Source organism: Schistocerca piceifrons, chromosome 8, assembly GCF_021461385.2.
Source record: "Schistocerca piceifrons isolate TAMUIC-IGC-003096 chromosome 8, iqSchPice1.1, whole genome shotgun sequence".
Classification (NCBI taxonomy): domain Eukaryota; kingdom Metazoa; phylum Arthropoda; class Insecta; order Orthoptera; family Acrididae; genus Schistocerca; species Schistocerca piceifrons.
The window spans coordinates 254,996,183-255,140,361 of record NC_060145.1 but is presented as its reverse complement, the minus strand read 5'-3'; the positions used below and the strand labels follow the sequence as shown (position 1 = coordinate 255,140,361).

At 43.9% G+C, this 144,179-nt stretch overlaps 1 protein-coding gene and 1 pseudogene across 1 annotated transcript; both read right to left on the bottom strand.

Annotated features, from left to right (window-relative positions):
- Positions 1–11,826: 11,826 nt before the first annotated feature.
- LOC124712608 lies at positions 11,827–11,944 on the bottom strand (annotated as a pseudogene).
- A 58,973-nt stretch (positions 11,945–70,917) lies between these two features.
- Positions 70,918–143,813, bottom strand: LOC124712250. The gene is made up of 3 exons (XM_047242545.1): positions 143,652–143,813; positions 86,634–86,873; positions 70,918–74,712 (listed from the first exon to the last, which is right to left on the bottom strand). Exons 1-3 carry the CDS (start codon positions 143,811–143,813, stop codon positions 74,020–74,022), a joined length of 1,095 nt encoding a protein of 364 aa, XP_047098501.1. The 3' UTR covers positions 70,918–74,019.
- Positions 143,814–144,179: the final 366 nt, after the last annotated feature.

Below are 144,179 nucleotides of genomic sequence, written 5' to 3'. Positions count from 1 at the left end.
TGGTCAGTTATAGGAATTCTTATGGTTTGGGTTTAGGGACAAATCTCGAACGCTCCAGGGTAAAAGATAAAATTTGGAAATTTGTGGTAAGTGCCTATGGGACCAAACTGCTGAGGTCATCGGTCCCTAGCCTTATACACTACTTAATCTAAGTTAAACTAACTTATGCTAAGGAGAACACACACACCCGTGCCCGAGGAAGGACTCGAACCTTCGACGCGGGGAGCCGCCCGAACCATGGCAAGGCGCCTGAGACCGCACGGCTGTAAAAGATGAAAACTTATGGTACACTGAGGTGATAAAACTCATGGGATACATCCCAAAATTGTGTAGAGCCTCCTGTTGCCCGACGTAGTGCGTGCGGTAACTCACGTGGCATGGTCTCAGCAAGTCATTCTAAGTCCCCTACAGAAATACTGAGCCATGCTGCCACTTTAGCCGTCAATAATTGCGAAAGGGTTGCCGGTGCAGGATTTTGTGCTCGAACTGATGTCAGGATTATGTGCCATAATGTTCGATGGGATTCATGTCGACCGATCAGGATGGCCCAAACACACATTCGAATCATCCAGAATGTTCTTCAAATCAATCCCAGACAATGTGACCCGGTGACATGGCTCATTGTCATCCACAAAAATTCCATCATTGTTTAGCTGGAAATGCTCTCCAGGTAGCCAAACATTACCATTTCCAGTCAATGATCAGTTCAGTTAGACCAGATGACCCAGTCCATTCCATGCAAACACTGCCCACACCACTATGGAGTCACCACCACACTGCACAGAACCTTGTTGACAACCTAGGGTGCATGGCTTTGTGGGGTCTGCGCCACACTCGAACCCTCCTATCAGCTGTTTCCAACTTCTTTCGTTATTCGTGTCAGAGGTACACTAGAATGAACACATGTACAATAAATACAAAGAAAACTATACAGTATTCACTCAGAATTGGGCAACTTTGATGGCATTGGATGCTGCAGACGTTAGATCCTTCATGCTATAGCTGGTTGGGCATAAGTTACATTTAAAGAGATGCCGGGTTGTCTGCAATTCACTACATTCGCATAGTGTTGTGTTGTCATTTGGCAGTTGGAAGTTCCATTTAAGGAGATTGTACCTCGATCTTGCGACTTCGGTCCGTAATCTGTTGAAGGACTTCCAGATGACCCACTTCTCCATGTGTCCAGGCGGCAGGGATTCTTGTGGTGTCATCCAGTTTGACAGGTGTTGGCATCTTTCCTTCCACTTGGTGGGTCGGGTAGTTGCAGCTGATCCTTCTAAGGGCTGTGAAGTTGTTTCCAACTGAAATCGGGACTCATCTGATTAGACCACGGTTTTCCAGTCCTATAGGGTCCAGCTAATACGGTCACGAGCCCTGGAGAGGGTCTCCAGGTGATCTCGTGCTGACAGCAAAGACACTCGCTTCGGTCGTCTGCTGCCGTAGCCCATTAACGTCACATTTCACCGCACTGACCCAACTGATACGTTTGTCGTAAATAATACATTGATTTCTGTGGTTGTTTTGCGCTGTGCGGCTTGTCTTTTAACACTGACAAATCTACTCAAACGCCGCTGCTCTTGTTCGTTAAGTGGTGGCCGTCCGTCCCTGCGTTTTGCGTCATGAGAGGTAATGCGGAAATTTGGTGTTCCCGGCATACTTTTGACCCTGTGGATCTCGTAATATTGACGACCTTAACGATTTCCGTAATGGAATGCCCCGTGCGTCTAGCTCCAACTGCCATTCCGCGTTTAAAGTCTGTTAATTTCCTGTTGTGCGACTATGATCACACCGGAAAACTTTTCGCCTGAGTACAAATGACAGCTCCGCCGATGCACCGCCCTTTTACACCCTGTGTACGCGATACTACAGCCATCTGTACCTATACATATCGCTATCCCATGACTTTTGTCACGTAAGTGTAGACGCCCCATTCCTTCGCTTCGTTGTCAGAGGCAGCGGTTACTAACAAGAAAATGAAGTGTCTTTCTCAGTTAGATACGAGAGAGAGAGAGAGAGAGAGAAACGGCCGTATACATCGTTCAAGATTTTGCACAACTCCATGGATAATACTATAAGTATGAGAAGTTGGTATAAGAAAGATTCTTGAATAAATCTTTAAACCAATACCATGTAAATGTGAATAATTTTGAAATACTCTATCACGAACATTTAAAACGAGAAAGAACACTAGTCGTGCAGAAGCGCAGAAGTTTAACTTGACGTAAACTTTCGTTTATGCCTCTATGTATCGTACTGTTAATTCAAATTTTTTCGTGGTAGCACCAAAAGCGAGCCACAATTTTGCAGCGGAACCTACGAGTAGGCCTATGTTCGCGGAATTTGCGACTATCCACCTCACTGAAAACGGAGAGACTCACTTCGCAAATATTTCACGGCTAAACATTCATATCATAGAAATTACAGTAACATCAGAAGGGAGTTTCAAATTCAGCGTCTGCTTCTCTATATAGAGAGACAGGATGCGCTGAATCACTCACCAGGTGCTGCAGCCATATCAACGAACCGTGAGGAGGAGGTATGATGATTCTGTCCTTTCCGTGGCAACAGCCAAGGGAGCTCAACATTGGAAACAAACGCTGGTGCCCGCACATCAGCAATAGCTTGGGCTGCTAACACGTCTTTAGAGTTGAAGACTTCCATCATCAGAAATATGGGTAGCATAAAGCAGAAACGTGATCTTTCAGGAATATAGTAGCTAAACTGTGACAAGTTTGTGGTTTCATAATATGGCGACAGCTCCCGTGGTCTAGAGGCTGACGAAAAACGACGAAGAAACAGATCAAAAGAAAGATGACAGAAGAAATTAGAAAAATGGATATAGCGTCTGTGAATACTTTAATCGAAACGTCCAAGGTCAGAAAATCCATCACACTAGCGACGAATTGCCACGATCCGCCGCAAGGACACGTGATCGCTTCGTAGATCGCACGTGTTTGTTAGGAATATCGCAGCGATAGGTCACAGATCGCTGATCGCAAGAAAATCCCAGGCAATATGATGAATCGAATGCGGTGTGCGGTAATATGAATATCTGTCTACGACTCGTTTGTCTAGCTATTAGGTGTGATTGTGTAGATTTATTTCGTTTCGCTTTGCCCACGTTCGAGTAACAATTGTACTTTAGAAATTATGGTTATTCAAGGACCACGAACCACTCTGAAAAGTAAAGGTGGGACGAGACGTGCCATTTATATTAAGAAGTAATACAAAATAACCCTCCGATTTGGTAATGATTAACATTTTGAAGCTTGTGAGGTAGAAGTGGAATAGACGAAAATTTCATGGAAAGAGTCACGACACAGCGGGCGCTGTCTGATTGTTTTGACTTATTTATGAAACACTTGCACACATTATTAATGCTTTTAATTCCTAAGCAGAGAAATGATCTGATGCCTACGGTGAGAAGCAGTCGGCAACTGTTTAGTGATGACTGTAATACACGGGAAAGTATCATAGTTGAGTGACTGTAAGAGATTACATGATGACCTAGACAGAATTTATATTTGGTGTGATTAATGACATCTTTCTCTAATTGTAGTAAAATGTAAGTTAATGCATGTGAGCAGAAGAAATGTTCGAGTACAGTATTAGTGACGTGCTGCTTGACAGAGTCACCTCGAATAAATATCTACACCTAACGTTGCAAAGTGTTATGAAATGGGACGAGCATGTACGAATGGCAGTAGGGGAGGTGAATGGTCGACTTCAGTTTATTAAGAGAACTTGAGGAAAATGTAGTTCATCGGTAAAGGAGGCCGCATATAGAACATATAGAACATCAGTACGGCCCTTTCTCGAGTACGGCTCGAATGTTCGGGGTTCCCAGGAGAAGTGCTGCAAGATTTATTACCGGTGGATTCCATCGACACGGAGATGCTTCGTGGAATGAAATGGGACATTGCGAAAGCACCATCCCCTGTGACAATGTACGGAACTCGAATAATCCTACCAGGAAACGGTGAACGATTCGACACGTGACTATCTACCTATTCTAGCTTCCTACACAAGGTACCTTTAGAGAATACACCTCTCTCTGACATCCGCCTGTTGCAAAAACGTCAGCCTAATTGAATTTATCGTTTGTATCTCCCACAGCCAAATGAACAATGATGTGCGTCCATTTATAATTATAAAAAGGCTCCCTCTATTTTGTGAAAATTGTATGACAACATTCCTTTCAACAAGCGCTCTCCAAGACGATGGGGGAAATTCCAAACGTCTTTCGAAACCTGTTGTCACTCTTAGACTGTCTTCTTTATTTTTTAAGAACTGTAACTAACCACAATGTTTCATGAGAAAAAGCCCTCAGAAAAATTGTATTATTTACCTACTTTCAATACAGAGTCACTACTTTATGTGCAATCTGTTTTCATGACGCTTGTTTATTCGGAGATTTCTTTGTATTTAAGCATATTTGATACAATAGTGAACAGGTACCTTTAGAAGTATAGTCACAATTAACAGTTATCAACGTTTGCCTTCCATTATACAAGGGGAGTTCAATAAATAATGCAAACCTTTTTCTCGGCCAGTTTAGGTTCAAATAATGCGGAATTTTATGCGGGACATCGTAAAATATTCCCACTTCAGCCGTTATAGTTCCAAGACGTTCCAATTAGTGGTGACGCTGTACGTAACCTTCAAAATGGCGTCCGTAACGGAGGTACGTTTCAGGCAGAGAGCTGTCATTGATTTTATTTTGGTGGAAAACCAGAGCATCGCAGATATTCATAGGCACTTGCAGAATGTCTATGGGGACCTGGCTGTGGACAAAAGCGTATCTGACGACGTCGTTGAGCGAGTGAGACAACGTTTTGTCAACAGCCCTACGAATTCGACCCGGCGTGCATCTCGTGAACTGCAAATCCCACGTACGAGTGTTTGGTGTGTGTTGAGAAACCGTTTGCATTTGAAACCGTACAGATTGACGATCGTACAAGCAATAAAACACAGTGATAAAATTGTTCGCAAGAACTTCTGTGTGGATATGTTAAATCGATTACATGAGGATGAACATTTCTTGGACAAAATCATCTTTTCTGACGAGTCGACTTTCACTTCAGTGGCAAGGTTAACACACATAACTGTGGGATCTGGGGCAGTGAAATCCACATCATACATTGCAACATGTTAGTGATAGCCCTAAACTGAACGTTTTTTGTGCATTGAGGAAGAGCAAAGTGAATGGCCCTTTTTTCCGTGAGAAAACCATCAACAGGGTAGTGTACCTGGATATGTTACAACAAATTTTGATACCACATATCGATGAAGATGACGAAGAACGAAATGTTTACTTCATACGAGATGGTGCATCACCCCCTACCTGGCTGACGTCCAGCATTTTCTCAGTGACCGCTTTCCAGGTAGTGGATTGGCTGTGATGGGATGTATGCAGGATAACCAATTGAAAACACATACAACATCTTTAGTTTAAGGTAAAAAAAACTTGTTGTGCTTTCCTACAAAATAACTCTATACCCAGTTCTATATCTTCTTTCAATACATTTGTATGAATTTTTAAAGTTGTAAAGTCCTTTTTGAAACACCCTGTATAACTGTTTAAACAATATTTAACGACAATCTGTTGTAATTTAACGTGAGAGCACTTGCATAAGAATAGTACATCATTAATGTATGAAAAAACGATTGTTTATGTTTACTGTAAATTAACTGTGTCAGCCGAATGTTTATAACATTTTTTGATTTAAATATTATTGTATTTGTGTGTGTGTGTGTGTGTGTGTGTGTGTGTGTGTGTGTGTGTGTGTGTTTCGTCTCTTCTTTCAGACATGTCCCACAGACACCATTTTTGATCCAGCAGCACTGTGTCTGGATGGCTTAGTGATCAGAGCATTCACCTAGCAAGCAGGAGACCCAGGTTCAAATCCCGGTCTGCTGCAAATTTGTAACTTTCCCCATTGTTTTCAAACAATGCTTGCTCGCAGCCAATGTCTGTGTTTTCCTTGTGTATGGTTGTTGTAATAGATCAGTTTAGTGCAGAAAGCGGTTAAGCTGAGTGAAAATCATGTCTGTAGATCATAAGAACGAAGTATTTTTGATCCCGATGGCCTTCAGCTAAGGAGAGGTAGATAGTGGGGGAAGATTGCTGGAGTCAAGTGTAGACAGACCCTTTTGAGTGGTACGCTCAAAGGAGCGATTCTGGACACTTTTACGTTTCATTAGGCAGATAGCAGACCTGCCTGTGGTAACGAGTGTTATTTAGTCGTGTTGGTGACAGATTCTGGGGGGTATAAGGTCGCTACAATACTTGCACTTTTGACCGGACTCTAGTTTTCACCTGATCGGAATATGTTCTACTGCAGAAGTTCAACTTTTTCCGCTTACATTAAGAAACAAAGAATAGACAGAGCATGAATTCCAGCTTGTGGTATCTCGTGTAGTGTTGTGTAGATTGGCTTACGGGAATCTGAAATATTTTGGAAATTTGTGGTAATGTCTTATGGGACCAAACTGCTGAGGTCATCGGTCCCTAAGCTTACACACTACCTAATCTAACCTAAACTAACTTACGTTAAGGACAACACACACACCAATGCCCTAGGCAGGACCTGAACCTCCGACGAGGGAGGGGGGGATGGAGGGGGGGGGGGGGCGGAGCAGCGCGGACCGTGACAAGCCGCAATAGACCGCGTGGCTACCGCGCGCGGCAATTATTTTGGCTGGCGAATGTTTCGTGTATCGTGACCTCGAAACGGACTCAGTTTTTTGTGAGTGTTGGACGACTATTTAGCTTTGATACTCTTCTAGCATTCTCGTAACGCTCTCAATGTAACTTTACTGCATCTTATAAAGTTTTCTTTCAGTCTGTGTTACAACTGGTATCGTAGGACCACTTTCGACCCTGCGACGTTGTCGAGCTATTTATTTTAAACAGACCCATGCATAGCTCAATCACCTAAGGTGCAAGCAACATCAGGTAATGCATCAGCTGATTTGTCGTATGGAATGCTGGTTAGGGAACTTTTTGCAAGAGTAAACCCGTTATTGTCGACAAGCACAATAAATGAGAGAAAAGTACCAGTTTTTCAATTACAGCCCCTCCAAACCGTTAACTATGGCGTGATCGACCGCGGGAAAAATTAGTCACTCCTAGAGAAACAATTGCATGCATCACTTAACACTGTGTAATTCCGCTCTTGAACTTGATGAGCTCCTGGATTCGGTTAGTAAGTGAGTCTACAAGGTTGTGCATGTACGTCGCATCCAGGTTAAGCCAGTCGCTGAGGATTTCCTCACGCAGTTCCACCACATTGGGAGGATAGTGATGTCGGTGGCGTTTCAGCCGCTGTCCCAAATGGCCCGCAGTTTTCCTATGGGGTGCAAGTCAGGTTATTTTGAAGGCCAATCGAGAGGTAATAGGGTAGCGGAGTGTACAGGAAAACCAGTCACATATTCCTCCACCACGATGAACTTTGTTGTTATCCTCTTGAAAAACAGGCGTATCAGTAGCATAGTCATCACGCAGATTTTGACTGAAGAGCCACAGCTGACCATTCAGAATGTATAAATGAATATTCCGGTTCATGTAAGTGGCCTCCTAAGTGAGCGGGCCCCAATTCATGACAAGAAAAGCACCCCCAGGGAATCACAGTCCCACGTCCGGCTTGCACCTTATCTTGAACACGCTGAGGTTGAAATGCTTCATTTGGCCTTCGGTGCGCTCGACGACGTGCGTCACTTGAAGACAGGCGGAAAACTAGATTCCTCAGACCAAACTACGGTCACGTTCGATGAATTATAGCCCAATGAAGATGCGCAGCTCTATCTGCCCGTGTGAGCAATAGCCTCTTGCGAGGTGACCGACTCATAATGCTGATTTCCTGTAGCTACCGTCGCAATGTTCTCTCGCTAACAGGTGGGGATGACCTCCATTCGCTACCTGCAGCAATTCCTGTCGGGTTTGGAAGCGATTTTGATTCACAAAACATTAAATACGTCTCTGGTCGCTCTCAATTAGGATCTTTTTCCGACCATAATTCTGCTGCCTTGTTCCGTGCCTACGTGTTTTACACCACTGCTTATACACTTATGCTCATAAATTAAGGATAATGCTGATACATGGTGAAACAACGCTCTTATGGGCGGTTTGCGGGTTTAAATCACCTCGGGGTATGACCATGCGGTGCATTTGACCTGCAGTCGTCACATGGTGGAGTTGGCAACAGTCCACATACACAGAGGTGTATTGGTGCATGTCAGAGTACGGTGCAGCGAGTAAGTGTGCAGACGTTTTCAGACGTGCTAATGGTGACTGTCTGTTGAAAATGGCTCAAAGAACACATATTGATGACGTTATGAGGGGTAGATTACTAGGGAGACTGGAGGCTGGTCAAACACGGCAGGTCGTAGTACGGGCCCTCCGTGTGCCACAAAGTGTGATCTCAAGATTATGGCTACGATTCCAGCAGACAGGAAACGTGTGCAGGCACTACCGTACGGGACGTACACAGTGTACAACACCACAAGAAGACCGATATCTCACCATCAGTGCCCGCAGACGGCCACAGAGTACTGCAGGTAGCCTTGCTTGGGACCTTAGCGCAACCACTGGAACAGTTGTCTCCAGACACACTGTCTACAGATAACTGAACAGACATAGTTTATTCGCTCAGAGGCCTGCAAGGTGCATACCACTGACCCCTGGTCACAGGAGAGCCCGTAAAATCTGGTGTCAAGAACACAGTACATGGTCACTGGAACAGTGGTCCCTGGTTATGTTGATGGACGAGTCCAGGTAGAGTCTGAACAGTGATTCTCGCCGGGTTTTCATCTGGGGTGAACCAGGAACCAGATACTAACCCCTTAATGTCCTTGAAAGTCTGTGTTTGATGGTGTGGGGTGGGATTATGATTGGTGCACGTACACCACTGCTTGTCTTTGACCGAGGAATTGTAACAGGCCAGGTGTATCGGGACGTCATTTTTGCACCAGTATGCTCGCCTTTTCAGGAGTGCAGTGGGTCCCACCTTCCTCCTGATGGATGATAACGCACGGCCCTGCCGAGCTGCGATCGTGGAGGAGTACCTTGAAACAGAAGATATCAGGCGAATGGAGTGGCCTGCCTGTTCCCCAGACCTAAACCTCATCGAGCACGTCTGGGATGCTCTCGGTCGACGTATCGCTGCACGTCTTCAAACCCTACGACATTTCAGGAGCTCCGACAGGCACTGGTGGAAGAATGGGAGGCTATACCCCAGCAGCTGCTCGACCACCTGATCCAGAGTATGCCAACCCGTTGTGCTGCCTGTGTACGTGTGCATGGTGATCATATTCCATATTGATGTCGGGGTACATGCGCAGGAAACAGGCGTTTTGTAGCACATGTGGTTCTGGACAGTTTTCTCAACTTATCACCAATACCTTGGAATTAGAGATCTGTGTCGTGTGTGTTCCCTATGTGCCTATGCTTTAAGCGCCAGTTTTGTGTAGTGCCACATTGTGTGGCACCACATTCGGCAATTATCCTTAATTTATGAGCATGAGTGTAGATACGTTGGACAGTTCGCTCCCGTTGGAGGTCCGAGTCCTCCGTCGGGTATGGGTGTGTGTGTTGTCCTTAACGAAGGTAGTTTAAGTTAGATTAAGTAGGGTATAAGCCTAGGGCAAGATGACCTCAGCAGTTTGGTCCCATAGGAACTTACCACCACCAACAACAACAGTCCACCGCGAAACACCAAGAAATCCAGCAACTTCACACATCGGGCACGACCAAACGCTACTGCTACTGCCTCTTTTTGCCACCCATTTGCTTCCAGTGGAGTGCATCCTTCATTGGGCCACACAAATGGAAGTCGGAAGGTGCGAGTTCCGGGCTGTACGGTGGGTGAGGAAGAACAGTCCGGTGAAGTTTTGTGAGCGCCTGTCGGGTGCGCAGGCTTGGTTGAGGACTTGCTTTGTCATGGAGGAGAGGATGGTTTGCATTTTTGTGACGACGAACACTATGAAGTTGTTTCTTCAGTTTCCTGAGGGTAGCACAACACACTTCCTCAGGGCGATGTTCTCGTTTTCCTCCGAAAGAAACTCAATGACAGTTCTCTGCTTGGAAGGCAACTCCGTTACAGACGCCTTTTTGAATGTTACGTATCGCGCTGCCACCTGTCGAAACTTCATGAAACTATAGAGGCTAAAGCGGGAATATTTGACAATGTCTCACAACGAATTCTGCATATTTTAACCGAAACTGAACAACTAAAAAAAAAAATGAAAGGAGCGTATGGCATCGTTGACCGGGAGGCCCCTATTCGGGGAAGTTCGGCTCCAAGTGCAAGTCTTATTTCATTGGGTGACTTGCTCGCCGATGATGAGGATGGAATGATGATGAGGACAACACAACACCCACTCGCTGAGCGGAGCAAATCTGCAATCCAGCCGGGAATCGAACCCGGGCCCGCTTACATGGGAGGCGAGCACGTTACCACCCAGGTAAGCAGCGGGACACTATAAGAAAATGTTTTGCATTACTTATTGAATGTCCGTCGTACAATGCCCGCTTGAAACATAAATCTCTCACCGATAGCTACTTATGCTCGCGCAGAGCACGATTGAGCTCGTGACGCGGTGCGCCATCCGTAAGGGTTCAACGATTCATATGTGCGTGCGCACTGGGGAGGGGGGGGGGGGACAAATTTTTTGTGCGTAGAGTTAATTTCACAAACATGTATGGATTGCTTTCCACGCATCGCTAGCAGATGGGGTTACAAACTTGTCGATGTGGTTAGAAATAAGGCAATATAATAACGCAGAAAACAAAAGATCGTTCGCGGCCACAGCAAGCGTTTATGCAACTGTCGAAGATACAATAGCGCGCCAATGGCGGATCGCTTATCGGCCAGTAGTGTCTACAGGGAATTAGCTGGAGCGCCGCTACGCGGATCTTGGGCAATCGAAACTTCTTCCAAAAGCGGCGCCGCTGTTTTGTGCTGCTCGGCGCCGCTCCGTTTGGCAGCTGTGCCGAAGCCCGTCCACCTTCCGCAACAACCGCGTCGCTGGCAGCGCCTTCCGTCTCGTTTGCGGCGCTTCTTTACCGCTGTTTCGCCGCGGAGCCACGTGACCTGCCGCTTAAGATGCGGTCACAGTGGCCCCAACATCTTTAAATTCCGCCAACAACGACATCGGCCGGAGACGGCCGATCTTCTCAATCAGTACGCCACTACGTGCGCGGTCACACTATAGCCGATCTTATCTCCCGAACTTCAAACTTCGGACGACAATCGGTGAAATTCAGATCGCTTTGTTTTCTTCGGTCAAATCGTCCGACGTTTTCGCACACAAAATATGACACGTGAGAAACATAAGTTTAGCCCAAGAAGAATGGGAATATAGTTCGGAATCTATGGACGGAAATCGCAGGTTTATTCGAAACTTCAAAATGCCACAATCCTTATAGGAAATTTTAGGCATAGATTATAAGCTCAAATTATAATTTGTTCACGCAAAATGTGTGGCGTATTTTACATGCTTATAGCTACTGCACTGCATCTTTTTTGTGGGAGATTGCCATTAGTTGTCTACAAATTATTATTACTGCTTACTGGCGTTTTATGCCAATAGGGTAGCGATTCTGTCAATATGAGCAGCAGCAGCACTCCGTCTTCAGGCCACAAGTGGTTCATCGGGACCGTCCGACCGCCGTGTGATCCTCAGCTGAGGATGCGGATAGAAGGGGCGTGTGGTCAGCACACCACACTCCCGGTCGTTATGATGGTTTTCTTTGACAGGAGCCGCTACTGTTCGGTCGAGTAGGTCCTCAGTTGATATCACAAGGCTGAGTGCACCCCGAAAAAATGGAAACAGCGCATGGCGGCCCGGATGGTTACCCATCCAAGTGTTGACCACGCCCGACAGCGCTTAACTTCGGTGATCTGACGGGAACCGGTGTATCCACTGCGGCAAGGCCGTTGCCTCTCTTAATATGAAGTGGTTTGCAAATGTGGTGAACAGTACGTATTTCCACCTTTAAGCGCTTTAGATATTCAGAGTATCTTATACTACACTTTGTGCTTGTCTTTCACTCGTGTGTCAAATTGCAGCCATTTGAGGTTAATTGATGTACGTCTGCACAACTTTAAATAAATACAGCGAAACAAAGTGTTTATAACTTGCTTTTCAAGGTCACAGCGAAGTATCTCGAGCATGTAAAAGAACGTTTCCGCCGTCGTCTCATATATTCGTAAAACTTGTCTGATTATTCCGATAACTGAGGACAGTGTGTATAGTATTTGCCACGTTCTTTACGAGACAGAAAAGCCATTCACATGCATTCGGCAGTCTGTTTAACAACTGAACCTGCTATGCAGCACTCTTATCCAAGCACAGAGGAGTCGCCGTATCATCCAACCCCCCCCCCCCCCCCCCCCGTAAGAGGTTAAAATCTAACCCACTTCATACACAGAATACATCCTAGCCTAACCTAACCTCTTTGACCGTGCCAGAAACTGACGAAACTGACGAAGGAGATCAGCCTCACTGTGACCACTGTCGGTCGATATCATCGGCCGACCTCTGGCGACCGTTGTTGGTGCCACTGTGAACACAGCCTTAACGGGGCACCTGTGGCTGTGTTGCAGCTGCCACAACCACTTGTGACACCCTGAGGGCCCGCGCCGAGTTGACCGCGCCGCTCATGCGGTGGGACAGCACTGGCCAACAAAGTTTTTATCGAAGATTTGTAAGTTACTTAAATTTAGGACTACTACATTTGTTTGGACGTAATGTGATGAAAAATAGCCACTGAAATAAATACTTAGCACTAGCTTCACACATACGAGGTGTTGATCGAAATGCAACGGGAATTTTTTAATGAATCAGATGTATGAACCACCTGATTTTCAATTTTTTATCTTGGTCGTACACATGGTCTTGATGTATGTTTGCATTTTCGGCTGTTTTGAATATTTAGTTTATTGTCGACAGTCGAAAGGGTTGTAAGTGAGTAGCCTTCACTTGAGTGTGTGTTATCTTAAATACAAATCTGGGAATGTGAACTGACAACCTAAATGCCCTACTGAGCTCTGTAGTGGACTGACAAGACAGCCAGTCCACAGTGACGGGTAACCGAAAGGCACGCGCTTAAACTCACGCAGGCTGGCGTGAGGTCTGAAACAGGGTACGTAATGAATGCTATAAAGAAAAGTACGTAGCTGCTGGAATACTTACCTTTAATCCACAATTGGTGAACATTGGTCTTGTTACTGTACATGCTTCATTAGATACATAGCAAAAAAATGGCGCCTTGCTAGGTCGTAGCAATTGACTTAGCGGAAGGCTATGCTAACTATCGTCTCGGCAAATGAGAGCGTAATTCTCAGTGAACCATGGCTAGCAACGTCGGCTGTACAACTGGGGCGAGTGCTCGTAAGTCTCTCTAGACTTGCCGTGTGGCGGCGCTCGGTCTGCAATTACTGACAGTGGCGACACGCGGGTCCGTTGTATACTAATGGACCGCGGCCGATTTAAAAGGCTACCACCTAGCAAGTGTGGTGTCTGGCGGTGACACCACAAGCTCAAAGCCACATCACTCTCAAGAAACTAAAAAGAACCTTGTGTATGTAAAAACTGATCTTATAAGCAAATTAAACCAGCAAATCAAAGTAGACTGGGTCAATGCGAACTGTTGGAAAAAAAGTAACTGTATAAAAAAAACTGTAATGTCGACATGTATAAGAATGTACCCTGAAACACACGAAAATTTCTGCACTGACTTATGGCCCTGGCAAAACAAAGAAACTGACAGAACCTACGTTGCGCACAGGAAACAAAACAATCCAGTATTATGAACCTCACCTATGAAATGAAAACGCAGAAACAGCAACATAGCAAGACTTTGCAACAGCTAAAGAAATACTACTAAAAGGATTAACTAATGTTGGTCTAGGGTATTGAATTCATAAGTTTGACACAGGATGTCAACGAAATATATGACTCGACCTTTAAATTCCAAAACTTCAGTTAGGAAGTAATTTGTGAAAGAAACAATTATAGATTTTAATATGAAAATTCTTTTAATCTAATAACTTCCATGGTACAGCAAATTAACTCAGAAGATCAATCGACAGAATAATTATCACAAACTCGACTACGATAAGGGTGAAACGGACCAACAACACAAGACTAAAAAAATAAAAATAAATTTTTTATCTCATCAAATAATACGTCGTTATCACTTCAAAACTTTTTTATGTCAGTATGCTATCCAACCATTGTTCTGAGACATAAATTATAATTTATCTGCAACCCACATAGTTCCAAAAATGCATCCATGCATTACACTGTACACTCAACGAAAAAACTTTGCCTGCTGCATACTGCAGCTATCCACTACTGCCTGTCAAAGATTCTACGGCTCCACGGTGCTGCCATCGCAGACACAGATACAGTTGCCTAACAACTGTTTCTCTGACCACAGTACTTCAAATATATCATTTTCCTTGACAAATATCAACACATCCAATAGCATCATCGAAAAATAGCCATCTCACAAGGTTATACCTGTTTTCGAGTGTTCGGCGAATTTTTAATTTCGAAAAAGAGGGATCAACGAATCTTCATTAAATTTTGCTTGAAAAATGAGATAAAGCGCCGCACCGCATTCGACATGTTGACTGTGGCTTTTGGTGTATCTGCTGTGAGTAAGACAAGAGTTTATGAGTGGTATAAATGTTTCAAAGAGGGTCGAGAAAACGATCAAAGCGACGACCGCCCTGGACGCCCTAACACATCAATTACTTACGATACTGTAGAAGAAGCAAAAAAAAAATAGTTGTGGAAAATCGCCAAACACTATAAGAGAGATTGCTGATGATGTCGGCATATCCTTCGGCCCACGCCAAGCAATTTTTTCGGGTGTTTTGGGCATAAAAAGCGTATGGCAGCAAATTCTCTTCCGAAATTGTTGACTTTCGACCAAAAATGACGTCGCATATAAATCACTCAGAAATTGCTGAATGAAGTTGAAAAGGATCCATAACTGCTTAACGAAGTTATAACAGGTGAAGAAACGTTGACATACGGGTATGACGTTAAAACCAAGGCCCAATCATTCCAATGGAAACTGCCTGAAGAGTCAAGACCAAAGAAATTCGACAAGTTCGACCACATGTGAAAGTTCTTCTCATTGATTTCTTCGATTACAATAGGAGAATGCTTCAGAGTCGTACGGTCATTAAGGAATACTACCTGGAAGTTATGCGCCGTTTGCGTGAAGCAGTCAGAAGAGAAACAATTAAAATCGCTCAAAAGAGTGAAGGCCGCTGGGCCTGATGGGATACCAGTTGCATTTTACCCAGAGTAAGCGAAGGAACTTGCCCCCTTCTTGCAGCGGTGTACCGTAGGTCTCTAGAATAGCGTAGCGTTCCGAAAGATTGGAAAAGGGTACAGGTCATCCCCATTTTCAAGAAGGGACGTCGAACAGATGTGCAGAATGTAGACCTATATCTCTAACGTCGATCAGTTGTAGGATTTTGGAACACGTATTACGTTCGATTATAATGACTTTTCTGGAGACTAGAAATCTACTCTGTAGGAATCAGCATGGGTTTCGAAAAAGACGATCGTGTGAAACCTATCTCGCGCTATTCGTCCACGGGACGCAGAGGGCCATAGACACTGGTTCCTAGGTAGATGCCGTATTTCTTGACTTCCGCAAGGCGTTTGATACAGTTCCCCACAGTCGTTTAATGAACAAAGTAAGAGCATATGGACTATCACACCAATTGTGTGATTGGATTGAAGAGTTCCTAGATAACAGAACGCAGCCTGTCATTCTCAATGGAGAGAAGTCTTCCGAAGTAAGAGTGATTTCAGGTGCGCCGCAGGGGAGTGTCGTAGGACCGTTGCTATTCACAATATATATAAATGACCTTGTTGATAACATCGGAAGTTCACTGAGGCTTTTTACGAATGATGGTGTAGTATATAGAGAGGCTGTAAATCGTTGCCGGCCGGTGTGGCCGTGCGGTTAAAGGCGCTTCAGTCTGGAACCGCGTGACCGTTACGGTCGCAGGTTCGAATCCTGCCTTGGGCATGGATGTGTGTGATGTCCTTAGGTTAGTTAGGTTTACTTAGTTCTAAGTTCTAGGCGACTGATGACCTCAGAAGTTAAGTTGCATAGTGCTCAGAGCCATTTGTAAATCGTTCACTGCGCCATCAAACATCTGTCTACGAATAATCCTGATTTCTACACGATTGGTGTCTTTTACTTCCGCAGTTGTGTGCAGACGTCTAGCATACACCCTGTGTTTTAGGAACCACCAAAGAAAGTAATCATAGACCGATACGCATGGTGATCTGGGAGGCCACGAGATGTCCCCATTCCATGAAATGATGTGGTTACCAAACACTCTGGCAGCTGCTGCCATTGAAATTTGTGCAGCATCTTGCTGAAAATAATACTCGTTTGTAGGAAATCGTTAAAGTTCAGGTTCTAGGAATGTGTCAACCACAGCAGCACAGAGCTGAGATGTGACTGAGGTTACTCTTCCATGTTAAGCCTCAAAAAAAGGGCCCATTATGCACATTGAAGAGACAGCGCACCACACTCAGAGTTTCTGGCTGTGCAAGGTGCGATGATGGAGTTCGTGAGTATTATCCTCGCACCAGTAACGGTAAATTTAAGAAATGTTCACTGTCACTAATTTTAATCAACAGTTCAATAGACCGAATCACTCGCTTTTCATGATCACTTTCGTGTAACAGTTACACAACCTGTGTGTTATACGGCTGCAACTATAAATCATTTCGTAAAATTCTGTGCTCACTACGACTGGACATTCTCACTACTGCCGCAATTTGTATCAGAGAACGCTTGGGACTGTTGGTTACAGCATTTTGCACCTCCTCTATTCGATCCAGTGAGCGACAATTTCTGAACCTTCCTGACAAATTCACCATAAGAGAATGTCTTGTTGCTTCAAACTTTTTCACCCATAATCTGATTGCATGTGCGGATGGTACATGATCATTCCGTCTAACAAGGGGGAGGCCCCGACGTTTGGAACGCGGATTTACTGTAAACGTCGTACACTCGTAGTACTCCATGAGGACAACAAAATCTGTAAGCAGTAGCGAGTACTTCTCAAGCGTTATCAAGAAAATCGCAAGATAATTTCGGTCAGAGCGTTAGCTTCCCTTTCTATTAAAAAGAACTGAGCGAACGGATTATTAAATTTACAATGTTATTTGACTATCTACTAATTTTTATTATCACAAATAATGTAATATTCATAATAATCGACTAATAAACGACCAAACGCATAAAGTCATACTGAAAATGTATGCTTGTCCGTGATTTGAGAAATCCCTTATACGTGGAAGGAGCCCGAAACGACTTGTTACCTCCAAGTTTTGACCGGCACAGACGGCTTTCGAAAGACGTACAATTAATCGTCACTTTCGACATTACAAGTACAAGTTGCAGCATGGTATTTTTCGTAAAAACATGGAAAACATAAAGTTAAACGGCACCAGCTGCGTTGAATAAATGCTATGTTTCCGCATACGCAAGGTCTTTTGACGTTTTCCGTGGAAAAAGACCTCGTTAACATTTTCAGAAACCTCTCTTTCAGACGTTAGTTTGGAAGCAAACCATGCATAACGCAGCATTTTCTTAAAAATCGGCGCTGATAATTGGTTATGCAGTATCGAGTGTATTTTAATAGCGTCTTCCGAGAAGCAATTTCTCGTTCTGTTTCGATTAAATACGAACAGTTTTGAAGACACGGACAAGCATACAGTTTCAGGATGACTTTATGCGTTTGGTCGTTTACTAGTCGATAGTTATGAATATTACATTATTGTGATAATAAAAATTAGTAGATTGCCAAATAACATTGTAAATTTAATAAAAGTTCATCCGATTACACGTATTTTTCCCATTATATCAACTGTAATATAAATAATAAAGAAAATGACTGTGTTGAAAATAAAAAGAAACTAACGAACGGATCTCGATCCAGCGACTTGAACGCCAAATACTTTTAAAAAAATCCATTTTGTTCCGTATTGTTCACTGAATTTTGTCAGGGCGGACGTCCGACGACACGCGTTCACCTTGTTCGTTTACCCGTTCGCTCAGTTTTTTTTATTAGAAAGGGAAGCTAACGCTCTGACCGAACAAGATTTTTTTTTAAATTTTGATATAGGTGTGTGAGAAAGCTAAATAGATTGAATCTGCCCTACCATTATATTCACGTCTTCAGCATTCAGACAGAAGAGGCTATAAAAATATTTTATGCCAGCTGCTCTCGATCCACTGACATTATGAACAGAAATAACGCACGCTACCGCTTTTTTTTTTCCCCCCAATGTCAGGCTTACTACCTTTGCTGACATACATTTTGTTGTACTACCCCATAAATAGTGTCTACAATGTCCATATGTTGACAAATAGTGGCTAATTAGAAAATTAATTAATTAAGGAAATGAATAAAACTGAAAATGCCCAAATGAAAGACATGAAGACATTGCGGATGGTACAAATACGAAAGAAAGATTCCTGTAGCAATGAAATGAAATTCGTGTCGGGGGCGACACCTGCTCACGACCCGACGTTCGATAGAGCAAGAGAGCCATCTATCGATTCGTTCTCCAGACGATGGTGTAAGACTGGGTCGTCGTCTCGAAATTAAGTAAGGGTCCGTAAGTGTGATCGATGTCTATCTCGGCTTCTTCGTCTATCTCATTTCCCACCCGTCACACCCCATCTGGCCGGCGGGTCGGTGAATGTAAGTCGCAAGTAATTAGCGAAGTCTTGTCCATATTTCTTATGCTGTTGCAGCTTCGTGTGTCCATCCAGGACAAAATGCCAAAAATCAATTTTGTCCTTTTCCGATTCGTTATACACGTAGCCCACCACCATTCCCTGTACCCATGTCACTGCATTGGTTTTTTGGACCGGAAAATAAGATTCTTGGGGGAAAAAAGTGTGTCTGATGAAATTGTGTGAGGGGCGGAGCGTAACAGGAACGCCAATATCTGTTGTGCCAAGTGCCACACTGGAACCGTCCCACTACATGCTAAACGATGTTCATCAGTGTCCACTGTTGCGCAGCCTAAACATAGTGGAGTGTCTGCCAAATGAATCTCGTGCCGCCGTTGATTCGTTGCGAACTTCCTATTTACCACCACATACCATGTTGAGCGTACCGACGTTGGGAGGTAAACGTTCCGTATAACGCGCCATATCTGTGCCCAGTTCTTGTCTGGGTACTTCTTTTCCAGGGTATTCCTGGGGCACCGGCGCAGTAAGAGTTGGTATACATCTCGCGTCGTCGATAGTCGTGTTGTTGGGAAGGAATCTCTGACATAGCTAAGCTCCAAACAAAATGACTTGAAATGTGACAGCTTCGGTGAAATATGGCCCACAATGACTGGGGGGCAGCATTGAAGTGGGCGCTAGTACATCGGCCAACGCACCCGAGATATTGCGAAATTGACCGCGCCACTGTCGGAAAATCGTACTGACGAATAACGCCCGTGCCTTTTCATATACGTTCACTAGACCAAGTCCACCCTCTCCAGGTGGTAGCGTAAACGTTGTGTGTTGGATCTTAAACAGGTGTCCCACACTCACGTAGGTTCCGAAAGTTGCTTTTATCCGTGATGCCATTGTGCGCGTTATAAACAGGACATGCGCTACGTGAGTGAGTCTCGGTGCTAGGTATACGTTAACATAGGTCACCCCCTGAATCGTATCCAACGCTCTTAATTTCTGTAACAGCACCATTGTCCGCATCAGCTTCAATATGCGTCGGTAGTTATCCGCTGCTGTCCGCTGCACATCCGCGTGGAACGTAATACCTAGGCATTTTATGGTCTTAACTAACATGAGCGGGCCTTCCTCCCTCGGTTGTAATCCTCGACCGACATTCATGCAGCGTGATTTCTGTAGATTAAGCACGCTTCCTGTCGCCATCCCGTATCGCTGTATCCATGCCAACGCCGTACGTACTTCTTCGCCTGTCCGTGCCACCAGCATCACATCGTCGGCATAAGCGCGGCAATGAAAGGTCAGTTGTGGCAACGGCACTCCCTCCAACCGTCTTCGGAGACCATATAGACAGGGTTCCAAAGCCATTGCATACAAAAATATCGAAAGGGGGCAACCTTGACGAACTGACCTTGAAATAACAAAGTAGTCAGTGCCCCGCCCATTCACCGAGACCTTTGATCGCACGCCGTGTAACAGTCGCATGGTCACTTGAATGAAGGCCTGTGGGATTCCCAATCTGCCCATCACCGAATGCAAAAACGTATGATCCACTCTGTCGAACGCATGATCGAAGTCAATAGCGACGAGTGCCCCACGCACTCGGCATGCCGCTGCTAATACGATGATATCTCGGTAGTCACCGAGCGCCGTATGTACGTTACTCTTACCGCCGAGGCAAGTTTGATCTATGAGGAGTCTATCAGAAATTGAAGACCGCAGGCGAGCCCCAAGGATGCGTGCGAAAATCTTATAGTCGCAGTTCAAGAGAGTGAGTGGTCTATAATCTCCTGGCCTTCTGCGATCGCGTGGTTTGGGTATTGGGATGATGATACCATCCGTGAATTCGGCAGGTATCTCAGTCTGCGGTAACAGGAGTTCGTTGTACATCTGAATCCAGGTCCGTCCCATGAGGTATGCAAAGGCGCGGTAAAATTCAATTGGGAAGCCGTCCTGGGGACTTGTTCGGAGCCCCCCTGGCAATTGCATCTTTCAGCTCGTCCTCTGTTATCGCTGTGATGAAAGTCTCTGCATCCAGTGGTGGTCCTCTATCTGGCATTTCCGAGATGACATCATGTAGTGTCTCGTGGTTCACTTGTACAGGTCCATATTACTGGTGGAAATAGTCAGTAAACACATGCGCAATATCGCGCTGGTGCACAACTTGCTGGCCAGTTTCAGAGATTAGTTCCCTGATCAATGTCCTGCGTCGTCGTTGGCGTTCACGTACTACGTGGTGCATGGGAGGGGGGGGGGGGGGGGGGTTTCGGCAGCAACTGTGTCCGCCACCCCCCCCCCCCCCCGACCATTATACCTTCCATTCGTAGTCTCGTCAGCTGTAATAACTTGGCTTTTATCCTGCGCATGACCGTGTGCCTTTCCGGCGATGGTTGTTGGGTCATCAGCTCCCTCAGGGCTGCAAAATAAAAATCAGCCGTCGTGCGGTTCCACTGCGATTTGTCCTGCCCGTATCGTATCAACGTTCACCGTAACGTTGGTTTTGCGCATTTGATCCACCACTGGAGAACTGAGGTGTATGCTCGTTGGCGGCGAACGCAGGTCTCCCAGGCCGCCTCTATCGACCGGCGACATTCAGTGTCACGTAAAAGTGCACAATTCATTTTCCAGTGACCATTACTCCGCCATATCTTCTGACGCGTTAGTGAAATCATACAGACGTACGCCATATGATCCGTAAAAGCCGCTGGCCAGATTTCAGCATTCAGTATCGCCGTCCGTAGAGCTCGTGTCACATACACTCTATCACGTCTACTCGCCGAGTGTCCCGTTACAAACGTATAACCCGGTCTGTCGCCATGCGGCAGTTCCCAGGTATCCAGAAGCGCCATTTCGGTAATCAACGCACACAGTTCCATGCATGGCACATAATGAGGTACTTGGTCCTTTTTGTCGGCGACACAATCAAAGTCGCCGCCCACTATATAGTGATCATAGCGTCCAGCGAACTACGGTGCTATCTCTTCGGTGTAAAAGGTCGCCCTTTCTCGTCGTTTTGTGGAGCCAGATGGCGCCTATAAATTGATGAAACGAACGCCGTCGACAGTGATCGCTATGCCACGTGCCGAAGGGAGAGACATGACGTCCTCCAGTCCTATTCCTTCCCTGGTGAGAATCGCCACACCGCATCCACTTTCATCGTGCACTGAATAATGTGCCTCGTAGCCGTAGAACTCTGACGGCGATGTGAAACGCACTTCTTGTAGGAGTACAATATCCACGTCCGCAGCACGTAACGTATCTTTCAGCATTTGAATTTTATGCGGTGTCCGAATGCCATTAATGTTTATCGTTGCAATGCGGTACGCCTGGCGTGTGTTCATCAGTTGTAGGGCGGTGTCATTAAGCGTCTATCTGCACCCCCGGCGCTCCCTACCACACTAAGTTGTTCAACATTTTCCGACCCCTCCCGGCCTCTGGCCAGGACTATCCGCAATCGTCGCGTTCGAATTTTCATTCTGTTCCTGTTGGTCCATTTCTGGCGCCCAGTCCCCCAGCATATTTCCGGAACTGGTCGAAGGATGGGAGGCAACGTTGTCACCGCTCTGATGTTCTACAGTTGTCATCTCCACTTCTGCCTTCCGGTCACCAGAAGGAGAGTTCAAGTTATCGTCGCTGTGTAATTCCTGCACCGTCATCTCGGTATCTGTTGAATCCACTGGTCTCAGGTCGATACTGTCGTTGTCGTCCACTGTCCCCTCGGGACTATGGCTATCGTCAGCAAAAGTCAGTCGACGGTTCTTTCTTCTCTTCGGCGAACGCTGTTTCCGTTGCCTTGCTTCCGCATCGGCTGTTTGGGTTGCGTATCCTCCGTCTTGGGCCTGGCCTATCACGCTCTCGGTGGAAGCACTGGCAGCCACCACGGATGAGCCTGGAGCGGCCGTCAGCTGTATCTCTTGTGTGGTGTCCTGTGTCTGCTGTGGTGGAACCGGTGGTCGGAGTTCCAGTCCGTTGGTGTCCATGTTCTCTATAGGGGGCAGCTGCTGGTGCCCATCGGAAATCTCCCTCACGTCGCCTCTCAGGGCTTCCACGAAGGTCAACGGTGAGACAGTCATCTGTTGTGGCGCCGGAACGTCATCCCGTGGAGTTTGCACTAAACGTCGTTGGAGGCATTCCGAGCGGACGTGACCTTCTTTCCCGCACCCCGAGCAAGCGCGAGGTTGCCCATCATAGATTATAATCGCTCGACAACCTCCTATGTACAAAAAAGAGGGGACGTGCTTTCGCAGCTCTATCCGTATTTGTCACACCCCATTTAAAACGGGGTACGTGGCAAAACTCGTCCATTTTTCGGCCACATGGGATAGAACTGTACCGTATGGTCGATAACAAGTTCAGATGGGGCCTCAAACGGAAGTTCGAAGACTCGTATAGTGCGGATCCCCATTCCCGTGTGATCGACTGTAACCATACCAACATTCCCGTCGGCGTGACAGAAACGATACCCGTTTGATGATAGTTGTAGAAGTCTTTCGCAAGCAGCCTCGTCAACAAGCTTGACATAGACGACGCTTGAAACGATTGATAAATTGATTCCCACGATTTCCTGTGGATCGATTTTTACCTCTTCTCTTAAAAAACGTTCAATCTCGTATGCCTTTGGTCGTGTATAGTCGTTCGCAAAACTGAACTTCAAAGTCATTTTTCTGTACGAGTGTGCCATCTCATTCTAGACTCACAACACCGCACACGCGAAGCTGCTCCGGCATAAACAAACAGGCGCGTGCACCACAACGCGGCCGGCAGGCAACACGGTCCGCACTGTCACTGCCGAAGGCAGACTGGACGTACAATTAATCGTCACTTTCGACATTACAAGTTGCAGGATGGTATTTTTCGTAAAAACATGGAAAACATAAAGTTGAACGGCACCAGCTGCGTTGAATAAATGCTATGTTTCCGCATACGCAAGGTCTTTTGACGTTTTCCGTGGAAAAACAGACCTCGTTAACATTTTCAGAAACCTCTCTTTCAGACGTTAGTTTGGAAGCAAACCATGCATAACGCAGCATTTTCTTAAAAATCGGCGCTGATAATTGGTTATGCAGTATGGCTCGGTTCTGAGCACTATGGGACTTAACATCTATGGTCATCAGTCCCCTAGAACTTAGAACTACTTAAGCCTAACTAACCTAAGGACAGCACACAACACCCAGTCATCACGAGGCAGAGAAAATCCCTAACCCCGCCGGGAATCGAACCCAGGAACCCGGGCGCGGGAAGCGAGAACGCTACCACACGACCACGAGCTGCGGACGGTTATGCAGTATCGAGTGTATTTTAATAGCGTCTCCCGAGAAGCAATTTCTCGTTCTCTTCCGATTAAATACGAACAGTTTTGAAGACACGGACAAGCATACAGTTTCAGGATGACTTTATGCGTTTGGTCGTTTACTAGTCGATAGTTATGAATATTACAGTATTTGTGATAATAAAAATTAGTAGACCGCCAAATAACATTGTAAATTTAATAAAAGTTCATCCGATTACACGTATTTTTCCCATTATATCAACTGTAATATAAATCGTAAAGAAAATGACTGTGTTGAAAATAAAAAGAAACTAACGAACGGATCTCGATCCAGCGACTTGAACGCCAAATACTTTTAAAAAAATGCATTTTGTTCCGTATTGTTCACTGAATTTTGTCAGGGCGGACGTCCGATGACACGCGTTCACCTTTTCGTTTACCCGTTCGCTCAGTTTTTTTTTTTTTTTTTTTAATTAGAAAGGGAAGCTAACGCTCTGACCGAACACGCTGAGCTACCGTGCCGGCACCACTCGGCTGCACCCGCTTCATGGTTAAAATGGCCACGCACAGATATTCGACAACCGAAATTATCTTGCGATTTTCACCGTAACGCCTGAGAAGTACTCGCTACTGCTTACACATTTTGTTGTCCTCATGGAGTACTACGAGTGTACGAAGTTTGCAGTAAATCCGCGTCCCAAACGCCGTAGCCTCCCCTTGTAAGTTTGAAATGGCGCCGATATTCCCGCCTAGCAGCAACAACACGGTCAACGTTTCTGTAGAAGTCCTTCACAGCCACAGCACGTTCAGCCCCACTCTAGTGCTCCATTTCAGCAAATGGCGTACCTACTTGAAACAAATTACAGGTATTGAGTGTTGCCAATAATATCATTCCGCTTTTAGAGACTAATTAGCACGATCGGTTCTTCTGCCACACCCTGTAATCGCTAACTGTCAGTGTAATGGCTTACCAGTGAATTACAACAGTGATGGGAACTCTCGAAAGATTAATACAGCTGCTCAAAAACAGTTTTTCTCCAACCTCATGATTTGTAGAGAAATATTTTCATTTATTTGTTTACTTTTTTAGCGTGAACTTGGTTTTCAATACACTTTTGACAACAGGAAATTGCTGCGTATGTTCGCCTGTGTAATGGAGATAGCAGTAAACTTTTATTCTCACGAGGGCACCGAGCCTACGCGTCATCACCGATTTCGCCCATATTTATGGTATACTCAGGGCTTGCCCAGAAACAAAAATGACAGAAGTGCAAGCTCCATATAACAAAGTGTTTGAAAAAAATAGCGTTTTGGGCTCGGTTCGGTCGAGACACGAGCCACTTACGTAAAGCTTCTACACGGAACCACATTTTTGTTTTCAGTTCTATGTTATTAAAAATGCAAATAAACCGAAACAATACTCGATTTATTGTATCTATTAATATTTTCGTAAAAGGCACGAAATGGAATGGCAAAGGAAAATTTGAGATTGAAAATAAAGCCCTAGGTACAGGGAGAACAAATTTATTCCGTCAGTTGACTCTTGGGGGGGGGGGGGGGGGGGGCTGAACAAATCCACAATCAAGCAATGAGGTTCTCCAAGATGAGAATGAGTGCGATATGCAGTATTAAAATGTCTCCCCTCAAATGCACTCCGTTAGTGCAACCCTGCGATGTCTGTTTCTGTCGTCAGGTAAAGAATTTAATGAAAAAGGCCTCAAAAATGCTCTTATCTCATCGAGAGAGAAAAAGAAATAGCAACCCAAAAGGACTGCTTCGAAACACACTCCACTGTACAGCATCAACTATCTATCCCGTTATTTGGCAAAATTATGAGTTGCATGTGGTTTTCTGCCAAACTGCGGGATGAGTGAGAACGTTTCATCATTATAAACCAAGATGTTTTTTTCTATAGAAACTTTAAAACTGCTATTTAATTGTAAAAATGCGAATTTTATAACGTGTGCGAGGTGCCGAAATAACTACAGCTACCCCTGTTTTTACAGTGAATGCCATTCCGGGACCGTAAACTCTAAAATAACAAAAGCGTCTAATTTTATGTATAGAGTTCTCGTGTACGCCCTAACCTCTCTTCTTGAAAATTTATTTGCAATTGCAAATTTTCCATTGCGTTTCCTGTTCAATACCGTTCTGAAAATATTAATAAATGCAACATACTGAACATTTTTTCGGTTTACTTGTAGTGTAAGCAACGTAAGAACTGCAGATAAAAAAAGGAATGGAAATAAGATTTTACACAGCGACTCGACCCCACGACCCTTGGATTATCACTCTCTTCTCTTTCCGCTGCTGCAGCCACTGTCTCGAAATTATTTTAATATAGTCTTCGAGAACACAGCTCAAGCCGCGCCCGACCCTCACCGAAAACGCAATTTTTCTTTTTTTTAATGCTTGACTGTCTGGAGCTTCCACAAGTGTGACATTCATTTCTGGACAAGCCCACCACATGCCGTACGTTTGGACGAAATCGGTGATAACGGGTAGACGCAGTTTCCTTGTAGTGCAGTTCAGCAGACCGTGCCGTACCTCCTCCAGTCGCGAGTAGGACAACGCAGCGTCTGCACTCTTTCAAGTCTGCGTTAAGTGTCTAGAAGGGTCATTTCCAGCTTACATAGTGCGTACACTGTCGCTTTAAAAGGCGACCGCTTCTTCGCGCGCGAGAGCTTTCTTCATAAATCGCGCACCCACGCGCCACAAGTACGCAACTTGTCAACTCACAGACGATCAGTCACTAGCCGACTCTGTTCGGAGGGGCGGTACATCTCTGCAGACAGGAAAGGACAGGCATTCCTTGTGGAAACGCAAGAGCTTTGACCGTTGCCGGCCAATCAGAGCTCTCGGCGCACCTCTTCCGGCTGGACGTACAAAGCACTTTCCTCCTGGCCAGCGCATCGAGCAGAAGTGATTTCTACATGTACATACATACACTATGCGCCAAAGAAACTGGTACATGCGTGCATTTTCAAATACAGAGATATGTAAAGAGGCAGAATTCGGCGCTGCGGTCGACAACGCCTATATAAGACAAGCGTCTGGAGCAGTTGTTAGATCGGTTACTGGTGCTGCAATGGTGGGTTATCAAGATTTAAGTGAGTTTGACCGTGGTCTTACTGTCGGCGCACGAGCCATGGGACACAGCAGCTCCGAGGTAGCGATGAAGTACGAGTTTCCCGTACGACCATTTCGCGAGTGTACTGTGAATATCAGGAATCCGTTGAAACATCAAATCTCCGACATCGCTGAGGCCGGAAAAAGTTCCTGCAAGAACGAGACAAACGACGACTGAAGAGAATCGTTCATCATGACACAAGTGCATCCCATCCGCAAACAGCTGCAGGTATCAGTGCTGGACCATCAACAACTGTCAGCGTGCGAACCATTCAAAGAAACATCATCGATATGGGCTCTCGGAGCCGAAGCCCCTCTCGCGTACCCTTGATGACTGCACGACACAAAACTTTCCACCTCACCTGGACTAATCAGCACAGACATTGGACTGTTGATGACTGAGAAGATGTTGCCTTGTCGGACGAGTCTCGTTTCAAATTGCATCGAGGTGATTGACGTGTACGGGTATGAGACAACCTCATGAAACCCTGGACACTGCATGTCAGCAGGGGACTGTTCAAGATGGTGGAGGCTCTCTAGTGGTGGGGGACGTGTGCAGTTGGAGTGATAATGGACCCCTGACACGTCTAGGTACGATTCTGACGGGTGACACGTACCTAAGCATCCTGTTTGATCACCTGCATCCATTCATGTCCATTGTGAATTCCGACGGACTTGGACAACTCCAGTAGGACAATGCAATACCCCACACGTCCAGAATTGCTGCAGGGTGGCTCCAGGAACACTCTTATGTATTTAAACATTTCCGCTGGCCACCAGACTCCTCAGGCATGAACATTATTGAGCGTGTCTGGGATGCTTTGCAACGTGCTGTTCAGAAGAGATGCACACCCTCTCGTACTCTTACGGATTTATGAACAGCCCTGCAGGATTCATGGTGTTAGTTCCCTTCAGCTCTACGTCAGACATTGGTCGAGTCCATGCCACGTCGTGTGCGTGCTCGCCGGGGCCCTACACGACTTTAGGCAGGTGTATCAGTTTCTTTGGCTCTTCGGTGTACTTCGAAAGCTACTGTGCTGTGCGTGTGCGGAGGGTACCACTTACCACCATTAGTCATTTCCTCTCCTGTTCCACTGGCAAATATAGGAAAAGAAGGAAACTGTCTAAAAGTCTCTGTATGAGCCCTAATTTCTCGCAGCTTATCTTCGTGATTCTTGCGCAAAATGTACGTTGGCGGCAGTAGACTCATTCTGCAGTCGGTCTCAAATGGCGCCTCTCTGAATTACCGCAATAGTGCCTCGCGAAAACAGCCACGTCTTCCCTACAGGGATTTCCATTCGTTTCCACTAAGCATCTCCGTAACACTTACGTGTTGTTCGAACCTGTCGGCAACAAATCTTGCAGCTCGCCTCTGAATTGTTTCGACGTGTTCCTTTAAACCGATTTGGCGGGGGTCCAAAACAATCGAACAGTACTCAAGAAACGGTCGCACTAGCGTTCTGTTTGCCTTCTTCTTTATAATAGATGAGTTACACTTTTCCAAACTGGTCAGAATAAAACGAATTGGAGCATTAACCTTACCTACTACCAGCCTGATGTGCTCATTCCATTTCATTTCGTTCCGCCTAGGTATTTAATCGATGTGACTGTTTCAAGCAGCACCCTATTAATACTGTATTCGAATGTTACAGGAGTGTTTTTCCTTGTCATCTGGATTAATCTACATTTTTCTACATTTACAGCAAGCTACCACTCATAACACCTATTAGAAATTGTGTCTACGTCATCTTGTATCGTCCTAGTCACTCAACGGCGCCAACTTCCCGTACACTGTAACGTCATCAGTAAACAGCCATAAATTGCCGTTTTCCCTATCCATCGGATCATTTATGTATGCACAGGGAATAAGAACGCTCCTATCACACTTCATTTAGACTTTTCCCTTCTGTATTCTGCATTCAACTAGCATAATGGTGTGATTGCAACAAGCTGCGAGTATCCGGGTTGTATTTACGTGACTGCAAATCACGAAGCTATTGGGGTTGTGTGAAATCGTCTCCTTTTCGCGTTGCAATTTGCATTCGGACTTTAGTAGAAAATATAATATTTGTTATGCCTTTGTTCTCGGTTCTGGACTCATCAAAACATTTGGTGACCGGTATTCGTTCCTGAGTTAACCTTCCATAAACTCGAGTGACTTACAAGCAGATTCTCTCATTGGCAAGTTATTTTGTGGAAGTGTGTAAATTATTTTTATTTATACTTCCACTATGATCTTCGGAGGGGATGTTAAATGCTCTAATCTGATTCTTGTGTTTGTTAATGACGGTATATTTTGTATGTGTTACTATTCGTAGATTGCACTGGATCTATCAAACCTTTGGTCTTTGTGAATTCGTTACCTAACATATTTCCTTTATTCGCAAAATCTCCAAGAGTGCCTTACTCCAAAAAAATGTGTGTGAAATCTTATTGGACTTAACTGCTAAGGTCATCAGTTCCTAAGCTTACACACTACTTAACCTAAATTATCCTAAGGACAAACACACACACCCATGCCCGAGGGAGGACTCGAACCTCTGCCTTACTCCATTTTTGGGTATTTAAGGAGTGCTTCATACAAAACCTGCGTATTGCAATTTGTTCAGTGGCTACGCTACGTACGTTAACATTACCTGCATTTTCCTTCTGTAAGAAGTTTCCATCGGTTCAGTTAGGGCGTCACAAATGTGGTTCTTCGAGATATACGGTGGCAATGATGGTATCATCGTAAATCGTAGATTACAAAACACAAGCTCTCCCTTTTCGGGTTATTACGTTGCTTAGGGAACATGTGACAAACACATTTGTCGTGGACAAATGGAGCCCGTGAAGCACAGTTTTAACACACTTTATCGAGGTATAGTATGATGCTTGCAGTCAATATTCTAGTTCAAATGTCAGCTATGTTACTTCCGAGTAAGCCCCCTCCCCTTCCCCCCAACTACCCACGCACTCTCTTCCCCTCCCCCCCCCCCCCTTCCACGCCTGCCTGTCGCTGCGCTTTTGGCATCTCCGAAACTTAACATTTGAAATCAGACTGCGTTATTATGATCATATTTAGTGTGTAGAAATATATTTCAGGGCAGTAACCAGGTTTATAGTCTTATGGCTATGAACCCTCGCTTATAATTTCAGAAGGAGTGGCAGCATTATAAGCTTAAGGCAACGACGGTTGAGAGCACCGGAAGGATGCTCGAAAAACAGGATTCATTCGGGCATTCAACCCGGTATAGTGAGATACAAAGTACAGTGGTCGCTGTCAGTCGACAATATTTGCTGTTGATCACTGCTTACCGATTACGGCTAGCTCATAGCCCTGGGAGAATGTGGGAGGACTGTGTCGAAGAAGCCAGCAAGCATCCGTCTCCACACGTTCAATTTTTCCGCTAGTCATTGTCAAGTTCCTGTGTTGTTTGACCCAGTAAAGACGTGCGGCGTTATGTGTCCTGTGAGCAATGACCCTTTACGAAATACCGACTCCAAATGTTCATTGCATGAAGTTCCCTCGCAATATTCGTCGGGAACAGCAGCAGTTACTTGCATAGGTAGGGTCTTCTTACAACTTCTGTTACTATGCGTGTTACATGGCTGTGAGTTGTACACCGTTCCGTGTATGTAGACACGTTGGACAGTCCACATTGATAGACCAATAGACCAGGAAATCGGGGAGTTTCATTCACGGTATGGTAATGGGCACGTCCAACCACGATAGCTCCTTTCTGCCGTTCTTTAATGTCTTCCCGTCGACTCATCTTACTACTCTGATTCCGAACAAGGGACTTGTCGATACAAACCATACACACCACGACAGTGATGGAGGGTTACTTGACTGCCTGGTACCGGTTCCACACAATCTGCAGTGCTCCAGTTTGACCAGTGTGCTCTGTTAACGAGTGACTAATGTTTGGTTTGGTGTGTTTATGACGAGTAATTATTCCTACATATTTGGGTGAATTGATCCCATCCATACCGTATCGAAAGTTTTGTTGTGCTTGGATACCTCAGCTCGTCTCTACGACCGAGGATACACTCTCAGTTTCCTTCTGGGGCGGCCACGTTTTTTGTCAAATATGTGGTACCTGGAAAATAAAAAAAAAGAAGCTTTTTGATTTATCTTGCCATTTTCTGAAAAACAGTTTTCATTATCTGGTATAGATATGCCGTACTCGCATGATATTTTTAATGGTATCGATCGTATTTGCTTTAGGTTTGCCTCTGGCCCGTTGTTGGGAGACCAAAGGACGCTGGACCCATATAGTGCGTGCTGAACAGCCGTAGACGAGATACGTGCCCATATTCGGCTTGCAATGATGAGGCGACACACTGGCAGCAGATGAGCAGGTGAGTTGGAGGTCGCTGGCTGGAGTGGCCGTGCGGTTCTAGGCGCTACAGTCTGGAACCGAGTGACCGCTACGGTCGCAGGTTCGAATCCTGCCTCGGGCATGGATGTGTGTGATGTCCTTAGGTTAGTTAGGTTTAAGTAGTTCTTAGTTTTAGGCGACTGATGACCTCAGAAGTTAAGTCGCATAGTGCTCAGAGCCATTTGAACCATTTGAGTTGGAGGTCGTTGTTTAGCAGGGACGTGAGAGGTCCTCAATTTGGCTGAACGTTCTGGGAAGCTGCAGCCTCGTCTGTGGAGTGCTTTCGGTGTTATCATACCGGTTGGGAATTTAACCGACAGCTCCTCGACAGTTGAAGGAAACAAGTCTGACCGGAGGAACCGTTGCCTGCCCGTATTGTGAATGATAGTGAGGTTCTTTGATAACAAGCATTAACACTGTGCGTCCTGGATCCTTCCGCGCCCTGTTGATATTTGTGTCTTTGCTGCGGTCAGGTATTGTGGGCCAAGGGCGTCCGTTGGTGTTATTCACGTAGTGCACGCTTTCGTAAATTGTAGCAAATGTGTACCAAATTTGTTGTGTACTCGCCACGCAACAGAACCGCGCGAGCAGATTGCAGTGTCTTTACGGCGTTTTACTTACTTTCAAACTGTAAATTTCTTTCTGTAATTTTATTTAATCTCACGCTATCCAGTTCTCTCTAAGGCGTTTGTACAATGAAGCGCCAAAGAAACTAGTATAGGCAAGCATATTCAAATACACAGATACGCAAACAGGTAGAACACGGCGCTGCGGCCGGCAACACCTATATAAGACAACAGGTGTCTGGCGCAGTTGTTGGGAGAACCTATCCCTAGCGGTCACCCTAGACCGCAGGCTCACCTGGAAGCATTACATCCGTGATGTGAAAGGGAGAGCAATAGAACGCCTTCGCGCCCTGTATCCGCTGCTAAACCCGCAGTCGTCATTGCCACCGCAATACGGCATCACGCTATACCTAACATTGGTCCGCCCGCTGTTAGAGTATGCGGCCGTAGTCTGGGGGAAAGCAGCAGATGCTCACATTGTGACCCTGCAGCGGATACAGAAGCGCGCCCTGAAGACTGCCAAGCATCTTCCGAGGCGCTTCTCGACGCTCCAACTCCACGAGGACACCGGGATCCTGCCTCTCCGAGACAGGTTCCGCGTCATCGCCAGGAAGTTCTACGAGAAAGCGGGCCACTCCCGCAACCGGCTCATCCGTGGACTGGGCCAACAACCTCATCACAGGCCAACCACGCGTTGGCCTGACCTGCTGAGGGATTAAGTTTTACTAATCCCCCATCAAAGTGTGTCTATCTCTTTTCCAGGCTCCACCAGCAAGGACAAATCAACAAGAATGGTAAGATCTATTCTCTCCCCCCTTGGAACCGCAAGAATGACAAATTTTTGTCCAAGCTGCACCATCTCGAGCCAAGGACAGGCTCGTCTTTTCAGCGTCAGCGGCGCAGTTGTTAGATCGGTTACTGGCGCTACAATGGCAGGTTATCAACATTTAAGTGAGTTTGAATGTCGTGTTGTAGTCGGCGCGTGACGATGGGACACAGCACCTCCGAGATAGCGATGAAGTAGGGAGTTTTCGTACGACCATTCACCGAGTGTACCGTGAATATCAGGAATCCGGTGAAACATCAAATCTCCGACATCGCTGCGGCCGGAAAAACACCCTGCAAGAACGGGACCAACGACGACTGAAAAGAATAGTTCAGAGTGACGGAAGTGCAATCCTTCCGCAAATTGCTGCAGGTTTCAATGCTGGGCCATCCACAAGTGTCAGCGTGCGGATCATTCAACGAACCATCATCGATACGGGCTTTCGGAGCAGAAGACCCACTCGTGTACGCTTGATGACTGCACGACACAAAGCTTTCCGCCTCGCCTGGGCTCGTCAGCACCGACATTGGACTGTTGATGACTGGAAACATGTTGCCTTTCGGACGAGTCTCGTTTCAAATTGTATCGAGGTGATGGACGTGTACAGGTCTAGACGCAACCTCACGAATCCATGGACCCTGCACATCAGGAGAGGACCGTTTAAGCTGGTGGAGGCTCTATAATGGTGTGGGGTGTGTGCAGTATGAGTGACAAGGGAACCTTGATAGTCTAGATACGACTCTGACAGGTGACACGTACGTAGGCATCCTGTGTGATCACCTGCATCTATTCATGTCCATTGAGCATTCCGCCGGACTTGGGCAATTCCAGCAGGGCAATGTCACACCCCATACGTCCAGAATTGCTAGAGTGGTTCCAGGAACACGCCTCTCAGTTTAAACACTTCCGCTGGCCATAAAACTCCCCGGACACGAAAATTATTGAGCGTAATTGGGATGCCTTGCAACGTGCTGTTCTCCACCCCCTCGTACTCTTACGGATTTATGGACAGTCCTGCAGGATTCATGGTGTCAATTGCCTCCAGCACTACTTCAGACATTAGGCATGTCCATGCCACGTCGTGTTGCAGCACTTGTGCGTACTCGCTGGGGCCCTACACGAAATTAGGGGGTATGACATTTTTTTGGCTCATTGTATTTTATTGCCTACTACTTACTATTTTGCATTTTAAGGAAAATAGTTTGTAGTAGTTATTGTCTTTTCATTTAAATACTACTTAGCCCTTACTGCTCGTCCACTTGATTTTATATATTGGCCTGCTTCGAAGCTTGTGAATTGGCTTACACCCAAGTTCATTAGCGTTTAAACGCGTTTAGCCATTATTTAATGAATTGTTTATCGGCGAATTCACTTGAGATTCACCAAACAGTTTCGCAAAACAACTCATAAAAGGAATCTGATTTTGATAAGGCAGCTGGCCTGCTGAGTGCATTAAATTCGTGTTACTTGCCATTTGTTATTTTGTTGAATTAGCCCTCTGTTGTTTATTTTCAATAGTTTATTTTGGCCTACTGCCCATTGGGTTTTGCTTTCTCTGATTGTGTATTTGAGGGGTTACTGCTGTTGTTTTCTGTCCCAGAGATTTAGCGTTGGTATTCAGTATAGATGTGGTTGGTTTAATAACGTGTCTTTGAACCTTTTAGTACATCTAAGAAACACCGTCGAAGAGGGTCATTCAGAATATTTTCAAACTAATGCTTCACTTGGTCACTATGGCGCCGCAACCTGTTGTATAGTTACCTATGGACTTCTTTTATTTTCACCAATTTGCAGGAACATCGTAAAGCAGCTCCACCAGTTGCAAAGCTTGTTTACATGGTCGTCGGGTGTTAATTAAGTGCATGTCCTTTTTTGATATTATTAATGTTCCTTGGCAGTAAAATTCTCAAATTAGATTCTGGCTATGATGTTAGTTTTAGAGTTTATGAACTTATTCCGAATTTGTTCTAGGTAAAACCTTGCTATTCCCTTGGTTCCACTATTCCTTTTCGCTCTTGTCTGTCTTATGTTTGCACTCCCCCTTTTTTCCGGCTTTTTCTGATGCCCCTTAACGCTTGACTTTCCTTTCTAAATTGTTTCTGTAGTGTGAACTATTTGCAGAACTCCCTCCCTAGCGTCTCCAGCGTGGGTTCCTCTCCCCATCTCCTTCCTCTACCCCTTCCTCACCGTATACCTACCCCCTTCAAGGTCACCAACACGATAGCCAGTCTGTGCGCTGGAGCTGTTATGGACCCATCTTGCTGAGCCCCCTGACAACACAGGGATAACACTTCTGATAACTGAGCTGTCACCAACTCGTTTAAGTCTAGTAGTGGTTGCTGATATTTTTGAGGCACCGGAGCTCTCACCAACGACCTATCCCAGGCAGCCCTTCCTGCAGCTGTATGGCGCCCCAAGAATAAGCCCCTGACCAGTGGTACCAGCACATAAAGTGTGCTAAGCTCCACGATTCTGGCCACTCTACTGCAGCCACCTCATCAGAAAGGATCGGTTCTCTGTCTGCTCCAGCTCTTACTTCCTCGGTCTTCCCATCCCTAGCCCCTCCTGAGAGTAGAGCCAGTTCTGCCAGATTGGAGCGAAACACTGCCCACATTTCTTGGTTTGTTCCCGGTGAGATGAGGAGCCTTTCGCTTCTAAAAAGCAGCTCCTTTCTGTCGAACGCAAATAATATATGTTTGGCGATCTAGACTCACTCAGTAAGATGTGATATTGTTCCCTATTGATCAAAACCTCTTCTGCCAGTCAGTCGGCCTCTATTTTTGCTTGCGAACATGTAGGAGACATCCCAGTGAGCATCACTCCTCATCATTCCTTAAATATGACCCAGGGCATTATCATCCATAGGGATCTTCTCCTTCAATCTCACGAGGAACTAATCCGTCACGGCACAACATTCATTTCATCTGGCTAGTCAAGACAGGTCCCAAAGACAATTGCGTTGATACTGACGTTTTGATTCTCGCGTATGAGAAGAATATCCTCCTGAAAAAAGTGGGGTTATGACTTATATATGCGGCGTGAAGCCTTATATCCCACTTCCCAACCACCATTTCCAGTGTTTCTTCGTTTTGGCTACATGTCTCCACAATGTGATGTGAATCCTATCTGTGGCGACTGCGGCCGCCCTCTCTACTTGAGGAGTTCTTGCACTCCACTGCCCAAGTGCGTAAACCATTTCAGCTCACACTCTCCTCGCTCACCAGATTCAGCAATTAAAAGCACCTGACCGTCTGTCATTCAGGTCCGAGAGAAATTCAACCATCTCCACCCAATATCTTTAATGTCGATCTTCGCTTCTGTTGAGTCCTTTCCTCCTCCTCCCCCTCCTCCTTCTTTCTTCTTACCTCCATCCCATCCCTCTTCCCGAGCAGTATCTGTTCCCTCCCCTCACTGAACTGATCCTCCTCCTCAGCCATAGAAGAAACCCGCTTTTCTGACACCCAAAAGGAATAGGGAACCTTATAGGGGTCCGCCTCTCTGGTGTCTCCAGGGCAAGCAGCTTGTTACCTGGAGTCTGATGTGGGACCCATGCTCTGTAGTCTCATGCCCGCCCATTCTTTCTGGTTCCGGATATTGTTCCATCTTACTCTGTTCTCAACTACTTCTCCTCAAGCCCTCCAAAGAAAAAGATGTGTAAGTCGAGGAACTGGGTCCCCCCTCCCCTCCCAACATCCCAGATGGTGTTGTCCCCTCCCACTCAATCAGGGTCCGATCTTACATTCATGGAAGCCACTCCATCCTTATCAGTGACAGACACTGACTCCGTACAATGATCGATTCTGACCCATTCAACATCCATCTCATACCACTCTCCTCCAATGGAACTGTAATGGGTACTGTCGTCACCTTCTGGAACTGCCATCTCTTCTTTCTCTCTACTCTGTAGCTTGTGTTGTATTGCAGGAATCTCATCTCGTGGATACCCATTCACCAACTCTTCGTGGTTTCCAAGCCTTCTGCCACAAGCCAGTTGGCCTATGGCGAGCCTCTGGTGGTTTCTGTATTTTGATCCACTCAGACATCCTTAGTTCTTCTTCAGATTCCACTGGAAGCGGTAGCCGTTCGGATCGATTTAGATAACATGGAAATTTTATCTCCCTCCAGACCGGCCTTCTACACTTCCTGCTATTCTTGCCCTTCTTCGATAGCTCCCTATTCACTTCATTCTCCTTGGGGAATTTAGCGCCCATCGTCAATCAGACTTGCAACTGGTACTTCAGGGCCCACGAGGACCATTAATAGACGGCTCACAGAAAGGGGGCTCAGCTCAAGGCACCCATTTGCACCGATTGCCGTTGACCTCTGTACACCAACATCTCCATCTGCAGTGGTGTCGGGCACATTCGGCCTGTAATCTCAACAACCAGGTATAATCGTCTTCAGTGACGACGTCCGCTTCGAACTGAGCCTCGATGACCACTGAGAACGTGCCTGGAGAGGACTTGGACAACGTGCCTTTGTCCACCGTACGGCCCGACAGCCAGTAGTGATGGTCTGGGGTGCTATTTCATTTCAGGGCAGGACCCCTTTGGTTGTCATCCGCGGCATTCTTACAAAGCAGCGGTACGGCGACGATATTCTACGCTCCGTTTTGTTGCCCTTCATGGCAAGCCATCCTGGACTTACACGTCAGGAAGATAACACCCGCTTGCACATAGTGAGAGTTTCTACTGCTTGTCTTCGTGCTTACCAAACCCTAGCTTGATCAGCAAAGTCGCTGGATCTCTCCCCATTTGAAAAGATTTCAAGCATTATGGGCAGGGTCCTCCAACCAGCTCGGGTTTTTGACGATCTAATTTGTCAGTCTAACAGAATTTGGCACATATCACTGTGGAGGACGTCAAATAACTCTGTTAATCAATAAAAGAGCGAATAACACCTTTCATAAGAGCCAGAAGTGAACCACGAATTGCTGACTTGCTCAACTTGTGAAGTTCTTTCTCTTGATTAAATCATTCAATTTTTCTGAAACTGTAATGATTTATTTTTCTGTGTATGTACATCATATATACCGATTTCCGTCTCATGTAGATAATACCTTTGTGGTGCATCTTTTTTTTCCCTTATCATATATTTAACTTATAACTGTTTTTGACAATACTACTGCTTAATGTGATTTCACTTACTAGCTATTGGTAAGTAATAAAGTAATAATGTAACATATTATTAAATACAGTATTGACAAGATCTTCTCGACAGCAACGCTTTTAGATTTCAATAGAATATTTGTTCCTAGATACATGACCAAGTTGTATCTCGGAACATGTTTCCACATTTGCAAAAAAATTAATTTTCTTGAGTAATTTTTGTAATATCAGAAAAATTGTAATTTTGACTCAATTAAGAGTTCCTGGTTAGATATAAGAGACGGCGTGAAGTCCCCATTCTTGTCAAGAGAAATAGATGCATAAATAAATAAGCAGATTCGACTACTAAACAACGATTCTACTGGTTCTTCAAAATATGCGAGTACAGCTGTTATAAACACTTCATTAAAGATGATACGTTTACAGTCCATAAACTACAAAAACAGAGGCAAGTCTGAGGCTGTCAAATCTATTGGGTACAGTGAAGGTTGTAAAAAAAAGTCCTCCAAATACCTCAAGTTCCTCACAGTCAAAGCTTCTTTGAGGACAGATACATTATTCTCCTCAAAAATAATTCTTTTTGGCAGCTGTTCAAGCCTCTTTTCGCAGGGTTGTTTTTCCAGTCACTCCGACTGGCTTGCGTCGAGTCCACGAGTTACTGTTTTAGCCTCTGAAAGGTAGTTAACGACAACAATTTTCTGATATACAGGAAAACCCTGGTCCTGAACTCCCAGCACGAAATACACTCTTTGCATTTTTAGTGCCGATCTTTGGTTTCCGCCTGCTACTTTGGTTGTTGTGGGAAGCGTCATCGTACACATAGAACACACTTATCAGCTCTGGAATATTGGACGCCCGAAACGTGGGACTCTTTAGCAAGGCCCCCATGGGAGGGGGGGCGGGGCGTTCAAGTGAGTGACGCTGAATAAAACATAAGGCAACAGAAAAACGATCGCCGTTGTACAAATTATCGCAAACTACCCACTGAATGGAGGGGAGGTATCCAGGGCTGCAAATGAAATGGATAGATCAATGGCCGAGTACATGCTGTGTGCCACACTAAAGCGTGTCGGAGCTCCAGTGTTGAAGAGGCAGAGCTAAAGCTCCGCCAACAGGTCTTGAACAATGCTGCCCCAATCAGTGGTCGCAGTACCACCCCACATAGGGTGTCGGGCCATACGGCGAACGAAGTCACTTTGTCCAAGGAGTCTCCAGGCACGTTTTCGCTGGTGCTGTTCATCGGGGCTCAGTTCGGAGCGGATGTCGTCACTGAAGACGATTATATTCCGGTTATTGAGATTACAGGCCGAATGTGCCAGATACCACTGCAAACAGGCATGTTGGTGTACAGAGGTCAACGACAATCGGTGCAAAGCCCCCTTTCTGTGAGCCGCCTATTAATGGTCCTCGTGGGCACTGAAGCACCAGTCGCAGCCCGGATCGATGATGATGACGAAGCTGGGGCTCTGAGTGTCTCTCTGACGATTGCTCTTTCCTCACTTTTTGTCTCTCTAGATCGACCGCGTCCTTCTTGACGTTGTGTTCGGCCTGAGCTGTGGCTGGCTCATGCTATGCGTTGGATTAAACCTTGGTTGCTATTCTGTGTTTAGCCTCCCGTGGTCATCGCCATTATGCTGTTATCCTCTCTCTTCCCGCGGGTGCCAGCAGGGTTATGTACCGATATTCGCACCTTGGACTATTTTTGGCCTAGCGCTTATAGTTTCCGACTGAGCTGTGTGCGGGCAGTTGGTCGGTTGGCGCGGAGCAGCGAGGAAATCTCCGTGGCGCCTACTTTGGCTGAGCCCGCTGGCGGCCTCTATGCGGTGTCGGAGTGTGTGGTGCTGTTCCCATTGCTATGAGGTTTGTGGCTCATCGATCATAGACATGAAAGTTGAGTTTTGACTTAATCTACCGGCAAGTCACGACTGTTCACATTGTGTCGTTTGGAGTTCGTTGTCGGCTGTTGGGATATTCCCACGAGTAACAACGTGTGTTTTCAAGTTGGCAAATTTTAACCACCCTCCGGTGGAGTTTAACTGTACTTGGTTATTTGAATTGAAGTGTAGCAACGGAATCTTCTGCCTTGTGGCCGTTAACGTGTATTTTCCTCGTCATGTTGTCGCTGTCTAGCATGGTGTGTAGTTTGACCACTCCATGTATGGTTGGTTTCGGCGCCAATACCTTCTACGTTGTTCCATTGAACTCCTTGTTGTGTGCTGGTCGCGTGTAGTGGAGGTTATCTTGACGGTTGGGTCCGTTGACTGTCTGTCGGTTGGGTTGTCGTCGGATTGACAATGGTTGGGCCGACTGCCTGTCACATCTAAGCGAGCGTTAGTGTTTGAATTCCAGGCCGACCCTCAGAACTTCTGTGCGCCCTCGGGAGTACTGCCTTTTCTTGTTTGTCCTTGTTGCTTGTACTTGTATGACTTCTAGCCGATTTTTTAGATTAAGGTTGTTTTGCCCTTAAGGCGTCAGATGGTTGGGCCTTCAGCCTTATTTAAGAACTGTTTTACGTAAAGCCTTTGGCATTTTTATAATTAATGTTATTGAGTCTAAGTGTTGGACTTCAGCCGATTTTGAAATTAAGTTGTTTGCTCTTAAAGTGTCAGATTCTTTGAGCTTTCAGCCTAATTAAGGAACTGTTTTAAGATAAAGCTTTGCCTCTTAAATTTCTGGTTTTGGTTGAGCTTTAAGTTATTGGCTTTCAGCTGTTTTTAAATTAAAGTGGTCTTGCGCTAAAGGCATGAGATTAGATGGCGCATTCAGCCGCTAATTAAGTTCCAAAATTAAAGCTGAGTTTTTTTTTTTTTAATTCTTGGTTCTTGTAATGTTTGATCAAATGAAAGGTTTCATGTTCGAGTGTAACTGACAGCTGCTTATTTTGGCCCCTTTCCACAACTTAAGCTACCTGTCCTGTCCTGTGGACTTAGCAGGGAGTCAGGACGTCTCACGGCCATGTTCCACATATTCCTGCTAATATCGCCGAACAGTTGCATCGGAGCCGGCCGCGGTGGCCGAGCGGTTCTAGGTGCTTCAGTCCGGAACTGCGCGACAGCTACGGTCGCTGGTTCCAATCCTGCATCGGGCTTGGATGTGTGTGATGTCCTTAGGTTAGTCAGGTTTAAGTAGTTCTCAGTTCTAGGGGACTGATGACCACAGCAGTTTAGTCCCATAGTGCTCAGAACCATTTGAACCATTTTTTAGTTGCGTCGGCCCTATTCAAATGTCGAGTGATTCGCCGATTATTCCAGTCCGCTTCGTCGTGCACCACTACACGTCCCCTCTCAAATGCTGATAGGCCGGCCGCTGGTGGCCGAGCGGTTCTGGCGCTACAGTCTGGAACCGCGCCACCGCTACGGTCGCAGGTTCGAATCCTGCCTCGCGCATGGATGTGTGTGTTGTCCTTAGGTTAGTTAGGTTTAAGTAGTTCTAAGTTCTAGGGGACTTATGACCTCAGCAGTTGAGTCCCATAGTGCTCAGCGCCATTTGAACCATTTTGAAATGCTGATATCTGCTTCTATTCTTCACGCGCTTGTCAGCGAGGTATAGCTACTGTCCAGCTGAATACAATGGAATGAAATTCGCAAAGACTTTATGCCCTGGTATCGACATGTCCTCTGTTTGTTTTGTATTGTAAGGAAACGGGGACCTAGAAAAACGACGGAGAAGCTTCGTCCTTTCCGTAGCCCTCAGTGGTTCACAACCCCACAACAGGCTACAACAGTCCACTCACGCCGTCGCTGCCCCACACCGAACCCCGGGATATTGTACAGTTCGACTCCCCAGTGGACACCCCCCCCCCCCCCCCCCTCTCCAGGGAACGTCTGTCTCACAACCGACCAGTGTAACCCAAATGTTTTCGTGGTAGAGTAATAGAGTAATGATGGTGTACTCGTATGCAGAGAAAGTGTTTGCGCAGCCATCGCCGACGTAGTGTAACTGAGATGCAATAAGGGGAACCAGCCCGCTTTCACTGAGGCAGATGGTAAACCGCGTTAAAAATCATCCACAGAGTGGCCGGCACACCGGACCTCGACACTGATCCGCCGGGCGGATTCGTGCCGGGACTGGCACGCCTTCCTGCCCGGAAAGCAGTGCGTTAGACCGAACGGCTAACCGGGCGGGATTGTGATCTGCTTACTGACTTGGCCAGCTGAGGGGTGAAATTGCGCTACAGCGTTACATGTCCATCGGCCGCCAAAATTTACTATTTTGCATTTTTCTCCGATACCTGTATATAAATTTGTGACAGTTCGCACAACTCCTTCACGGTGCGTCTTTCTTCTTCTTCTTCTTCTTCTTAGAGTGTAAATTTTGGAATAGAGGCTATTGGTAACTAACAGAAATTTCCAGTTTCAAGGCAATTAAAATTCTTAGGATATTAAAGAAACTCAGTTCATTTGCGAGTATCATATGTTCCATGGTAAAGACCTTCTTCTGTTTGAAGGTACAAGATGGTGTTCAACCGACGAAGTATGGCCTAACTCTCCACGTGTTATATAAACAGCTGGCATTTTATTCACCATAAAGCTCAGTAACGGAACAACTATCAACGTATTCTAAACAGTTATGTTACACAGCACTTAAATGTAAAAAACGTGAAATATTTATAAATGCTGCGCAAAACAAAGCCTCAGGTCTAGCAACAACGAAAACTGTAGAAAATGGCGGAAACCGCTTATGGCTGTCTCTAGAGCTCATTTCTTCGTGTGAGTCTAAATTCAGTCACTATACTGAAGTACCTATCAAAACGCATCGCGTTTTCCAACGTACGCTATCCTCTAGGTATAATACTCTCCGTTACACGGAAAATATTTAATAATAACAATAAAAAACAAAAGGCGTTCAAAAAGTTTTGCACAGTCGTCCATATTTTTTTTATTCTTTGCAGAGGGAGAATGAAATTTTTTGTGAACTTACTTGAGACATTTAGTTGTGTATTGAGCCTACTCAAGGTAGCCTCTATCAGCTGTGACGCATCTGGCTCAACGTTCTTTCCATGGTGTAAATGCACTTTGGTAAAATTCTGGGGATTGACTTTTACACCATCGCTTGACACAGGAAATAAGGTTTTTCTCACTATCAAATGCTTTACCGCGAAGGGGGGCCGTCAGTCGAACAAAGAGGTAAAAATCAGACTGAGCCAAGTCCGGACTGTAGGGAGGATGAGGAACAATTTTCCAAACCATTTTCCTGATTTTCTCCTGTGTCATTTTGGATGATTAGATCAATGGTCTCCTTATTCACATCACTCCCTGCGTCGATGGTCTACCGCATCATGGATTGCCCAGTAGAGAGAAATCACCTTCTTTAAACCTCTGCAACCACCGCTGGATACTGCTGCTATCCACCGTCTCCTCCCCATAAACAAGGAACAACTTCCTGTGAATCGACGTGGCAGAGTCATCACTGGTCTTGAAGAGGAATTCCATCACCGACTGTTGTCGCAACCTGACATCTACTTCACCGTCCATTATGGCACACCTGTAAATAAAAGAAAATACTTTTATACACCAACTTGTAGTTAAATGTTACAAGTATGTTCACAAAAAATTTCATTATCCTCCTGCAAAAAATAAAAAATCAGAGAAGACTGTGCAAAACTTTTTGAACGTCCTTGTAGTTGTATAGTAACGAACATGTGTGATTTAAGAAATGTCAGTGTTACTAACATTGTGTTAAGCAATCGAACAGACATGTGTGGCAGTAGTGCACATGGAATCGTGTAGAGAAGAAGTTAATTGGCTGATCAGAAAAACAGAGAGAAATAGAAGGGTGAAATTAACAGATGAGATGGAAGAGAGTAATCAAAAACAGAAAAGGACGAAAACAGCAAGAACAGCTTATAGTGAGACACAGATCATGGTTCCTCTTGGGCAGAAGGAAAGAAGTGGACGGAAGCTATGCCGGGTTACCCTCTGGAAAAACATATGGACAAAAATAATAGTATTTTTAGTTAAAAATCACATTGTTTTCTTGTGAGGCCTAGGAGTTTTTATCCTGCCCTTGTAGGATGCGACGTCAGCAGAAAAAGTAACTCGGCCATGGGCTAGTTGAAACGAGAGGAAAGAGGAGTCCTACCCTTTGTTCGAAGTTTGCTAAAAAATGTATGGCGAGAAGTTGCTGGCAGATTCTACCGGAAGGCGGCGCCGAGAGGGAGAGCTAGAAAGAAGCACTGATCCACCAGTAGTGGAGCTCAAAGCGAAAGAGACTGCATCATCTTCTCTCTCTCTCTCTCTCTCTCTCTCTCCACACACACACACACACACACACACACACACACACTCACATAGATAGACAGATAGAGAAAGAGAGAGAGGAGAGAGAAGTATCGTCCCCCACCCCTAAGAGAGGGTAGGCAAGACAAAGAAAAAAAAACGAAGAAGAGTGCCGGATTCGAGAAGGCAGAGGTTCGCGCCGCGACGGGCGCTTGTTTGTTTATTTACTAGCAATAATGGCAGCCTGAGCTGAGAGAAGTACGAAACAAGGGGTTCTTTTTTGTACCTGTCCAAAGTTTCCAACTGTGTGAATCTTTGCAGTCTTATAGGACGGCTAGTATGTGACAAGAATTAAATGAAATAATTCTCTACTACATGAGATCGTGATTGAACGTAGCTTAATTTCGACCGTACAGCGTCCGGAATTTCCAGGGACTTTTATCGAGCTTATTGAACAAGCGGATGCCTTGCCAGAGATTTAAAACTGCAACGTAACTATCATTAGCTGCTGTGATGGCACCAGCAAACGTGGTAATGGAACGCGATGCTATGGGCAGGGGTGTGGGGCGTACAGTATATCCAAGATTACCGAGCTGCTGCAATGCAACTTTTTGCACGTTGCAGCTGGCAGTAGTTGAAAACATTATGTCATAATCACGAAGACTATCGGCTCCTGCCTATACAGGGTGTTACAAAAAGGTACGGCCAAACTTCAGGAAACATTCCTCACACACAAGGAAAGAAAATATGTTATGTGGACATGTGTCCGGAAACGCTTAATTTCCATGTTAGAGCTCATTTTAGTTTCGTCAGTATGTACTGTACTTCCTCGATTCACCGCCAGTTGGCCCAATTGAAGGAAGGTAATGTTGACTTCGGTGCTTGTGTTGACATGCGACTCATTGCTCTACAATACTAGCATCAAGGACATCAGTACGTAGCATCAACAGGTTAGTGTTCATCACGAACGTGGTTTTGCAGTCAGTGCAATGTTTACAAATGCGGAGTTGGCAGATGCCCATTTGATGTATGGATTAGCACGGGGCAATAGCCGTGGCGCGGTACGTTTGTATCGAGACAGATTTCCAGAACGAAGGTGTCCCGACAGGAAGACGTTCGAAGCAATTGATCGGCGTCTTAGGGAGCACGGAACATTCCAGCTTATGACTCGCGACTGGGGAAGACCTAGAACGACGAGGACACCTGCAATGGACGAGGCAATTCTTCGTGCAGTTGACGATAACCCTAATGTCAGCGTCAGAGACTTTGCTGCTGTGCAAGGTAACGTTGACCACGTCACTGTATGGAGAGTGCTACGGGAGAACCAGTTGTTTCCGTACCATGTACAGCGTGTGCAGGCACTATCAGCAGCTGATTGGCCTCCACGGGTACACTTCTGTGAATGGTTCATCCAACAATGTGTCAATCCTCATTTCAGTGCAAATGTTCTCTTTACGGATGAGGCTTCATTCCAACGTGATCAAATTGTAAATTTTCACAATCATCATGTGTGGGCTGACGAGAATCCGCACGCAATTGTGCAATCACGTCATCAACACAGATTTTCTGTGAACGTTTGGGCAGGCATTGTTGGTGATGTCTTGATTGGGCCCCATGTTCTTCCACCTAGGCTCAATGGAGCACGTTATCATGATTTCATACGGGATACTCTACCTGTGCTGCTAGAACATGTGCCTTTACAAGTACGACACAACATGTGGTTCATGCACGATGGAGCTCCTGCACATTTCAGTCGAAGTGTTCGTACGCTTCTCAACAACAGATTCGGTGACCGATGGATTGGTAGAGGCGGACCAATTCCATGGCCTCCACGCTTTCCTGACCTCAACTCTCTTGACTTTCATTTATGGGGGCATTTGAAAGCTCTTATCTACGCAACCCCGGTACCAAATGTAGAGACTCTTAGTGCTCGTATTGTGGACGGCTGTGATACAATACGCCATTCTCCAGGGCTGCAGCAGCGCATCAGGGATTCCATGCGACGGAGGGTGGATGCATGTATCCTCGCTAACGGAGGACATTTTGAACATTTGCTGTAACAAAGTGTTTGAAGTCACGCTGGTACGTTCTGTTGCTGCGTGTTTCCATTCCATGCCCTATATACAGGGTGTTTCACTGAATGTGTTTGCCTCTGTAAGTTACGAAGTAATGGGCGACGGAAATATCTATTGCGGTAGGTCATCATAAGAAACGTTACACTATCTGCGGAGCTGTCAACATAGTTTATTGTGTTTTTATCCAAAGAGTTACAGCAAAAAGATAAAATTTTTTAAATGGAACAATAGTTGTTTCTATCATGCACTGGAATCAGTAACACCAGCTGTGTATACATCAATTTAAATTACATTCCTATCACTTTTAGTTTGGGAGCTACAACCCTTCAAATTTTTCAGGGGCAGATACCACACGCTGCACATAATACATGGTTGTGTGGCGGGTGATGCATGTTCTGACGGTGGGAAGTTGATTTAAATGAGATGTTCAAATGTGTGTCCATGTTTCTGAATGCACAATGCAATGAGCCATTTAAAGGATCAAAAAATGTTCAAATGTGTGTGAAATCTTATGGGACTTAACTGCTAAGGCCATCAGTCCCTAAGCTTACACATTACTTAACCTAAATTATCCTAAGGACACCCATGCCTGAGGGAGGACGAACCTCAGCCGGGACCAGCCGCACACAGTGAGACGAGATGTAACGTCGCCGGTGTCACGGAGCAACATGCGACCTCGGTACGCCGTTTTAGATCATCTGGGGATGTGGGCTCAGTGACGATCCTTTAGATATCTCCACAAAAAGAAATCTAATGGTGTTAAATCGGGCGACCTTGCGGGTCACGAATGAGGAAGATGGCGCCACAACCACCTTCCTGCAAAACCTGTTGTTTAGTTCTTCCACAACAGCACGCGCAGAATGGGCTGGGTGAGCATCGTGCTGTATCCACATATGGACTCTCATGTGTAGACACATGTTCAAGGAGACCAACCAAACTATCGACTATAAATGCGTAATGTAACTCACCTGTCAGTGTACCTGGGAAGTAGTGTGGACCCATGATTTCATCCCCAAGGATTCCACACCATACACTAATAGACCACCTACGTTGACGGTCGACAGGTCGTACCCACCGAGGATTGTCTGCGGCCCAGTAGTGCACGTTATGGCCATTCACTGCACCATAATTTGTGAACGTGGACTCATCAGAGAACATAACACCATGTAAAGACTCCTGCGTGAAATTACGCATGGCCCATTCACAGAATGTAACACTCGCACGAAAATCGTTCCTATGCAGCTCCTGGGTCAGTGACAGGTGGTACGGGTGAAACCTGTGGCCGTGTACTGTACGCCACACAGATGTGAGACCGACACCAGCGACTGCAGCAACAGCTCTTAAGCTGACATGAGGATCGTGGTGTACTGCAGCTAAAACAAACACCCCTGTCTCCTCACTTCTTGCAGTTCTTCGTCTGCTCCTGTGGCGCATTACCAAGCTGCCTATTTCTCGAAGTCGTTGTTCGGCACGTAAGAACGTAATGGCTGCCAGAGCTCTTCGCCTAGGATATCTCACGGCGTACGCCATGGCTGCTTCAGTGGCATCGTGTCGGCACTCGCCGAGCATCAGCAGCATGTCAACTTACTCGTTGTTCGTGTATGCCATCTTCATCCGATGTCAGTAACTGTGGTATATTGAGCCCGGTTTGTTGTATGGTTCGGATATACGGCAGTGTGCGCCGACAGTCGGCAGTCTAACAGCGCATCGAGGCAGCTTCTCGCTCCGTGACAGCTCGGCCGCACCACATTTAGAATGCGCGTTGCGTTATGCGCAGCGTGTGTGGTATCTGCCTCTGAAACTTTGAAGGGTTTTAGCTCCCAAACTAAAAGTGAAAGGAATGTAATTTAAATCGATGTACACACAGCTGGCGTTACTGATTCCAGACCCATAGTGCTCAGAGCCATTTGAACCATTTTGAACCGGTACACCCGAGCGGACTTCTGCCATGCGACACATCTAGGAAGACAGTGAGTTTTTCCATGGTTTTCACATGCCAGAAAGTTTTAGTTGTAATTATGGCAAATGAGTGGGTTCATCACCACGTCCCAAAAGTTACAGGGCCTATTCACAAAGTAATGTCAGATAGGTCACAACATGGAAACGACACTGAAAATCTGATGATTTGCTCAGACATGTTGAGCAGTATCTCTAGTATGCCTATAGATTGCATCACGTTGCTCCTCTCAGTTCTGAGAACACAGTGAGCATGTAAAGATATCTAGAACAATAGAGTCTCCCATCAAATATGGGTGCGTGCTGCGAAGTTGCGCCTGATGTGATGCAATCCCACATATCGTCCATGCCATGCGTTTCCTTCTACATGACAATTCGCCGCCGAACACTGCACGATCAATGAGGACCCCCTTGCAGCCTTTTTTGATGGGAGGTATTCATCACCTACCATACAGCCCAGACCTGACTCCCTCTGATGTTCATATCTGTTCACATGAACCACTGGTTATGTGGCTATGAAGACAACATTTTGGCACAGACAACTATCATCATACCAGAGTAGAGAAGTGGTGGAAAAAACAAGCGGCTGCGTTCTATGACGAGAGTATTGCAAGGTTAGTACAATGCTTCGACAAACGTCCACGTTGGAGATGCGACTATGTACAGAAGTAGCTGGAAAGTGTAGCAGATAGTGCTCCAATTGTGGACGACTGTTTAATAAAAACTAAGCTATAAAATTTGAGGTAAAGTTTCATAAAACAGCTCTGAAAGGCGGAGACCTCTGAAAGAAGAGGAAAACAGGAGAATGAATTGCGTAAGGAGCGATCAAAAAGTTTCCGTTTGAGGGCGTTGCTGTAGCGTATACGGAACTTAGCGCAACTTCGATGTGGGTATACAAGCAACGATATATAGGCAAGGGACTAGTGCGACGTTCGTGTCTTTCCGACGTGCGTGTTTCAAATGAGGAAACATGAACAACAGTGACGTTATACAAAATGCGTCAAAACAGGACCACCGTGCTGTTATTCTTTTCTTGGCTGGTTCAAATGGTTCAAGTGGCTCTGAGCACTATGGAACTTAACATCTAAGGTCATCAGTCCCCTAGAACTTAGAACTACTTAAACCTAACTAACCTAAGGACACCACACACATCCATGCCCGAGGCAGGATTTGAACCTGCGACCGTAGCAGTCGCGCGGTTCCGGACTGAAGCGCCTAGAACCGCTCGGCCACCGCGGCCGACTTTTTCTTGGCTTCCGAAGGACAAATACCGGTAGACGTCCATCGGAGAATGATGAATGTGTATGGGCGCAGTAATTAAGGCAAAACGTCCGGAAGAACTGGGCCAAAGGGTGCCGTTGCTTCATGATAACGAACGTTCCTATATAGCAAATATCGTAACGCAGGAGTTACACTGAGCTGGGAGACCCTCGAGAGACCCTCGAGCCCCCGTCCAATAGTCCTGATCTCTCCCCAAGTGATTGTCATGCCTTCGGTCCCATAAAAAAGGCTTTTAGGAGTCGACGATTCGTGTCGGAGGACGACGTGCAGCAGGCAGTTGCGGACTTCTTCACGCAACAGGACACGTTGTTTCATCTTCCACCTGGTGCATCGGTGGGCTGGTTGCCTCGATGCTCACGGTAATTTTGCTTGATTGACAGAACTATTCTGGACTGTCCGGCCTTCGAACAGGAACTTTTTGATCGCCCCTTATATAAAGCAACACTATAGTGACGGCAATAAAAAGCATTATGGGTTTTTTTCTTTCGAGAAGTACACGACTTCATAGCGTACAAAATCCCGGTGACTACCAAACATTTTCTTCCTACTATCCTATCGCCCATACGTGTTTCCTCTCGACGATAGAAGGAGTTTCAAAATCCAAAAATGTACTACTATAAAATAACGCCAATAAGCAGTCGTGATTATTGAAATCTTGTCGCCTATGGCCAATGGCCCGTAGAGCATGTGACGCAGTCCTTGGTCGTAGTAGTATAGCAGGACGGGTTCTAGATTCAAAAGGATTCGACTTAAAGAGACTCGATTTAAAGGGACTGAAACGGTGAAAAATGCAAGGATCCGCGGTTGGTAAACGAGTGAGTCCAGACTCAATAGAAAAACTGACAAATTTCTTGCATCACAAAATAATTTACAAAAGGCACACCTGAACATATTTAACCTTTAAGTCAGACACTCATACTACAATTATATAAGATCACAAAACACTCATTAAAAGCACCACCCAAAATAAGTGAAAGACTATGCACGTCCAAGAAATTGCTTTAAGCCGCTGTAGGAGGTCGTATCAAAAGGCATTTAAAAGCGCCGTCCCAAGTAGGCGAAAAACTATGAACTTCCAAAAATAAAGACGCAAACGATTCAGTTAAAACACACTGAAATTCAAAACAGAAAAGGGCCTATAAATAAATTACCAAACAGTTCAAAGGCCCCACTGAGCATTAACGCATGAAAATTTCCTTTACTGGTGCCAACAATTACTCAGATTAATCTAACATTAAAGATCCATTCAAAAGCCTCAAAGACCAACTTAATTCCAAGAGGCTTCACTGATAATGCTTATACCAAAATCCTCAGACAGTTACTGACGAAACCAAAGCCTCTTACCCGAGAAGCTAGTCCTTTTTAACAGTTAAATTTTAGAGCTCTAAAACAGAAAAACAATAATGTCACAACACACACGTGTAGCATCTTAAGACAGTTACTTATCATTTAAGGTATAGAAACAGTTATGTATCTTTAGCATCACTTAACAGGATGCATAAATTTAGCAGTGAATAATCAGTTAATTGCATGGCTCCTTTGGCCGAGGAGCGCACATTTCAGAGCGTGACAAAAGCCATTTATGGCAAAATACCTCCCAAGCAGTGCAGTAGTCACGGGTACAGTCAAATCCGTCAGAACACACATGAGTTAATGCTTGTTAGCCGTTAGTAATTTGAAAAAAGGTACCACATAAATGATGGAGCAGCCGAACTCGCGCTTTAGCATTACTCAGCTATTACGCAATACAACAGAAAGCAGTTCGCCGCTAACTTCCATTATACACCGTAGCGCCAAAGAAACTGGTATAGGCATGAGCAACACGGAGACATGGAAACAGGTGGAATACGATGCGGTCGGTAACGCCTATCTTAGACAACAAGTGTCTGAAGTAGTTGTCAGATCGTTTACAATTGTAGATTATCAAGATTTAAGAAAGTTTGAACGTGGTGCTATAGTCGGCGCACGAGCGATGGGACACAGTATCTCCGAGGTAGCTATGAAGTGGGGATTTTCCCGTACGATCATTTCACGCGTGTACTGGGAATATCAAGAATCTGGTAAAACATCGAATCTCTGACATCGCTGTGGCCAGAAAAAGATCCTGCAAGAATGGGACCAACGACGACTGAGGAGAATCGTTCAACGTGACAGACTTGCAAACCTGCCGCAAACTGCTGCAGATTTCAATGCTGGGTCATCAGCAAGTGTCAGCGTGCAAACCAGTCAACAAAACATCATCGATAGGGGTACTCTTGATGACTGTATGGCACAAAGCTTTATGCCTCGCCTGGGTATGTCAACACCGACACTGGGCTTTTCATGACTGGAAACATGTTGCCTGCTCGGACGAGTCTCGTTTCAAACTGTATCGACTGGATGAACATGTACGGGTATGGAGACAACCCTACATCGCACCAGGGGACTGTTCAAGCTGGTGGAGACTCTGTAATTGTGTGGGGCATGTGCAGTTGGAGTGATAAGGGACCCCTGATACGCCTAGGTACGACCCTCATTGGTGACACATACGTAAGCATCCTGTCTGATCACCTGCATCCATTCATGTCCGTTGTGCATTCCGACAGACTTGGGCAATTCCAGCAAGACAATGCGACACCCCACACGCACAGAATTGCTGCACAGTGCCTCCAGGTACACTCTTCTGAGTTTAAACACTTCCGTTTGCTACCAAACTCCCCAGACATGAGCATTATTGAGCATATAAGGGATGCCTTGCAACGTGCTGTTCAGAAGAGATGTCCACGCCCTCGTACTCTTATACGTTTACGGACAGCCTTGCAGGATTAATGGTATCAATTCCCAGGATTGGCAGGAAAATGAAGATACCCATCCACTGTACCAGTATGAGCGCAGCTAACGATCTAAGACGAAATCCAATAGGAACCATGCTCCCTTCCCCATCACTTGCCTCTTGAGCAACCGCCAGGTGATTTTTCAGATTTATTTAATCTGCTCTTCGACTATTCTGTACTGCCACAGAAGCGGTAGCCGTAGAAACTATCACAAGCCACTGAGCCTAACTGACTGAATTACTACACAATAACGGCGCTATGACATTTACCCTAAACACTCGCACTTCCTTTTGGTAGCTGCTATAATTTTACCGATTTTCCCCAAATACTCAAGTCTCCATTCTAAGATCATCACCGTCATATCCAGTTTTGGTTTTGGCATCCTTGCATGTTCCAATTTTAAGTAAAATGCAGCTGGTCTTTCCATCTCTTCTTAGGACACTAAACATCTCTTTCCCCTATTTGTATATTAATTTAGATAGACATTCTTCTGACGTCTTTTTAATACGTCCATGCCATTTTTTACTTTACCCCTCTAGTTTCTGGAGAATTCTTTTTACTCCTAGTTCATTCCTTATTTCACTATTTGTTATCCGGTCTATGAATCTGCAGCGAGCTAGAAGTCTTAGCAGTCTCATCTCTGTTGCCTCTATCCTCCTTCTTTGGTGGTTAGAGTCCAAATCTCTGACCTATACATAGAACTGGTACTGCCAACAAATCATAAAATTAAAGTGCTGTCGCTTTTGTAATTTTTTTTAAGGAGGGTGCGGTTTATGGTACCTACCCACACTTGGAATTTTTGCAGTTTGTGTTCTCGATCACTGCGTATGATATGTTGTTGTTGTTGTGGTCTTCAGTCCTGAGTCTGGTTTGATGCAGCTCTCCATGCCACTCTATCCTGTGCAAACTTCTTCATCTCCCAGTACCTACTGCAACCTACATCCTTCTGAATCTGCTTGGTGTATTCATCTCTTGGTCTCCCTCTACGATTTTTACCCTCCACGCTGCCCTCCAATGCTAAATTGGTGATCCCTTGATGCCTCAGAACATGTCCTACCAACCGATCCCTTCTTCTAGTCAAGTTGTGCCACAAACTTCTCTTTTCTATCCAATCCTATTCAATACCTCCTCATTAGTTATCTGTTCTACCCATCTAATCTTCAACATTCTTCTGTAGCACCACATTTCGAAAGCTTCTATTCTCTTCTTGTCCAAACTATTTATCGTCCATGTTTCACTTCCATACATGGCTACACCCCATACGAATACTTTCAGAAAAGACTTCCTGACACTTAAATCTATACTCGATGTTAACAAATTTCTCTTCATCAGAAACGCTTTCCTTGCCATTGCGAGTCTACATTTTATATCCTCTCTACTTCGATCATCATCAGTTATTTTGCTCCCCAAATAGCAAAACTCCTTTACTACTTTAAGTGTCTCATTTCCTAATCTAATACCCTCAGCATCTCCTGACTTAATTCGACTACATTCCATTATCCTTGTTTTGCTTTTGTTGATGTTCGTCTTATATCCTCCTTTCAAGATGCTATCCATTCCGTTCAACTGCCCTTCCAAGTCCTTTGCTGTCTCTGACAGAATTACAATGTCATCGGCGAACCTCAAGGTTTTTATTTCTTCTCCATGGATTTTAATACCTACTCCGAATTTTTCTTTTGTTTCCTTCACTGCTTGCTCAATATACAGATTGAATAACATCGGGGATAGGCTACAACCCTGTCTCACTCCCTTCCCAACCGCTGCTTCCCTTTCATGCCCCTCAACTCTTATAACTGCCATCTGGTTTCTGTACAAATTATAAATAGCCTTTCGCTCCCTTTATTTTACCCCTGCCACCTTCAGAATCTGAAAGAGAGTATTCCAGTCAACATTGTCAAAAGCTTTCTCTAAGTCTATAAAGTAGATTTGCCTTTCCTTAATCTAGCTTCCAAGATAAGTCGTAGGGTCAGTATTGCCTCACGTGTTCCAATATTTCTACGGAATCCAAACTGATGTTCCCCGAGGTCGGCTTCTACTAGTTTTTCCATTCGTCTGTAAAGAATTCGCGTTAGAATTTTGCAGCCGTGACTTCTTAAACTGATAGTTCGGTAATTTTCACATCTGTCAACATCTGCTTTCTTTGGGATTGGAATTATTACATTCTTCTTGAAGTCTGAGGGTATTTCACCTGTCTCACACATCTTGCTCACCAGATGGTAGAGTTTTGTCAGGACTGGCTCTCCCAAGGCTGCCAGTAGTTCTAATGGAATTTTGTCTACTCCCGGGGCCTTGTTTCGACTCAGGTCTTTCAGTGCTCTATCAAACATTTCACGCAGTATCATATCTCCGATTTCATCTTCATCTACATCCTCTTCCATTTCCATAATATTGTCCTCAAATACATCGCCCTTGTATAGACCCTCTATATACTCCTTCCACCTTTCTGCTTTCCCTTCTTTGCTTAGAACTGGGTTTCCATCTGAGCTCTTGATATTCATACAAGTGGCTCTCTTTGTATTCCTTTTTGCTTGCTTCATTTACTGCATTTTTATATTTTCTTCTTTCATCAATTAAATTCAATATTTCTTCTGTTACCCAAGGATTTCTACTAGCCCTCGTCTTTTTACCTACTTGATCCTCTGCTGCCTTCGCTATTTCATCCCTCAAAGCTACTCATTCTTCTTCTACCGTATTTCTTTCCCCCATTCCTGTCAATTTTTCCCTTATGCTCTCCCTGAAACTTTGTACAACCTCTGGTTTAGTCAGTTTATCCAGGTCCCATCTCCATAAATTACCACTTTTTTGCAGTTTCTTCAGTTTTAATCTACAGTTCATAACCAATAGATTGTGGTCAGAGTCCACATCTGCCCCTGGAAATGTCTTACAATTTAAAACCTGGTTCCTAAATCTCTGTCTTACCATTATATAATCTATCTGAAACCTGTCAATATCCCCAGGCTTCTTCCATGTATACAACCTTCTTTTATGATTCTTGAACCAAGTGTTAGCTATGTTTAAGTTGTGCTCTGTGCAAAATTCTACCAGACGGCTTCCTCTTTCATTTCTTACACCCAATCCATATTCACCTACTGTGTTTCCTTCTCTCCCTTTTCCTACTACCGAATTCCAGTCACCCATGACTATTAAATTTTCGTCTCCCTTCACTATCTGAATAATTTCTTTTATTTCATCATACATTTCTTCAATTTCTTCGTCATCTGCAGAGCTAGTTGGCATATAAACTTGTACTACTGTAGTAGGTATGGGCTTCTTGTCTATCTTGGCCACAATAATGCGTTCATTATGCTGTTTGTGGTAGCTTACCCGCATTCCTATTTTTGTATTCATTATTAAACCTACACCTGCATTACCCCTATTTGATTTTGTATTTATAATCCTGTATTGGCCTGACCAAAAATCTTGTTCCTGCTGCCACCGTACTTCACTAATTCCCACTATATCTAACTTTAACTTATCCATTTCCTTTCTAACCTATCTGCCCGATTAAGGGATCTGACATTCCATGCTCTGATCCGTAGAACTTCAGTTTTCTTTCTTTTATCCAAGAGGACGCCATCATCATTAACGATACAGTAGAGCTGCATGCCCTCGGGAAAAATTACGGCTGTAGTTTCCCCTTGCTTTCAACTGTTCGCAGTACCAGCACAGCAAGGCTGTTTTGGTTGGTGTTACAAGGCCAGATCGGTCAATCATCCATACTGTTGCCCCTGCAACTGCTGAAAAGGTTGCTGCCCCTCTACAGGAACCACACGTTTGTCTGGCCTCTCAACAGATACCCCTCCACTGTGCTTGCAGCTACAATACGGCTATCTGTATTGCTGAGGCACGCAAGCCTCCCCACCAACGGCAAGGTCCATGGTTCATGGGGTATGATATAAGAGACCGTAAATCCCAAGTAATTAAAGCGGTTTATCATCAGTTATTCTTTTTCTTCTCGAATGCTCCTTATCATGGAATGCCATTATCCTAGCTTTGTCTTTAGGTATTGACATATTACAATCATTCGCTGCCTTGTACAGTGCTCTGTAGTTTATCTTCTGAGTCCACCAAGATTATTTGATCATAAGCAAACAGGAGTGTATTTGTAACTTTATGATTCAGCTTATAATGTTGCACTACCTCGTTCTGCCACATCTTTACATCGTCGTCTCCATATATATTAAATAATGTGGGTGATAAAGGACACCCTAGTCTCACTCCTTGAGAGATGTTTCTTGCAAATGGACTTTCTTTTTGTACTTTGATTTTGTTGTGTAGGACTTTGAATTACTGTTATGAGATGCTGAGGTATACCATTCATTTTTAAAATTTCCCATAATATAGCTCTGTTAACTTTATCAAAAGCTTTCTCGTAGTCAATAAAGGCTATGTATGTGGATGATTGCATTCTCTGTGTTTTTCAATAATTTGGGACATTGGAAAAACACCATCTCACCCTTTTTTCCTCAATTTGGTCATCATCAAAAGATCATTCCACTTTTCTTCTTAACTCTAGGATATACGTTAAAAAAAGATTATATGTTAAAAAAATTATACTGCAGTGCGTTATTTTAGCAAAATACACAAATAAACGAATAGCACAGTACGATATTTTAACAAATACACCCACGTACTAAGTACAACAGCTCCACAATGTAACAAAATATGTACCATGCATTATCATCTTATGACACAACTATAAGATTGTCCCAGTAGACTCGTAAATAACGACACACATACACACACACACACACACACACACACACACACACACGCACACACATCATTGCAGGTACACTGTTAGTAATTACCGCCACCATAGGAGAGGAAGGGTAGAGGAAATGCCACAAGGAGACGACTGCCAGATTGCCCAACACACCAACAGCCCCTGCTAACCATTCACAGGTCGCAACTTAACTGCTAAGCTCCACCCTGTCCGGCTGCAGCAGTCAGCCTACCACTGTGGAGCACCCAAGCAATAAGTCGCATTCTTTCCACTATAGTATACAATAGGAATGATAGAGGGAACATACTTTATGATGGGGAAAAAAATGAGTGCATAGAAGTCCCAGTGTACTCACAAGGCCGACTGTTAAGCCAGCGTAGAGACTGGCTGTGAACACCCTCTCCCCCCACCCCATCCCCACATCAGACACTGCCCACCCTCCACACACCAGAAGTGAAGTAGGCGCTAAGGGAGGCAGGATGCTACCTGTTGAAGCAACCAACTTGATGCAAGCTGTATGAAACACTAATTCTCTAGGATAATTTCAGAAACTGGAACTTTATTAACACTCTACCACTACCAACAGAGGTCTCCAACACAGTAAAGTACCTGAATATCAAAATCATTTCTTGAAATGTAATATTCAGATGAAAAACAATTCAGTTATTTATCGCCTGATACTATTTCTACGGACTTATTACCAGTTGAGTAATGGGATTGGCACATATACTTTTACATACCCCTATGTTAGAGCAGTAAGGACCCTAATGTACAGAAGAGGATAGTAGTAGGGCAAAGCCAGTACTAGCACATTTTATTTGTGTGGGTTGCATACATTCAGGGGAAAACGTGATTGATTTGTTACCCCCTCCCCTTAACCTATTATTCTGTTAATTGATCGATGACCCCTGGGGATAATCCTTCCTTCTCGGAAATCAGAACATCCTTTTGTTCTCACACTTCCACTGCTATGGAAACCTGTAGTGGATGGAAAAATACATTGGAGACGAAGTAGGTAGCATCTGTCATGTGCCACACTAACCCCACCTTGTCCTGAACAAAGTAGTGGATACCTGATAACCCCCCCCCCCCTGTTGGGGATGTCTTGGTAACATTTCCTCATTGTATCAGATTGCTTGTCTGAGTAATTAATTCGATACTCCTTTTGTGCAGCCAGTTTTTCCTTGCATCCTGTTGGTGGATACTAGGACTCATATATTTGGTGGGATTTGATGCCACAACTGCCTGGTTTTGAACCCCTGCTCTTCCCCCTTATGGAATTTTTCCCCCTTGCCTCCTATTGGTGGATACTGACATAGTTAGGTCATTTGGTAGGAAATCCACTAAATTAGAGCTAGCTGGAAATTTCAGATTTCAGCTCAGTCGCATGCTATGTCCTTTAACAATTTGCAGGAGAGGCTGGACAGATGTGTACTCACAGTACCACTATCGTAAATAATAAACTGATCAGTTGGGAATTTGATGTTGTGATTGGGTTTTTAAAGCACTATAGAATTCCTAAATTGCTTCTCTCCACTACGTTTGGAGGGAGGAGAAAGGGACCTCTGTGTGATAGAACACAGACAATAACAATACCATTGCAAGACAGAGTCACTATGACGTATTGAGAAGAACTAAACATGACACAGTTAAACCATGATCCAATCCATAGTAGTGATAGTTGTCATGGCTAGATGTCACAGACCACTGAAACACTCTCACATCCCACGATCTTACGTCCCAGTGTCCACACCCAGTGCCTCAGCCAGATGTTGCACAACCCTAGTTGCCACTGTGGGACACTTGTCTGCCAGCTGCGGTGGTCTAGCGGTTCTAGGCACTAAGTCCGGAGCCGCGCGACTGCTACGGTCGCAGGTTCGAATCCTGCCTCGGGCACAGATGTGTGTGATGTCCTTAGGTTAGTTAGGTTTAAGTAGTTCTAAGTTCTAGGGGACTGATGACCATAGATGTTAAGTCCCATAGTGCTCACAGCCATTTGAACCATTTTTTTTTACACTTGTCTCAGCTAGTCTGCAGCCAGACTTGGACCGCTGGAGAGGACTGTCCAGTCAAGGATGGTGTTCAGGGTGACTCAAGTGGTTGAAATTCAGATGTTATCAGTACGCCCAACGGCAACAGTCACCATACTGAATTGTTTCAAATGTCCACATAAAAATCGGAAGACACTCACAACACATTTGATCGCAAAGACAGCCCAACACACGCATATTGAATCTTAGTTCACTATTCAGCCATCCAAAGAGCATCACAAGGATTACTGCTGAAATTTTTTCCCCACTGCTGTGGACGACAACCAACTAGACAACCAGCTGGAACATTTCTTTGTACCTATCCTGTGACAGCCTTAAGCTGGAACTGTTATTCACTCTGGTCACTGACTATCTCCACCACACACCAGAACAGCTGGCAGAGCCATCCTAGGAAAGCAGCTACATATTTATCACTGTAATTACAATTGAATATTATGATAGCAGCCCCAATCCGGCGACATTTGACAGGGAGTGAAATATTGGAAATCCTGATGGCTGTGGTTCTGGGACGAATCTCACATTGAAATATCAAAATCTATATCCTTCTTATGACTGCACAGAATACACCACATTAAATCTTTCTTCTCCCATAAGGTTATAGCGAGGTAGGATGATGGTCGATTTAGAATGATCACATACAGTGGATGGTGTGCTATGTTAGGAGTCACTTAAAAATGTAACGCTAGACTGAAGTCATAAAAAATATATAAAATCCTGTGACCAAGACACTGACTTTTCAGATCTATGGTGTTACGCTTTCTGGTAGAAATGGTGTCTGCCATGTGGAATCACATCTCTTCGTTCAGCCACATGCTTGGAGATGTCTTTTAATGATAACAGCCACTGATGAATCATATTTGTGACGCTCTCATATCTCGAAATGAGTCAAGTTTTTTAAACCTCTCTGCTAAGGACCCCATTCAGCAAAACTACGGCGTGGTTTTAGACAATCTCTCTGCATCTTGTAACTGTTGGTCAGTCTCTGCATCACCATCCCTGCGGCTTTGTACATGTGATCATTCCAATTTAAGTCGCAACTGAGTGGAAGTCAGAGAGTGCTATATGTACCATCGTCTGCATCCTGTGGGAAACAGCTTTACATTTAATCTCATCTTTCACAGTCGTGGGATAGCAGATGTCTAGGTGTACCATTTCGAAGAGACCAAGAGCATTGATTCCTCATATTGCAGCCGAGTATGAGATCACTATTTCAGTTCTGGCTATCCCTAGAATGTGTTGCTCCCATCAAGAGTCTCTCCATCTCATACAAGTGGTGTCAGTCAATCATAATGTGGTAATCAACAACATATCAGTGGACAGATGGGATGGAAAAGACTCCGTCAATATGAGATGACTTACTGTAATAAGCACCACAGTTGATAGTGCTATAAATTTTAGCATTTTTGACAGTTTTTCCGTAATTACACCACCGACCAGTGACACAGCAGCATGATTCCTGATTTCTGTAATATCGCTAAACCACTCCTAAACAATTTTGTGTGTACCATATATCAGATAGCGAATGTAGATACATGACTGTGCACATATCCATTCATGGTTAATTCTCGAACATACTCGTACATTCGAAAGTATACCAGACAGTGTCGCATTACAGCCAAATCTAGACGACTGGGGAGCGAGGAAAATAGCTTGATGCATATGTATATTTGTAATCTCACAACCTCTGCTGCATGGTATTATTTACTGATTAATTTGAGTGTTCCTACTTTTTAACACATTCTCGTAACCTATAGTATTTCTGTGCAACCAGAACAATTAATATTTTACCCAAAACACTCCAAGAGTGTGCAAGAATGACTTTTTTCTAAATTTATCTCTAAATTAACGTAACAGAACGAAGAACTTTGGCATATGGTGCAGACAGCGCATAATACATCGGAAAAAGTACTTGAAGCTGGAAATTATTTCCCGAAACGTATCATTCTGGTGAAAAATAATTCCAGTTTAGGAATTTTACAGCTGCTACCACTTCAAGCAGCTTATTCGTATCATCCAAACTGACATTCTACTACCGAGATGGCTGAATGGGCACAGCCCAATAGAAAATAAATTAGAGAAGAAAGATAGAAACACACATGTTTGTATCTGTATATCGTTAGAGCAGTAAGGCTCTAACATACTGAAGAAGACAGCACGAATCAACCAATCACGAAACTCGATTTAGATGAGAATAATCGAACCACCAGCAGATCATATTTCTACATATCCACTTCCGAACAACGCGAAGAAAAATCGAACACTTAAATCTTTCTATTATTAAGTTACAATGATGACTTCTCTCTATGTATGTAGGAATCGGCTTACAAGCAGTGAGCTTTTTGACGTGTATTTTGCTGATAATATTTAGGGAACGTGTGTAACATTAATATTGGGAGTGTCATCCACTCGAAATGGGACGTACGTTTGAGGTAGTACCATTGTGAGTGCGCTGCTGTATTTCATGCGTAACATATCACGAATCATACACGAAAACGCAGCTGAAAATCGGACTCATTTCCTGAAACGTGTCATGCACGCGACATAATTCTACTTTAGATCGGTATTCGTAGGTAATCTACGGTGGTTTATTGCCAATAGCAGAGTGGAAACTCCGACACATACTACTGTGTGTTTTGTGTCGTTAGAGCAAAAATGATTATGATATACGGGTGAAAGCAGCACGTAACTTCGGTTACGAAACAAGCAAACGAGTAACGCGATTTCACGAGTAGTCAGCTAGATGTGATACTGGTAGGTATGTTAGTAATACAGAACTGCTCCCTGAACTCAAATGAGAATGCCTGGAGGGAAGATGACTATCTTTTCGTGAAATACTAATGAGATAAATAAGAGAACCTTCATTTGAAGCTGCTTGCGGAATGATTCCACTGGCGCCGACATTTATTTCATGTAACGACCACAAACACAAGATAAAAAATATGTCCACTACAGAGCATATAGACAGTCGTTTCCTTTCCCCTCACTCTATTTCCGAGTGGAACAGGAAAGGGAGTCAATAGAAATAGCGGTGCACGGTCCTCTCCACCGTGCACAATACGATAGCTTGAGTAGGCATGTAAATGTACAATCAAATGTAGAAGGAAGGAAGATTAGGGTTCAACGTACCGTCGACACCAGAATCATTAAATACGGAGCATAAACTCGTGTTCTTTTAAGAATGGGGAAAGAAATCATCCACGTCCTTTCAGAGGAATCGCACCGGAATTTGTCTGGAGCAATTTAGAGGAATCACGAAAAACTGGATTGCCGCACGTGGATTTCAACCATCGTCTTCCCGAATGTGAGTCCAACGCATAACCACCTCACCACCTCGCTCAGTGTAGATGTAGAAATAGTTGTGTTCTATAGCTTTCTAGTCATAACCACATGTGACAACATTCTCATACCTAAGCAGTTCCACGTAACATGAAGGTCGTTCTCCATACAGCCTCTGGAAATGTTCTTTTACTCCTTATTAGCAAAGCATGTTCACACCCACCTGCAGACAGAATGAAATCCTGTTGTTATGATTTGCAGTCTCAGGACTGGTTTGACGCAGCTCTCCATGCTACTCTACCCCTTGCGATCTCCTTCATCTCCGAATAACTACTGCAGTCTACATCCTTCTGAATCTGCTTGCTGTATTCATCTCATGATCTCCCTCTACGATTTTTACCCACCCACCCCCCTCCACACTTCCCTACTATAGTAAACTGGTGCTCTCTTGATGTCTCTGAATGTCTTCTATCAACTGATCCCTTCTTTTAGTCAAGTTGTGCCACAAATTTCTTGTCTTCCCAGATTCGTTCAGTACCTCCTCATTAGTTACATCATCTGCCCATCTAATCTTCAGTGTCCTTTTGTAGTACCGTGTTTCGAAAGCCTCTATTTTCTTTTTGCCTAAACTTCTTACGTACTTGGCTACACTCCAAACAAATTACTTCAGAAAAAATTTCCTAACGCTTAAACGTATATTCGATGTTAACAAATTTATCTTCTTCAGAAATGGTTTTCTTCCTATTGTCTGTATACATATTATATCCTCTCTACTTCGGACATCCTCACTTATTTTGCTGCCCAAATAACAAAACTCATCTACTACTTTTACTGTCTCTTTTTCTAATCTAATTCTCACTATGCCAGCTGATTTAATTCGATTGCATTCCATTATTCTTGTTTTGTTTATGTTGATGAACATCTTATATCCTCGTTTCAAGACGCTGTGCATTCCGTTGAACTGTTCTCCCAAGGCTTTCTCTGACAGCATTACATTGTCATCAGCAAACCTCAAAGTTCTTATTTCTTCTCCTGGAACTTTAATTTCTGCTTCAAATTTTTCTGTGGTTTTCCTTACAGATTTCTCAACATACAGATTGAATTACATCTGGGATAGGCTACAACCCTGTCTCACTGCCTTCTCAATTAATGCTTCCCTTCGATGCCCCTCGACTCTTATAATAGCGGTCCAGTTTCTGTACAGATTGTAAATAGTCTTTGGTAAATAGTCTTTGGCTTCCTGTGTTTTACCGATGTTAACTTTAGAATTTCAAAGAGAGTATTCCCTTCAACGTTTTCAAAAGTTTTCTCTAAGTCTAAAAATGCTATAAACGTAGGCTTGCCTTTCATTAACCTATCTTCTAAGAGAAGTCGTAGGGTCAGTATTGCTTCGTGTGCTCCCACATTTCTCTGAAATTCAAACTGATCTTCTCCAAGGTCGGCTTCTACCTGTTTTCCCATTCTTCTGTAAAGATTTCGTGTTAGTATTTTGCACCTATTAGTTATTAAACCTGTAGTTTGGTAATTTTCACACCTTTCAGCATCTGATTTCTTCGTAACTGTAATTATTACATTTTTCTGGAAGTCTGAGGGTATTTTTCCTGTCTCATACACCTTGCACACTATATGGAATAGTTTTGTCATTGATGGCTCTCCCAAGGCTATCAGTAGTTCTGACGGAATGTCGTCAGCTCCAGGGGCCTTGTTTCGACTTAAGTCTTTCAGTGCTCTGTCAAAATCTTCTCGCAGCATCATATCTACCATCCCACCATCAAACGTCGTCTTCCCTTTCTACAATAACGTACAATAACGCCTTCAAGTTCGTCTCCCTTCTTAACTATATATCAACTATATATCCCTGTTCATACCTTTAGAGTGTGTGTGTGTGTGTGTGTGTGTGTGTATGTTAGGCGGTAAGTACTCCATTTCTGATATAGCTGGTGATCGTAAACCTTGATTGTGTTGAATTTCCCTTCTAGTTTGCTTTTCTGCAACTCTAAACTTAAAAAAAAAAAAAAAAAAAATTACTTGCCCGATCTACCATTCCGTTATCTACTTTTACTTGCAGTTCGCGAGCTATAAGCTAGTAATATTCGAAGTTCTTTCTCCTGTTGTCATCTAGCCTAAAGGTTACATAATTTATGGACACCACGTTTCACACCAATCAACAATGTCTCGAAAGAAATGTCTCAGGGTGACCAGGACTGGTGATGAGCACCCATACCATATTCCGCCAATTAATTCGGACGAGGTAGAACTTTTCTTACTTTAATGATTACAGTGTGGTGGCTGGAGAAGGTGATATGGATGACGTCATAACCTTGCACATCAATTCCCGTTGTGGTAATAGAGCCTATCAAGCCTTGATGCCGCTACTGCCGAAACATATGCGGAACGCCAAGTCGATCAACCACATACTTCAGGCTCAGACCTCCTGCCGCAGATGGGAGATGGATTTTGTATCTGTCGTCTCTAAAAGGCAATGTTGGTATTATACGTCTCGATATAGAAGTTTGATATCTGTTATATCACCTTAACAGGATCCTGGATTGAGGGAAAAAATGTTTCTCTGGATAAAATATACCACATATATATAATAACCACTCGCCTGTGTCAGTAACGTCCTCCTAGTTTATAGGCAAATGATTAAAACTATAGGCAGATAGAGAACTGCCCCAGTAGACATTGCAAACGCGTAACATATATTTCCACCAAGAGATCGTCTACAGCTCACCTGACAGTCCCTTTACTTAGTGCAGTATTGCTGTTTCTTACAACCACTCGCCATTGCCGAATGTTCCATTAAAGCTACGTTTAAAAAGCTTGACAGCGAACATAGAGAGTGATTGTCGGTAACCATATATATTATCTATAATTTCCCGAATTTTCCAATTGCGGTCAGGTCGCTAGGCGAATGTGGAAAAAAGTAACATGTTCAGGTGTGCAGACGATTTGCTTCTGGCTACAGTCCATACTTGGCCTGCACCACCTGTCAGTCCCCTTATTTTCAATAGAATGTCCTACAAGTTGCGTTATAGGGAGTGATTTAAGTCTGCTCAACACTTTGATTGCTTTAGTATTATCCCTTACGAGATACAGCATTGATGTGTGTATATCATCTTAAACCTGTAATGAGAAAAAAAATATGTTTCCCATAGGGAATTGGTTGGTTGCCTAATGTTATGAACATCTATGGAATAACATTGTCTGAACGATCCAGTCCTGAACTGATAATGTGTATATTTAACGGTGTCGTGGTGAACAACGTCCTAGATTGAAAAGAAAATGGATGTCTCCAGCTTAAATATGACATTTGCGTGTATCACTCGTGCCTTCTTTGTTGGAGTCTACATTATAATTTACACTGTGAGATGGGGAAGGTGGGGGAGGGAGTGTGATGGGTGCAGAGTAACGGGAACATGACTTTACAAATAAAAATACCGTTTTTAGCATTTAATATATTTACACAGGCTTCCAAAAGGCCACACACACAGTCGATTCCATAGTCAAAAACTGTAGCCTATAGTGTGGTAATACCACAATCATTAGCCAAGGAAGGTGTAACAGTAGTATCGTATTTCTGTTTGTTAAAATAGTCAACAATCAGTTGTACAGAAAAAATTTCATCCCTTTACCGGTTTCAGACACCTTGTGCCCTTTTTTTAGAAGGTTACAATATCTCATTATTTGCGAGCACACGACCACAGCAGTATGCTGCGTACATCTACTTACGTTTCACAAACACGAATAATGCGATAGTTACCACTTCCTGAAGAAGAGCACTAGGAGCCTGAAATTGGCAATGGAACAACTGGTTGCTGATTATTTCAACAAAAAATATTATCATTGTTCACATTGCTGTTTCCCTGGAAGCCTTTCTCTTGCAAACGGAAGTCGTGCTTTAATGTTAGGTAGTCACACACCCCCGTTGTTTAAAAAAGTGATTAACTAAATCTTGCATTATATCCAAACCCATGTGCTAATTGTCATCTACACAAATCTATTCCAATAGTCCATTTTAACGTCGACCAGCTCCACGTTATATGACATAGCTACAGGTTCCTTTATATTTCCATCAGTTCCCTGCCAGTTTTCCCGAATAAATTCATCTTGATGAAACGGTATTGCCCATGTGTAGGAGAAAATGGCAGTTTCCTCTTGACACCGTGTCTCTAGAATTTTGTGTCTTTCCACTGTTAGAACCCATACATGTGACGTACTCACACTACTATATCTAGTGCTTATATTAAAGTTCTGTTGCTTCTGCTACAAATTCCACTTACTCGCCCTGTATTATGCCATTTCTAAGCACATCTGTAAATCGGCGAAAGAAGGAAATTATAATTGGTATGTTATGGAAATTACAAAATAACGAAATATGTAATCACATACGACTCGTAAATGTGCTCGGAATTCTACAAAACCCAACTCAAAGGAAAGGTCGCGTCAAATAGAATCCTAAAAGCTTTCAAAGTCCAGTGCCAAGTGAATGCGAGAGCAATGCCAGCTTCGAAAAGGAAATGAAAAAAACATAATAAAATGGTTACGATTACCACTTGAAGAAACTGCTCATTGAGATCATGCGTTCTGTAGAATCTGGTATTACATGAGCATATTTCACTACCATACTACCTTCGACACAATCCTTTATAAGTAACTTTCATATCATAAGGTATGTGTGAAGTGGATACAACTTTCTTCGAGATGTCAGCGGGGTAGAAAAAAACTTTCACTTGATAATTTTGATCCACATGCAGAGATTTTCAGGTCATCAAACAGTAATGAACAACTGCTATTAAGGGACATTTATGGAGTTTACAGAACTGGCATAAATTTTTTGCATCACACTTTGCAATAATCAAAGAAAGAGCTCACAATTCATAATTTACGTTTTATGTTCAATAAGGAATCAGCATCAAATAATTTTCCCGCTGTTTGTTGCGCTTTTGCATAAGTTTTGCTCGTTCTAGTCACATCCAGTTATTCTTTAAAATCGTTTCTTATATTTGGAGGGGATGTATTTCGGTGCATAAATAATTATTCTGAAGTTATATGTATATGCATGTTCCAGTGCACAGGGTAGAAGGCAACTTAAATTCGCGACGATGCTAGAATCTTATTTTTGGAATTTGCTCATGGATAATTAACACAGTTACCAACTTCAGTGGAAATGGGAACTTCAATCATTTTACATAAAATTCTATCACGTGTAACTTATGAATAATTTCCATGCCACCAGAATTTTTTTCTGATAGTGTTCTTATCAATTCTGTGTAAACCATAGATTGGTAAAGTGTTGCTTGTTAGTGCAACCTTCGAATTGTGAAGATGCATTTTATAAAAAATCATTATGTCTCTATATGAAAAAGCTGAACTTTACTGTAAAAAAAGTATGTATCCCTCGTGCATTTTCAGCTGTCTTTGGAATTTTTGTTCTTCTACTGTTTAAAAACTGGAAAAGCGATGTACAACTGCACAACTCACTATTGTCCTTCCTGTTAGAGCTTCCATACATTACGGTTTTGTATTGATTATTGTTATTATAATTACTAATTAAAAAATAAGTAAATGCTTAAAATAAGGATTATATTATATTTAAAATACTGCAGTTACCAAAAAGTTCCACTAATCCAGAAAGATTTTATGTATTTTCAGACTGTTAATTAGTTGGAGGTGAGTGCTTTGGTGATCCAATCATCGAGTGTCATCAATGCACTATCATTTATGACTTTTATTCGCATTTTTAGTCGAGCCTGAAACCTAATGTTCATTACGAAGTCCAGTTATTACTGTTATTATCATACAAATCATTTTATTGCATTGAAATTAAACATTAACATGGCCTTATGTCACAAACTTTTCCATTTTCCTGTAATGACTTCTGTGCCTGATGGTGTATGAGCACAGCCAATATGGCTGAACTATATCCTTGATTTTATTTTTCAGTTACAGCTTCACGCAGTTTTACTTACTGAAGAGCATTGATTAATTGTATTTCCCCTCTTCATGAATCACCAACTTGCTGTGTGTTATGGCGTCCATATTAGAATTGTGAATTAAACTGCGCAGCGAGCTGTTATGACGTGTAGAATCTGGATAGATTGCACTTGCAAGCTCCCTCGGAACTTGTTTTTTGTAAGTACGTTTCACATCGTAAGGCACGTATGATGCCGTTGCAGTTTCTTCATGATCTTTCAGCTGGGGAGACGAACAGCTTTCACTTGTCAATAGCGACCAAAAGACAGAGATTTCTAGGTCATCAAACAGTAATGAACAACTGCTATTAAGGGTGTTTGAGAGTTTATAGGAATTGCCTCACGTGTTTTTCATCATGCTTGTAGTAATGAAACTAGGATCTCACAACTCACAATCCATGTTTAATATTCAATAAGGAGTCACTATTAATTGATTTTCACCCTGTTTGTCGAGTTTTTCAGTAAGTTGCTTTCCCTGTCCCTATTCTTATCAGAATCTGTTATCTTTTAAAATTGTGTCTTATATTTGATGGTGCATTTCAGGGCTTAAATAACCCTTCTAAACTTATATTAATATGGAAGTTCCAGTTCACAAGTTATGGGGCATCTTACAACTGTATAAATGGAATAGTGTACGTATTCTGTGAACGATACGTAAAATCATACCTCTGTTGACAATATGTAAATACCTTTCTCTCTTTGTTACTGTGTGGTTCTGCTTCTGAAGTGTACAGTGGGTTGTCAGCTGTGTAAATGATATATTATATTGTAGGTTTCTGCACAAGAGAGCTGTGGGAAGTCCATAAATAAAGATTATTCCAAATTATCTATAGAGAAAAATACAAGGATCAATCTAGAAGTTTCCATTGCAGCATATATGCAATCCAACGTGACTCTGATGCGGGTAAATAAGCGCCGGCAGGTAGGCAAGGGGTCAGTGTGGCTTTAGAACGGAAACTATAAGACTTGAAAAATGCATGTTGATAACGTGGCATGGAGAAAATAAAGAAAAGTCATGAGCAGTACGAGTAAATACTATTTTATAATAAACAAAACCGTGAATTAAAGTATGATTACAAAATGCAGATTTCATTAGTTTCGTATGGTGATACCGATGAAACACTGAAAGACTGTTGATGGTAGGTTATGATATTCTGCTGGTATCTTGTCATAGGAGCAGCTGTCATTCCACTGTATGTTGTGTGACTGGGCTCAAATGTACAAATGGCATAGGACTGGTAATGTGGGAAACGGGACATAGGTGATGGCTGACAAGAGTGTTTAAAATGTGCAAATGGCGTATGCGTGGTAGTATGGCAATCTAAGTGGAGATGGAACACAGGTGAGTACCTCACGAGATCACATAGTATGGAAAAGATATTTATCAGGAGAGCATTACAGGAGTTGTGGCAAAGGAGAAGGGTCTGGGTGTGCTTGTGGTGAGAACTTTATGCAGTACAGTAGGTAGCTCAGAAGAATACCTGCGAGGGGTAAGGTGGAGAGCAGGACAAAGCCTTTCCACCAGCTCCTTTCTGCCTGTGGCTGCCTATGGTCAGTGGATTGGCCACCCCAAAAATATTGTCCTACCACTACGCTCCATTGTTAGCCTTGTTGTGATGAGATTTATTGTATGACACTAACAATATTTTTAATATGACATGTATTGTGCATCTGCAGATCCTGTAACAACCTGCAGCCGCATTCCTGCCACTCGCTTTCTTTTCTGCTGTGGAAACTAAGAATATACATTCTGTGTGAAATAAGCTTAATAGGGTATCAAGATAGAAGATTGTGGATTTGTAAGTATGTGGTTGTGGCATTTAAGTGGAATGTGGAACAGGCAAATGGTGTGATTTGTTGGGGTCATGGAATTGCACAAAGAGATGGATATTCAAGTGAGTGGCGATTGCAATACTGATTATATCTTCGTTGATAGTGAAAAGTAATTTGTGTATGGGTAATGGTACGCTGATATGTTGGACTGGGGAGAGACTTGGCGGTCATCAGATCCTGATTGTGATTCAAAGCACCTCGTCAGAGTGGACATCCCTTCATAACATAACAGTCACTCAATCTCCGAGATTTGCTGCTTCTTTCCTATCACCTTACCCCCATATCAGATAACATGACGAAACTACAAACGCCAGACTAAACATAAAAAATAATAAAATAAAAAAATCAACAAAAAGAACTTCGGAGTCTCGGCGTGAGACGGTATTTAAACGTTTGCACCATGCGAGTGTTTAGTATTGAAAACAAAAGAAGACTTCCATCACTGGTCAGGAACAGAGGAGGAAATGAACCTCACTTCAGTACCTTGATAAATGCTCTGATTTCTAGCCTCCAGTAGAAACAATTTGTAAAATGTGTGCAGTTTTCAGGCATCTGACGATGTTTCAACGGACTGAGACGAAACGCTTTAGTGACGAAAAAATAGATTTAGTAACTGCATAGAATGTATCATCACCAAGAATGTACTATAAAGAAAATAACATTATGGATGTCATTATTTTAAATTAATTAACATTGGAATTATATATTATGTTTTAGACGTGTATTTCTTATTCAGTAGGCTCAAACATTTGTACATGTCCTTATTAGGTCTGTTGATGTGGAAAGTATGGTACACACACCTTTTCTATGTAATATGAGTTTATAAATATGTCTCTCAAAGTTATGAATGAAACAAAAGAAATGTTAATTTTTCGGTACTTCATTGGTCCTTCTAGACATTTCATTACAAATCAGAACTATATAACAAAAACAATACAAAAACAAACATGACATAACAAAGATAATACGTCCTCATCACTTTAACATACAAGCACCTTTCTAATAACAAATAAATAGTCCCAACTCACACGAAATAAAAATGCAATAACTTTCCTTCTTGTATTCCGTGAGCACAGTGTATCTATAAATTGTAGGAAACATTTTTTTCACATAATAGTGGGAATGGAAGTTTTCTGTAACATATTTTTAGACAAATGTTCATTTTGCAAATTTTGAACTTTAAACTACAAGTTAAATAAAACTTCACTTTAAGAATTCCAAGGCTTTCATAACAGAATCTAATAGATTTCCTTTTGGTCGAAAATATGTCGAACACTATTACCTGCCGTTCACCTTATGAAAATATGTGTCTCGAGTAATGCACGCACAGCCATCACTACATAAACAGTCTTTTACTGGTCACGTCAGTACAAAGTGACCATGTTCTGCTCAGTACAAGATCGTAATAACATGCTGAACTTGTCTCTAATAGAATCTGTGAGTAACATACTAGTATACATGCAGTCATTCGTGTCATATCTGCACTATACTGATGGCTTTATGTATATGTTTATGCACAATTTTTAAACTATGTATTTAGGAATATTACTGCTGTCGTCCTACTGATCATTATATTGAAGTTTATGATATAATTTAATATTCGTAGACGTGTTCCCACGTATTACAATGGAACCAATATTTTACATACTTGAGGTCGTAGAAGTGTCGTTTAAATAAATACGAAGAATTTTCGGGTCGTAAGATTAAATGAAACTCACGACGTGTAATTAAAGTTACATTTAGATGCGCCTCAAAGGCGTTTCGGTACAATTCACGTATTCGTTTTGGGTAAACAAGTAAGTGGACTGTACTGAAATGTCTTTGATGCGCATTTAAATGTAAGTAAAGTTTTAATTACATGGCCTAACATTTGAAGTAATCCATCTTATAATCTAAGGTTTTTTTAAAATTGATAATGCTTTGTTGGCAGCTAATTTACCTAGAAATACCATTTTCTAGTCGAAATAAGAATACACTGTAATAAAAACATAGGATAGGGAAGGTTCTGACGTGAAACGTCATATTCTAATTAACACTCGTCTTGGTCAAGAACATTTATGCCAAAATCTTCCGTACTGTTGTCATATATTCTCCGCCACAATTGCATGACGTACAAATACCTTCGGTAATGCCGTCAAATGTTCTGCACATTGCATATCCGCACAGGTCTGTCACAACAGTGCGACTTATCCCTCAACAACTCTAACATTAAGAAATACTGCAATATATGTGACAGTAGTACAGATGGTTTTGATGTAAATTTTCTTGATGACATTTTAAGTGTTAAGCTCTCCTACCAGTATGTTTCTTTCTTTCTCCTTCTTGGAACGCCCAACTAAGAACCACGTGCCAATTTCAGTTCCTTATTTATTTTTATTCTATCCTTTTCTTTCAGTACTCCTTGATCTGTTGACTATGTTCTTTGATCGTGTCTTCCGACCATAACAGACCAGTTTTTTTCACTCTTTTACTTTGGAATCCTTCCACATCCAGTATTTTTACCCCAAACGCCTCTCTGTCAGTTGTTTCTTCAGCATTTATGTTATTTTTTTCTACATACTTTTTACGTAATGCTCAGCCTGCATTTTTTTAATGTTTGTAAAAAAATTCATTTTTCTTAAATAAATCATAAGCCAAATCTCCTGGCTATTTCCTCGAAAAGATTATTTTGTGTGACAGCAGATGCCACATTTTCAGAAAGACATCTACAAAATTCAAGATAGTTTATTCCAGTATTTTCGTTTTCTCTTCCCAGCCTTATTCTACAAGTCTTATACTCATTCAGTTCTTCAATCCAAATTCCCACTGTTTTTTTTTTTTTTAGAATACAGTTATACAGTTACAAAGAATTGGGGATAGCCCATCACCTTGTCGTACACTTGTGTTTGTTTCGAAGGATTATGATATTCCTCCCATACATTTTCTCTTTAAATATTGTGTCTGTGAGTGTTTCACAAATTAGATTTGCTAATTCAGACTTTACGCCAAATTCTTGAACTATTTTAGTTACAGTTTGTGAACGAAATGAAAGGCCTTTCTCAGATCGGCAACCATTACTGCAATATCTTTGAGTTCAGTAATCTATGGTGCGTGACTGACTTCGCATTAATTACTTGTTCGGAACATGATCTGCCCTTCCTACAACCACCTCGATATTCACCAAAATGACTGTCCCAAAAGACTGTCCAGGGTTGTTTCTGCTCTTTTTAGTAAAGTTGTTTTTATTTTAACATATTTTGACTTTGACTTAGAAATAGACCTTCCTACCGAAACCAGACTTCAATAAAGCAGTAGTCACTAAAAGCTGCTTATGCCGGTAACATGAATTTCTTCAAATATATATTAATGTTTACCTCACGATTTGCTTCCTCTTACGTCTCGAAAATTTTTATGGTTATAACATTTTAATGTACATGATAGTCTGCATCTGAATACAGTCGAGGTCTGTTTCTCATATTTCAGATATCACTTGACAATAGCGCAACAGCCGAAAGAGATCAATAATATATTCTAAACCTCTGACGAAAGCCCTGGCACAAAAATGGTTTCAACTTCAGCCAAATTCCTAACGGTTGTGAAACCCAACGTAAGGAAAAATGACGGTTTTGGCCCATGTTTTCAATTGTGTTATTCAGAAAACAATTATTGGAATTTGCACCTTTTACTTCATGGTAAAGTCGTCTTGGTCTCAATAAATTTATTAACGTCAAATCATCGTTACTTGTTGCACCGTCCTTCACGGTTAAAGCGAGACACTGTGCGTCTGTTACTATAGTTGGCCTTCCGGGCGTGCATCGAGCACAGGCTGCTAGACGGTGAACCAGGTGGTCGCCAGCAGAGCGATGGCAGCGGCGACGCCGACCACGGAGGATGGAGCGTGCAGACAGGCCGCCCCAGAGGGTTTGTTGCCCACCGCGAGCACGGCGCACTGCTCTGCAGACAGCGGGCTGCCTGCAGCGCAGCCGCGCGCCTTGGCCAGCGCCTCCGTCACGCCGGTCCTCTTCCGGTAGGGACACACGTCCTCGGCGTCACACACTCGCAGGTCGTCGGAGACGGCCAGCTCCCTGCAGCTCTCGTACTCTTCAGCAAGGCACAGCAGCACGTTGTCGGAGATCGACGTCGAGCTCTCGCTGGCTCTCAGTCCGGACAGAGCGCCCGTCTCCAGCGCCTGGATGGTGTTCCTCTGAAACGACAGCCTCGACTTTCCTCCCTGGGACCAGTGGTGCCACCGTATGCTGCCGCTGGCCAGGGCCGCGAAGGTGTTATCCGACACGGTAGCGTCCTCTGACTGCACCGTCAGGGCGCGTGCGCCCAGGCTGGCGAATTTGTTGCTCTTCACCACCACCTGCAGGCTCTCAATGTACAACGAATCGCTGCTGAGGTTCGGAAACCGGCATCCTGCTATTTCCGTATAATTCAGTGTTATCCCATTAAGGAAATGAGATTCCAGCTCTTTAAATGCGACGTCTTGTGTGATTAACGTCTCCATATTCTCAATTTCCTGCAAAAGAGAAAGTAATTATTACATTGTAGAAACATACACTATTTTTTAAGGGGGCCTGAACGTAAACAGGAAGCTTTATCACCCTAAGTTTTAAGAAACAATTACTTCTCATCTGTAACGCTTAGAACGTTACATTTACACTACTGGCCATTAAAACTGCTACACCATGAAGACGACGTGCCACAGAGACGAAATTTAACCGATAGGAACAAGATGCTGTGATATGCAAATGATTAGCTTTTCAGAGCATTCACACAAGGTTGGCGCCGGTGGCGACACCTACAACGTGCTGACATGAGGAAAGTTTCATACACAAACAGCAGTTGACCGGCGTTGCCTGGTGAAACATTGTTGTGATGCCTCGTGTAAGGAGGAGAAATGCGTACCATCACATTTCCGACTTTGATAAAGGTCGGATTGTAGCCTATAGCGATTGCAGTTTATCGTATCGCGGCATTGCTGCTCGCGTTGATTGAGGTCAAATGACTGTTAGCAGAATATGGAATCGGTGGGTTCAGGAGGGTAATACGGAACGCCGTGCTGGATCCCAACGGCCTTGTATCACTAGCAGTCGAGATGACAGGCATCTTATCCGCATGGCTGTAACGGGTCGTACAGCCACGTCCCAATCCCTGCGTCAACAGATGGGGACGTTTGCAAGACAACCACCATCTGCACGAACAGTCACCGACGTTTGCAGCAGCTTTGACTATCAGCGGTTACCCTTGACCCTACGCCACAGACAGGAGCGCCTGCGGTGGTTTACTCAACGACGGATCTGGGTGCACGAATGGCAAAATGTCATTTTTTCGAATGAATCCAGGTTCTGTTTACAGCCTCATGATGGTCGCATCCGTGTTTGGCGACATCGCGGTGAACCCACATTGGAAGCGTGTATTCGTCATCGCCATAGTGGTGTATCACCCGGCGTGATGGTATGGGGTGCCATTGGTTACACGTCTCGGTCACCTCTTGTTCGCATTGACGGCACTTTGAACAGTGGACGTTACATTTCAGATGTGTTACGACCCGTGTCTCTACCCTTCATTCGATCCCTGCGAAACCATACATTTCAGCAGGATAATGCACGACCGCATGTTGCAGGTCCTGTACGGGCCTTTCTGGATACAGAAAATGTTCGACTGCTGCCCTGGCCAGCACATTCTCCAGATCTCTCACCAACTGAAAACGTCTGGTCAATGGTGGCCGAGCAACTGACTCGTCACAATACGTCAGTCACTACTCTTGATGAACTGTGGTATCGTGTTGAAGTTGCATGGGCAGCTGTACCTGTACACACCATCCCAGCTCTGTTTGACTCAATGCCCAGGCGTATCAAGGCCGTTATTACGGCCATAGGTGGTTGTTCTGAGTACTGATTTCTCAGGATCTATGCACTCAAATTGCGTGAAAATGTAATCACATGTCAGTTCTTGTATAATATATTTGTCCAATGAATACCCATTTATCATCTGCATTTTTTCTTGGTGTAGCAATTTTAATAGCCAGAAGTGTATACAGAGTGTTTCACAGTACATCTTACACCCTTCTAGAGGTTGTAGATGGGACTTAGTAGATCAAATTTTACGTAGTAACTCATGCCCGAAACGTCATCCAACGACGTTACAGAGAGTCAGAGCTATAGCCCCGGCGCCTGTAAATGTATGTATAAAGGGGTTTCAAGAAGTTTTGCACAGTCGTCACTAATTTTTTTCTATTTTTTGCAGCAGGAGAATGAAATTTTTTGTGAATATACTTGGAACATTTAACCGTAAGTTGGTATATAAAAGTATTTTCTTTTATTTACAGGTGAGCCACAATGGACCGTGAAGTAGATGTCAGCTTGCGACAACGGTCGATGATGGAGTTCCTCTTCAAGGCTGGCGATGATTCTGAGACATCGATTCATAGGAAGTTGCTCCCTGTTTATGGGGAGGACACAGTGGATCGCAGCAGTATCCAGCGGTAGGTGCAAAAGTGTAAGGAAGGTGAATTCTCTCTCTGGACAATCCACGATGCGGAAGACCATCGACAGCAGGGAGTGATGTGAATAAACAGACCATTGATCAAATCATCCACAATGACAGATGCGTGACGACACGACAGCTTGCTGAAATGACTCGTTTGTCATCGGGTAGTGTGGTATCACTGGTACAGTCACTAGGGTACAGAGCAAAACTGAGCACGTTGGGTGCGTAGATTGCTGACAAGAGGAATGAAAACGATGAGGCAGAATGTGTGCAAGGGTTTCATGAAAGCCTTTACTGAAGAGTGGAAACAGTATTTTGACGGAGTCATTACCCAGGATGAAACAAGGTTGTCCTCGTCCGAACCTGAGAGCAAAACCCAGTCCATGGAGTGGCGTCATCCGGGTTTCCTTCCGAAGAAGAAACCAAGGCTTTCACGAACAGCAGGCTGAAAGGTGATGGCCTCCTTCTTCTAGGATCAGTATGGTGTCATTTTCATTGACTTTTTGGAACTTGGCTCCACAATTAGCCGGGACCATTACTGTTTGACATCGGACAAGCTGCGACGTGCCATCAAGACCCACAGACAACAGCTTCAGGGTCAGCACATCAGACTACACCACGACAACGCCAAACCCCATACAGCCCTTATGACGCAGGAGAAAAGCAGGAAAATGGGTTGGAAAATTTTTCCTCATCCTCCCTATAGTCCGGACTTGGCTCCGTCTGATTTTTACCTCTTTGGTCGTCTGAAGGCGCACCTGCGTCGCAAAACATTTGATAGTGGGAAAGACCTTATTTCCTGTGCCAAGCGATGGTGTAAAAGTCAATACCCAGAATTTTATCAAAGTGCATTAACATCAAGGAACGAACGTTGGGCCAGATGCGTCACAGCCGATGGAGGCTACACTGAGTAGGCTCAATGAATAGCTAAATATTCCAAGTATGTTCACAAAAAATTTCATTCTCCTCCTGTAAAAAATAAAAAAATTAGAGACGACGGTGCAAAACTTTTTAAACGCCCTTTGTATATATATATAGCGTGACTCCACGATGCTGTTACAGACCTTCTAGCACGATGTAGGAGGATAAATGTATCACTTTTAGGTCACGGTCCCTGTAACGAAAACGAACGAGTCGAAATTTACAAGCGAAAACCGTTATGATACCTCTGACAGTGGAATACATCTACTGATACTGTTGTTGCTAGGATTGTAGGTAGGCAACTTTCAGAGGTGGTAGTATTGACCGGATCAAGAAAAATGTCTAGTAAACATTGGCTCTAAAATGCATACGCTAAGAGCTTTGAACACTTGATCAATAGGGGAGATGTTTTTCACACTAGCGAAGATGAACAAGTGCTCACAGCTCTTGAGGTATGCATTTTAGAACCCATGTTCCCTAGATAATTTAGTATCTTGACCGGTTTCGGGCACTTAGTGCCCTTCTTCAGAAGGTTTATTATGCTTATCGCATTATTTGCGAGTGCTAATAATAAAGTGCATACACTTCTGAAGAAGAACACTAAGTGCCCGGATCCGGTCAAGATACTAAATTTCTTTTATGCAACTTTTTGCTTATTAATTCACTATATACGACTACAGTCGCTTATAACGGACAAAATACTAAACAGTCGGGTGATGTTATTGGGCAGCCTCTGTCGGCCGGCCGGTGTGGCCGTGCTGTTCTAGGCGCTTCAGTCTGGAACCGCGTGACTGCTACGGTCGCAGGTTCGAATCCTGCCTAGGGCATGGATGTGTGTGATGTCCTTAGGTTAGTTAGGTTTAAATAGTTCTAAGTTCTAGGGGACTGGTGACCTCAGAAGTTAAGTCCCATAGTGCTCAGAGCCATTTGAACCATTTTGAGCCTCTGTCGATGGCGTCCGGCGACCGTCGTCGGTGGCACTCTGACCTCAGCCTAACATGTGATACCATAATTGGTACCGTCTGGCCTCCAGAGTACAGATGTAGAGGTAGATGTAAATGTGGTTGTAGCTTTAGGTGCAGATGCAGATTTAGATGGTGGTGATACGTTGTGCACTTTTTTCGTTATGAGGTTAATGTAATGGGGGTTCCTCGAAACTGTGTGTATTGACTGCAGTATGGGACGAATTGGAGTGGATGTTATATGGAAAGGTGCGTATGCAATCTATGTGGGAAAGAACTGATAGCTGCGATGTAGATGTTAGAAGATGCGTGGAAAGACAACAGGGCAGGAAAAGTTTGATTGCAGCCTTCATTCAGGATGACGAGGGTAAGCTACGGTTGGAAGGAAAAGTACATTGCAGTGTCCAGTAGACGGACATGAATGGTAGGTATGTTGGTAGAGGCATGGTAGCAGAACAAGATTCTCAAGGATGGGAAGTACTATAGGATCATGGGAGAGATGTAGGAGAAGTGGAAGTGTTCTAGGAGTTAAAAGTGGTGTGGAAACTGTATAACCGGTAGAGAACACGATCGGGAGAAGACACACGGTCCAGCCACATTAACGGGACTACTATCTACGCTCGACGTCAACGTGCAATAACCACCCACAGGTGGCAGGAGACGTGACTAGCAGTGGAGCGTATATAAACCCAGTCGGGGACACGAGAAAAACACAGTGCAGTCATTGATTTAATGCAGAAACAGAGTGATTATCTGGCGTTCAAGAGGGCATGATGATTGACTTTCGGGCCAAGGGTGGAAATATTCCCGAAATGGCTAGTTTTGTGAACTGTTCGCCTGCCGCTTCGGTTAAAGTGTATTGTATATGGCAAAATGGCACTATCCAAACCTGTAGCCGAGGCAACTGCGGTGCAGTATGGACCATAGATGACAGGAGTGAACGACAGCTTTGGAGATGTGTACGGGCGAATAGAGGTGCAACTGTTGAGCAACTGACAGCCCAGATGAAACAAGGGTTACCAACAATGCCTCCTCAATGACTGTTCAGCGAACGTTGCTGCGTGTGGGCCTCCTCAGCGGGCGCCTAGTTCATGCACCCAAGCTGACTGCTGTTCATTGGCGACAAAGGCTAGACTTTGCACGCCAGGACTGCCAGTGGGAGCCCACTGAGTGGCGAGGGGTGGCCTTTTAAGATGAATCGCGTTGTATGCTCCATCGGACAGGCTGCCGCTGGCGTGTACGGCCTTGCAGCAATTGTCGGAAGGGTCCAGGTCGGAGGAAGGAGCGTGTTGGTCTGGGTAATATTTTTGTAGCATTCCCTGGGTGACCTTGTGATTCTGGAAGGCACAATGGATCAACACAAGTATTCATCCACTCTTGGAGTCAATGCTCGCCCCTACATGCAGTTTGTTTTCCCTCGACATCTACCGAGCGAACTGGCGCAGTGGTTAGCACATTGGACTCGCGTTCGGAAGGACGACGGTTCAATCCCGTGTCCGACCATCCTGATTTAAGTTTTCCGTGGTTTCCCTAAATAACTTCAGGCAAATGCCAGGCTGGTTCCTTTGACAGGACGCGGCCGACTTACTTCCCCATCCTTCCCTAATCCGATGACCTCTCTGTTTGGTCTCTTCCCCAAAATCAATCCAACTCCTCGGAATGATGGAATCTACCAGCAAGACAATGGAACGTGTCACCCACTTTGCAGTACAAGTGTGCAGTCTGAAGAGCACCAGGGGAGTTAACTCTACTGCCGTGAGCACCAAACTCTCAGGATTTAAACCCAGTCGAGAATCTGTGGGACCACCTCGATCGGGCTGTTTGTGGCATGGACCCTCAACTGAGAATCCTAGCGAAGCTTGCAAGTGGACTAGAGTTGGCATAGATCCACAACTCTGTCGGTTCGTTCCAGAACCTCATTCACTCTCTTCCTTAACATCTCCCTGCAGAAGGGGTTATTCACGCTTTTGACAGGTGGCCACGTTAATAAGATGGATAGTGTAGTTGGATGCGGAAATTAAGCTGGAGTAGATACAGTTCCATGATTTGGAGGTAGTTTTACACTACCTCCACCGACCTGTATACAGAGAATCATAAACGTATTTATTGTTTAGTGTATTTTTACTTATTGTTGTGGATTGAGCATACCTAACACCCCACCAATCTGGCGATTTGGAGACAGACTCGAAGCGTGTACCACTAGGGGCAGGTGTATCAGAACCTGTAGACGTATCATTCGGTCTGTATTGTCACATAAAATTAGTTCGTGCCTGCAGATATGTAACTCAATGAACAGATTTACAAAGCAGACAGTCGCATGCATATGCTACTCATATTGACGTTTACCACGTCAGAAACAATGCTCATATTGAGCAAGTATAATGTGAGTTGAAAACTTGGAAATATGCTATATAGAGGATGTTTCAAAGTCTTTGCATCAAACATCCATGGGTGATAGATTACGTCATGAGCAAAAATTTATGTTAGAGATAAAGTGTCATCTGACGCTTTCCGGAGTCACTGGGCGTCTTTTTATTCAGAAGATGGCCGTAGGGCTTAAAAGACAAAATAAAATAATTTTTTTAAAAAGTGTATGATATGGTAGTGGATCATAGAATATTAAATGTGTAGGAAATAGCTGACGCCAAATGCACATTAGAAGAAAGGGTACGAAACATTTTACATAGATAATTAACTGTGAGAAATCTTTATTTAAGATTTGTTGAGTGCCAACCATAGGCAAATGAGAAAACGAGTTTCTCGGCAACAATTTCAAAACGAATGTAGCTCCTTGTAGATAGATCATGGGACCACCACTTTAAAACAAAACCGTAACAAGAATACAATAATGGAGCTAAAAAAAAATGGGAAGTTCATTTCTTCTTTCAGAAAGATTGTGAGCAGTGTTTTCGATGTTGAAAATGGGAGTCTTCTTGTTAATTATACTACCTAATCAGATCTACTCACATATTAGGGGACATTAATACGTTATGTGTCCATCCTTCGGCGTTATGTTGGCTTCCAGCCATTTGGGGACAGTTACAGTGAGGCTTCTGAATGTCTGTGGAGGAGTGGCAGCCCATTCTCCCTCAAGAGCCGACTGATTGCAGCATGAATCCTCAACCGAAAATTCCAGCACAGCTTATCGCAGCACTGGAGCGGCATGGCTATACAGCTCGGTCGGTACCTTCCAGAACTTCATTGATTCTCTTCCTGCACGTCTCCCTGCAAAAGGGACTATTCAGGCTTTTGACAGGTGGCCACATTAATAAGACTGGACAGTGTAGTTGGATTCAGAAATTGAGATGGAGTGCACACAGTCCATGATTTGGATGTAGTTTTCCACTGTCTCCCTCGAACCGGTTACAGAGCATCAAATGTGTATTTATACTTATTATTTAGTGTTTTTATACTTATTGTTATGGGTTGAGTATGCCTAACATCCCACCAATCTGGCGATTCGGAGACAGACTCGCAGATGACGAGTGATACTACAGTGATATTCGTAACTACCTCTAGGGTTTCAAAAGACGACTGTGTAAAACTGAGTGACATGCAGAATGGCCATATATATCAGTGGAGAAAGCATGTCTCCAAGTTTCGATTCATAACACTTTGACGAAGCGTGTACGACTTGGGTGTATCAGAACCTGCAGACGAATTATACGGTCTGCTTTGTCACATCAAATTGGTTCGTGCTTGCAGAAATGCAACTCAATGAATAGTCCGTTTCAGGGACGCTGTTGTTCACAAACCACTTCCTGTTTTATGACAGGATGCATCGTTATGCCGGTACAGGCAATCATCGCCTCCGAACTGTCTTGGGCGTAGTATGCCAAGCTGTAAAATGTATTCGTATTGTCCGGCATTTAGCTTTTTGTTAAGCATAATAAGGGTACCACACCCTAAACACCAAAAAACAACCCCATACCATAAGGCCACCTCCCCTGTACCTCACCTGATGGCAGGTAACGTTCTTCAGGCATTCGCCAAACACAAATCCTTCTATTGGATTGGCACAGAGCACAGTGGAATTTATTACGACAAATCACTCATTTCCAGTCGTCCACTGCGCTCTTTACACTAGGGCTAATGACAAAATATCGATCTATCGATTTTTTCCCAAGAGTATAAACATATATCGGGCGGTATCTTTTCCTATAATATATCGATATCAAAATGGCAATGTCGAGTGCCGATATTTTATATTATATTTTTTTCGCTATTTGAAGCTGTTCTTTAAAGATAATTTTACATTCACTGTGTGAAGATGCTTCATCATGTCCAACATTTCTCTTTGACTGTGTGCAGCAAGTATATGTGGCACAAAAAAAGAAGTCCGATTCCACTGGTGAGTGTCGGTGTGAATGGAGTAACAAGATGTGAAGAAATAGCGCACCAGTCTCGTTAATAAACAATTTTTAACGCAACTAGAGTGTTATTTCTTCACATCGGCATTCTTCAAAGATAGTAGCTGAAAATGATGAACAAAAATTTAAATGACGAGACTTGTCTTTGGGGCGGGCGGAGACGAGTAAGGGGAAATGCTGACGTAATCAGCGCTCGGCGCTCCTTACAGGAACTGCAACGTTTAACTTCACCCCGCGATTTCGATACTATAGATGCTAGGTCGGTGACGTTGTAAAAAAAGAAACAAAATTGAGAAACTGGGAAGTAGATACGAAGTGTTCCAGACTAATTCGATATGTGACACACCGAAGACGGACCCATCAGTCAACTTTTGTTGTGCCACTTACATGCATTACGATTAGTAACAAAGCGGTTATCGCCAAGCGTGAACGTGCATCGGTTTCCTTTCAATTCTTTCTCTAAGAGGGGTAGGTAGGCTGCTAGCTTGTTGATGTACAGAATATATAATAATAAATCAATACTTAAATATAAAGCTCTAAACCCGTCTGTATATTTACAATATGCAGTGATTATTTTTACAGGCCGGCACGTGGATAATTTTGTGTCGATATATCGATGTATCTTTGCTTTTATCGATATGCTGTGAGCCTATTATAGTATTTTTAAATATCGATATACCGCATTACGATTTTTTGTAAATATCAACAGTCCTAGTTTACACCATGACACGTGTTTCCTACCAATGGCTTATGAGGAGCTGTTCGACCATTGTGTCCGATTATTTTTAACTCCCTACGCACAGGTATTGTGGTAGTTTGACTGCCGGTAGCGCTTTCAAACGCACTAGTGATTTCTTCCACTGATTCCGTGCTATTTTGTCAACCAACCTCCGCAATGCTCTACTGTCGTTGTCCGTCAATACATGAGTAATGTGCTGCGAATACATAGAAAGAAAGATCCTTCATCATTTAGCTACAATATAGCACTTCAGCAACTGGAAGCAGTTAATTCCATAAATTATGTGGGAGTACGCATTAGGAGTGATTTAAAATGGAATGATCATACAAAATTAATCGTCGGTAAAGCAGATGCCAGACTGAGATTCATTGGAAGAATCCTAAGGAAATGCAATCCGAAAACAAAGGAAGTAGGTTACAGTACACTTGTTCGCCCACTGCTTGAATACTGCTCACCAGTGTGGGGTCTGTACCAGATAGGGTTGATAGAAGAGAGAAAGAAAATCCAACGGAGAGAAGCGCGCTTCGTTACAGGATCATTTAGTAATAGCGAAAGCGTTACGGAGAGCATAGATAAACTCCAGTGGAAGACTCTGCAGGAGAGACGCTCAGTAGCTCGGTACGGGCTTTTGTTGAAGTTTCGAGAACACACCTGCACCGAGGAGTCATGCAGTATATTGCTCCCTCCTACGTATATCTCGCGAAGAGGCCATGAGGATAAAATCAGAGAGATTAGAGCCCACACAGAGGCATACCGACAATCTTTCTTTCCACGGACAATACGAGACTGGAACAGAAGGGAGAACCGATGGAGGAACTCAAAGTACTCTCCGCCACACACTGTTGGGTGGCTTGCGGAGCATGGATGTAGATGTAGAGACGTAGATGAGGTCGGCCTGGTCCTGATATACACTACTGGCCATTAAAATTGTTACACCACAAAGATGACGTGCTACAGACGCGAAATTTAACCGACAGGAAGAAGATGCTGTGATATGCAAATGATTAACATTTCAGAGCATTCACACAAGGCTGGCGCCGGTGACGACACCTACAACGTGCTGACATGAGGAAAGTTTCCAACCGATTTCTCATACACAAACAGCAGTTGATCGCCGTTCCCTGGTGAAACGTTGTTGTGATGCCTCGTGTAAGGAGGAGAAATGAGTACCATCACGTTTCCGACTTTGATAAAGGTCGGATTGTAGCCTATCGTGATTGCGGTTTATCGTATCGCGACATTGTTGCTCGCGTTGGTCGAGATCCAATGACTGTTGGCAGAATATGGAATCGGTGGGTTCAGGAGGGTAATACGGAACGCCATTCTGGATCCCAATGGCCTCGTAACACTAGCAGTCGAGATGATAGGCATCTTATCAGCATGACTGTAACGGATCGTGCAGCCATGTCTCGATCCCTGAGTGAACAGATTGGGGCGTTTGCAAGACAACAAATAGCTGCACGAACAGTTTGACGACGTTTGCAAAAGCATGGACTATCAGCTTGGAGACCATGGCTGCTGTTACCCTTGATGCTGCATCACAGACAGGAGCGCCTGCGATGGTGTACTCAATGACGAACCTGAGTGCACGAATGGCAAAATGTCATTTTTTCGGATGAATCCAGGTTCTGTTTACAGCATCATGATGGTGGCGTCCGTGTTTGGCGACATCGCGGTGAACGCACATTGGAAGCGTGTATTCGTCATCGCCATACTGGCGTATCACCCGGCGTGATCGTATGGAGTGCCATTGGTTACACGTCACGGTCACCTCTTGTTCGCATTGATGGCACTTTGAACAGTGGACGTTACATTTAAGATGTGTTACGACCCGTGGCTCTACCCTTCATTCGATCCCTGCGAAACCCTACATTTCAGCAGGATAATGCACGACCACATGTTGCTGGTCCTGTATGGCCCTATCTGGATACAGAAAATGTTCGACTGCTGCCCTGGCCAGCACATTCTCCAGATATCTCACCAATTGAAAACGTCTGGTCAATGGTGGCCGAGCAACTGGCTTTACACAAAACTCCAGTCCTTACTCTTGATGAACTGAGGTATCGTGTTGAAGCTGCATGGGCAGCTGTACCTGTACACACCATCCAAGCTCTGTTTGACTCAATGCCCAGGCATATCAAGGCCGTTATTACGGATAGACGTGTTTGTTCTAGGTACTGATTTCTCAGGATCTATGCACCCAAATTGTGTGAAAATGTAATCACATGTCAGTTCTAGTATAATATATTTGTCCAATGAATACCCGTTTGTCATCTGCATTTCTTCTTGGTGTAGCAATTTTAGTGGCCAGTAGTGTAGCTGTGACCGTCCCTTCGCGTTTCCACTTCATAGTCACACTACCAACGGTCTACTTGGGCAGCTTTAGAAGGGCTGAAATGTTCGCGAGGAATCAGATTACTCACGTGACGTACAACTTATAGTCCACGTTCGAGTTCTCCTGGCAGATGGAAGTTTTGGAAATTTGTGGTAAGTACCTATGGGACGAAACTACTGAGGCCATCGGTCCCTACGCTTACACACTAATTAATCTAGCTTAAACAACTTACACTAAGGACAACACACACACCCATGGCCGAGGGAGGACTCGAATCCCTGTTGGGGGCATTGTGCTGTTACTTCTTCTGCACTGACTGTACAGTATTCCCCGCCTCCTCTTCTACTGGCGAGTGTCCAGCTTTCATCACATCTAGTGGCCAATTCCACATAACATAGCGCTGTCTAGAAGTCGTAATCAGATAGTGTATGTTGAGCTGTATGATTTCATCTAAAAGACGGCCACGTTGATAACATTGCGCATTAATTTACTTTCTATCTTTCACTGGCGGACAAAAAAATTTCTACGCAACCGTGGTCGTACTCGCCCCAGCAGAAGGACGAACTGGAGCTGACAGAGATCGGGCACATGCAGTAATGGGGTCAGCGTCACTGGAGTTACCTGAAATATGGCCACTGGGATGGAGGCGAGCTCGCCGATGCCTGAGAGGACGAGCTCCCTGAGCGATTTGGGGAGTATCGATTCCAGCTCCAGGTGTGACACATTCAGCACCCTGAGCTTCTGGAGTCCAGCTGCCTTCTCCAGTGTGTGCGCCCCAAGTTTCACGACAGAGCAGTTCTCGATCGTGATCATATACGCACCCGACAGGAAACCCGTATCGTTAGACACCACATCGATCTCCTGAAAAAACAAATGTACAATGATATCAGCCTAGATGTATGTGGTGAAATGTATTGGTAACTTGTATGTGAATACAAGAGGCATTAAAAGCACATAAACGAATTAAATGGATGCTACATTGTGTTTCAGAAAACTACATCCGATTTCACAAGAGTACAGTGAAGCAGGGAAATAGTGCGCACTTAAGCAAAACTTATTATTTTCACACATTCATAATAAGTAACCCAAAACAACCAGCATTTGATGTTTCTGTAGCTTATTTTTACTGTACTAAAACAATTTAAATGTAAAACATAGTACAATGAAGTTCAATTGCAAGTATCACAAAAACGAGATTGTGCATGATCCTCCACCTCATGCCGCCGGAGTGGCCGAGCGGTTCTAGGCGCTACATTCTGGAACCGCGAGACCGCTACGGTCGCAGGTTCGAATCCTGCCTCGGGCATGGATGCGTGTGATGTCCTTAGGTTAGTTAGGTTCAAGTAGTTCTAAGTTCTAGGGGACTGATGACCTCAGAAGTTGAGTCCCATAGTGCTCAGAGCCTTTACCTCATAGGATAGTTATCTGCAGTGCTTGAGAAGGGAAGTTTACACGATGTTAAATGAATAGTTTACTTTTTTACTTTGTTGATATTATTATTACAGTTGTTTTCTTATTAGAGCCGTTATAATTATAATAATAATAATTATTATTATTATTATTATTATTACAGGCGTACTGGTCTAAACTAGCCAATAACGTAATTTGGAAATGTGTGGCAAGGTCTTATGGGACCAAACCGCTGAGGTCAGCGCTCCCTAAGCTTACACACTACTTAATCTCACTTAAACTAACTTACGCTAAGGACGACACACACACCCATACCCGCGGGAGGACTCGAATCTCCGACGGGGAGAGCGGCGCGGACCGTGACAAGACGCCTCAGACCACGCGGCAATAACGTAATACATAATTAAATAAAGGTAATCTTGTATAAAGTATTTGGTATCCTAGGTGGATGTTTAAAGTAGTTTTGTCAGTCAGGAATTAAACCGAGGCTATGGATTCAGGCATGAAGAAACTAACGAAAATAGTGTAATAAGATAAACAGCCTTCGTTCTGAAGCATCTCACCTAAACTGAAATCACCGAATTGACAATGCCCTTATTACTGCGTTTATCATGAACAGACCAGAATAATATTTGTTTATTTATTTACGATGAGATGAAAGTCACTTAATTTCTGATACAAGGTACCGTGGTGTACGTGAACTGAGGAGCAGATGGCTTACACACAACCACGGAACTTGTCTGAACAGAACCAATCTAATGGGTGCACGAAGCAGTGATATCTTGCAGATGTAACGCATACAAGCATCCATGGTTATTTATAACCATCTGGTGTTCTCACAACTCGACTCGTGTTCCATTACACAGCAACAGTGAAGGCTCCGCTGTGATTACACACGTTAACGTTTTACTTGCTGTGGAAATACTTTCCTAAACTTTTTGTTACCGTAATTGAGGGGCTGAGAACCATAGGGGTCTAAAGCAAATCATCATCGATTTCGAGATTGTAGCACATATGCAAGCTCCCGACGTCTATTGATTTTATGGTGAACCAGCTTTTCGGTATCTGTAGTCACGCACTGGTATATGAACTTTCACGAAAAGTTGTCTCCCCGATTTCTCGGATATTCATGTCCATAACGGCCCAAAGCACAAAGCCTAAAGCATAATTTTGTTTCTGTGCATTACTCAATTGTTGTCTAAAGTTGACGACATAATTTGCCGGCAACTGTGGCCGACAGGTTCTAGGAGCTTCAGTCCGGAACTGCGCTGCTGCTACGGTCGCAGGTTCGAATCCTGCCTCGGGCATGGATTTGTGTAATGTCCTTAGGTTAGTTAGGTTTAATTAATTCTAAGTCTAGGGGACTGATGACCTCAGATAGTGCTTAGATAGTGCTTAGAGCCATTTGAACCATTTGTGAACATAATTTAGTACGCCGGCCGGTGTGGCCGTGCGGTTCTACGCGCTACAGTCTGGAACCGCGGGACCGCTACGGTCGCAGGTTCGAATCCTGCCTCGGGCATGGATGTGTGTGATGTCCTTAGGTTAGTTAGGTTTAAGTAGCTCTAAGTTCTAGGGGACTGATGACCTCAGATGATAAGTCCCATAATGCTCAGAGCCATTTGAACCATTTAATTTAGTACGTTTTAGTAATACTTCATAATCAGGGATGTATCGTAAATGTTACCTGAACCTCAAGCCACAGAATGTGCTTAATGGCAATGATGATAACAGTAAGTGTGATGTCCTTAGGTTAGTTAGGTTTAAGTAGTTCTAAGTTCTAGGGGACTGATGACCTCAGAAGTTGAGTCCCATAGTGCTCAGAGCCTTTACCTCATAGGATAGTTATCTGCAGTGCTTGAGAAGGGAAGTTTACACGATGTTAAATGAATAGTTTACTTTTTTACTTTGTTGATATTATTATTACAGTTGTTTTCTTATTAGAGCCGTTATAATTATAATAATAATAATTATTATTATTATTACAGGCGTACTGGTCTAAACTAGCCAATAACGTAATTTGGAAGTGTTCTAGGAGCTTCAGTCCGGAACTGCGCTGCTGCTACGGTCGCAGGTTCGAATCCTGCCTCGGGCATGGATGTGTGTGATGTCCTTAGGTTAGTTAGGTTTAAGTAGCTCTAAGTTCTAGGGGACTGATGACCTCAGATGTTAAGTCCCATAGTGCTCAGAGCCATTTGAACCATTTAATTTAGTACGTTTTAGTAATACTTCATAATCAGGGATGTATCGTAAATGTTACCTGAACCTCAAGCCACAGAATGTGCTTAATGGCAATGATGATAACAGTAAGTGTGGTGCATTTAGTATCTATTTATCAGTAATTTTTGAGAATATTTCACGTAGCGAATGTTCTAATGTCACAGTAATTATGAACTTTATAACAGTCAAAAGACACTATTGTCACTAATATGGAAATTTTATGAATTAACATTAACAATAAATATAATCTTAATTATTCATTCATATTTCATAACAAAGTGGTTAAATTATTTTTCATATTAAGTATAGGATGTTGAGACTTGGTTAAAAAACAGTTTCGACCTATGAGACTGGTCGTTTCTCTATAAATCTGATTTTCACAAACGTCTGTTTTTCTCAAAACTTTGTTTCTGTTTTGTGGGCCTGCATGGTTCTCAGTGCCTCAATTTAATAATCGAGTACGCTAAAGGATATAATAAACTAATAGTGACATTCCAATCAATGGTGCTTAATGAATCCCACTTAACAGATCATCATACGATCGCAATTAAGAAACAACCAAAAATCGACAAGGACGAGCCTAATTATCAACAAAGTGCTCAAACTGTGACCAGAACATCAAGAGGCCGTCAAGCTACTTAGATGACTGTCCTAGGAGCGCGGACAGACGTCCTGTTGCAGACAGGGTATTCCAGGGGATGCAAGCAGTCAAAAGTACCGGTAACTTAGGTACGCAAATAACCGTTCTCTACTGTTTACGCTGCGATAAATGGCTGTACACGTTCCACGGTGTATGTTTCGAGTGGACGCCTTGGTGCTAGACGGCAACCATTGATGTGACGTGACAGAAAGCGTTGTTCATGTGATTCGGCAACTCGTTTCCACTTTTCCATGATGCAATAGCGATTGCCCACAGCAGGCGTAGCAACTGAGGATGTCGTTGCGTCAACAATCACACGCGCACAGCTCGTCATTTGCGAAACTCCATTTGCGAAACGTAAAATGCACCACAGATAACAAACTATTGTGCTTTATGAAAGGGAAAGACGTTAATTTCTCACAGTTTTGAAAAGTGGTGGACACACAACGCCTTGTCACCAATTAGTAGCTGCATTGTCGTTAGTTCAATTTCAATAAATGGCAATGGCGATAGCACATAAACAATAGAAGAACCGTTCTATTTCCCTGACATTCATGCCCGGTCACTGTACTTTCAAAATCAGCCCTTTGTCAAATATTTTCCAATCATAAAGTTCCCATCTGAAGTGACAATTGCCTGGGGTTGAACAATTATATCGAACGAGGTGGCGCAGTGGTTAGCACTATGGACTCACGTAGCTCAAACCCGCGTCCGGGCATCCTCATTTTGGTTCTCCGCGATTTCCCTAATTCGCTCCAGACAAATATCGGGATGGTTCCTTTGGAAGGGCACGGTCGATTTCCTTCTCCATTCCTGAAACAATCCGAACTTGTGCTCCGTCTCTAACGACCTCGATGTCGACAGGACATTAACCCTAATCTCCCTTTTTTTTCTTTCGAACAATTATCTATTGGTTTTCAGGAGTAGCCACCTTAGTCTCACGCTATTCAAGTAGGCCTCCGAGCCCGAAAAAAGTTTTGAGAACGCTATATTTCCCCCTATACATGGTGGTCCATTGATAGCGACCGAGCCAAATATATCACGAAATAAGCATCAAACGAAAAAAACTACAAAGAACGAAACTCGTCTAGCTTGAAGGGGGAAACCAGATGGCGCTATGGTTGGTTCGCTAGATGGCGCTGCCATAGGTCAAAATGGCACTGTAATAGTCACAAACATATGGCTCACAATTTAGACGAACAGTTGGTAACAGGTAGGTTTTTTAAATTAAAATACAGAACGTAGGTACGTTTGAACATTTTATTTCGGTTGTTCCAATATGATACAGGTACCTTTGTGAACTTATCATTTTTGAGAACGCATGCTGTCACTGCGTGATTACCTGTAAATACGACATTAATGCAATAAATGCTCAAAATGATGCCCGTCAACCTCAATGCATTTGGCAATACGTGTAACGACATTCCTCTCAACAGCGAGTAATTCGCCTTCCGTAATGTACGCACAACGGGAAGTGTCCCGCTGGTTTTGATGAGTGAGTTTCAGAGTGTTAAAATATGTGATGTAAATGGCCTTAGCTTTTGGTTGCATTGATTTAGAAGCTTAAATTTTTTTACACTGCCAAGGCACCGTAGCCGTCACTATATCAGATGGATTTCAGCTTGATACCTCTATCCGTTCCTGAGAAAGTGAGTCTTAACAGTCAGACAGACAGCCAGAAAGACAGACGGACATAAAAGCGATCCCGTAAGGGTGCCGACTGTGGTATGAAAGTCGCAAAAAAAAATGCTCAGCATGTAGCTCCAATAGTCTTGCAGACACATGATTATTCTCAACAATGGCAAGAACCTCCGTTAAATTTGCGCATTTCGCACATTAAATATGGAGGAGCTAGGGTTGCAGTGAATAGAAGATGACCCAGAAACAAGTATTCGAAGAATCACACCTGCTCTAGCGGTAAATAACCATGTATTATAGTCAGTTCTGCATATGCCATTACTTAAATCATGCAAGCCGGTGTGGCCGAGCGGTTCTAGGCGCTTCAGTCTGGAACCGCGTGACCACTACGGTCGCAGGTTCGAATCCTGCCTCGGCATGGATGTGTGTGCTGTCCTTTGGTTAGTTAGGTTTAAGTAGTTGTAAATTCCAGGGGACTGATGACCTAAGATGTTAAGTCCCATAGTTCTCAGTGCCATTTGAATTTGAACTTAATTCATATCACTAACAGCATGTGCAAATTGTCATGCCACAAAACTGCCGTGCCAGATTTCAGTCCTGCCAGTGGATTCTAAGACGTAGAGCTCCAGACGCACAGTTCACATCTTGCAGTTTTTTGATGACGCGTGAGTGGGAAAGTACGAGGGGCGTTCAGTAAGTAATGCAACAATTTTTTCCCAGCCAATTTCGGTGGAAAAAACTGCAGTATTTGTTGTGAGACATCGTGAAATGTTTCCGCTCCAGTTCCTATACTTTCATGAAATTTCGATAGGTAGCGGCGCTATACATGGCCTTCAAAATGTCGTCTGCCACGGCGGTGCGTTCCAAGTAGTGACCTGTCATTGAATTTCTTTCGGCCGAAAATCAGAACATCGCAGACATTCATAGGAGCTTACACAATGTCTACGGAAACCCGGCCGTGAACAAAATCACGCTGAGTCGTTGGGCGAGGCGTCTGCCAACATCACAATAACGTCGCGCAAACCTATCTGATCTCCCACGTGCCCGCAGCGCTGCAATGTTGGAACTTGCGGACATTCACATTCAAGGTGACCGACGGATCAAATCAAACACCTCGCTGGAGAACTGGACGTCTCCGTTGGTAGAGCTGACACACACATACGCCAGCTGGGATACTGAAAGATGTATGCCGTCTGGGTTCCTCGCTGTCTAAAAGAAGACCATAAAGAGCAAGGAGACCATCATGCGGAATACTCCACAACAACGCAAGGCCTCACACAGGTCTGCGAATCCGAGAGGACCTCACAAAATTTCATTGCACTGTTCTTCCTCATCCACCCTGCAACCTGGATCTCGCTCCTTCCGACTTCCATCTGTATGGCCCTATGAAGGATACACTCCGCGGGAAGCAGTACGTGGATAATGGGGAGAATGGCTCTGACGTTGACCAGTAGAGTAGTACGAGGTGCATTCAAGTTCTAAGGCCTCCGATTTTTTTTCTAATTAACTACTCACCCGAAATCGACGAAACTGGTGTTACTTCTCGACATAATCGCCCTGCAGACGTACACATTTTTCACAACGCTGACGCCATGATTCCATGGCAGCGGCGAAGGCTTCTTTAGGAGTCTGTTTTGACCACTCGAAAATCACTGAGGAAATAGCAGCACGGCTGGTGAACGTGCGGCCACGGAGAGTTTCTTTCAATGTTGGAAAAAGCCAAAAGTCACTAGGAGCCAGGTCAGGTGAGTAGGGAGCATGAGGAATCACTTCAAAGTTGTTATCACGAAGAAACTGTTGCGGAACGTTAGCTCGATGTGCGGGTGCGTTGTCTTGGTGAAACAGCACATGCGCAGCCCTTCCCGGACGTTTTTTCTGCAGTTCAGGAAGGAATTTGTTCTTCAAAACATTTTCGTAGGATGCACCTGTTACTGTAGTGCCCTTTGGAACGCAGTGGGTAAGGATTACGGCCTCGCTGTCCCAGAACATGGACACCATCATTTTTTCAGCACTGGCGGTTACCCGAAATTTTTTTGGTGGCGGTGAATCTGTGTGCTTCCATTGAGCTGACTGGCGCTTTGTTTCTGGATTGAAAAATGGCATCCACGTCTCATCCATTGTCACAACCGACGTAAAGAAAGCCCCATTCATGCTGTCATTGCGCGTCAACATTGCTTGGCAACGTGCCACACGGGCAGCCATGTGGTCGTCCGTCAGCATTCGTGGCACCCACCTGGATGACACTTTTCGCATTTTCAGGTCGTCATGCAGGATTGTGTGCACAGAACCCACAGAAATGCCAACTCTGGAGGCGATCTGTTCAACAGTCATTCGGCGATCCCCCAAAACAATTCTCTCTACTTTCTCGATCATGTCGTCAGACCGGCTTGTGCGAGCCCGAGGTTGTTTCGGTTTGTTGCCACATGATGTTCTGCCTTCATTAAACTGTCGCACCCACGATCGCACTTTCGGCACATCCATAACTCCATCACCACATGTCTCCTTCAACTGTCAATGAATTTCAATTGGTTTCACACCACGCAAATTCAGAAAACGAGTGATTGCACGCTGTTCAAGTAAGGAAAACGTCGCCATTTTAAGTATTTAAAACAGTTCTCATTCTCGCAGCTGGCGGTAAAATTCCATCTCCCGTACGGTGCTGCCATCTCTGGGACATATTGACAATGAACGCGGACTCATTTTAAAACAATGCGCATGTTTCTATCTCTTTCCAGTCCGGAGAAAAAAAATCGGAGGCCTTAGAACTTGAGTGCACCTCGTACCATGCGGCCGTACAGTCTCTCCAACTAAGGTTTCGCAATGAACGTGAATTATGTTGAAAAATCTGCTTCTGTAGCCAGAGGAGTGGAGAATAATACCGCATATTAGAATCCTGGACAAAGAACTTGCTTTCAGAAAAAATGTGTTGCATTACTTATTGAACGCCCCTCGCAATTTATCACAGTAACCCCGTGTGGACAGATCCAGACCATCGAACGATCAAAAACCAAGGCACCATAATGTATGACCAGAAATTATTAGTGAGAGATCCATATGGCTATAGAGTTACAAGACAAATTAGCAGGTTATGTTAAACAACAATTTCTGTGCGAAAAATTACCCGCAACATTTGAGAACGTTCCTATTGCAAAGAAAGCACCAATGAGATTGATGCACGACAGAGTACCACCTTGTTTTCTGCCCCTCCTACGACACTGCCTAACACAGACGTTTAATAAGCCTTGGATTGGACGACTAGGTCCAGTATCATGGTAGCTCCATTCTCCTGTTTAAGTGCTTGATTTCATAGGGCAGTATTTTTCTAGTCTTGACCCATACTCCTTTCTTTTTTCAAACTCTCTGTTTTTACTTAGTATACATCCACCTCACCAGAGTGGAATAATTAACTGGCAAATAAACTGAAGCAGATGATATGATTGGCTGGGAGACCACGAGGGACAGGTTCAGTTACCTCGTTGGAAAAAATGTTCCTATCAGAATGAGATTTTCACTCTGCAGCGGAGTGTGCGCTGATATGAAACTTCCTCACAGATTAAAACTGTGTGCCGGACCGAGACTCGAACTCGGGACCTTTGCCTTTCGCGAGCAAGTGCTCTACGACCAAGGTCCCGAGTTCGAGTCTCGGTCCGGCACACAGTTTTAATCTGCCATGAAGTTTCAATTTTCTTCTCCTTCACGCCACTGGAATCACTGATTTGCGAAGTATAAGATTAGTATGTTAAGTGTATTTGATATATGTAGATGACTGTAATGTGTGTGGGTGGTGTGGTGTGGTGTGCTGTCCTCTTTGCTTTGTATGACGATGAGAGGGTAAACTCGGTGCTGTCACATACTCCTCATTCACCTGCTCCTCTCGAATAGCACCAAGGGGTCCGCCGACCTCAACGTCTCCATCCAACAGATGGATCACGATCAGCCGTGGAACATGTCCTCACTCCATACACTGCGGAGAAGTCTGGAACTCTATCGAAGACATTGATGCAAAATCTGGTGACCGAGAACCTTATGCCACCTCCCCTCCTCCCCTTTAAAGAAAAACTGCCAACAGCGCGCTACACACCCGGTCGTCACCCATTAGAGTACCGAGTACCGGTAATGCCCGGCGTAGCTTAGCTTTGATGTTCTGATGGGAACCGCTGTATACACGAGGCAAAGCCGTTGGCAATTAATTGCCGAGATAACGACGTACAGTAAGATGCTAATGCTCGAGCGATCAAGAAATCAAGGTAACACGTTCGCTTTAGTATCAATTTGTGGCTGATGTATCACTGTCGCTTCCCCTCACAGCTTTCTCCTATTCCGATTCCCGCGAATGGTGTACCTGAAGAACAACCGTTGGAGAGCGTCAGTACGACCTCTTATCTTTCTGAATTTATCTGCATGGTCTTTCCTTGACTGGCATACTGCCGGAAAAAGCACTGCAACACCCTTAAGGACTAGGTCGCTTTATTGACAAGTGACGTGATAGGCAGTTCAACGTTGTAGGAGTATATGACAACAAATACAGACCAAATGAAACACTCGAGTCACAGTAAATGATACCCAAACAGTCACGTCAATAAACACATTTGTGACAACACAGGCGCGTTTTCTCGCATGCAAATGTCCATAAAGGAGGTGAACGGCATCCTGCGATTGATGATCCCACGCTTTTGCGCTTTTTGTTGCAATTCGGCAATGGCTTTTGCAGGTCCTCGAGAGCGAGAAAGCTCTGCATCGTCATGTAGTACACTTGTTCAGCTGGCGACAGATCTGGTGACTTTACTCGCCAGGGCAGTTGCTTTACACCACGAAAAGCACGTTACATGCAGCAACTCTATGTGGATGTGCACTGTCGTACTGAAAGAGCATATAAAAAAATGGTTCAAATGGCTCTAAGCACTATGGGACTTCACATCTGAGGTCATCAGTCCCCTAGACTTAGAACTACTTAAACCTAACTAACCTAAGGACATCACACACATCCATGCCCGAGGCAGGATTTGAACCTGCGACCGTAGCAGCAGCGCGGTTCCGGACTGAAGCGCCTAGAATCGCTCGGCCACAAAAAAAAAAAAAAAACACAACACCCTCCTGTCGAAGAAATGGCAATAGCACGAGGATAACACTCTGTTCAACGTAGCGGGCACTGGTCATTGTACCCTGCCAAAACACCTATTGTAGCCGTGAGTTCTTGCTGATGGCCGCTTCACCATCAAGCCTGGGATGGGACTTGCGTGTCGTGCGCGAATGCACTCTGGAATAGACATCTCATCAGGTCTACGCCGTACGCGTGTACGTCCATCACTCGGATACAAACACAACCTACTGTCATCACTGAAGACAACCGAGCGTCATTCCACTTTTCAGTCATTTCTTTCAAGACACCATCGTAGCCATGTCTGGCGTTGTCGTGGTGTCAGTGGTGGCCTGGCCAGAGACATACATGATCTTACTACTGGTGCAAGCAGACGGTTCTTAACGGTCTCTGATGAGAGAGTAGTTGCAGCAGACAACCGGAGCTCTTTCCTGGATGACGTTCGGTCGGCCTCCGCTGCCCGCACAATGCGTCGATCTACAAGGGCGTCTGTACTGCGTGGACGTCCAGAACCTGGTCTACATATGTGTGTATATTGCGCAGACCACTGTCAAAAGCACCGACTCACCACGCCCACTACGTGCCCAACATGTGCAGGAATCCGTCGATACGCCCATCCACCTTCCCACAGGCCAACAGTGTGACTCCATTCAAATGGCTGAAGTTGTTCAACATGACTTGATTCTCTGGTGGGGCATGGTTGTATCCTAGAATGAAAACTGTAAACACTAAATTCACGCACAGTCACAGCCTGCAGAGTCCAAACAGAGCGCACATAGACAGGCCTACTGAGCACCTTCTGATCGTCGATGACGGTGACAAATGATTCACCAGTACTTTGATCCCTCAGTATTATAGACGCCCTCCGACGATCTGCTGTCGTCGACTTCCCTGATGTAAGATATTGATGTTGTTATCTACTGTATATGCCCGACTTCTCTTTATATTTACACATCAGATGGAGCAGCCACAAACATCTTCACTCTAACGGCGATTAAATATCGGGTTCTGATAATAATAATTAATGTTGACTTTTTGCGCAGTAGATCACCCCTCACCTGTTGCTGCATTACCGAAGGGAAGCTAGTTAATAACGTCTTTGGCTGTTAGTTTATCATTTCAACTTCCTATTTCCGACGTTACTTTTTATCTGCACTGCTTCTGGTTTTGTAGTATTTCTGTACGATTGGAAATGAAACATTAAATGGCTTTTAAGTCACAACGCTTCGTAATATTTCATAATCGAACCTTCCGTTATCCGGAGATACAGTTTGCAGCTTTCCTATTATTATCGTTGACTAATATACACGCTGTTGTCGAAATCACTTTAGTTTTTTATTAACAACATTTAATAATAATTAAATGACCATCAATGATTGTGTTTTTTATATAGAGAAAAGGATGGTTGATCCTACAATTACTCTCAGCAATGACGGCAACCAAAATGTCCGTGATTTTTATAGTTCGTCACTCAAAGATATTATAGCAAGGACTATGGTCCATGACTATACTTCGATAGAGTCATTCAGACTTCGTACGTTTTTACTTACACAAGGCTAAGTGTCCAATTCCGTTCTTATGTTCAGTTTAACGTCCCTTCGTATAGTCTACAGATCCTACTATCGGTTTTTCGGCATGTAATAGAGTTTAATACTGAGCGATACTTCCTCTCGCGCACACAATTCCTCAAATATTTTTAGTTCGTGACCGTACCGCAAAGATCTACCTAGGCCTCAGTATAAGTTTCACGTAAGGCTGTTCCATATAAATTAACTGTAGTCACTTTCCTTAGAGTCTGACAGAAGTGCCCTGATCCCTTCCGTAACATATCAACGGAAATGCCAGCTAATCGCACGCCGCAGCTACCGTAGACTTATTCAGAGCGCAGGAAACCTGTGCATGGTTTATGTAGTAGAATTTAGAAACAAAAGTAGTCGCATTGATCCCTCCTGGATTTCCCTGAGGTGCTACTTTGCTGCAGGCGTTATTCTGATGAAAGAGTATATATCAATAATTTTAATTAAAACTTTTTCAATGCTACTAATTATTTACGAAATTATCGATCACCACTTCCCTATATGAGAATAAGACTGATAATATTGTTCCCAATTAAAAGAGCGGTTATAGTATACACACGTTATACCCTGGCGCCACTGAACACAGTCCTTGGGGATTGCATTCTGTGCCCTACAGTGTATATAGGAGAAAGTATGCTCTCGCAATTTTAACAGTGCGGCGTCTGCTACTTGGACGCTAGATATGTTTCCGGTACATCCGACCAACACGCGAGTGTTACCGAAATACTACGTGAACACAAGTGCGAATTCCTGAAGGGAAGTAGTCGTTCTTTCCACGAAACACTGTTGAGGAAGTTTAGAGAACCGTCATTTCCGACAGACCGCAGAATGATTCTACTGCCACCAACACACATTCGTGTACAGACCGCGAAGACGAGATAGGAGAAATCAGGACTCGTACGGAAGCACATAGACAGATATTTTCCCTCACTCCATTTGCGAGCGGAACAGGAAAGCGAACCACCAGCAGTTGTATAAGGGACACTCCACCATCCACCGTGTTCTGGTTTGCGAAGAATGTATGTGGATGTAGTTTGACGAGTGCCTCCGTGTTCTTCTCATTTAAACAAACCGGCTACGAAACCAGCTATCCTTTTTCGGATTTTATCTATTTCTTCTGTCAAACTTCCTTGTTAAGAGTCCCAGGCTAAGGACCAATACTTAGACATCGGTCGGATGTGTGTTTTGAAAGCTAGCTCCCCCTCCATGGCCTACCGTTCCTGAGGAGCCTTCTAATGCACCTCGGTCTGCCACCCGCCCTTCTTGTGATTAGTTTTATGTGAGTTCCACTTCATGCTGTTGTTGTTGTGGTCTTCAGTCCAGAGACTGGTTTGATGCAGCTCTCCATGCTACCCTATCCTGTGCAAGCTTCTTCATCTCCCAGTACCTACTGCACCCTACGTCCTTCTGATCTGTTTAGTGTATTCATCTTTTGGTCTCCCTCTACGAATTTTACCCCCCCACGCTGCCCTCCAATACTAAATTGGTGATCCCTTGATGCCTTAGAATATCCTCTAACAACCGACCCCTTCTTCTAGTCAAGTTGTGCCACAAATTTCTCTTCTCCCCAATTCTATTCAATACCTCCTCATTAGTTGTGTAATCTACCCACCTAACCTTCAGCATTCTTCTATAGCACTACATTTCGAAAGCTTCTATTCTCTTCTTGTCTAAACTATTTATCGTTCACGTTTCACTTCCATACATGGCTACACTCCATACAAATACTTTCAGAAACGGCTTCCCGACACTTAAATCTATACTCGAGGTTAACAAATTTCTCTTCTTCAGAAACGCTTTCCTTGCCATTTTATATCCTCTGTACTTCGACCATCATCAGTTATTTTGCTCCCCAAATAGCAAAACTCATTTACTACTTTAAGTGTCTCATTTAGTAATCTAATTCCCTCAGCATCACCCGATTTAATTCGACTACATTCGATTATCCTCGTTTTACTTTTGTTGATGTTCGTCTTATATCCTCCTTTCAAGATATTGTCCATTCCGTTCAGCTGCTCTTCCAGGTCCTTTCCACTTCATATCGCTCCATAAGCATACTACCAGATATTTAATGGATGGCAGCTTCCGCTAATTTTTTGTCAATCGTGTAATCAAACAATAACATGTCTTTCCACCAGTTTACGCGCAATACATTACACTTCTTTATGTTTGTGCGTCAAACTGACAGACGTTGCGCCGAGCGTCGATTCTCGACAGGTATTCCTGCGTTTCGCTACAGTTTTCTAGCGTTGCGTTTACTCTGTATAGCACTTCACTAGTCGCAAAGAGCGTCACGGAGCTTCCGATGTTGCCACTACTTCATATACACTGTGTAAACGGTAACCGTTTACAACATACCACACTAGTGTAAAGTCAAGACGAATCGTTTGGTCCATCAGTCTGGGGATGAACCTCAAATTGGCCTATCAATAGAGCCGTTAAACTACTGTAGGCTGCGGTAGATATTGTAAGTAAGCGTAGACTATGGAGGTTTTCCTTGTAGCTTTGGTCAGTTAAGATTCCAACACAATGACATGTACGTTACGTGTATAGCATACCTATCGGGTACTCCTTCATTTCGATCGCTTTGTTTGCAGATCAGTGTCTTACTAGATCCCCCTAGAAATCGGAAGCAGTGAATCGTCTAGAAACTGAGTGAGGAAATAAGAGGGGCGTATTGTCAATACTGCAAGGCATTTTCTTCCTAAAAACAGGTTGGTTATATTCAGGATTCCAATACACCACTCTTTTGGCTACAAAACCCTATTTTTCAACATAATCTCCGTTCATGGAACGGCCTTACGCCGCCTTACTGGGAGGGCCTCTATGCCCTCATGGTACAACTCTACTGGTCGACGGGATGGGGATTTTCTCTGCCCAGGGACTGAGTGTTAGTGTTGTCCTCGTCATTTCATTACCATCATCATTCGTGACAGTGGCTAAATTGGACTGTGTAAAAAAAATGGATTGTGTAAAAATTGGGGATTTGTACGCGTGCTGGTGAGCGCGCAGTTGAGTGCCCCACAAACCAATCATCTACTGGTAGATGTCAGAGCCAACGTCTGGCTGCATCAATAACCTCCCCATCATCCACGTACTGCTTCATTGGGCCAAACAGATGGAAGTCAGAAGGCCCGAGATCCGGATTGAAGGGTGAATGGGGAAGACCAATCAAATGAAGTTTTGTGAGCTCCTCTCGGGTGTGCAGACTTGTGTGAGGCCTTGCGTTGTCATGGCGAAGAAGTAGTTTGTTTGCATTTTTGTGGCAACGAACACGCAGAATTCGCTTCTCTAATTTCCTGAGGGTAGCACATACGCTTCGGAGCTGACTGTTTCGCCATGAGGGAGGACAACACAGGTTGTATGGTGCCGTTCCATGTACTGCCTTTTTGTTTCCGGCTCAAAGTGAAGAGCCAATGGTCCATCGCCTGTGACAACGTTCGACAAAAAATTGTCACGATCAGCCTCCTTCGTTGCTGTTTATGGTCTTCATCTAGGTGGCGAGGAAACCAGTGGGCATACACCTCTGATCACCCCACCTGGTGGACGAGTGTGTCAGCATTACCAACAGATACGTCCAATTGAGCAGTGACGTGTCTGATTGTGTTCTATCACCTCGAATGAGAGTGTCCACGCGTTCCAGGAGTCACAGTTGTGTGTGGCTGCGGGCACGCGGGAGATCGGACAGGCTTACGCGACCTTGTTGCGATGATGACAAACGCCTCGTCCAACGACTCACCGTGTTTTTGTTTACTGCCATGTCCATGTAGACATTCTCAAGCGTCTATGAATATCTGTGATGCTCTGGTTTTCGGCAAAAGACACTCATTGAAAGCTCTCTGCTTGGAACGTACCAAGCCGGCCTCTGTGTCCGAGCGGTTCTAGGCACTTGAGTCTGGAGTCGCATTGCTGCTACGGTCGCAGGTTCGAATCCTGCCTCGGGCATGGATGTGTGTGTTGTCCTTAGGTTAGTTAGGTTTAAGTAGTTCTAAGTCTAGGGGACTGATGACCTCAGATATTATGTCCCATAGTGCTTAAAGCCAATTGAACGCACCTCCGTTACAGACGTCATTTTGCAGGCTACGCACAACACGCCACAAATTGGAACTTCACGAATCTATAGGGGCTGAAGCGGGAATCTTCCACTATATCCTACAACATGGTCTGAGTTTTTTCAACCGAAATTTGGTGAGATAAAAAAGTGTTGCACTACTTATTGAACACTCCTCGTAACTTGTACTTTCGTATAAGGGTAATGAAAGAAAAGAGACTTTCATAAACGTCATTCCAAAACCAAACATGTTAATAATTCTGCCTAAACTTAGTTCTTACACGCACAATACCCTCTTAGCTAGAAGGCCACAGAAAAAAACGGCCCAGTTCTTAACTTTATGCTGTTAAAATTTTAGCGAGAAAAAGAAATGAACTTCAGACAGTTAACACCGGCAACCCAGTGCTGTAAAGAAGGTGAGAGGATATTCCAAATCTCGCATGGAGAGCACGCGCTATAGCTTAAGTGGTTTTTGTAGGCTAGTTTGATGCCGTTTCCCGACTTGATAGACCTCAAGGGTCTTGTTTTCAAATTGTTCGTCTTGACTTCCTCTACACCATTGTGGTACTTTTAAGCAGGTATAAACAGTTGTCGATTACACCCTCTGTATTGTAACAAGCGACTGTCACACAAGACTCCGCCGTCGTTCACACGAAGGTACTTCTACGTCTGAAGATTTCTCTCTGCTTAGAATGGCACTTTGTGTTCTATTCGATAGAAACTATTCAGTTCAGCTACAAAGTTGATCTCATATAGTGTATGACCAATATTAAATTGTGCTGAAAACTGTTGCCGCCACTTCGTGACAATACAATCTGTTTAATCCATTGTTTTGACCATCTGATGAGACAAACTATAGTATGGATGTTTTCACCAAGATGGAGCAACAGCGTCTATCGTTCCTGACGATTTCAATGAGGAGGGCGAAGAAATCTCCATAACTACAATATCGCCATACTTCTCTCAATGTGATATATAACTGTTCAGCAAGTTGAAAGATTAAATGTAATGTAATGATCTCTACACGCTGGAAGAGCTACAGCGGAACACTGAAAATCATATTGTGGCCGCCTCTCAGGTGAAGACGTTAAGTGCGTTCCACAGTTTCATAAATCGCACAGAGCGTTGTATCGATACCAATGGTAGCCTTTTCTAGAATCGCCTGTGAAGTCCTTCTGTTCATTAATTAAGGTAACTTACCCTGTGTGAGACTTATTCTTAACGGAGAGAAAGTTTCAGACGTGAAAAGTAACTTCTGACGTACCCCAAAGGGAATGTCGTAGGACCAGATATATTCATCGACTTGAGTTTCATTGGAATAATTGTCAGCACGTGTATTCCACTGACGAAGGAGGAAACTTACAAAAGCTTTGTTCGACTGATACTTGAATCGTCAGTCTGCGACATGTGCCAGCAACATTTGATAGAGGAAATAGAGAAAGCCCAAAGAGTAGCATATTTCGTCACAACTGTATTTAGTAACACGAAAGCGTTATGGAGACGCTCCTCCAACTTGTAAGAAGAGAGGTGGACGTCACCGTTAAAATTGCGAGAGCGTACGTTAGCAGAAGAGTCAATCAATATGTTGTTTATTCCTACGTACATCTCGTGGAAGGGCCATGAAGGTGAAATTAGAGTGTTTCGAGCTTACACGGATTCTTACTAACAATCGTTCTTCCCGCTCACTATCCGCTGTTGGACAGGAAACAGGGATAGTGAGAGAGGTAAACTAAACAACCTCCGCCACACACCATAAGGGGGTTTGTGGAGTAAAGATCTAGATGCAGATGTTATACAAACGTTTTATGAGCCAGTTTTATTTGGGCTGTTCTGTAGCTCCAGCCTCAGAACTCTCATGCCAATTTCTGATACCTGCTCAGTGCTCCTAATCGTTGTGTTGACTGTTCTCCGTCAGTGCTCCAAGTTTGTGTGGTGATTCTACGTCAAGTCTTTAGAGGTACTGATTTTTTCACTATCCGCGCGTACTTGGAGACTTTTTCTTTGGTCATCAGTCTACTAACTGGTTTGATGCGGCCCGCCACGAATTCCTTTCCTGTGCTAACCTCTTCATCTCAGAGTAGCACTTGCAACCTACGTCCTCAATTATTTGCTTGACGTATTCCAGTCTCCGTCTTCCTCTACAGTTTTTGCCCTCTCCAGCTCCCTCTAGTACCATGGAAGTCATTCCCTCATGTCTTAGCAGATGTTCCATCATCCTGTCCCTTCTCTTATCAGTGTTTTCCACATATTCCTTTCCTCTCCGATTCTGCGTAGAACCTCCTCATTCCTTACCTTATCAGACCACCTAATTTTCAACGTTCGTCTATAGCACCACATCTGAAATGCTTCGATTCTCTTCTGTTCCGGTTTTCCCACAGTCCATGTTTCACTACCATACAATGCTGTACTCCAGACGTACATCCTCAGAAATTTCTTCCTCAAATTAAGGCCGGTATTTGATATTAGTAGACTTCTCTTGGCCAGAAATGCCTTTTTGCCATAGCGAGTCTGCTTTTGATGTCCTCCTTGCTCCGTCCGTCATTGGTTATTTTACTGCCTAGGTAGCAGAATTCCTTAACTTCATTGACTTCGTGACCATCAATCCTGATGTTAAGTTTCTCGCTGTTCTCATTTCTACTACTTCTCATTACCTTCGTCTTTCTCCGATTTACTCTCAAACCATACTGTGTACTCATTAGATTGTTCATTCCGTTCAGCAGATCATTTAATTCTTCTTCACTTTCACACAGGATACAATGTCATCAGCGAATCGTATCATTGATATCCTTTCACCTTATATTTTAATTCCACTCCTGAACCTTTCTTTTATTTCCATCATTGCTTCCTCGATGTACAGATTGAAGAGTAGGGGCGAAAGGCTACAGCCTTGTCTTACACCCTTCTTAATACGAGCACTTCGTTCTTGATCGTCCACTCTTATTATTCCCTCTTGGTTGTTGTACATATTGTATATGACCCGTCTCTCCCTATAGCTTACCCCTACTTTTTTCAGAATCTCGAACAGCTTGCACCATTTTATATTGTCGAACGCTTGGAGACTACCGTAGTGCTTTTCGGATGCCCCATCTCGCAGATACCGCAGGGAAGTGAGACCATCTTGCCCAACACGGAAGTCTGTCTCTGTTCCTTCCTGCCTTAACGATAAATCCCCGTGCTAGTGTCACGTCACAACTGTGTTTCAGAATTCCGTTAATGCGCAACTCACTGACCTTCTGATCTGCAGTGGAAGCCAGGCATCCTGGTGTCGTAATCACACGGCGCATTCGCAAATTTACGCTTACGTTTCGACGCGGTTGCGTAGGAACGCTGAAGTTGAATACTATTAACCCTAGTTCAAATTAGTCTTGAGATGTTGTATTTTCACACCGCCACATTCGTCACATAAAACACTGATTTGAGTAACGAAAGAGGCCAAGAGCCATTTATTTGTCATAGTATAATATTTAACTACGCATTGTAATGATGTATTTTGACGATTTACGCGGAGAAATGAATCCAGCGCCACTGACGTGCCCGAGAAACTATAGACTAACTCAACGCGCGTGTAAAAACATCGATATTAAAGTCAGACTCTGAAGACATTTGAATATTAAAAAAAAAGAAGAAGAAGCAAGCGTGCAACCTATCGTCCACTGCCGGACTATATCACTCTTTTTTTATCTCCTGCATAATACGGACGCACCATTACATAGGCGCCATTATAAGATTTGTAATTTGTTAAGACCTACAGAGATATACTGTCGTTTTGTTGCATGTGGGACTAGTATGTGTAAAAAATACAGAGTGATTAATGAATGGACATTTCTGCGTGATTTCTAAACTTTTCAAATCACTCAGGCTAAGGTCATTGTTATTGACGTAAGTGTAAACATGTTATATGTATGTTAAATCCAAGCTCTTAATTATAATGTCAATTACTCTAAATTTGAGTTTGCTCTGGTAGACGGACAACCTTAATCATTTACTTTCTATGCGCCAAGTTTTCTTCACAGAGCCAATCCGTGTCCGATGTGTCATTGTGTGGACAGAACAGTCGAGGCCGACGTTAACATACTATTTTTATTCCCTCCCCCCCCCCTCCCACCGTTGTAATATTCTTCAAACTTAGTTTTTAAATGGCCCTTAGGTACATTTTCAGTGCGAGTGACGTCCTGGAATTTCTTTGCACACTTCACTTCTCAAGTCGTACATCGCTCGCACAAAGCCTCGCTGTTCCACAATAGTACGCGTCACTTTCTAAACGGGAAAGGGAGCCACGCTAGTATATGTTGATTCCCCATCTCAATCTGATGCTTGATAATAATAATAATAATAATAATAATAATATTTCTTTACATCAGAGTGTCTAACATCTCCCAAGCACATGTTCCTCTGCTTAGTTACACACAGAAACGTGCAAGGAGTACACATTATTTAACAAAACCATAGGTGACAAAATTAATGTTGGGGCAGGCGGCATGGCAGGGAGAACCAATTGGGTCGTCCCATAGGAAACGGTTTCAAAAGGGACATCTCCCATGGAGATGCCTAAAATCAATGAAATTAACAACGTTCGAAGAAAATAGCATGAAACATCTCTAACAAACAATACAGGAAAACGATATCATTCCAGTGATAGGGGGCAAATCTCGAATCCAGTTTTCAAGGCTCAATTTTCGAGAGAAAAGAAAGAAACACTGGTGTTTATCGCCCGGTGACAACGATGTCATCAGAGCCAGAGTAGGCGCGAATAGATGGAAAGAATACATTAAAGGCGACTACGAGAGGGGAAGACCTGTCTGATAACGCATTAGAAGAAATTGGAGTCGATGTGAAAGACATAGGGGATCTAGTACTAAAGACATCGTTTAAAAGAGCTCTGGAAGACTTGAGATCAAATAAGGAAGAAGGGATAAATAACATTCCATCGGAATTTTTGAAATGATTGGAGGAAGAGGCAACCAAAAAACTATCTAAGTTTGTGTGTAGAATATATGAGACTGGCGACGTATCATCAGATTTTAGGAAAAATGTCGACACAATTCCGAAGATAGAAAGAGCAGGTAAGTGAGACAACTATCGCACAATCAGCGTAACAGCTCTTGCATTCAAGCTGCTGACAGGTATAATGTACAGAGAAATGGAAAAGAACATTGAGGATTTGTTAGGTGGCAATGAGTTCGGCTTTATGAAAGGTAAAGGCACCAGAGAGGCAGTTCTGACATTGTGGTTGATAATGGAACCAAGCATGAAGAAAAACCAAGACACGTTCATATGATCTGCGACCTGGAAAATCGGTTAGACAATGTGTGGTGCAAGATGTTTGAAATTCTGAGAAAAATAGGAGTAAGCAATATAGAAAGACGGATGATATGCAACATGTAAAAGAACCAAGAGAGAACAATAAGAATGAAAGACCTAGAACAAAATGCTCGGAGTAAAAAGGGTGTAAAACAGGGAAGTACTCTTCCGCCCCTACTGTTCAATATATACATCGGAGAAGCAATGAAGCAAATAAAATAAACATTCAACAGTGGGGTTAAAATTCGAGGTAAAAGATATCAATGATAAGATTGGCTGATGACATTTATTTTCCTCGGTGAAAGTGAAGAAGAATTACAGTATCTGTTGAATGGATTGAACGGTCTGATTAGACAGAATATGAATTGAGGATAAGTCGGCAAAAGTAATAAGGAGTAGTAGAAACGAGAACAGCGAGAAACTTAACATCAAAATTGGTTTTCGTGATGTAGTTGAAGTTAAGGAATTCTGATGCCTTGGAAGCAAAACAACCCATGACGAACGAAGCAAGGACGGCATAAAAAGTAGATTAGCACAGGGAAATAACGTATTCCTTGCCAAGAGAAGTCTACTGGTATCAATATAGTAGAACTTAGCCGGCCACGGAGGCCGAGCGGTTCTAGGCGCTACAGTCTGGAATCGCGAGACCGCTACGGTCGCAGATTCGAATGCTGCCTCGGGCATGGATGTGTGTGATGTCCTTAGTAGTTCTAAGTCCTAGGGAACTGATGACCTCAGAAGTTAAGTCCCATGGTGCTCAGAGCCAGTAGAACTTAATTTGAGGAAGAAATATTTGAGTAAGTACGTTTATAACACAGCGCTGTGTAGTCTTGAATCATGGACAGTGGGAAAACGGATCATACGTCGCGGGGCTGGCGCCAGTACCCCTTTCTTGTAGTGTCATCCTTGCCATCGATTTCGCTTTGGCCGGCTGCGAGTCACTTGTTCATCGCGGGTTCGGCTGTTTAAGTCTGGAGGTCACAGTGTGGTCTGTCGGTTATGGTTACAGCACGGTCGGGAGGTAGGCCCTTACTTGGTGCGCATGCTCATTGCGCGTGGTATTACTGGAGTGCTGCGGCCGGAAACGGAGGAAAGGATTTTGGTTTCGGCACATGGCGTGGTATTTGGCTTTTCTTGCCACGCAACGCATGTTCAGATGAAGAGCTCGGCGGAGCGTTGCCCGGCATTAACCGTTCGCCTGGTCATATGGTGTGTGTTTCATTTAAACAGGTGAATGTTTAACTAATGTTGTCTTCAGTGACGAGCCTGATATGTCAAGATTATGTCACGCATAATAGGATAACGGAGCTTGGGCTTTCCACCTTAGTTTCCCAAAACTTGAGGAAGAACATGCAACTATATGTAAGAAAATCCGGTGAGCTCCTTATTATTGAGTGATGGTATATATAAAATTGCTGTAATCCTGGTTATTAAGTACCAAAATTTGCATCTTAATGAAATACGATATTGTCTCGTAAAACTAAAACAGATTCTATGAAAGTGCAGTTCCGGTGGGCTCTTGCCCGTTTAAAGTAATACTCAGCTGTTACCATAGGAACAATCATATTTAGGCGTGTATTGCAGTGTTTAAATGAATTATTAAGTGTTGGGTTAAAAAAATTGTGGGAGCCTTCCTGTTTTGATGTCATGCTTTATTCTTCTACATAATTTGGATGTGCAAATCGCAAGTGTGCTGCTGTAGTTCATTTATTTTTCAGTTGAGTGGAGCGCATTGTATTTCGTCCGGTACGGTGGGACGTGGCACTGGGGTTTGACGACTTGGCCGTTGCCAGTGGAACTGTGATTCGTTAGACCGGGCTCCAGGTTTTTGTCCTTCTGTCTCGATCTCGTCGTTGAGTAATGCTGTACTCTTTGTTCCTGGCTGTGTCAGAACGTTAAGCTTTGTAGCCCGTTCCTCCGTCGCCTTAGCGGGTACACCTTTCGCTCTAAATATGAATTTAAACCTGTAAAACTGGGTCACTCTGTAATTAGTGCCCGATCAGATTCCTGGAGGCTCCGCCTTATTAATCCTGTATTTCCTTATTTGTCATTTGTATCATAGACACATCAAAAAAAGTTTTGCATCACCACGGTTCCCAGAACTCCTGAAGATAGACGTTGACTGTGGATATTGTAACACAGACACAGTCCCTTTGACTGTTCAGAGATGTCACTAAACCAGCCCAAAGATCTAAACAACTATGCGTGACCAGCACCTATTAGACGGAAGGGGTTCAATGGTTCAAATGGCTCTGAGCACTATGGGACTTAACATCTGAGGTCATCAGTCCCCTAGAACTTAGAACTACTTAAGCCTAACTAACCTAAGGACATCACACACATCCATGCCCGAGGCAGGATTCGAACCTGCGACTGAAGCGCCTAGAACCGCTCGGCCACAACGGCCGGCGGAAGGGGTTCGAAGACCGATCAGTTCCAATCATTCCACCAGGAAGGAGGTACACGGCACGTGTTGTCTGTAGTTCAACCATGCCAAGACGGTCAATACCGCGGTTCGATCACGTCCGCATTGCTACCTTGTGCCAGGGAGCGCTCTCAACAAGGGAAGTGTCCAGGCGTTTCGGAGTGCACCAATGCGATGTTGTTCGGACATGGAAGGGATACAGGGAGACAGGAACTGCCGATGACATGCCTCACTCAGGCCGCCCGAGGACTACTACTGCAGTGCATGACCGCTACCTACGGATTATGGCTCGAAGGAACCCTGACAGCAACGCCACCATATTGAATAATGCTTTTCGTGCAGCCACAGGACGTCGTATTACGACTCAAACTGTGCGCAATAGGCTGCATGATGCGCAACTTCATTCCCGACGTCCATGGCGAGGTCCTTCTGTGCAATCGCGACATCTTGCAGCGCGGTACAGATGGGCTCAACAACATGCCGAATGGATCGCTCAGGACTGGCATCACGTTCTCTTCACCGATGAGTGTTGCATATGCCTTCAACCAGACAATCGTGCCGGCCGGAGTGGCCGTGCGATTCTAGGCGCTCCAGTCTGGAGCCGAGCAACCGCTACGATCGCAGGTTCGAATCCTGCCTCGGGCATGGATGTGTGTGATGTCCTTAGATTAGTTAGGTTTAATTAGTTTTAAGTTCTAGGCGACTGATGACCTCAGAAGTTAAGTCGCATAGTGCTCAGAGCCATTTGAACCAGCCAAACAATCGTCATGTTTGGAGGTAACCCGGTCAAGCTGAACGCCTTAGACACACTGTACAGAGAGTGCAGCAAAGCGGAGGTTCTCCGCTGTTTTGAGATGGCATTATGTGGGGCCGACGTGCGCCGCTGGTGGTGATGGAAGGCGCCGTATCGACTGTACGATACGTGAATGCCATCCTCCGACCGATAGTGCAACCATATCGGAAGCAATCGGTGAGCACTCGTCTTCATGGACGACAATTCGCGCCCCCATTGTGCACATCTTTTGAGTGACTTCCTTCTCCTGAAGGAAGTCATCGCTCGAATAAAGTGGTCAGCATGTTCACCAGACATGAACCCTATCGAACATGCCTGAGATGGACTGAAAAGGGCTGTTTATGGACGACGTGACCCACCAACCATTCTGAGGGATCTAAGCCGAGTCGCCGTTGGACCAAGAGTGCCTTGATGAACTTGTGCATAGTACACCACGACGAATACAGGCATGCATCCATGCAAGAGGACGTGCTACTGGGTATTAGAGGTACTAGTGTGTACAGCAATCTGGACTACTACCTCTGAAGGTCTCGCTGTATGATGGTACAACATGCAATGTGTGGTTTTCATGAGAAATATAAAGAACGGAAATGATGTTTATGTTGATCTCTACTCCAATTTTCTGTACAGGTTCCGGAACTCTCGGAACCGAAGTGATGCAAAACTCTTTTTGATGTGTGTATTTTTTCCTTGTACGCTGATTGTGAAGTTTAATTTTTAAAGGAGGGTTCCATGTGCGCGTGTTCTCAGAGAATGCTTAGATGCTGAGGAGCTGTTTTTATTAATTGTTTCTTATTTAATTACTGGCATCAACTGGATTGTTCCTTAGTCAGAAGTTAGTGTCCCCGGTGTCTCCACTGCCGAGTGCTGAAGTATTAGCGGGCCGAAGTGGCCGTGCGGTTAAAGGCGCTGCAGTCTGGAACCGCAAGACCGCTACGGTCGCAGGTTCTAATCCTGCCTCGGGCATGGATGTTTGTGATGTCCTTAGGTTAGTTAGGTTTAACTAGTTCTAAGTTCTAGGGGACTAATGACCTCAGCAGTTGAGTCCCATAGTCCTCAGAGCCATTTGAACCATTTTGCTGAAGTTTTAGAAGTTGCCTGATTGCTATTTGTATGCCTTATATTATGCCTTAAGGGGCTCCGGAACGCCCTATACTTGCAATGTTAAAATAACGCTTATAAATTACATCTTTCCTCACAAAGTATTTGAGGTAGGAAGTTGAACTTTTTACAGATTATTTATTGGAATATGGGCTACAACTTAACACAGGGATTTTACAAAATTTTAGTTCAGTTATTAAAGATGATTTTTTTTCAATTGTAATGAAAATTCACAACATTTTTTTGCAATTTTTTATTTATATATTCAAAAATATACAGTTTTTTGGAAAAAGGATGTGTTAAATTATGCAGAAGGTACTGTGTAACATTTACTGAAATTTTGAAACAAATATGTTTGGAAGATCCTTAGAAAACATGTAATTAGTATGAGAAAATAAAAGTTTTGGGAATCGAACGACAAAGATTGGATTAACTTTTTAGTGCATTCCAGGTCCATAGGATGGATTATCTTCATCCTCTGCAAACTCCTCCTCCATCTTCCTCTGGTTCCTCCTCCTGTTTACTCTTGCTTGTATTTCTAGACTCTTTACAGCCCTGTCTGCAGCCCGAAGGCGTTCCTTGTCTAAAGCAAGCATCGCTCGTTGTTGTGTTCGTAGATTTTGCTACCATTTTATTCAGTTGCAGTTACTGCAACACTGTTCCAAAAGGTAGTTATGTATGAACACTTATCACATTTCAGTTGTATTTCACTAGCAAGTCCTACGTGGTTTATTATGGAGAGTTCCAGACCAACTTCACTACAATGAATACATCTTACACAGTTTGAAAAAATTCCTTTGAGAACCGACATATCAAATATTTCATTCACATCCGATTCGCCCATAAAGCATTCATAGTTTTCACTCATTGAACCAAGCTTCTTCTGTGAAGTATTTTCTTTCCCACTTTGACTGCTATGGGCAGGTGTACTTGAGAGGTTGGGTTCACTCACTTGGTTATCGTCTTTATTGTTTGCAGTAATAACACATACCTTTGGCTTTCCAACATTTCTCCTTTTCTTAAAAGCCTTCAGAGGATTTCTAATAACTTTACTTTTACTCATTATTATACTTCAACAAAACAGAGACTCAAGAAACAGAATTAATTACGAATATTTTCGAGATAACGACAGAGTAAATAAACATGAAACAATCGACAATCACACCAGCGATATATATTGAACCATCACAGGTTAGCCACAACACATACTTTATCTCACATCACTAAAATGTACCTGATGAACACGGACGTTAATAATAACACCATTTGACAGCAGTTTAACAGCGCCACAGTGGGTCACGCCCATGTAGAACACATTTCAAAAAAAATTTAAAAATAGTTGTAGTCTTCGGAATTGAATAAATTATATATCTATTAAAAGGTAATAGTCTGCAGATTCAGAAAACGCAAAAAAGTAAAAATTGAACTTTTCATGATTTTGAGCCTTTCCGGAGCCCCTTAATGTTATACCTTAGTATGAATTTATATTGCAAAAGAGAGGTCATTGTACAAGATAGTCCTGCGGATTCAGTGTTTGGCAAGTTTTGGTTGTGTTAATTATTTACACCAACAGAAATTTTGTTAATGTTTTGTGCATTTGTTATACAGATTTCAACAGGGGTTTAAGAAAAAATTTTATTGTGCTCCTGTGAGGTTGTTAAATTTATCTGTTTTATTGTATTTAAATTGGCAAGCTAATAAACATTGTTTAACACAAATTATGCACGTTTGGCCCTGCCGCTTTCTGTCGTATTATTCGACCCAAATAGCACGTTCCAACGGGAACAGAAGAGAATCAAAGCGTGGTACTGCGGAAGTACGTAGAAAATTAAGCAGAATGATAAGATAAGGAATGAGGATATTATCCGCCGAATCTGCGAAGAAAGAAACATATAGAAAACACTGACAATAAGAAGAGACAAGATGATGGTACATGTGTTAAAGCATCAGGGAATAAAGTCCATGGTACTATAGGGAGCTGTAGGAGGTAGAGAAACCACGGAATATCCAAATGTAGAGGACCAGATGACGATTTCAATCCTAATGCTGCCGGATGCCACTGCTGTTTGTCCAGGACAAATTGCTACCAGTAGTGGAAAAAACTTGGCGCTAATTGGGAGATATTCATTTGGCTCATAGCGCTGTCATTATTTTCGCGAGTGTCATTTCTACCTTCGTATAAGCAAAAAACGTGGTATGGTGCCAGCATTGCGCTGATTCCTTTTCACTGTTTTGCTCCTGTCTGCAAACCTCAGTCGGTGACAGGGCTGCTGGCCTCCTGCCGCTACCGACATGCAGCACAGTACATCGCTAATGAAATACAACATAAATGATCCATTACGATGTGAACAGAATTGTCATATCCGCGGCTGCTACACCAGAAGATAAAATGACCTTCAGTACTTAACACTAAAACTACCGGTGACTCAAAAAAACCATAGTGACAGTAACAGTGGCAACTCAATATATAGTGTTTGACAGTGATGAAGATGAGGAAAAAGAAAACCTAAGTGAAACATTATGTAAACACACACACACACACACACACACACACACACACACACACACACACACACACACACAGAATTTATTAGTTTCAGGCATAGAAATAACCATTTTCAAATCGTAATTTTGGCTTAAACAATTTATCTAATTTAAGGTGTAAGTGGTTGCAGATAACAAACTGTGGAACAAAACAGTCACTATAGAAACACGAACACATCAGAAAAACCACATGATGAGGTAAAAAGGTATGAATTCATAATTTATGTTTTTTTTCAAATATCTGTAATTACGATTTAAAAACTAATAGTTACATGTATAAAAACAGTAAATAACATTATTTATCTTTAACAGATGAAAAATAAACGCCCACTGAAGATGCTGCAACTGCAGTGAAACATGTTTGGGTTAAAAAACAAAACTGTGTTTTGCTAAAGGCGGACCCTACCCAAAAACATTGCTAAAGCAAACACGGAAAAAAAGAGCTTCAACTCCAGGATGATTAGTTGATACAGGATACTTGCGGCCTATAAAGTCGGGGAGTTGCGGTATCTCAGACTGGCCTACAAAAGCTACATAATCTACAACGCGAAGAGAGAGCGAGATTTCCAGTATTCTCGCTCTCTCTTGGCACAAACTATTAGTCCCAGAGACAAAAATTAATAAGCCTTCTTTGTAGGAAATTTAGTATAGTTCAATTTCGTACTGTGACATGTCTACGCTGAAATGTGCGGTTTACGAGTTATTCAAGACAAACGTACAAAACTAATATTAAATGTGTTATCGCGGAAAGCATTCGGAAGAGGGCATATGTCCGTACGAAGTTCTTTGCTCAGAATCACTAATACTTTCAACTATTAAAGCATACACCCTTCCTCCTGACTTACCATTTATACCACCGAACGTAGCTGCAAAATTATGGGCCGGCCGGAGTGGCCGTGCGGTTCTAGGCGTTACAGTCTGGAGCCGAGCGACCGCTACGGTCGCAGGTTCGAATCCTGCCTCGGGCATGGATGTGTGTGATGTCCTTAGGTTAGTTAGGTTTAAGTAGTTTAAAGTTCTAGGGGACTGATAACCTCAGAAGTTAAGTCGCATAGTGCTCAGAGCCATTTGAACCATTTGCAAAATTATGTCATTGTACGATACATATCTCGGGAGATATGGCGTCTTATACACGCGAGTTCGATCTTTTAAAGAATCGAGTGGGAGTGTGGAGCGAGGGTTACTGTTTATTCCCTAAACCACTTAACCATAATCCCTGATGGTTCCTTTGAAAAAGACGGGGCCACTTTTGTTCAACATCCACGTCGAATCGAAGTTTACGCTCTGTCTCCGATGAACTCGCTGTCGACAGGTCGTTAAACTTTAATCATCCTTTCCTTCCTCTCTGTCCTATGAACACTTCTCCCAAATGTGAAACAGTATTCATCTGATTCTCTATAATACATGCAAAGTCGCTGGCAAACTACAGAGTAGCCTTCAGGGGAAAGAAACGCTTGTGGGTGAACAAGAAAATAAAAATCAGAGAACGTCTGGTTTGGCATACCGTGAAAAATCGAGAACTAAGAGAATAGACCTATACAGCAGTACGCTCGAGCAGCGATGATCATCTACACGAAACACAGTGGTAACGTTCATCAGCGTGTATCAGTGCAAATGCAACGAGGAATTCCTAAGTTCTGATGCGGCGGAAAGGTGGCAAATTTAAACTCCATCTGCCTGTTTGTTGAACAGCCCACAAAGATAGCGCCTACCGACGCTGTGGCCGCCCCGCTTCCCTCCGCAAGGCAAAGCGTCGGCGGTCTGCCACATCCTTCCTCCTTCCTGCTCGCGACCGACCTTAGCGGGCGGCTACACGAGCGAACAACAGCTCTGTCTCGAACTACTGTTCGTGTTGTCCTCATCATTTCATCATCATTCATGAAAGTGGCGAGTTTGCACTTAGCAAAGGTTGGAATTCTGTACGGGCGCTGATAACCGCGCAGTTGAGCGCCCCATAAATCAAACATCATCATCATCGAAGTCCGCGGCTCGTGGTCTTGCGGTAGCGTTCTCGCTTCCCGCGCGCGGAGTCCCGAGTTCGATTACCGGAGGAGTCTGGGATTTTCTCTGCTTCGAGATGACTGGGTGTTGTGTGTCATTCATCATCATTTCATCCTCATTCACTCGCAAGTTGCCGTAGTGGCCTTAAAGAACTTGTGGAGCGGCTGCCGAACCGCCCCGCGAGGGATCTCCCGGCCACCAATGTCATACGCTCATTATTATTATCATCATCGAACTACTGTGGTTGTGTTTTGAAACGTTCTTCTCAAGGCGGCGCTCTTGATAAAATATAATTTCTACAAGGTCCAGTCACATTAATGTGGCCAACGTCTATGTTCGACATAAAAGTGCAGTAACCACTCACAGACAGCAGATCGCAGCACTAGCAGAGGAGGGCATGGAGAAACGATGCAGTCGTCTGACATCCAAGACGGCATGATCTTTGGCTTTGGGGCTAAGGGTGGAAGCATCTCCGAAACGGCTAAGTCTGTAAACTGTCCACGTGCCGCCGTGGTTAAAAGTATACCGTGCGTGGCCAAATGGTGCTATCCAAAACAGGCACTGAAGCAGCTGTGATGCACGACGAGCCATCTATCATAGAGGACGACGACGTTTGCAGTTGTTGAACTGACAGCCCAGATGAACCAAGGAGATATCAAAAGTGTCTTCTCAACGGTCGTTCAGCGAACGTTGCTGCATATGAGTCTCCGCAGCAGGCTCCTGGTTCACACACACTCCCGCTGACTATATTTTTGTCAGCGACGAAGGCCGGAATTTGCACACCACTACCGCAAATGGACGTCCACTGAGTGACGACAGGTGCATTTTTCAGATGAATCACAGTTTATGCTCTATTGGACAGATGACCTTTGTCGACCCGCCAGGCAAGCCGAGAGCGCTAATGCGGTGCTCCCTGGACTCGGGTAGGCGCACCGGCCCCCGATCGAATCCGCCCGGGGGATTACCGCCGTCGGTCGGTGTGCCGGCCAGCCTGGATGTAGTTTTTAGGCGGTTTTCCACATCCCGCTAGGTGAATACCGGGCTGGTCCCCAAGTTCCGACTCGCAGAGATCTGAACACGTTCGCGCTATTGCATGAATTACACTAGAAGCAGACAGCAGGGGTACACTAATTCCGTCCCGGGGGGTACGGGGTGGCGGCAGGAAGGGCATCCGGCCACCCCTCTCCACTAACCTTACCAAATCCGTTCCTAACAATGCCGACCCTGCGTCGGCGCGGGACATGGCACTAGTGAAAGAAAGAAAAAAACAAAGGACAGATGACCTTTGTCAAGTACGGTCTTGTAGATCATAGGAAGGTTACGGGCCACAGGAGGGAGAATCTGGAAACACAGTGGATCTACACAAGTGTGCATCTACTGTTGGGACCATGTCCTCCCCTATATGCAGTTTGTTTTTCCACGATGGCATCTATCAGCAGGATAATGCAACGTGTCATGCAACTCAGTATGTGCATGGTTCGAAGAGCACCAGGATGAGTTCACCATATCTCCTGCCCATGAAACTTCTAGAATTTAAACCCAATAGAAAATGTGGTGGATCACCTCCATCGAGGTCAGGGATTTTCTCTCCCTCGTGATGACTAGGTGTTGTGTGATGTCCTTAGGTTAGTTAGGTTTAAGTAGTTCTAAGTTCTAGGGGACTGATGACAATAGATGTTAAGTCCCATAGTGCTCAGAGCCATTTTTGAACCTCCATCGGGCTGTTTGCGGCATGGATCCGCATTGGTAAAACCTAGCGCATCTGGCCACAGCTCTGAAGTCGGCATGGTTCCACATCCCTGTCAGTACCTTCCAGAACCTCACTGACTCTTTTCCTGCACGTCCACGTTGCAAAATGGTGATTATTCTGGTTTTTATAGGTGGCCACATTAAGGTGACTAAACCGTGTACGCCAAAAGCTCTTCTCGTAATATTAGAAATACATCCCCTAGACCTATTAATCAGAAAAAAAGGCAGACAGTATTGGTTAATAGGAGGTGATGATGGTACATTCAGAGAGATATTGTGATAAAAAGCAAACACCAAGCAGCAACTCACTGCATGCATAATTCGAAAGTCGCAGGAGTACTTGTTTAAAAGAACAACAGGACGATTCGTCTACGAGTTCTTTCCAAATGTTTGGGAAACACTTCAAATGAAGTGTGTTCTACTCTTGAGTAGTTTGATCCATTCTCTTACAGGACATAGACCTCAGTCCACCTGTCTGAAGAGAACAGGGCGTCGACTTAACGGTGATTGTGACTGAGGAGAAATTGGGACGCCAGACCTTATTACTAGGCACTGTATTCAGTTCAGAGACGTCGCTCAATCCGAAAGAGAGAGAAAAAATGGATCTGAGCACTATGGGACTTAACATCTGAGGTCATCAGTCACCTAGAACTTAGAACTACTTAAACCTAAGTAACCTAAGGACATCACACACATCCATGCCCGAGGCAAGATTCGAACCTGCGACCGTAGCAGTCGCGTGGTTCCGGACTGAAGCGCCTAGAACCGCTCGGCCACAACGGCCTGCCCAAAAGAGAGAAAAAGTACTTGAAATCATAAGAGACGAATCGAAACGGCTTAAGTTAAACAAAATAGCCGAAAAGGGATCCGGAAGAGAGCTGGAGAGTTATCTATAAAGGAAAGAGAGAAATAAATTTTATTCTTCACAGAGAAATAAGATCGTGATGCAGACATCTATTAGCTGCATGTGGCGGGTTGGTAAACACTGAGGACTGCCAACAGTCAGTACTGTCGATCCTGGGGCGGTAGTCCGCGGTATGTTGCAATACAGCGACAAAAGGAACACAGAAGACTGGGCACTCGCCGTCGTTGCAGCACAAGTCCTTACTGGAGTCATGGAGGTAACTTCAGATCCTACGTTGTTGATATCTTCATAAAGTGGTAACTGTACCAGTGGAAAATTTTAAATAACTGCGAAACTTACCGGACTTAAGGTGTCACTGCCTTCTGGATTCTAGAAACCATTTTACTCTTACGATCACGCACGTCTTGCTTTAGTTGACAGAAGACCGAACAAAGTGGGACACATCCAAAACATCATTTAGTTTATTCTTCTGCCTTTCCTACAATTTTAAAAACTGACTGGTGTCATATGTTGATTGACAAAACAGAATATTCCGTAACGGTTAAACCCATATATCAGAGCCTCATGGAAGAAGAGAAGAGCCAGAGGCGAAGGAATACACAGAAGCAAACATTATTCTCGTGATATAAGAAACTGTCAGCCTCGATTGCGGTATTGAAACCATCCTTTACCTACGTTTCAGCCCAAGTAATTGAGCCTTCTTCAGAAGATATAGCTGATTCTATAATATGTCTACGAGGGCATGGTCTAGAAATAAAACTAAAACAGCTTGAATAGGCGTAGTCACATTTTAAAAATGCGGTACATAGGCTCAAGCTGTTTTAGTTTTATTTCTAGACCATGCCCTCGTAGACATATTATAGAATCAGGTATATCTCCTGAAGAAGGCTATATTACTTGGGTTGCAACCCAGGTAAAGGTTGGTTTCTTTACCGCAATCGAGGGTGATAGTTTCTTATACACTAGAGTATCACGATTGCTAACTGAGGTGCTATGTTGAAAGTACCAAAATTACTGTCGTTTCTTCCATGTGAGAGCCTTCCGGCTACCAATTTGGTGAAACCAGGCCCACAGCCACGCACGTGAGTCATCCAGACTGATATAGCCGCTGCAGATGGCCTATCAAGTGGCCAAAAATGTTCCCATATTCTACATATGAGTAATGAATTTATATGTCCTTCCAGGGAATAGATTAAGACGGAAATAGTAAACGTCTTCTTTACTGACCAGCTTCTCAGTTTTGACAGCTCCCTGTTCGAGATGACGCCACAGTACATGCTAGTGTCAAAATTCCCTTGAGATTACGGAATATTCCGTGATGGTCAGGCATATGCGTCAGAGCTGGAAGACTAAATAGCGGTCCTAATGTCAAACCGTCCTGTCTTTCATATATGGACCTTCCGGCCACGCAACACGAGAGAGAGCCCAGGTCCATTAGCAAGCATCTGAATCATCCCGCTAGAAAAAGCTGCTACTCGTGGCGTAATCACTAGACGAAAGTGCCGCTGCGTGGTAAGTACGAGCAAGAAATGTATGTTCGCACACCGAATAATTTAGGCCTACAGACGGAATATGCCACGTTATAACGTAAAAAGTAATGTAATCAAAATGTTATGAGAGCCGCTCCATTACTGGAAGAGCATTACTTACTACTGTTTTCGTCTTTTTGTTTCACTGCAGTCAAAAAACAAGTTACTCTATTCCTTAATAATATATTTCTACACAAAACTATAACCTACCTCTTGCGGAGTGCTGAATGACCAAAATTGTTCAAATGGCTCTGAGCACTATGGGACTTAACAGCGGGGGTCATCAGTCCCCTAGAACGTAGAACTACTTAAACCTAACTAACCTAAGGACATCACACACATCCATGCCCGAGGCAGGATTCGAACCTGCAACTGTAGCGGTCGCGCGGTTCCAGACTGAAGCGCGTAGAACCGCTCGGCCACTTCGGCCGGCGACAGATAAATATTTTATTTATCTCACGAACAATGTGCTTCACCAGCTTGTAACTTATCTGACAAATATTTGTCACGGAGCGGCGTAGTTCTATTGTTAGTTGGTCTAGAATCAGCACCACTGTCGGCTGACTGAGACTACAACTACAGTTCGTTTCAAAACATTGTTGTTAACTGGCTGAAATATAATGGTAGCTCTACATAAGCAAATGGGGCAAAAAATTAGCAACACGCAGGATACAACACGATCATACCACATAACACCGCCCTGACAACAATCTCAATTCGGCGAGAAAAAAGACTCCCAATAGTTTGCCGCTGTTCTCGTTTATATGGTTAAAGATTAGATTTAACTGACAGAAATGTAGCATTCAGTTCCCGAGTGCTAGTCCCTTAATAATATCGGTTCTGCTAAGTTGGCTCGTATGCAATAGAGGCCTAACGTAAAAATTGAGAACATATTCCTGACTATCGTAACTTATTGAGAACATAAAGTCCTACTGGAGCCTTAAAAGTTGCGCTCTGACCGTTACATCCAACTTCTTCCGACAATTAAATTTCTGCCGTTCCGGGCGCAAGAGAGTTCCAAAGAGTAGACAGCGTAAATCCAAGGAATAAACAGTTTTGCCTAAAAAAACGTATCAAATTCCGTACAAACAGGCCTCGGGAGGCCCAACGCTAACGACCGGCCGCCGAGTCATCCTCAGTTGACAAGCCCCAGTGGATGCGGATATCGAGTGGCATGTACTCAACACACTGCTCTCCTGATCGTTGCCAGTTTTCGCGACCAGAGCCGCAACTTCTCAAACAAGTAGCTCCTCAATTGGTCTCACAAGGGCTCAGTGCACCCCGCTTGCCGATAGTCCTTGGCAGATATCGACGATCATCCATCCTGGTGCTAGCCAAGCCCGGCAGCGTTTCACTTCTGTTTTCTGACGGGAACCGGTGTTCAAAAATGTTCAAATGTGTGAGAAATCTTATGGGACTTAACTGCGAAGGTCATCTGTCCCTAAGCTTACACACTACTTAACCTAAATTATCTTAAGAACAAACACATACACCCATCCCCAAGGGAGGACTCGAACCTTCGCCGGGACCAGCAGCAAAGCCCATGACTGCATTGCCCGAGACCGTTCGGCTAATCCCGCGCGGCGAACCGGTGTCACCACTGCGACAAGGCCGTTGGCGTATCAAGCATTTAATGAAAAGAAAAATTGAACTGCCTTCATTTTAGAATAAATTCATCACACTACCACACAAATCCTCTCATCACGTGAAAGAAAAATACTAAAGTACTCTACAACAGCAAATCTTGAATATATTCCATAAACACATTCAATATGCCATGTCCCTTTACCTACCGTTCACAAAAACCAGACAGTATTCAGTAATCTGACCTGGCGCAGTAAGAGATTGACGTCAGTCAGTAATGAGCATAAGACAATGGCTGCCGTTGCAGAAATTCAAACATGTCTTTTAACTCGGCAACAGCATCTAGAGACTCCATGCTGTCCGGCCCATTGCTGCTTCGCTTCTCATCCACTTTCCAAGAAGTACCAAATTCTACCATAAAAAGTCGTGGAACTCTACAGGCCAAAATAAAAAGGAACCTGTTGACAGCTGAAATGAAACTAGCGCTCCAAGAGGCTGATATTTATTAACAGGGTAATGACGTGGCAAACTGAGAACTTTTTATTTTTAATGCTATAGCTTCCATACATCCCAGTCACTAAACATGGAGGTGATTCTTCTAATACGAATAGGAAAACTCGATTAAAGTATTACTCTGTCTCCTGTTAATGTCCACATAGGCTACAATTATAAAGTCTCAGTGAAATGTAACACCAAGTGATGTGCACCTTCTTGCAGAGGTCCAATGTGGGCTGCAATTATCGTATGGATGCGAAATTTCGTAGACATTCGAATGCATTAATGCAGAACCGTGTTACGTAAGAAAAAAATTAGTTCCAGTTTTAGCCACCAGGTACAAATATGGTGCTGTGAATACAAGAAAGACGTATAGAAATCTTTGTGTATGTAACGGATTAGGAACAGGACATGGCCAGAAAAGATAAAACAAGTGATAAAGGTGATATTATTAACCTCTGCTTTAACAGTTTGTTCAGTATGAGCACCAGAGATGTCGAGAAGATGCTGTACAGCATTAGATTTACACCTGGTGGGCAAAATTGGAACTAATTTTTTAAAAATGTAAATCGGCTTCGCATTAAAGCATTAGAATATCTACCAAGATTCGCTGCCATACGATAACTACAGCCCACAATGGACCCCTGTGCGTAACTACACTTTAATGATAATCCCCCTCCCCAATCCCCCTTCGCGGTATATACGATTCATCGTAGCAAAGTCGTAATTGTACGATTAAAATCATTTAAAACGAGAAATTATTTGTAACTTAATATGTTTAAGTTCAAAAGGAACTGAGTACAATTATATCCGGGTGCTTGGTACGTAGTTTATGGTGTGTTACACCGATTTCAATTCGTTTTGCGAGTTTCGTTGAGGATATACTGTTGCAAGGAGTACTGACCTCCAAATCTGTGAAAACAGCACACTCGCCGGCCAACGTTATTTTGACATTGAACATCTGAGAGGTGCAGTCGACCCTCTCTTCATTGTCGTGGGTGACAATACGTGACCGCGTCGGACTGCGCAGGTGGCGGAACTCTTTGAACGAGTTCGGCGAATGAACTGGCCTGTCCGTTCCCCCGACTATAATCCCGTCGAGCACGTGTGGAATACGTTGCGGAGAGATATTGCGGCATGTCCACATGCATCAATGAGTAAGCCGGCACGGTAGCTCAGCGCGTTCGGTCAGAGGGTTAGCAGCTCTCTGTAATAAAAAAACTGAGCTAATCGATCAACAACGAAATTCAACGGGTGTCTTACGACGTCCGCCCCGAGCAGACGCAACGAAAAAGAGCGAACAGAATGAGATTTAAAAAAAAAAAAAGCATCCAGCAATCGTCAGCCGCGCTGGTGGAAGACCGGAACGCCCTACCACAAGAACACCTAACCTTGTGGCCAGAAAGCTGCTCAGCATTTATTGCCGTCCATGATGGTAACATACCCTAGCTTCGGTGTAACTATTGTCTTTGAATAAAAGTGTCATTTCTGATCGTCTCATTGCGTTTCCTTTCACTTACCTTCTGTACTACACTGTAGCAGCTCTTTCTATATGTGGTCCAAGTTTCGAGCAATGTTACCCGGCAGTGACACATCATGTGAAAGCTACTTTTTTTTTCTCTTACCTTTGCACACCAGTGAGTGTGTGTGTGTGTGTAGACAATGTGATCAAAAGTATCCGGACACCCCCATAATGGGTGCATTGTGCTGCCACCTACTGCCAGGTACTCCACACCAGCGGCCTCACTAGTTATTAGACATCGTGAGAGAGCAGAATAGGGTGTTCCACGGAACTCTCGGACTTCGAACGTGGTCAGGTGATTGGGTGCCACTTGTGTCATATGTCTGTAAGCGAGATTTCCACACTCCTAAACATCCCTAGGTCCACTGTTTCTGATGTGATAGTGAAGTAGAAACGTGAAACGGCACGTACAGCTTGACTGACAGAGACCGCTGACAGTTGATGAGAGTCGTAATGTGTAATAGGCACACATCTATCCAGACCATCACACAGGAATTCCAAACTGCACCAGGATCCACTGCAAGTACTGCTACAGTTAGGCGAGAGGTGAGAAAACTTGGATTTCATGGTCGAGCAGCTGCTCATAAGCCACACATCACGCCGGTAAATGCCAAACGACGCCTCGCTTGGTGTAAGGAGCGTAAACATTGGACGATTGAACAGTGGAAAACCGTTGAATGGAGTGACGAATCGCGGTACACAACGTGGCAAACCGATGGCAGCGTGTGATTATGGAGAATGCCTGGTGAACGTCATCTGTTAGCGTGTGTAGTGCCAACAGTAAAATTCGGAGGCGGTGGTGTTTTGGTGTGGTCGTGTTTTTCATGGAGCACTCATTGTTGTTCTGCGTGGCACTATCACAGCACAGGCCTACATTGATGTTTTAAGCACCTTCTTGCTTCCCACTGTTGAAGAACAACACGATCGAGCACCTGTTCATAACGCACGGCCTGTGGCGGAGTGGCTACACGACAATAACATCCCTGTAATGGACTGGCCTGCACAGAGTCCTGACCTGAATCCTACAGGAAAAATTTGGGATGTTTTGGAACGCCGACTTCCTGCCAGACCTCACCGAACGATATTGATACCTCTCCTCAGGGCAGCACTTCGTGAAGAAGGGGCTGCCATTCCCCAAGAAACGTTCCAGCACGTAATTAAACGTATGCCTGAGAGTGTGGATGCTGTCATCAAGGCTAAATGTGGGCCAACACCATATTGAATTATAGCGTTACCAATGGAGGGCGCCAAAAACTTGTTAGTCATTTTCAGCCTGGTGTTCGGATACTTTTGATCACAGTGTATATATATTGATAATATGGATGAGGCACGTAACTTTTGTTCGCGTGTTTAATACGAGGGCATGCTGAAAAGTGATGCCTTCGAATTCTTTATGTGAAAGCCCTTAATGCTTTTTAAGCAAAACAATAGTCATTAACATTCTTCTACATCCTTATTACTTCTCAACATACTCACCTTGGCGATCAACACATTTCTCCCAACGACAGAGTAGTTTGCTGATACCGTCACTTTAGAATGTTTTTCTTCGTTGACAGAGCTTCACCCTCATCTCTGCTTGCACAGCCCCATCACTATCAAAGTGGAGTCCTGGACCGCGTTTTTTTAAATTTTGGAGACAGACCAAAATCGGATGGCGCCATGTCGGGACTGTATTGAGGATCAATCGATAACAGTGAACGCAAGGGGTCAGATCATTGCAGACGTCGCAGCGCTGGCGTGTGGTATGACATTGCAGTGCTGAAGGAAAGGGTGCCTCATGTGTGGACGAGCTTTCAGTTTTCTAAGGGTCTCGCAGTATCTTGCGGAGTTTATGTTGGTGCCTTTAGGCTTGAATTTCAAATGCACCACTACTTCAAGATTCAGAACTCTGTGAGCATGACCATGCCTGCTGTCCTGAACTTTTTTGGCGTTGATGTTCCTTTGTGGTTGAACGTCATTGATGCTCTCTTGTTTTCGCCGTCAAAATGGTGCACCCAGCTTTTATCAGCCGACGTGATGTTGTTAAGCAACCCGTCATCTTCAAGCATTTGACTTAGTCCAGTCTCGTTCGATTCATGTCAGAAGTGAGCATTCGAGGCACCCACAGTGGACACAGTTTCCTGTGCCGCATTTCTGCGGTGATGGCCTGTACATGCTCTCGAGAAATGCATCACGTATCTGAGAACTGCTATGCGGCGATTGTCTCTGATGAGTTGATCAGTCCGATTTCGATGAGCCTTGTCGGTAGCCATATGTGATCGTCCACTCCGAGCTCAGTTAAGCACGTTGAGGTTAGCAACACCATTTCATCCATTACGAGGAAGGGCAACCCAACGTTGCACATTACTTATGTGCTTCTGTGAAGTTGGGAAGGTAGGAGACGAGGTACTGGCAGAACTGAAGCTGTGAGGACGGGTCGTGGGTCGTGCTTGGATAGCTCAGATGGTAGAGCACTTGTCCGCGAAAGGCAAAGGTCCCGAGTTCGGATCTCAGTCCGGCACACAGTTTTAATCTGCTAGGAATTTTCACACAGCTTACAATTTATAAAACTGAAATATTGCTTTTTGTTTGGATACGAATCTCAAATGCTTTTTCATTACAAACAAATATAGTTGTTCATAATGATGTTGATAAATCGTAGAAAATGTCTTAATGATTTTAATTCTTTTCATTTTTTAATCCTATCAATTTATAAAATTATAAATGATGTCATTTGAAATACTTCAGAGCCACATCGCTTTTAAATATTTAATCTGAATTCATGATCAGTTTCAACAGTACTTTGCTGTCGTCTTTGAAACTGATATATGACATGGACGCACATTACATATTTAAACAGTTTTCTACGTCAGCAACAATGAAATACGAAAGTATGATATTTTACATATTTGCAACGTGCATCATCTTTTCCAAAATTGTGGTGTATACTTTGACATTGTTAAAAAGTTAAATAGCTTGGAAATGCGAGACCTACCAGCAGGTAAACCACTATCAATGATTATGTCATTAATAAAAATACTATTTATTATGTAATCATGTTGCCATGCAACTTTCGCCAATTACTTGCGACCACACACGTGCTCATCTGTAGCTGTACTGAGTCAGGTACTGTGACAAGTAAGCTACCTTTTAAGCCTGTTAGGTGACAGAAGTTTTTAAAATAAATATACAGATAAACGGGAAAACATGACATTCATGTAAAATCCTATGGCAAGGTCATACTAAGATTTTTTTTTACGGATTGTATGATGCCATCTAGACACTATGTGATGTGTAATCTTGGAGGTTGTTCGTAGGTAACTGCGCATATTTTATGAGTTGAAATGTTACGTCAGGTTGTTGTTATTGTACACTGATGTTACTACGTTGGTGATTTGTAAGTTTGTGACGCCAGGTAGCGTGATAAAAAATAGTGATTTCACAATAAAATACGTTACCCATAAATTAGTTAACTGTCCTGAAAATATTGCTTTAGAAATAAAACTAAGAAATGGTGAGAATAAATATTTCGTGCCTTATACAATAGTGATCATCATTTTTTAAATGTTTTCGCACAGAACTTGCGATGTTGCGATGTGCAATGAAAATAAAATTTTAAATATTAAAACATTTAAAAAAAAACTTTAGCTGGATTGCTTTTAATTCCAATGAATGTGGCATGTACGTTGCAGAACAAATTTTTTTAGCAATGCATTACTTAAATGACGATATTGCTTCTTTATGAAAGGTTGCTTATTGACAACTATTATTACTGTGTAGTCTTTACTAAATGTCTGTAAGTTTCTTTAACTTCAGATTTGGACTTCTGTACATGTACCTTATAAGCGTTTTGTATAGTTATCTAACGCAAATTCGAATTATAACATCTGTTACCATGATGCCACCTAGTGGACATAAGAGATAACTTGCTTGTTACAGCGACCGACTCAACACAGGTCCAGACGAGCACGTGTGTGGGTGCGCGTGATCGGTGAAAGTTGTATGGGGCAACCAAGCAAATTATGGTGGCCTTGAAGCATTTCCAGATGCTAACATCTTGGCTTGGAAGACATGGAGTATAGCCGAGATTGGTTGTGATTTATCTGCTGGTAGGGGCTGCATTACCAAACTATTTAACTCTTCACAATGTCAAAATATATGCCACAATTTTGAAAAAGATGAGGTATGTTACCAAAATGTAAAATATTATACTTACGTATTTCATTACTACTACTATAGAAAATATGTTTACAAATACAGTGTGCATCTGTGTCGTACTGCAGATCCGAAGATAACAGCAAAATATTGTTGAAACTGTTCATAAATTCAAAATAAATATTTAAATACGATCTTGGCTCTGAAGTGTTTCTTCAAATATTCCAGAATGTCTGTAACATATAAAATCATAAATTGTGTAGTAAAATCTTACAGAATTAAATACTAGACCTTAAATGCCACGTTATCAGCTTTTAATTGAAAAGTTGCTCTAAAATGCTGTATGCGCGACTTCGTTGCCAAAAAAAAATCCCTTGTAGGATTTGCACAATAGCTTTAGTTTACAGGTTTATAGATTCAAAATACGTCCCTGGCGAGTTTCTTTTCCTCACGCTGATTGCATTTCTTCTGACCCTTCTGTTGAGTACGTCCCGTTAATTCTCTACGGAGTTAACGTGTAGCAACTGAGGTAGTGTCTGAATGACAGGATGGTTCAAAAAAAGCAGTTCTTTTACAAGGTATGGTCTGTGTTTCTCGCCATTGTCTTGGAAAATTTTGAGTGTAGATTTAATTCTCAACCTTTCTGCACTCATGTGCAAATTTTGCTTCAGGATGTTCAGAGTTCCATCGTTGTTTAATGTGCTGCCAATGAAAATAATATCTCACACACCAGATGGCAAAATACAGCCCCATTCCAAAATTCCAGAACACTCTCCCCGCCCTATTTTACGACGGGTTGCAAATGTGTAGCCTACAGTTCGTCGTTTGACTTTCGCAACAGCATAGCATTTCGTTCGATAAAAAATGCTGAATTTGTTCTCACCAGCTAATATATCATTATGCTACCACTTTGACCCTATGTGAAAGTGGTCACTTGCGAACTGGAGAGTTTTGCCTCGATCCACTTTCTAATTTATGGCTTTTTCCTTTAGATTCTTCCGTTATACCCTTCTTCTCTGGTAACCTTAAGAACAGCAGATTCACTTACTTCCACCTTACATTTTTGCTGCAGGTGTATTGTAATTTTGAGTGCGCTTAATCAGTGACTACGCTTAATCGTTCTAATGGTTACAAGTCATTCTATTTATTTAGTTTTCCTTTGCTGTCCTTCATGAGAGACAGATTCTATGCAATCCTCCTCTCAAAATCGTCTTATTATATCTCTAACCTCACTTCTTAGTATATTGACTCAACGCTTCACACCTTGAACGATGACAATTTGCTTCCGTTCGAATGTTTCATTACTTCCCTTTCATGCCAGTGAAACCGTATAGACCACGCGGCATGAAAGAACAATAACATGTGCGTCGACAGGAAGAAACAAGCCGCATCATAACACACACAACGGTAGTTTGCAAGGTGATTTTTTCCACCGTGTGCGAACTCTAGAGACAGATCGATGAGCGGATAAGTAACAGAAAAGATCTAGTGAACTTATGTCATGATGGGCATGCTTTCCATCCAACAGACCATTTATTCAATCATACTGTGTTACAGAGTCAGCGGTCTAACGCCCGCTATACCATGCAATCGCAGTTACAGTATGCATAGTTTCCTCCTAGAGTGTGGTACTGTTCCTCATACGTCATGCCCTATCACCCTCTCCCGTCGTAGTAATTGGTAATGTTGCGCCCGAATCACTTCTCACTCGCCTTCTAGTGGATGTGATACAGCATTGTACACAATATTCGAATCGAGAGCTTGCCGACATGGTGTTTACTTACGAAAGGCAAACGACAATGGGCGGCTGGCTGCAAGGTTGTATCAGGAGACCTATTGCCGCCGACAACAACCACAGCATTCAATGTTTGCAACAGTGTTTTGCCGTTTGTCTGAGTCAGGGTCGTTTCAGGAAGCAGGAAATCATGTAGGACGTACCCAAAGTGTTGAGACACTGGACTCGGAGGAAAATGTGATTACCATTGTGGAAGGTGACCGCCGTGTCAGTAACAGGCAGTTGGCCCGCCAGTATAGGGTAAGCCAGACGACCGTGTGCAAAACTCTCCCTGACAATTGTTGCTATTCTTATCACTTATACCGTGTGCAGGGCTTACTAGAGACGGGCTTTCCACGTCGGGAGCAGTTTTGTCACTGGTTTCTTCACCAGGCAACCACAATTCCGGGATTTGTGTCATCCATCCTATTCACAGATGAGGCCACCTTTACGTGAAGTGGTATCTCCAGTCTTCATGGTAGTCATCTATGGGATAGTACGAAGAAGGCCGGCCGAAGTGGCCGTGCGGTTAAAGGCGCTGCAGTCTGGAACCGCAAGACCGCTACGGTCGCAGGTTCGAATCCTGCCTCGGGCATGGATGTTTGTGATGTCCTTAGGTTAGTTAGGTTTAACTAGTTCTAAGTTCTAGGGGACTAATGACCTCAGCAGTTGAGTCCCATAGTGCTCAGAGCCATTTGAACCATTTTTGATAGTACGAAGAACCCCTATGGTATGGTGACAGCGAATCACTAACATTGGTGTAGCCGGAAAGTGTAGGCTGGGATAATTGGCGACAGTATTTTGGGGCCGGCCATCCTTCCACGTCGCCTAACAGGCCGGAAGTATCGGCGTTTCTTGCGGATGACTTTGCCTCCCTGCAGGAGAAGTGCCATTGATGATTCAGAGGGTTATGTGGCTGCTACGTGATGATGCTCCATCCCGCTTCGCCGTTAACGTCCAGGCCGCATCTCAATAGTGTCCCCCCTAGTCGATGGATCGGACGAGGGGGTCCAGTTGCATAGCCTGCTCATTCACCGGACCTCAACCCGTGCGATTTCTGGTTATGGGCCCGTCTCAAATGTATCGCGTAAGCAGAGACCATTCCAGATATGGGGACGACACTGGAGCAGCGTATTCATGCTGTCTGTGACACTGTTCAGATGCAGCTTGGCCGATGTGAACGCGTGAGACAGAACATCCTATTGCACGTACACGGAAACCATTTTCAACACATACGCCAACTGTGGCTGCCTAGTACAGCGCGAATTAGACCCCAGTCTCTGTAACAATGTATGATTGAATAAATGGTCTCTAGCGTGGAAACGATACATTTCCGGACATAAGTTCATTAGATCTTCTTTGTTCCGTATCCTTTCATCGATCAATCCCTAGAGTTTGTGCAATGCGGAAAAATCACCCTGTACAAAAGAGAACTCAGGCCATGCTCTCACATGACCGTATATTAAAGATTCACTTTCTCACAACGCTTCCCAGGTAATAATGAGGTGGCATTCAAACGCTTCCCACGTATATTAATTAAAATTATTACGTCTTACCTAGATCTTTACTGCACCGTCACCTTCAGAGTATTGCTCATGGGAGAGAATAAACACATCTCAGTATTTCTGCCACTTTCGATACGTGAATCTTTGAAGTCTGTCTTCGTTGGGGTGTTTAGTACTCTCCGAGTTTCCGCTTTTATCTCCCCCAGTGTATCAAATATTTGCCCATTGAACTCAATTTGTATTTCAAGTAATAGGATTAAGTCATTCGAAGTTTAGTCTGGTGAGTGCGGCGGGTAGGGAACAACTGCCATCTTGGTTTTAGTCAAATATTCCTAAATAATGTAGGCTGTATGCTATTGTGTGTTGAAATGGTGGAGTACCCATTTCATTCCCACACCACGTCAGTGGACGTTTTCTCATCATGTCCTCCTTTAAACGTCTTAGATGAAATTCTTTATTGACCGTCTGACCAAGAGAGACAACCAACCTTACAAAGAATCCTGTGAATATCCATGTAATTTTTATATCGCTTGACTGTTACAGGTACAAACGATAGGCACAGAGGAGATATATATATATATATATATGTGTGTGTGTGTGTGTGTGTGTGTGTGTGTGTGTGTGTGTGTGTGTGTGTGTGTGTGTGTGTGTGTTTTACTAGCTGTTACCCATGGGAAGACCGACACATACATTAAGGACTCAGGACATTTCACTGAGAAGCTGAAGAAACTGAAACTTGCGCCAAACGACATCCTGGTCAGCTTTGATGTTGTTTCATTATTTACGAAAGTGCCACTCAGCGACGCTCTGGAGCACATCGGTTCCATTTTCCCGCAAGACATCAGAAAGCTCTTCCATGCATGTCTCACCACGAACTATTTCACGTGGAATGGCGATTTCTATGAACAGCTGGAAGGCGTCGCCATGGGTAGTCCTCTTAGTCCAGTGGTGGCCAACCTCTTCATGGAACAATTCGAAGCACAGGCACTGGACGTGGCGACTTGCAAACCTAAGGTGTGGTACAGGTACGTCGATGATACTTTCGCGGTGTGGAGCCATGGTGAAGAACAGCTCGGTGACTTCCTAAGACACTTGAACAACCTCCATGCCAACATAACATTTACCATGGAAGTAGAAAAGGACAAGAAACTGCCATTTCTAGATGTGCTGGTCACAAGGGACGGCGAAAACCTGGGACACAGCGTGTATCGAAAGCCGACACACACGCACCGATACCTGCACAAACTGTCAAACCACCACCCGAGCCAGAAAAGAGGTATGATTAGTACGCACGTAACGAGAGCAGGACGAATATGTGAGCCGCGACACCTCAAACGAGAAATGCAACACCTGGAAACTGTTCTGAGGAGCAAATGGGTACTCCACAAATTATATCAGAAGTGTAACAGAGGCAAACACTCGGCGAAGGAAGGAACCAGAAAAAGAAATGTCGGGTACGGCCTTTCTGCCATACATTCCCTGAGTGACGGACAGAATCGGCCGTATATTGCGCAAACATGGCGTAAAGACGATTTTCAAACCGACAAGGAAGATCAAAGAGTGTCTTAGATCGGCGAAGGATAGAAGAGACCCACTTGCAATGTCGGGAATATACCGTATACCATGTACATGCGGAAAAGTTTACGTCGGAATGACTGGACGATCAATTAACACCATGATCAAAGAGCATAAGCGATATTGCAGGTTGGGGCAGGTGGAGAAACCGGCCGTGGCAGAGCACGCACTGAATGAGACCGACCACGTAATAAAATTCGCCAACACGGAAGTTCTGGCTGTAGAGAAGCACTATCACACACGCTTGCTCAGAGAAGCTGCAGAAATACAAAAACACGCGAACAGTTTCAACAAGAAAGAGGAAAGCCTTAAGGTAAACGGATCCTGGCTTCCCGTACTGCAGCGAACGACCGTCGCAGGTAGCAAGAGGAGAACCGCACTGGAAATGACCGGGGAGAAGCCCTCGGACGTTGGCGCGCCAGGTACATATAGTCTGCGGCCGCGAGCTCGGCTCCAGTTCACCACCGGCAATGGAGGGTGAAACTTTGACAATGCCAGCCACTCGTGCTGGCGAAACGTCAGAAAAATCATTAGATGAACGTCGGCCGAAGAACCCAAGACAGGAGCCAATAGGCAGTTTGTCAACAAGTGGGCACGAAAGCCTTAACAATTTTGTGTATATGGTCTGTTCACTATGCAAAAATAGTATGGAAGTATGGATCAAACAAACAGCAGGTCGTATAACCACCGTATTCGTTACTTTGAATCGTATCACACAGAACGTATCAACCAACAAAAGCATTTTCACAAATACGAAAAAAATCAAAAGCCAAAGAGTAAATATATTTTTCAAAGTGTATGTATTTCCCTGATTCGCGTATTATTCTTCAAATCCGTATGGATCTTGTCCTACACATTTTCTAAAGTAGTTTATGTTCTTCCTCAGAGTTCTCTCCATGCCATATTTCATCGCAATCAGTTCAACGTGTTAGTCGTGAGAACGTAACAGATAGAGCCACTTTCGCATTTATAATTGGTATGGATAAAACTTTCAATTACGGTATCTTTTTTCCATGGTCCAATTTTGATTAAATAAAGCCTATACTGTACCCCAAGCTATGCTTAAGTTACCTGTGAAAACCCCCATGAAAATTCGTCTAGTAGTTCTTGAGACTAGCGTGTTCAAACAGAAAGACACGACAGCTTTACAGATTTATCGTTAATATATATATACATATAAAATCAACCACAGCGTTTGTGAGTATTGTTGAAGGAGAATTCCGCATTGAAAAGAGTGCGAAAAGGTGTATATTTCCAAAAAATTTCAATAGTCATAAAAAAGCAATGTTTGAATTGAATCGGAAAACAAATAAGTTCTGGGAAAGATATTAAGTAACCTGAGGTTCGCGACCGGCTAGCCGGTCCTCGGCACGAATCCGCCCGATGAATTAGTGTCGTACACTACGTCGGCGATTGCTGCGCAAACATTGTCTCCACGTTCGCTTACACAATAAGGGGAGGGGGGGTCCACTAGGCGCCGAACCGCACTATAACCGTGGGTTCGGTGTGGGGCGGCGGTGAGGTGGTTGGACTGCTGTGGTCTGTTGTGGGGTTGCGGGACGAAGCCTCTCCATCGTTTATAGGTCCCCGGTTCAATACAAACACACAACCTGAGGTTTGCTTATGATACTGTCCTTTTTACAAATACTGCAGAAGTCCTTCCGTTAAGCTGCTCTGAAGTAGGTCTGAAAATGATGTATGACAAAACTTGGATCATGATGAATGAACGGACACCGGCGGGAAATACGCAGATTGGAAGAATACAACTGCAGAGGGTCACAGAATGCGTCCATCTGGGCCAACTAGAAAATTTGAAACAACTCTTAAAACTGAAATATTGCGACGTATTAAACTGGGCTTGTAGCTTACGGAAGATATTCTTTAGTTTTCACGCCTAAGATGTCGGCCGAACAGAAGAAAATAAGTTTTGACCAATGTAATTACCAGTGATAATTTATGGCTGTGAGACGTGGAGATCGAAAAGAGTTCACTGTTAGAAAATTAATAGTAGGTCAAAGATGAATCAGTGTTGGGCTACACAAAGAAAGACAGAAAGGAAGTAGTGAATATCAGACGTACAACAAACGGTCAGTGACATGATGGAAAGAGTAACTACTTCGAAATGACAGTGGGCTGATATCGCTCGATGAATGGGTGGAGATGGTCTAAACATATACTAGATTGCAGTCCAACTTACCAAAAAAGACCAACGGACAGATACCACAGAGACTCACAAAAGACAGCTGCGTTCAGCTGGCTACGGGAAGATCAAGATCGGCAGAAATGGAAAAACCTGTTGGGATCCTATGATAACGAGGCTTAATGTTACTGTTTTGATGCGTCGATCTTCTTTTGACCGAAGTGAAGGAGTCTTCCACTACGACGATTGCTGCTTAGTTTCAGAGTTACAGCCATAAACTCAACTTTCATCATCAGTGAAAACCTTTGAAAGAAAGTTTGGATCATCTTGAAACAGCTGTTTAGCTTCACTGCAGACTTCCACGCAATGTTGTTTCTGATCGTATTGAAGCAGTTGTGTCACACATAAGGCCGCAATATTTCTCATGCTCGTTTCTGTTGACAGAAAGCGCTCACATGTACCATTATATATTCCCAATGTGTTGCCCAGGTGTTGGATGGTTTTTCTGAAATATTTTAGAATCAGAATCACATCCCTCGCTGGTGTGATGTCAGCTGACCGCCGCGCCGACAGGAATTGTTGTCGTCATCAGCACACGTTCGCTCGTTTTTGAAACGCATGTGGCAGTCTTAATGGGAGACTTCACTTTAAAATTTAACTTTTCTTCTAGTTTGCCGGTTTCTACTGAATTTTAAAATCGTGTCTAGGTGTAGCAATTCTGAAGCTTTGAAGTCTGGAGCTTCATTGGTTTTTGAGTTTTCAATTTTTACAAAGTAATATAATTCTCAATGGTATACTTGAAAATCAATTTTTGGTACACAGACCTCAATTTTCACATTCCAGACGTTTAGGTACATTCTCAAGACATTGTTCAACAGGCCTATGCATTAATTTTATGAGAAATGTTATTAACGTACTCTCAGTACTTTTTTCAAGTTTCAAACTGAAATTTCCATTAATTATCGGTTCATAAATGGAATAAAAAGTAGATAAACTCATTTTCTATTATATTAAAGCATAGAAGTATGCAAATAGCTCAAGACTACTTCCTGCGAAAATTTCACTGAGATTGGTTGCTACTGAGGACAAAATAGTTGGCACTGAACTTAGAGAAACTAAGTTACAGGAAAATGGATTCTAAATTTTATTAAAAATGAATGCTAATACGAGACACACACTTATTAAAATTCACCAGTACCATACACTTTCCCTTCCTGCTCCCGTTAGGCTCCTTCTTCTTGTTGTTGTAATTTCAAGATTGGGGTAGCCTTTTTATTAAATTTTCTCTTCTCCATGCAGCATCTTGTAGCCTGCTTGATCCATCGTTTATCTCTAGATAAGGAAATCTTCTTCTGAGAGTACATGAAATGTATTCACAGTTGCGAATATAGACGACCATCAGCTGTGTAATGGAATGAAGTCAATGAAAATTTGTCCCATACCGGGACTCAAGCCTGGATTTCTCGCTTATCGTGAGCTGTCGCCGTATCATTAGGCTATCCGAGCACGACTCACGGCCATTTTCATATGTCGTCAACAATTTGTTCACAACCTATACTCATACGTCCATTATGTATGTTCCCGTACAGGCGAGACATTTTACTTGAAAGTCGCTTGCCCGGCGTCGGCAGATAAATACGATATTGGTGTGCCTCTGTTCTTCAGAATTACAATGCAATGTTCCTTTGATCTGAAAGTGAATAGCAAAGAAATCCTAAGTTCTGATTGGAATATTTATCGCAAGGATAGGTTAGTCGCCAATGGTGGTGCTATATTTATTGCAGTAAAGATTTCGATAATATCTAGCGAAGTTATCCCGAATACGGGTGAAGTTAAGCATCAAAGATCGGTTAAAAATGGTAATCGGATGCTTTTATAGACCGCCTGGATCAGTAGTGATAGAACACTTCAGAGAGAACTTGCAGAATACTGTTAATAGCTTTCCTAATCATGCCGTTGTAATAGGAGGTGACTGCAACATGCCAGTTATATACTGCGGGAAGTATTTCACCAAAACTGGTGCCAGACAAAGAGATTCGTGTGACATTACTCTGAATGGCCTGTCCAAAAATTACTTCGGGGATATAATCAGAGAACCATCTCGAGAAGGAAACATTTGATATTTAGCTATAAGCAGACTTTAACTTATCGAATAAGTTAAAGTTGAGGAAAGTATCAGCGATCATAAGGTTGTGATAGCACCTTTGACTATGGGTATTAGAGGGAATATTAAGAAAAATAGGAAAATATTTTGCTTAGAAAGAGTAACAGGATACAAATTGCAAATGGAAAAAATTCAAAAGCATCGTTCAGTATGCCTTACACAATATATTCCGAGCAAGATCTTAAGGTTTGGGAAAGACCCACCGTCATGTAATATCCGTGTTAGGAAGCTGCTATGGGAACAGGGCCATCTTCGCTACACATTCAAGAGAAGTCAAAAGCTGGCAGACAAACAAAAGCTGAACGTAGTTAAAATGAGCTTTGGGATATCAATAAGAGAAGCGTTCAGTGACTCTAAAAGTAAAATTTTGTCAGCCTGTCTGACTAAAAACCTTAAAAGGTTTTGGTCTTACGCAGAATCGGTCAGTGGTTCGAAATCATATATTCAGTCACTCAGTGAACTTACAAGCGCGAAACTGAAGATAGCAGAGAGAAGGCCGAAATACTGAACTCGGTCTTCCGAAATTGTTTCACTGCCGAAAATCGTAATGCGGTCTCCTCATTTCAATCATTGCACGTATATCGAAAGGCAGGTCTCGAGATAACCGACCGCGGAATACAAAGGCAACTGTAATAGCTTAGTAGTGGAAGGACATCAGGACCAGATGAGATACCTGTGAGATTCTACAAAGATTATAAGGAAGGACGTCCTCCCTCTTCGACAGCAGTTTATCGTAGTTCAGTGGAGCAACGAAGGGCACCTAACGACTGGAAAAAAGCGCAGGACATTCCCGTTTTCAGGTATGGTCGTAGGACAGTTGCCCGTGCAAGGGTTGGCACTTTAATAGTGGCAACTATTTATTTACAGCTCGTACAAAATAGATACATGTTTCAAAGTTTTACTGACCTTCAGAGTAGTCACCAACATTGTGTATAACCCGTTGACAGCGATGTGGAAGTCGTAGGATACGCTTAGCAGTGCCAGCTGTGTTGACAGTTCGAGCGGTGTATTGGCCAACGAATTTGTAGCAGTGCTGAAGCGAATGCCGTGAAGTGTTTCCTTAAGTTTAGAAATCGAGTTGAACTCACGAGGTCTTAAGTCAGGAGAGTGCAGTAGGTGGCATAGGACTTAGCAGACCCAGCTGTCAAACAAATCAGTAACAGCTTGCACTGTACGTGCTTGAGCATTGTCCTGCAAAATGGTGGTCAGGTCCTGCTGAAAGTAACATCACTTCTGTTCTAAGCTGGTCGTATATTGTGTTCCAAAACTGAACAGCATATAGACGGAAGTGATGACACTTTCTGCAGGGCCTGACCACCATTTTGCAAGACAATGCTCAAGCACGTACAGTGCAAGCTGTTACTGATTTGTTTGACTGACGGGGCTGCTAAGTTCTATACCACCTACTGCACTCCCCTGACTTAAGCCCTCGTAAGTTCCACTCGGTTTCTAAACTGAAGGAAACACTTCACGGCATTCGCTTCAGAACTGCTACAAATTCGTCGGCCAAAAGACCGCGCCGCTCAAACTGTCAACGCAACTGGCACTGCTAAGAGTATCCTACGACTTCTACATCGCTGTCAACGGGTTATACACAATGCTGGTGACTACTTTGAAGGTCAGGAAAACTTTGAAACACTTAGTTACCACTATTAAAGTTCCAACCCTCGTAATTATAGGCCTACATCGTTGACGTCAATACGTTGTAGAATTAAGGAATATATTTAGTGTTCAAAAATTATGACGTTTTTCGAGAACAAAAATCTCGTCTCTAAAAATCATCATGGATTCCAAAAACAGAAATCTTGCGAAAGACAGCTCCTTCTGCTCTTTCACGATATCCACAGCAATGTAGACAACGGCAATCAGGTGACACCGTGTTCCTTGACTTCAGGAAGACATCTGACTCCGTCCCGTGCTGCCATCTACTGAAAAAATTACGATCTTACCGATTTTCGGACCACATTTGCAACTGGATTCAGAACTTCCTTGTAGACAGAACTCAACACGTCGCTCTTAACGGGATAAAATCGACAGGTGTAAAGGTAGTTTGGTGTGGCCTGGCGGTTCTAGGCACATCAGTCTGGAAACGCGCGACCGCTACGGTCGCAGGTTGGAATCCAGCCAAGGGCATGGATGTGTGTGATGTCCTCAGGTTAGTTAGGTTTAAGTAGTTCCAAGTTCTAGGGGGCTGATGACCTCAGATGTTAAGTCCCATAGTGCTCAGAGCCATTTGAACCATTTTTGTAAAGGTAGTTTCCGGAGTTCCCCATGGAAGTGTGATAGGACCGATACTGCTTACAATGTATGTAAATGATCTAGAAGAAAGCGTTGGAAGCTATTTAAGGCTGTTCGCAGGTGATGCGGTTGTGTATAAGAAGGCTGCATCAGCAGAAGGCGGTATCGATTCGAAAATTGACCTGCAGAAGATTGATGAATGGTGCAGTCTCTGGTAGTCGACCTTGAACGTAAATAAATGTAACATATTGCGCATACATAGGGAAAAAAATCTACTACTGTGCAACTACGCTGTTGATGAGAAATTTCTGGAAACGGTATCTGCCATAAAGTATCTGGGAGTAACTATCTAGTGCGACCTTAAGTGGAATGACCATATAAAATAAATACACTACTGGCCATTGAAAGTGCTACACCAAGAAGAAATACATATGCTAAACGGGTATTCATTGGACAGATATATTATACTAGAACTGACATGTGATTACATTTTCACGCAATTTGGGTGCATAGATCCTGAGAAATCAGTACCGTACCCAGAACAACCACCTCTGGCCGTAATAACGGCCTTGATACGCCTGGGAATTGTGTCAAACAGAGCTTGGATGGCGTGTACAGGCACAGCTGCCCATGCAGCTTCAACACGATACCACAGTTCATCAAGAATAGTGACTGGCCTATTGTGACGAGCCAGTTGCTCGGCCACCATTGACCAGACGTTTTCAATTGGTGAGAGATCTGGGGAATGTGCTGGTCAGGGCAGCAGTCGAACATTTTCTGTATCCAGAAAGGCCCGTACAGGACCTGCAAATAGCGGTCGTGCATTATCCTGCTGAAATGTAGGTTTTCGCAGGGATCGAATGAAGGGTAGAGCCACGGGTCGTAACACATCTGAAATGTAACGTCCACTGTTCAAAGTGCCGTCATGCGAACAACAGGTGACCGAGACGTGTAACCAATGGCACCCCATACCATCACGCCACGTGATACGCCAGTACGCCGATGACGAATACACGCTTCCAATGCGCGTTCACCGCGATGTCGCCAAACACGGATGCGATCATCATGATACTGTAAACAGAACGTGTTTCATCCGAAAAAATGACGTTTTGCCATTCGTGCACCCAGGTTCGTCGTTGAGTACACCATCACAGGCGCTCCTGTCTGTGATGCAGTGTCAAGGGTAACCGCAGCCATGGTCTCCGAGCTGATAGTCCATGGTGCTGCAAACGTCGTCGAACTGTTCGTGAAGATGGTTGTTGTCTTGCAAACGTCCCCATCTGTTAACTCAGAGATCGAGACGTGGCTGCACGATCCGTTACAGCCATGCGGATAAGACGCCTGTCATCTCGACTGCTAGTGATACGAGGCCGTTGGGATCCAGCACGGCGTTCCGTATTACCTTCCTGAACCCATCGATTCCATATTCTGCTAACAGTCATTGGATCTCGACCAACGCGAGCAGCAGTGTAGTGATACAATAAACTGCAATCGCGATAGGCTACAATCCGACCTTTATCAAAGTCGGAAACGTGATGGTACGCATTTGCCCTCCTTACACGAGGCATCACAACAACGTTTCACCAGGCAAACGCCGGTCAACTGCTGTATGTGTATGAGAAATCGGTTGGAAACTTTCCTCATGTCAGCACATTATAGGTGTCGCCACCGGTGCCAGTCTTGTGTGAGTGCTCCGAAAAGCTAATCATTTGCATATCACACCATGTTCTTCCTGTCGGTTAAATTTCGTGTCTGTAGCACGTCATCTTCGTGGTGAAGCAATTTTAATGGCCAGTAGTGTACTTTCCGTAACATAATTCTCGCGAACGACCACGATGAAAACATTTGAAAAATTAGAACTAATACAGAGGCTTACCGACAGTCATTTTTCCCACGCTATATTCGCTGGTGGAACGTGTAAGGGGAATCAGTTGGTGGTAACAGAAGTACCCTGTGCCACAGACCGACAGGTGGCTTGCGGAATATTGATGTAAATGTACGAGTGATGATTGGAAAGTAACGCACAATAATTTTTTCTGTACAGGTATTGCTGCTGGAATGCCAAAATTTCACGACGATAAAGTTTAAAGATTGCGCTGCAGAGGGTATTTTGTTTTCGCGTGCAACTCTAGCGAGAGAAGCCCGAACCACAAAACAAACACAGCGCGCATGTTACTGTCGTCAGCTTGTGAAGAGCAGCAAGTATAGTTCGATAATTGTGGGGCAACGGGCATAAATCGAGTGAAATTCACAGGGACATGCGTGGCGTGTATACTGATGACTATATGGACCGTAGCAATGTCTCCAGTTCGTGTGCATTCTTCCAAGTGTACCATAGCGATTGCCACGTTCCGGGCGGCCTGTAACAGTAGCAATCCCGTACAATGTCGGAGCCATTGAAGCAGCAATTTTGATCAATTGGCGTGTGCAACTGCGAACCTTTTCGCAGCTGTTCAACGTTTCCTGTGGTGCGGTGTTCGATAATGTTCGTGACACGTCGAAATTTCATAAAGTTAGTGCTCATTGGGTGCCTGAGAACTTGACAGACAACCACAAGGACCAACAAATGACAACAAGCTTCGATCACTTAACACTTTACGCCGTAGAAGGGCATGACTTTCTGAAAGCAATCGTCACTAATGATGAGTCGTGGGCCTACCACGGCACGCCCCAAATCAAACAGGCCTCTAAGGAGGGGAAACATGCTGATTATCCAATACGAAAAAAATTAAAAGTCACTCAGTCTGCCGGCCGGTGTGGCCGAGCGGTTCTAGGCGCTTCAGTCTGGAACCGCGCGACCGCTACGGTCGCAGGTTCGGATCCTGCCTCGGGCATGGATGTGTGTGATGTCCTTCGCTTAGTTAGGTTTAAGTAGTTCTAAGTTCTAGGGGACTGATGACCTCAGAAGTTAAGTCGCATAGTGCTCAGAGCCATTTGAACCATTTCACTCAGTCTGCTAAGAAAGTGTCTGTGACAGTGTTCTGGAATATGCATGGTGTGTGGTGGACTTTGCTGAACACAGGACCACTGTGAATTCTGCAGCCTATATTAAAACTTGAATTAAGTTGCGTCTTCATGACAATGCTCGCCCCCATGTTGCTACTCCTGTTCTTGAGAAAATGGACAATTTTGGGTGAGAAGTGCCCCAGAATCCACCATACTGTCTGGACCTTACACCGTCGGACTTTCTTCTCTTCGGTCCCACGAAGAAATTCCCGGCCAACCAATGCTTTGCGACAGGTACGGAAGTGAAATCAGCAGTCCGCAGATGGTTGTATTTCAACCAAACTGACTTCTACGAATAGGGCATAGTAAACTGGCTCCGTGATGGCAGAAACGTGTTGAGAACGTTGGTGACTGGGTATAAAAGCCGGTAAAAGATGTATGTTCATTTGTGACTTCTTTTGTTTTATTAGCTTCTAAACTTTTTGCTAGTAAAATTATAGTGCGCTGTTTTCGAATCTTCCCTCTTAGATGTAGAACTGGGCAGTTTCAAACACAACGACTGTAATTCCTCAGAAATGGTAGTGGGTGAAATGAGAGCAGATAAATACAACGGTACGTACCGGGTGCTGCTGGGAGCAGCTGCAGCTGACGTTGCCCTGCTGGCGGGAGCAGACATCCTGCAGCCTGGGCGGCCCAGCGGCGGCCAGGGCGACGCAGCCAGCGGCCGCCAGAAGCACGGCCAGCGGCGCGGTCCCCGGCACCTGCTGCTGCGGGCGACGCATCCTCGACACGACTGACGCAGCAGGCACCACCGCGGCCAGATAGCCGCCCCACTGCCGCCCGCCGCTTCCTGCGCGCCAGCTCCGGCCCCCTTTCGTCACCACTCCCAGGGAACCACGCGGCGCGCGCCAGCCTACCGCGTCTACGTCCGCTCTGTGAAGCCCCTTTTCCAAGGGCGACTGTCTCGTCTCAGTCGATTACCTGTGACAAGTGTGAACAACAGCAGAGACTCTTTTCGTCACGCTGGGAATACATCCCACTGACAACGCAGGACGATATCTTGCCACAACATTCACTGATCAACCACAACATTATGACCACCTACCTAATAGCCGGAATGTCCACATTTGGCACAGATACCAACGTCG

Coding starts and splice junctions, on each gene's coding strand:
- LOC124712250 (XM_047242545.1), bottom strand. CDS start 143,813: ATGCGTCGCCCGCAGCAGCAGGTGCCGGGGACCGCGCCGCTGGCCGTG. Junction 86,874..143,651: donor GCTGCTCCCAGCAGCACCCG/GTACGTACCGTT, acceptor TTGTTTTTTCAG/GAGATCGATGTGGTGTCTAA. Junction 74,713..86,633: donor TCCCAGTGGCCATATTTCAG/GTAACTCCAGTG, acceptor TCTCTTTTGCAG/GAAATTGAGAATATGGAGAC.